This window comes from Salvelinus sp. IW2-2015, linkage group LG35 (genome assembly GCF_002910315.2).
Source record: "Salvelinus sp. IW2-2015 linkage group LG35, ASM291031v2, whole genome shotgun sequence".
NCBI lineage: Eukaryota > Metazoa > Chordata > Actinopteri > Salmoniformes > Salmonidae > Salvelinus > Salvelinus sp. IW2-2015.
Window position 1 is genome coordinate 14,551,794 of NC_036874.1, and position 111,456 is coordinate 14,663,249.

General features: G+C 42.8%; 3 protein-coding genes across 3 annotated transcripts; 1 reads left to right on the forward strand and 2 right to left on the reverse strand.

The window, feature by feature from the left end:
* Positions 1 to 5,260: 5,260 nt before the first annotated feature.
* Positions 5,261 to 7,250, reverse strand: LOC112067957 (probable U3 small nucleolar RNA-associated protein 11). The gene is made up of 6 exons (XM_070437415.1): positions 7,197 to 7,250; positions 6,790 to 6,884; positions 6,658 to 6,668; positions 6,131 to 6,261; positions 5,811 to 5,921; positions 5,261 to 5,425 (listed from the first exon to the last, which is right to left on the reverse strand). The coding sequence occupies exons 1-6, from the start codon at positions 7,248 to 7,250 to the stop codon at positions 5,348 to 5,350; spliced, it is 480 nt and encodes a 159-aa protein (XP_070293516.1). The 3' UTR covers positions 5,261 to 5,347.
* LOC139023723 (probable U3 small nucleolar RNA-associated protein 11) lies at positions 6,173 to 8,723 on the reverse strand. The gene is made up of 6 exons (XM_070437401.1): positions 8,580 to 8,723; positions 8,311 to 8,372; positions 7,720 to 7,788; positions 7,197 to 7,319; positions 6,790 to 6,884; positions 6,173 to 6,261 (listed from the first exon to the last, which is right to left on the reverse strand). Exons 1-4 carry the CDS (start codon positions 8,637 to 8,639, stop codon positions 7,250 to 7,252), a joined length of 261 nt encoding a protein of 86 aa, XP_070293502.1. The 5' UTR covers positions 8,640 to 8,723; the 3' UTR covers positions 6,173 to 6,261; positions 6,790 to 6,884; positions 7,197 to 7,249.
* A 9,104-nt stretch (positions 8,724 to 17,827) lies between these two features.
* Positions 17,828 to 64,135, forward strand: LOC111959028 (four and a half LIM domains protein 3). The gene is made up of 6 exons (XM_023980436.3): positions 17,828 to 18,132; positions 56,526 to 56,710; positions 57,875 to 58,049; positions 62,948 to 63,117; positions 63,353 to 63,539; positions 63,887 to 64,135. The coding sequence occupies exons 1-6, from the start codon at positions 18,054 to 18,056 to the stop codon at positions 64,042 to 64,044; spliced, it is 954 nt and encodes a 317-aa protein (XP_023836204.1). The 5' UTR covers positions 17,828 to 18,053; the 3' UTR covers positions 64,045 to 64,135.
* The last annotated feature ends 47,321 nt before the right edge of the window (positions 64,136 to 111,456 follow it).

The following is a 111,456-nucleotide window of genomic DNA, read 5'->3' on the forward strand; positions in this document are numbered from 1 at the left end:
AGCGTTGTGTATTCTATGTGTGTGTGTGTGAGTGTCAGTGTAGTATGTGTAAGTATGCATAGAGCCGGTACAAGAGAGTCAACACAAATAGTCCGGGCAGCCATTTGATTTACTGTTCAGCATGTTATGGCTTGGGGGTTGAAGCGGTTCGGGCCTTTTGGTCTCAACCAGTTATTGAGACTAAAGGCCCTGCTACACTATAGCCATCGGGTGTCTGGCGTTGTCACAGCTGTCAGACATTGAGGAAATGCTTCCATTGAAATCAAATGAAAGCTACTTCACTGCCCGTGTTGTGTTCGCGTTGTGTCACATCCAATGGCAGCGTCCAAGCTAAAGAATCGCTGGCCAGCGTCCAAGCTAAAGTCCACCATTGGCCACACTGTAAAATCCCTGAGCGGTTTTCTTCCTTCTCTAGCAACTGAGTTAGGAAGGACAACTGTAATTTTGTAGTGACTGGGTGTATTATACACCATCCAAAGTGGAATTAATAACTTCATGCCTCAAAGGGATAGGCAATGTGTCTGCTTTTTTTTTTTACCCATCTACCAATAGGTGCCCTTTTTAATGAGGCGTCGGAAAATCTTTGTGTTGAATCTGTGTTAGAAATTCTCTGCTCGAGTGAAGGACCTTACAGATGTGTGTGGGGGTACAGAGATCAGCGTAGAAATTCAAAATGATGTTAAACACCATGTGAGTCCATGAACTTATTATGTGACTTGTTATGCAAATGATTACTCCTATTTAGGGTTGCCATAACAAAGGGGTTGAATACTTATTGACTCAATTCATTTCCCCTTTACATTTTTTATTAATTTGTGAAATTTTTTATAAACATAACTCCAATTTGACATTATGGGGTTTATTGTGTGTAAGTCAGTGACGAAGGGTCTACATTCAATCATTTTAAATTCAGGCTGTAAAACAACAAAATGTGGAAAAAGTGTGTGAATACTTTCTGAAGGCACTGTAGCTAGCTACATTGACTAGCTAGGTTCACAATGTAAAAAGCAACTTGTGAAATTAGAGGATGATTTAGTACAACCACTAGCAACATTTGAATGAATATTTATGAAAAACTAACAAAGCTATTGTACTTACGCATAAATCGATGAATATGGTGCAGTAGAGTAAGGGAAAATAGAATAAAGAGGTTCTTCCCCTCTGCTCCTCTCTGCTTTCGAAACAACATGCTCTGTGTATCAGGTAGAACGTCACATTGACACCAAACTGATGGCAAAGCAACGCTTATAGTGGAGTTGAAGTGTAAAGGGGCAATTCATTTTTTGGGTGTTGCATAACTTTGTTAATTAAATAAAAAAACTAATTATTAACATTGTGTTATTTATTCACTCAGGTTCCCTTTCTCTAATATGAGGTTTTGGTTGAAGATCTGAACATTCAGTGTCCAAATTATGCAAAAAAAGTGAAAAGAGGAAAACTTTTCACAGGTATAATGGCAGCTATAAAAACTGGACCAGTCAAACGTTTGGACACACCTACAGTGCCTTGCAAAAGTATTCATCCCCCTTCGCGTTTTTCCTATTTTGTTGCATTACAACCTGTAATTTAAATGGATTTATATTTTGGATTTCATGTAATGGACATASACAAAATAGTCAAAATTGGTGAAGTGAAATTTAAAAAAAGAACTTGTTTAATTTTTTTTATTAAAAAACAGAAAAAAGTGATGCGTGCATATATATTCACCRCCTTTGCTATGAAGCCCCTAAATAAGATCTGGTGCAACTAATTACCTTCAGATGTCACATAATTAGTTAAATAAAGTCCACCTGTGTGCAATCTAAGTGTCACATGATCTCAGTATATACACACACCTGTTCTGAAAGGCCCAAGAGTATGCAACACCACCAAGCAAGCAGCACCATGAAGACCAAGGAGCTCTCCAAACAGGTCAGGGACAAAGTTGTGGAGAAGTACAGATCAGGGTTGGGTTATAAAAAAATATCKAAAACTTTGAACATCCCACAGAGCACCATTAAATCCATTATTAAAAAAATGGAAAGAATATGGCACCACAACAAACCTGCCAAGAGAGGGCCGCCCACCAAAACTCACAGACCAGGCAAGGAGGGCATTTAATGTTCAGAAAATAACAAAGAGGCCAAAGACAACCTGAGGAGCTGCAAAGCCTCCGCAGCGGAATTGGAGTATCTGTCCATAGGACCACTTTAGCTTACACTCCACAGAGCTGGGCTTTACGGGAAGAGTGGCCAGAAAAAAGCTATTGCTTAAAGAAAAAAATAAGCAAACACGTTTGGTGTTTGCCAAAAGCCATGTGGGAGGACTCCCCAAACATATGGAAGAAGGTACTGGTCGTGTCAGATGATGGCCAAAAGCTAAATATTAGTCTCAAGGAAAATGCTATGTCTGGCGCAAACCCCAACATCTCACATACACCCCCGAAACATCCATCCCCACAGTGGAAGCATTGGTGGTGAGAATCGTGCATGTGGGGATGTTGTTTCCCCATCGGCCAGGGACTGGGAACTAGGTCAGAATTGAAAGAATGATGGATGGCGCTAAATACAGGAAATTTTGAGAGGAAACCGGTTTCAGTTCTTCCAGAGATTTGAGACTGGGCACGGAGGTTCACCTTACCAGCAGGACAGATCGAACCCTAGTACGCGGGGCATGACTGCCTAAGAGCGAACCTCGATGTTGCGTTTAAAGGGGGAAACAATTTAAATGTCTTGGAATGGCCTAGTCAAAGCCCAAATAAAATTTATATTTTGAGATTCTCAAAAGTAGCCACCCTTTGCCTTGATGACAGCTTTGCACTCTGGCCATTCTCTCAACCAACTTCCCCCTGGGAATGCTTTTCCAACAGTCTTGAAGGAGATCCCACATATGCTGAGCACTTGTTGGCTGGCTTTTCCTTCACTCTGCGGTCCAACTTCTCCAAAACCATCTCAGTTGGGTTGAGGTCGGGTGATTGTGAGGCCAGGTCATCTAATGCAGTACCCACACTCTCCTTCTTGGTCAAATAGCCCTTACAACAGCCTGGAGGTATGTTGGCTCATTGTTCCTATTGAAAAAACAAATGATAGGTCCCACTAAGCTCAAAGGAGATGGGATGGCGTATCGCTGCAGAAGTGTGGTGGTAGCCATGCTGGTTAGAGTGTGCCTTGAATTCTAAAATAAATCATGACAGTGTCACAGCAAAGCACCTCCACACATGCGGAGACTCATCCTTTCACCTACTCTGCATTCTCACAAGAGAGGCGGCGGGGTTGGAACCAAAAAATCTCAAATTTGGTATTACACCGGTCTACATATCCATTGCTGTGTGTTTCGTTGGCCCAAGCAAGTTCTCTTCTTCTTATTGGTGTATCTGTAGTAGGGGTTTGCTTTGCATCAATTCAACCATGAAGGCACTGGTGCACGCCAGTCTCCTCTGAACAGTTGATGTTAGAGATTGTTCGTTGTTACTGTGAACTCTGTGAATCATTTATTTGGCTGGAATTTCTGAGGCTGGTAACTCAATGAACTTTTCCTTTGCAGCAGAGGTAACTCTGGGTTTTCCATTCCTGTGGCGGTCCTCATGAGAGCCAGTTTCATCATAGCGCTTGATGGTTTTATGACTGCACTTGAATAAACTTGACTGATCTTCATGTCTTAAAGTAATGATGGACTGTCATTTCTCTTTGCCTATTAGATATGTTCTTACACATAACATGGACTTGGTCTTTTTTCCAAATAGGGCTATCTTCTGTATACCAACCCTACCTTGTCACAACACAACTGATTGACTCAAACGCATTAAGGAAAGAAAGATTCCACAACTTAACAAGTGCAGCACATGTTTAAGTGTGAATGCATTCCAGGTGACTACCTCATGAAGCTGGTTGAGAGAATGTCAAGTGTGCAAAGCTGTCATCAAGGCAAAGGGTGGCTACTTTGAAGAACCTAAAATATATTTTGATTTGTTTAACACTTTTTTGGTTWCTACATGATTCCATGTGTTATTTTATAGTTATGTCTTCACTATTATTCTACAATGTAGTACATTTTAAAAAATAAAGAAAAACCCTGGAATGATTAAGTGCGTCCAAACTTTRGACTGGTACTGTATATCAATGWCAATTCTGATTAGTCTTATGTTATGTAGATCATAATTGGTCTTRAAACGARGCAAAGAAAATACTAACTACACTATAACGTTCTTGAATTGAGCAGTCCTGAGCGGCGAGAGCAAGTTAAGCACAACTGTACTTACTTCAAATCTTCCATCTAGACCCTCTGCCAAAATAAAGGAAACACCWAAATAAAGTGTCTTAATAGGGCGTTGGGATACCATGCTCCAGAACAGCTTCAGCACACCTCGTCATAGATTCTACAAGTGCCTGGAATTCTATTGGAGGGATGCGACACCATTCTTCAACAAGAATTTCTATAATTTTGTGTTTTGGTGATGTAGAGCACCGTCTCAGGCGCCGCTCCAGAATCTCCCATAAGTGTTCAARTGGGTTGAGAACGGGTGACAGACGGCCATGGCATATGGGTTACATAGTGTTCATGTTCTTCAAACCATTCAGTGACCACTTGTGCACGGGGGCATTGTCAGCCTATGGCGGCATAGCCATGGTAGCCAAAATAATGCCCAGAATAATGGCGTGCCGAGTATTTTTATACATGACCTTAAGAATGATGGGATGTTAATTGCTCAATAAAATCAGGAACCACACCTGTGTGAAAGCACCAGCTTTCCATATACTTCGTATCCTTTATATTTACTCAAGTGTTTCCATTATTTTGGCAGTTACCTGTACATTGATGAAGTACACTAGTGCCATCTACTGGTAGTATAACTGAACAGCATGAGATTGATAAATACTCATATGAACCTAAAAAAAAGACATTTGGCATAGACATATACAATATTGAGGCTTAGAAATTTGTCTCAAAACAATTTATTCATACAATAAAACTTATATCCTTTGATAAATATGTACAAAAACTKATTGCTGCAACCATAGAGATCAATCTATGTCTCCAACAACAATTGAGAGGTTATTCCCTGACCATTTCACTAGTCCATATCCACATGAATTGCAATAGGAAAACCAAAGTTCRCATTACATTTACATTTTTACATTTAAGTCATTTAGCAGACGCTCTTATCCAGAGCGACTTACAAATTGGAAAGTTCATACATATTCATCCTGGTCCCCCCGTGGGGAATGAACCCACAACCCTGGCGTTGCAAGCGCCATGCTCTACCAACTGAGCCACACGGGACCACTGTCCGATGGAGACCGAATGGTGATTGTATAACAGGCCACAGAAATGTCTGGTTGATGATGCGTTTCCTGTTCAAAGAGGTTTCTCATCGCTTCCTCTTAGCTTCAAACTTGTAGACGGCAGAGGCATTGACCGTCTCTTTGCTCACCTTCACGTTCTTATCCTGGACAGAGAGGAGACACCATAGAGATGGTAATACTGTTGAACATTCTATTGTTTAGTGTGTCACCGTATTCTGGGGGAGACACACAAGCACAACGAGGATCAAAGAAACCTCCTCTATAGTTAACAAGCAGGCTGTTCTTTCTAGAAGTAGATGCCCCCTTTGGGACAGTGGATAGAATTGGATGAATTAGAACAGAACCCAATTGAAAAGCCTAGAATTAAGCACAACTTGTCCACCAGAGGGYYGAAATGTACCTTTGGCTTTGCTAACATGTGACACGCRTAGAAATACCCCATCGATACAAAATCCATGTCTTCCCAACCACCGTCTTAAGCATTACGAATCATTAAGCTTCTACGGCTTGCAGTCATCCCCTACTCACGTGTAGGTCTTTGCGGGTCTGGATCTTCTGGCCAATGACAAACATCTTCTTCTCCCGGTCAATCCGCTGGGACAAGATCTTATACTGGTGCTTCCTCTGTCTGGCCAACTTCTGCAGAGAGGAAAACAAACAAAAACATCAATACATGTAACAGAGAAATACTCTGTAGGGAGTTGAATAACCACACCATCATCATTTATGCTAACAAAGGCCTTGAATGAAAGACTGGAATGGTCTAAAATGTGCAAACRCTACCCACCCCGGTGCCCTGGGTGAGCTAAAACGAATGTACCCATTGCTGAGGGACAGTCCTGACTGACCTTTATACTGAGAGGCTCCACGGCACCCTGGATGGTGTTGCTCTCCAGCGTATGGAGGGTGGGCCGGTTGTACACTCTGTCCACCAGCTCAGGAGCTGTATCCAGGTGGCTGGCCAAGTCAAAGTCTGCTACTGTGGTGGAACACAAAACCAGGAGAAATCAGGGCTCTGTCAGTTTCAGATGGTCGTTAAAAACAATCTTCAGTTAAAAGAAAGATTCACCCACTTTGAATGTTCTATCATATTTGTGCATCTCTGTGAGATGTTATATCGATTCCCAAGGTCATTTCATGTTTTCATGTGTATCTGAGCTATTTGCCATTCAAGCAGGCAGAGATACAGCCGCTGGATCAGACATTTTTCCTTTAACTATTCATAAAGCGTCTCAGATTGAGAGTGCTGATCTAGGATCAGTTTGGCTTTTTACATTGTAATGAATTACATTACAAGGACAGGGGGACCTGATCCTAGATCGGCTCTCCTATTCTTAGACGCTTTATGAATATGGGCCCTAATACCTTGGTGTACAAGAAGAATGTCTGTATGCATGACAAAAGTGYGAGTTAATGGCCTTCTGTATGACATATCCAATGCAATACTACAAAATAACACTGCGCAGTGTGCATATACTTTGGTGTTTGTATTAATGTATTCCTCTACCTTTTTTGCTTCGAGTCCACGTCGAAGGTGTGCCCGTTTTCCTGTTTGCCGTCAGCGTCCAGGAGATGGAGTTCCGATTTCAACCTCTCAATGTTCTGAAGGCAATTCAAAACACTTAAGCCGGCACTTTCACCACTGTATACCACCATTGACAACTTCAGTGACTGAACTGAGTGAGTACAAGAAAGCCACAGTCTGCATGTTGCACCCCACGGGATCAATTGTTGTTCAATTGCTTTTCATAGGCTCTTAAATGGTGCTGACTGGCATAGATTCCCTCACAATTTCACACTGTACATATTCACAGGCCATTAATTTATCTATTCATACAGCTAAAAGGAAATGAGGTCATTCAAGAACATAAGGAACCGTTTATTCCAGTTTACAAGGCACCAGTGAGCTCTTACCTTGCCCTCAGCCACTCTCTTCATCTCCACATATCTGATATCCTGCYTCCTCATCACCTTCCTCTGTTCCTCTGTATTCTCCTCTTCTGTTCCTTTAGCCTTATTCGACACATGCACTCCATCCTTTCAGAACACAAGYGGACCAGAGATGAGAGGGGATTTTATTATCAGACTGCAGAAATGGCACAACCATTAATAAATCATGTTTTGGATGGAAGCAAGGATGAAATATGGACATGGTAAAACAGTCAAACATGAAATGACCATATATAGGCTAGCTATTGTATTAGCCCGAGTGTCAGTCTGTTTGTGCCATCATGCCAACTGATTATCACGCTTGACAATAAGCAATAGAGTTGGCAAGTGCACAAAAYGATCTGGGACCTGGCTACTCTTGTATAACCTGGTCCCAGACCTGTGCGGTCTTACTCCATTGTGTTTGGCTTGACAATGACCAGAGGAGTTGACAAGACAGCACAGACCTGGGGCCAGGCTAAGTAACATCCCCTGAGTGATGACTTACTCATCAGGGTTCTTGTCCAAGGCTTTTTTACACAAAGCAGCAAGGGTGTTCTGTTTCTTGTGGTAGTCACTGAAAATATCCAAACAAAAGGGTATAAGATCAGCAACCAAATCACATCTGTACATGGACCACACATAGTTAGCTGTGTAGCACATGTGACAGTTCAGCAAAYGTGAATATGGGGTGGGTATAATTTGTGTAACTTTCCAACAGGACTCTGTTCCAAAAACTTTGTAAATAACAAAGTTGCCAACAAACAACACATATAAAGTTGTATAGCGGCCGAATAAGATACCGGGTAGGGAGCGGGCTATTTCATATTTTTTTCACTCACCACGTTTATTCCGAAAAATGTCTGTCCTCACTCTGGTAGCCTATGGACAAACATTAAGAATAAGCTACGTGGTGAGTTGATGCCTATTCGGCAGCTAGTTAGCTAGGTGAATTGATCGTGCTACTTTGTATGCGTTGTTTGTTAGCATCCTTGTACTTTACAAAGTTTTTGGAACAGATTCCTGTTGGAACGTTACACAAATTATACCCACCCGTGAATAAGTGTTAATAGAATATCCATGAATTAGATTGACTTACTCTGCACGAAGTTTGTAATCTTTCTTCTTTTCAAGATGTCCCAGATGTTTTCGAAAACCAGGCTGTGGCACAAAATGAAACAGATTATTAGTTAGTTAACGTTAGTTATTACAGTAGGCAACAGGAACCAAATGCACATTGTCGTTAGCAGCATAATGCTACATGTCAACAACCACCAATCACACCAGTCAATACTTTACACATTGGTAGCTAAACAAACAATAGCATTGCTTCATGGAAAGCTAACGTAACAACTATCTCATCCTTACCTGGGATCTTTCTTTGTGATTTTTTTGTTGGGACTTCAATGCCTTTCTAAACGATGACATATTGACAATTTTCAAAGTAAAAAATCAATCAACTGTCTGGCTACTACAAAGCCAAGATGCAAATGCCTCAAAATGCTTCCTTCATAAAACACGTGAGTATACAGGAAGCGCTACTTCACTTTTCAGTTAAGAAGATTCGCTATTTCTTCTCTCCGCCGGCTACCATATGTAGCACAAATCAACCCAATGATATCATGGTGAGCTCTCTTGATGTTATGGTGGGTGAAATTAGTGATGACGGAATATTAATATATGTTTAGAATTTCCGTTAGTGTCATTATTCATATCAACAAAATACACAACATCAAACTTTTGTTGACATTATCAGATGTGGTTGTTGCAATATTCGCAATTAAACAGCAGGTGACAATGTTGCACACATTTTGACAATTACCCAGGCACTCCTGCCCTGATGTTGAAGGTACTATGTGATAGGTATTTGGGTATGATGATGAGTCAGGCTCCTCCTGTACGTGTCATCTTTCTGATAATGAATGTCCTAATAAAGATGATATAACTAACCCCTTGGTCCTAAGGCCTACTTTCTAGTATTCAGCAGAATATGCACACTAAACTGAGGGGCTTAAAATATATATTATAATGCTATTATGCGTGTATATTGTTATTAATGTCATTTTTCCACGTGAATTTAAAAAGTAGCTTTAACTTCCGTTGATGTGAGGATAATCAAATAAAAATCAGGGATAAGACAACCAAATAAGCCATTCAGCCCAGTAAATCCTTAAAGTTTTATTGTGTTGAAAGTTTTACATCAAATGTTTGACTGTGGCTTTAAAATATAAACTTTGMCAATCTTTCTTCAAGCAGACCAAGGCAGATGCCAACATCCTGCTACAGAGACACTAAGCACACATCACCACATTAGCTTTATATGGACTTTTTAAGCATCCAACACTGGGATTGTCCTGTCTGGTCTGTTCTGTTTCATGCTGCACAATGCCAGGCTTGGAACAAGGAAGAGCTCCATAACAAACCCAGATCACTGCACTAGTCAGTTTATATGTCTTGGCCGCAGMTTTGATGCTCCAAATTACTTTGGTCACTGTAATGAAGGCCTGCCTTTGCCAAAGAAGTTGTTTAACACTAACATATAATATGTTTGTGTTTTTCCAACATGAGTTCTTTATGTTTCCTGCTGGGGTCCAGACCCACATTATGATTCATATCCAAATCAATGGTTTCAAATAACCTCAGTGARAAATGCCTTTGTTGATGGACACCTGAGTAGATCTGTCTCCTCCCATTTTTACTCTCACGTTCCCCTGGCCATGTTTCCGTTTATGATGTGGGAAACATGGGAAAATAGGTAATATACAGTATCAGTCAAAAGTTTGGCCACACCTACTCATTCAAGTGTTTTTTCTTTATTTGTACTATTTCCTACATTGTGGATTAATAGTACTGACATCTTTGCACACTCTTGGCATTCTCTCAACCAGCTTCATGAGGAATGCTTTTCCAACACTCTTGAAGGAGATCCCACATATGCTGAGCACTTGTTGGCTGCCTTTCCTTCACTCTGTGGTCCAACTCATCCCAAACAATCTCAATTGGGTTGAGGTTGGGTGATTGTGGAGGCCAGGTCATCTGATGCAGCACCATCATTCTCCTTCTTGGTCAAGTAGTCCTTACACATCCTGGAGGTGTGTTGGGTCATTGTCCTGTTGAAAAACAAATGATAGTCCCACTAAGCGCAAACAAGATGGGATGGCGTATCGCTGCAGAATGCTGTGGTAGCCATGCTGGTTAAGTATGCCTTGAATTCTAAATAAATCACTGACAGTGTCACCAGCAAAGCACCCCCACACCATTGCACCTCCTCCTCCATGCATCATGGTGGGAACCACACATGCAGAGATCATCAAATTTGGACTCATCAGACCAAAGGACAGATTTCCACTGGTTTAATGTCGATTGCTCGTGTCTCTTGGCCCAAACAAGTCTCTTCTTGATAGTTGTATTTTAGTAATGATTTCTTTGCAGAAATTCAACCARGAAGGCCTGATTTACGCAGTCTCCTCTGAACAGTTGATTTTGAGATGTGTCTGTTACTTGAACTCTGTGAAGCATTTATTTGGGCTGCAATCTGAGGTGCAGTTAACTCTAATGAACTTATCTTCTGCAGCAGAGGTAACTCTGGGTCTTCCTTTCCTGTGGTGGTCCTTTTCCGGATTGACTGACTTTCATGTCRTAAAGTAATGATGGACTGTCGTTTTTCTTTGCTTATTTGAGCTGTTCTTGCTGTAATATGGACTTGGTCTTTTACCAAATAGGGCTATCTTCTGTATAMTACCCCTACCTTGTCATAACACCAGTGATTGGCTCAAAAGAAATTRCYCAAATTAACGTTTAACAAGGCACACCTGTTAATTGAAATGCATTCCAGGTGACTACCTCATGAAGCCGGTTGAGAGAATGCCAAGAATGTGCAAAGCTGTCATTAAAGCAAAGGGTGGCTACTTTGAAGAATCTCAAATGTAAAATATATTTTGATTTGTTTAACACTTTTTTGGTTACTACATGATTCCATATGTGTTATTTGATAGTTTTGATGTCTTCACTATTATTCTTCCATGTAGAAAATAGTACAAATAAAGAAAAACCCTTGAATGAGTAGGTTTGTCCAAACTTTTGACTGGTACTTTATGTCAAAACATGTGGGGCCACAGTGCATGAACCAGAACCATGTCGGAAATTACACACTCCCCATCTCTCTAGCACAAAAATAGTTATTTTTCATACATTCCATATACTGTCACGTGCATCGAAAGCATMCTCTTCTCCTCAGTGACGTGGTTTCATGGCCACAGCATTCCATGGAGAGGATAAGGGGGTCACAACACCTCCTTGGGGAACACCGCTCTCTCTTGCTCCACTTCCTGATACAATAATCCAAGGAGAGACCAGGCAAAGCCACAGTGGCACCAGGTCCCTAATCCCTAATCTCACGTAAACTCTCGCTTTGGGAATGCTGTGGAAAAAGCTCAAGAAGGAAGAGGGATATTGCACTATTCCACAAACCATTTTTTTTTCTGGGTCGCACTCTCCGTGCTCTGTTCCCAATGACCACAAAAAATGTGTTTAATATGTGTAAGATTTGCCCAGCGAGCAGAATATTCTGCGGGTGATGAAGAAACCTCTGAATMGGTTCAGTGTTTCCACATTATGTCACCCACTTGTTTTTCATTTTCATCTCTAATGACCCTACTGTTAGGGGTCCGCCTCGGGGCCACTGTGATATACTAGCCCACTAACATGAGTCTAATTACCAAAACACAGACAGCACTTCAGGATTTACGGGTTAAATAATGTCTGTGTAGATTCTGACTAATCAGCACTTATTGTAAGAGCTAAATAGTAGAATGAAGATTGTGAGTCATAACAAGTCGATCCTYGAGTGGGAGGACAAGAGCATTCGCCAACGGTCAGGGATTTCGGAATACCCTTATGGTGGCAGATCTATGTCCTGTTTGATTTTTAATATGACCCTGTAAAAATAACAGCAGTGACATAAGCATGCTGGACAGTGGCTGAGTTCAGGACTCTGGTCCTGTCTCCGCTGGCCCTGACCATTGCAGGGCCTTTTTTTACAGCAGGCCGACCCCGTCAGAAAGGTCCTTGAAAGGAGTTCCTCAGTGTGGTCCCAGATCTGTTTGTGCTGTCTTGCGGGCTCCATTGTCACGCCAATGACCATAGAATTTGGCAAACAACCCAAACAGATCTGGGACCAGGTTAGGAGTTTAACATTTTAGTCCCCCAACCAAGACCACKYTATTTTCCCAGTGCAATTACATTAAGTTTCTATGAGGAGACCCAGCCTCTAAGACATATAGTGCGAGACGTAGCATTCTTCCTGTCTTTTCTCCCCGTCTCCCCCTCTGTTCCTCGAGAGCCAGCAACAGTGAGTGCACCCCTGAACGTGATTCCCACCCTCACTCTCCGACCGCAAAATTCCTATAACACGTAAATCGTCTACAATTAACTGTTAAGTCTGCTGCTTAATTTCTCTGCTTGAGGTTGTGGTCTATATTAGTGGATTACCTGTTTTATTATGGAGCCTCAGAGTGAGGTAGAGTGGGTGGTGGATGCTGTAAGTCTCCAAAATATGTCTGCAATCCTGAGGTTAAGACAGTTCATCTCAGGCTTCAGCTCAAGCAGCTGTGAGCTCTAGGCCTGGGGTTTTCTTATTGTCTTCTACTTATGCATAGCCCTACATTTAATTTTTGGACAAGCAACCAATTGGATATTGCGTTTGGACAAGCAACCACCACTTCTTTGACGTGGTCAAATATATGTGGTCTTAGATGTGGTGTATAGATAGCTACTCTAGCCTATGGTGACCCATTATGGCTAACTCTCTTGGCAGATGAGACAACACCCTTCAGAAATTAACACAAAATTTTTTGTGACGTTTTGTTTGGCACATTACATGACAGTCACCTGGCTGAACTCATAACAGGTCATACCAGGTCGGCATTTCGAACCGCATCTAAATCTGATTCTAAATTGAATCTAAAACTCTAACTCTACATCAAAGGTCAAAATGTGTCCTGACAGTACTGGAAAATTGGCACTCGTGTTATTTTTTCTGTGACGGTTCTCAACCCGACACCCCACACACACACAAACACGACAGGCTGGGTGCAGAACAGGGTCAGCCGCAAAGCAACACCCCTGGAGCAGTTTGGGGGATAATGCCTTGCTCAAGGGCACAATGGCTGTACAATTGGTGGTACCTGAGATAAATGCCAACCTCCGATTGCCAATTTACTCCATATTTTTCCCATCAGCACTGGTAACCCCCCCCCCCCATCAGGAAATTATATCTCTAGAGTCATAGGGCTTCAATTAACCTCTGTGCTTGTTTTCCAAAATTGAGACAGAGAGTTGTTCTGTGTTGGGGTATAATATGGATCTCAACATCTCTAGGAAGAAGATCACTTTTTCCCTGTGTGAATAGAGCGGCTTCTATTCTCTAATTTGTTGTGCAGGACTGACAAGCTTCCACTTCGGTGTGTAAAATAAGCATTTATAATTAGGGGAGTGAGGTGTTGAGAGGTCCTGACAGTATCAGAGACCACACTCTTCCAATTGTCTTGCCTTTGAACCGTGAAGACTGAGGAGTCTCACATGTCTTAGGAAACATGTGAAGAATCCTTGTTCGTCAACCCTCATCCTTATAAGAAATGAGGCACAATAGTTCTTTCCATAAGGTTTTGCAACCCATGATGCAGGTTGCAAAATATGAATAGGATTTCTAATATGGTGTACATCGCATACGTGTCTTCTTTACCACATTAAATACATTACACTGAATCTAACAGTAACATAATCCAAATCAAATCAAATTGTATTAGTTACATGCGCCGAATACAACAGGTATAGACTTTACAGTGAAATGCTTACAAGCCCCTAACCGACAGTGCAGTTCCAAAAAAATATGGATAAGAATAAGAGATAAAAGTAACAAGTAATTAAAGAGGAGCAGTAAAAAATAACAATATATACAGGGGGGTGCCAGTACAGAGTCAATGTGTGGGGGCACCGGTTAGTTGAGGTAGTATCTACATGTAGGTAGAGTTAATTAAAGTGACTATGCATAGATGACAACAGAGAGTGGCAGTGGTGTGGAGAGGGGAGGAAGGGGTGGCAATGTGAATAGTCTGGGTTGATATTTGACTAGATGTTCAGAAGTCTTATGGGTTGGGGGGTAGAAGCTGTTTAGAAGCCTCTTGGACCCAGACTTGGCGCTTGCCGTGTGGTAGCTGAGAGAACAGTCTATGACTAGGGTGGCTGGAGTCTTTGACAATTTTCAGGGCCTTCCTCTGACACCACCTGGTATAGAGGTCCTGGATAGCAGGAAGCTTGGCCCCAGTGATGTACTGGGCCGTTCACACTACCCTCTGTAGTGCCTTGCGGTCGGAGGCCGAGCAGTTGCCATACCAGGCAGTGATGCAACCAGTCAGGATGCTCTCGATGGTGCAGCTGTAGAACCTTTTGCGGATCTGAGGACCCATGCCAAATCTTTTCAGTCTCCTGAGCGGGAATAGGTTTTGTCGTTCCCACTTCACAACTGTCATGGTGTGCTTGGACCATGTTAGTTTGTTGGGGATGTGGACACCAAGGAACTTGAAGCTCTCAACCTGCTCCACTGCAGCCCCGTCGATGAGAATGGGGCATGCTCGGTCCTCTTTTTCCTGTAGTCCACAATCATACACACTCTTGCTTCAATGTCAAGACCATATCCACCCAGTTACTTTTCCCAACTACACAATCTTGTTTTCCATTTATGTACATTGATGATTTCGAGGCAGCACTCAAAACCCTTTCTTTTTAAAGTTGCTTTTAAGAATAATCAAAGCAGTGCTCAAAACTATTTCCTCATTCCTTTTTTTATTAATATTTGAAAACATTGATTTATTTTATCACATCCATCTTTTTCTTGACCAAGTCCTCAGTGAACTGGTACTGTTGGCACCCAGTTGGCACTCATGCCTAGTTATGTAAAGAGGGTTTGGGCTGAGTGCAGAAGCACATGAAATGGTGATCTGCTAGAGCTAGCCTAGGCACTTGTCTCCGTGTAGTCTAAATAAAATGTGACGATCAAAACACACCTGTTCAGACCAGAACAATACCATGGTGTTGGGTGATGCATGTGTCAACATCATGTTCTACAGGCTCAGCACAGCCTGCTGATGAAACACTTGGATTAACCTCTCCACTACTCCAGGGAGTGTATAAAAAAAGCTTATAGAAGTGCTGATCTAGGATCAGGTACCTTCATTTCCTTATAATCTTATTCATTATTATCTAAATGGCCAAACTGATCCTAGATCAGCACTTCTACTCAGAGACACGTTTTGCATACCGACCCAGATCTCAGGTGAGTATTTAATTGCTACTCCAAGGACATACAGCTGTTGACATTTATATTGAGAACGCTCCCTCTTGTTGACTCATATAGTCAAGATGAGACAAATGGAAAAAAGAGGAGAACAGAAGACGAAGCGAAACAGGAAGTGAGATAATTACCCATATTGGGGCAAAGTGCGCCGGATAGATCATGCCTGAGTTAAGAGAAAGAACAACTGTGCAGTTTTGGGAAAATAAGAGAAAGTACTGATACTGGTCACACAAATACATCCACACATATAGGTTTCAGTTTAACACGTGTAAAATCTATCAATAAACTTACAACAACAAAAAACGCAATGAAAGAATGACCAAAGGATATGAAAGCAATACCAATCCCGCAGGGCCTATTATGCACTTGTTGACAACATTGGATGAACTCTACGCTATGGCAATTCAAGTCCATAACACAACACTATACAGTAGTAGGCTTACTGTCCATATTGTTGTGCACGTTTGTATGTCAGTGTTGTGTTTAATAACCTAGTTCTACCTGTTGTCTGTTATCCCCACCTACCTGTCATGTGTGTCTAGCAAAATAATGATATCAGCTGTAGCCTTTATTTCCATTAAGTTATTTTTGTGAGAACTTGCATCTGTGTAAGGTGTGAATATACTTTGTTATCAGCAAAAACAACTTTATCACTGTCAATCAACTTCTTCACTCAATAGTTGCCTAAAATATATATGTATGCAAATATAGGCAAATCCATCAACACTACATGTCTATTCATGTAGTGTCAGGTGACATTGGAGCAAACAGTCTGGAGTTCAAATTTGATGTAAACTGGGGGAGTAGGCCCCACTGAGGAAGGGCTACTATAATATGGCCTACATAATGGTTGGGCAACCTTGATGCTCACTTGAGTGGGTTGAGTCACTGACGTGATCTTCCTGTCTGGGTTGGCGCCCCCCCCCCCCCCCCCCTTGGGTTGTGCCGTGGCGGAGATCTTTGTGGGCTATACTCGGCCTTGTCTCAGGATGGTAAGTTGGTGGTTGAAGCTATCCCTCTAGTGGTGTGGGGGCTGTGCTTTGGCAAAGTGGGTGGGGTTATGTCCTTCCTGTTTGGCCCTGTCCGGGGGTATCATCGGATGGGGCCACAGTGTCTCCTGACCCCTCCTGTCTCAGCCTCCAGTATTTATGCTGCAGTAGTTTATGTGTCGGGGGGCTAGGGTCAGTTTGTTATATCTGGTGTACTTCTCCTGTCTTATCCGGTGTCCTGTGTGAATTTAAGTATGGTCTCTCTAATTCTCTCTTTCTTTCTCTCTCTCGGAGGACCTGAGCCCTAGGACCATGCCTCAGGACTACCTGGCACGATGACTCCTTGCTGTCCCCAGTCCACCTGGCCGTGCTGCTGCTCCAGTTTCAACTGTTCTGCCTGCGGCTATGGAACCCTGACCTGTTCACCGGACGTGCTATCTGTCCCAGACCTGCTGTTTTCAACTCTCTAGAGACAGCAGGAGCGGTAGAGATACTCTTAATGATCGGCTATGAAAAGCCAACTGACATTTACAACTGAGGTGCTGACTTGCTGCACCCTCGACAACTACTGTGATTATTATTATTTGACCATGCTGGTCATTTATGAACATTTGAACATCTTGGCCATGTTCTGTTATAATCTCCACCCGGCACAGCCAGAAGAGGACTGGCCACCCCTCATAGCCTGGTTCCTCTCTAGGTTTCTTCCTAGGTTCTGGCCTTTCTAGGGAGTTTTTCCTAGCCACCGTGCTTCTACACCTGCATTGCCTGCTATTTGGGGTTTTAGGCTGGGTTTCTGTACAGCACTTTGAGATATCAGCTGATGTAAGAAGGGCTATATAAATACATTTGATTTGATTTGGGGGCCACAAAACATCTGAATTTATCAGGAGGGGCAGCAGTGGCTCTGTGTACTCACATTTAATATATCTGAGTGAGAGTGACTAAGCAGATCAATGGGGATTCTGGTCAGTAATTCAACCATTATTAATACAAGTTTGGATAGCTGTCTAGACTAACTACCAATCATAAAAAATGTTAGCTGACATGGGCTACTTGAGTGACTGTCAGTGACTGACATAACAATAGAAAAACTGCTGAGGCATAACCAAATTTAGGAATTGCACCTTGTGTATTCTACTATTCTTACTCTCAACAGTAAATTGAGACCCTGACTTTTTTTTGGGGGGGGGGGGGGGGGATTCATCGCGGGCCTACAAAAGGAGGGCCGCCAGTTTCCCATCCTTGGCCCACAGTACATGACCAAAGCGCAGCACAGTCCGAAGGAGGAGATTTTTCTCCAATATCAGGGCGGGGTCTTGTGACTCACCACTAACTTCCTCATAGACAGTAGAGCCGGTGAACTCTGTCACTCTTCAGCATTGTACAGTTAGAGGTCTGAGTAGGCTGCAGTGAAAAAGGAACGGGAAAAGTTGTACAGTATAATAATCTGCCACTGGAGTAGCGACCGGTAGACCGGCTGCAATTCTCATCATTTGAATGTCTGGTGACACAGCGCGAGAGGTGGGCTTCGATTGTCAAGTCGCAAAGGTGCATTCAACAGCAGATATAACGTCGGGTAAGCGCAATCACCCATTCTACCTTCAAGAATGAATTGCAAACTTTTCGCCATCGTATCGCCACTGTTCTTGGGTAGGCCTACGTAAAATCTAGAGTAGGCCTACACACACGTTTCTTCTTTGGTTTTCATCAATGCATCCATGTGCATTCTTTCTTTTTAATCATTCGTTTGTGCTCTTTTTGAATCCCATTCATTACGCATTTTAGCCTGACGTCAGTAATGTAGGCCTAATGTGCATTTATTGAAGTAAATACTTTTAACTTCTAATTCGAACTTTACAGTTTTGAACTATTCATTTGCAAGGTGTTGCTAATGAAAATAAGTTCAGCAGTGCTCCCGGATTCTGAATGAATGAATGAATGAATGAATGATAGATACAGTAATGCGTATAATCCATGTCAGGACAGGAAGAAAGGCTCATTAGACAATTTAGAAATAGCCTACTTTGTAGCAGTTTTGTCCATATTATACTAATGGCACTAAGTAACCTGAGAACACCTGGAAATTGAGACTAGACTATACTTAAATGTTAGCTTTCTGCTGGGCAATGCAACAAAGGGAGTTATTAAGTAATGCCATAACAGCATGTAAGCATTTGTTTTCACATGTCAAGCATAAGAGCCTTATAGAATGGGATCTTTTGACTAATGATATGTCAATGTCAATATGAAATTTCTACTTTTCACATTTCTAAAGCAACAACCGGTCAATAGCTCCCATCTAAACGACTCCAAGTATCTCCTTTATAAGTATAGTAGGAAAGGTGACCTAGTAGTCTATATCTCTTCATTTGTGGATTTCTCCAAGTTTCAGTTGGTTGGAGAGCTCTTAATGTCTATACATTATTATTATGTCTTACTCAGTATTTCACCATGTCTTCTATACAAGCGTATAGAAGTGCTGAGATAATTGGATGTTCTCTAGACTTTAGTGTCCCTGAACATGCTCCAGTTGCACTGAGGGAATATGAAAATTCTTGCCTTCAGTAATTACTCACCTTCAGTAATTACACACAGCAATAACTGGGACTGAAGACAGAGGGAGCCATGAGTGGAGAACAGAGGGAACGATTGCAGGGGAAAAGGACTATTCTTGTCACAGGGAGTGCTGGCCTGTCCAGTGCCCACAGATGGGTTGCATCCCAAATTGAACCATATTCCCTACAGTGGAGGGTGCTGAGGGGAGGACYGCTCATAGTAATGGCCGGAACGGCGCAAATGAAATGGCATCAAACGCCTGGAAACCATGTTTGATCCCATTCCACTGATTCCGCTCCAGCCATTAACACGAGCCTGTCCTCCCCAATTAACGTGACACCAACCTCCTCTGATTCCCTATAAAAATGCAACACTTAGGGCCCATATGACTCTGGTCAAATGTAGCGCACTATGTAGGGAATAGGGTGCCATTTGAGACAGAGCCATGGAATACTTATCACCACTATTCCCTCTGTTTTCCCTGGCTTTCGTGCTCCATGTCAAACCTTAAGGCTGTCATCAAGACTGGCAAGCCTGGGGCATCCTGGCACTGATGCAGGTAGGTAGCTGAGCAGTTCCCTCATTGACTCGGTGGTCAGTCCCCAAGGCTGAGCAGTTCCCTCCTCATTGACTCAGTGGTCAGTCCCCAAGGCTGAGCAGTTCCCTCCTCATTGACTCGGTGGTCAGTCCCCAAGGCTGAGCAGTTCTCAGTGGCAAGAGGGAATGGATGAGGCCATGTGTTTGGGATGGGTATGTCTGTTGCCGTTTCACACATGTTACATTGGGCGAGAAAGGGAAGATGTGGTCACTGGAAGATAAATCATACCCTTAAAATAGCTGTGTTACCAGGCTTACTGTGAGTTCCAGACCGACTAGGTAAGGCGCCTGCGCAGTTGGTTCTCCCTTGCATGCCTCCTGCCCCACCTGGGACATCTTTAGAGGTCCCTGTTTTTCTACACTCAAAAGACTACAATAGCCACAAGACTGTTGACAAACAAAGCAACCATTATTGCAGTTGTTTAGCAGTTAACCCACTTCCTGTAGTTTGTTTCAAGTAATAATTGTATTTTCAATTTCTACTTCAAGTGGAGCACACTTTGTTAATAACATATAAAACAATGMCATTCAAATAAGATGACTCACCAACATAAGTATACCTGGATGGCTAATGGCTAGGTTCCAAGATGGCGTAGCAGTCGGACGTCTGTTTTGTCTTGTCCCATGTATATATCGTTTTCTTCGTATATATTTCATATATTTTTATTCTCAATATCCATCTACGGACTGAACATACTCTTCTGCAACCCGCCTCACCCAACGTGGTACGGATCTGCTATTTTTTACACTTTAGAACCGGAACCCCCATCAGAAGCTAGCCAGSTTACAAGCTAGTAAATTAGCCACTGCTAGCTGTCATCACCATAAACTCGGACATCAGCCAGCCTCAGCCCGGTCAATTCCTGCCAGTCTGCTCAGCGCGATATCAACCCAGAGCATATTGGACTGCTTTTTCTCTACCACATCTCCGGATTCCTACCTCAAGCTCTGAACCTTTACACCGGATCATCGCAGCTAGCTAACTGCTGTCCGTGTGGCTACTCCTGGCTAACGTCTCTGTCCCGAAGCAAGCACCAGTTAGCCTGGAGCTAGCCTCGAGCTAGGCCCATCTCCYGGCTAGCCGAAGAGGTCCATCAGCCAATTCTTGGGCTATAATACCTATTTTTCAAATTGGCCTCGACCCTTTTACTGCCGACATGGAGCCCTGCCAATCCATCACGACTGGTCTGCCGACGTAACCGTCCGAGAGGGTTTCAACAGGCTCTTCCGTTGTGATGTACCCCTGAGGCCCATTTGCTAGCCCCGGCACGCTAGCTGTCGGAATCGCCCTGTCTCCAGCTCACCTAGCTACTCACTGGACCCTATGATCACTCGGCTACACATGCCTCTCCCTAATGTCAATATGCCTTGTCTATTGCTGTTTTGGTTAGAAATTATTGTCTTATTTCACTGTAGAGCCTCCAGCCCTGCTCAATATGCCTTAGCTAGCCCTTTTGTTTCACCCCCCACACATGCGGTGACCTCACCTGGCTTAAATGGTGCCTCTAGAGACAAAACCTCTCATCTCTCAATGCCTATGTTTACCTCCACTGTACTCACATCCTACCATACCCTTGTCTGTACATTATGCCTTGAATTTATTCTCCCGTGCTCAGAAATCTGCTCCTATTACTCTCTCTTCCGAACGCACTAGACAACCAGTTCTTATAGCCTTTAGCCGTGCCCTTATCCTACTCCTCCCCTGTTCCTCTGGTGATGTAGAGGTTAACCCAGGCCCTGCAGCCCACAGCACCACTCCCATTCCCCAGGTGCTCTCATTAGTTGACTTCTGTAACCGTAACATGCATGAAACCAAGGCTTTTAACATTAGAAGCCTCCTCCCTAAGTTTGTTTTATATTGGCCCGGGTATCCTGGAAGGATATTGACCTCATCCCTTCAGTAGAGGATGCCTGGTTGCTCTTTAAAAGTGCTTTCCTCGCCATCTTAAATAAGCATGCCCCATTCAAAAAATGCAGAACTAAGAACAGATATAGTCCAAAAAGTTTTGGGACGCTGTAAAGTCCATGGAGAATAAGAGCACCTCCTCCCAGCTGCCCACTGTACTGAGGCTAGGAAACACTGTCACCACCAATAAATCTACGATAATCGATCATTTCAAAAAGCATTTTTCTACGGCTGGCCASGCTTTCCACCTGGCTACCCCTACCCCGGCCAACATCTCAGCACCCCCTGCAGCAACTTGCCCAAGCCCCCCTCCGCCGCTTCTCCTTCACGCAAATCCAGACAGCTGATGTTCTGAAAGAACTGCAAAACCTGGATCCCTACAAATCAGCAGGGCTAGACAATCTAGACCCTCTCTTTCGAAAATGATCTGCCGAAATTGTTGCAACTCCTGTTACTAGCCTGTTCAACCTCTTTCGTATCGTCTGAGATCCCCAAAGATTGGAAAGCTGCCATGGTCATCCCCCTCTTCAAAGGGGGAGACACTCTAGACCCAAACTGTTATACACCTATATCCATCCTGCCCTGCCTTTCTAAAATCTTCGAAAGCCAAGTTAACAAACAGATCACCGACCATTTCAAATCCCACCGTACCTTCTCCACTATGCAATCTGGTTTCTGAGCTGGTCATGGGTGCACCTCAGCCACACTCAAGGTCCTAAACGATATCATAACCGCCATCGATAAAAGACAGTACTGTGCAACAGTCTTCATCGACCTGGCCAAGGATTTCAACTCTGTCATTCACCGCATTCTTATCGGCAGACTCAATAGCCTTAGCTTCTCAAATGACTGCCTCGCCTGGGTCACCAACTACTTCTCAGACAGAGTTCAGTGTGTCAAATCGGAGGGCCTGTTGTCCGGACCTCTGGCGGTCTCTATGGGGGTGCCACAAGGTTCAATTCTCGGGCCGACTCCTTTCTCTGTATATATCAATGATGTCGCTCTTGCTGCTGGTGATTCTCTGATCCACCTCTACACAGATGACACCATTCTGTATACATCTGGCCCTTCTTTGGACACTGTGCTAACAAACCTCCAAATGAGCCTTCAATGCCATACAACACTCCTTCCGTGGCCTCCAAGCTCTTGTAAATACTAGTAAAACTAAGTGCATGCTCTTCAACCGATTTCTACCCGCATCTCCCCCCAATTAGCATCACTACTCTGGACGGTTCTGAGTTAGAATATGTGGACAACTACAAATACCTAGGTGTCAGGTTAGATTGTAAACTCTTTCCAGACTCACATTAAGCATCTCCAATTCAAAATGAAATCTAGAATCTGCTTCCTATTTCGCAACAAAGCCTCTTTCACTCATGCTGCCAAACGTACCCTCGTTCCCCAGACCTGAATCCAATTGAGCACATCTGGGACATCATGTCTCGCTCCATCCACCAACGCCACGTTGCACCACAGACTGTCCAGGAGTTGGCGGATGCTTTAGTCCAGGTCTGGGAGGAGATCCCTCAGGAGACCAGGAGATCAGGAGCATGCCCAGGCGTTGTAGGGAGGTCATACAGGCACATGGAGGCCACATACACTACTGGCCTCATTTTGACTTGTTTTAAGGACATTACATCAAAGTTGGTTCAGCCTGTAGTGTGGTTTTCCACTTTAATTTTGAGTGTGACTCCAAATCCAGACCTCCATGGGTTGATACATTTGATTTCCATTGATAATTTTTGTGTGATTTTGTTGTCAGCACATTCAACTATGTAAAGAAAAAAGTATTAATAAGAATATTTCATTCATTCAGATCTAGGATGTGTTATTTTAGTGTTACCTTTATTTTTTTGAGCAGTGTATATACAAAAGTATGTGGACACCCCTTCAAATTAGTGGATTCGGCTATTTCAGCCACACCCATTGCTGACAGGTGTATAAAATCGAGCACACAGCCATGAAATATCCATAGACAAACATTGGCAGTAGAATGGCCTTACTGTAGAGCTCATTGACTTTCAACGTGGCGCTGTTGTTGAATGCCCCCTTTTCAAAAAAAAAAGAAAAAGGGGGCAGTTCGTCTAATTTCAGTTCGTCTAATTTCTGCCCTGCTAGAGCTGCCCCAGTCAACTAAGTGCTGTTATTGTGAAGTGGAAACGTCTAGGAGCAACAACGGCTCAGCCGCGAAGTGGTAGGCCATACAAGCTCACAGAACGCGACCACCGAGTGCTGAATCGCTTAATGCATAAGAATTCCCTGTCCTCAGTTGTAACACTCACTACAGAGTTCCACACTGCCTCTGGAAGCAACATCAGCACAATAACTGTTCGTCGGGAGCTTCGTGAAATGGGTTTCCATGGTCGAGCAGCCGCACACTAGCCTAAAATCACCATGCTCAATGCCAAGTGTCAGCTGGAGTGGTGTAAAGCTCGCCGCCATTGGACTCAGGAGCTGTGGAAACGCTTTCTCTGGAGTGATGAATCACGCATCACCATCTGCCAGAAGAACGCTACCTGCCCCAATGCATAGTGCCAACTGTAAAGTTAAGTGGGAGAGGAGTAATGGTCTGAGGCTGTTTTTCATGGTTCGGGCTTGGCCGCTTAGTTACAATAAAGYGAAATCTTAAGYCGACAGCATACAATGACATTCTAGATGATTCTGTGCTTCCAACTTTGTGGCAACAGTTTGGGGAAGGCCCTTTCCGGTTCCAGCATGACAATACAGAAATGGTTTGTCGAGATTGGTGTGGAAGAACTTGACTGGCCTGCACAGAGCCCTGACCTAAACTTTGGGATGAATTGGAATGCTGACTGCGAGCCAGGCCTAATCGCCCAACATCACTGCCCAACCTCACTAATGATCTTAAGGTTGAATGGAAGCACGTCCCCCCAGCAATGTTACAACATCTAGTGGAAAGCCTTCCCAGAAGAGTGGAGGCTGTGATAGCAGCAAAAGGGGGGCCAGCTCCATATTAATGCCCATGGTTTTGGAATGAGATGTTTGAAGAGCATGTGTCCACATACCTTTTGGTATTGTAGTGTATGTCTTCATAAAAGATCTCATAAATGATTTTAAATAAGAAAATAAGCTATTGATTCATAAACAAGGATGGAAGTAAGTGTCTTACCACTAAATCTTATGCAAAAACCTTAGATTTAATAGATCAAATACAAAGCTTGTTTCATAAACACGGATAGAAATAATAGTACTCGTTGATCTATATTAAATTACATTTGATTTATGAAATTAGATTGGATGGGAATTAGATTACTTTCGACATTGCTGCTCTTCGTTTTTCCGTAGCATCACATTGTCACTTATGAAAGACAGAGGGTCACAGATTATACCCCCAAGACATGCTTACCTCTCACCGTTACCAATAACGGGATATGATCTTTGACCCTCTCTAGGGCCTTATTAATTCAGTGCTGCGGAGAACGCGGACGGAATTACAGAATGCAATTCAACAATATTAAAACATTTATTGAACATAGGATATCAACTAAGTGTATTAAATGAACGTATTAGAAAATTCATTAATATGCCAAAGATTATCACAAGACATGAACAAAATGCATCAGTGATTCATATTTTCCCGTAAACTTTCTGAAGCAGCAACGGCACAGGAATCCCCCTGTCTGAATTTGCGCATTTGTCTACCACTTTGTGTAGCCATTAGCGATGATGCTAATGTAAGACAACCTCTTCTGGTAGATGGAAAGGTTCCCAAAAACCGTCTCAAATAAATGTTAACTACAAAGTCGCCTATGCTTACCTGGCAGAATGATATGATTGTTTTTATCAATCCAGTGGCCATTTTTTTTTTTTMTGCAAAATCTGCAATCGCATCATGAGCGTTACAGTAACATCACTAACCAAATGGTCTCGGGATGGTGCACAGTTAAATTAAAGGGTAACTACACCCACAAATGAAAGTGTCTTAGATTTTTCCAGACCTCAAAACTGGTCTCCTGATGTGGTTTAAGTATGGTTGTGGACTTAGAACATCCAAACCTGAAAAAGCAGGGGAAAACAGAAACCTGAGGGGGGAAAAACTAAGAATTTGTGTTGGAAAACTAACGGAATCAGGTATAAGATTTGAAACTCCAAAATAACACAATACATGATTTACCATTCATTTCTCTTGGGCCCGAAATCATTTGTAAAAGAACCAAGTTTGAAGTCACAAGCTTGATGTAATCATTGCATGCTAGGAAAATGGGACCAAATACAAAACTTTTGACTACTTTATTTATAAGAATCTTTAGTAGTGATTGGAAGTTTGTCTCTTTTAACTGACTCTGATCTTTTCGACTCCTTCAGGCAAAAGAACATATTTTGACTCATTTTGTTAATTTGAGTCAGTAATGCCCAGACATGTAGGACCCCCTACCGGTGAACGATGAACTGAAAACTCGAAAGAGTCATGATTCTGCAAGCCCCTCATTCACATGTCATTCATCATAAGGGGCATATTGGAGCTGTCATTTTTGACATTGTTTAAAGCGCACTTACATTTGTTGATTGCTAGCCATACAAATAAGATAATTTATTGATGCATTTGAACAACTCTTGGCAGAATGCATTGCTTGACTGCCGTCAGGGTGATTGGCACCATATCGTTCGTGAACTGCAGCACTCCAACGATTCGTTCTCGAGTTCGAATTTGTTGAGCAAAGGCTGTGTATGTTTTGGTTCTGCAAATCTGTGTCCATAACATTCAATAATAAATTAATTACATACATTTTTGAACCATGCGATCAATTATTAGTTCTATATATATATATATATATATATATATATATATATTCTTTTTGTTTATTTCATCCCTCTTTTCTCCCCTATTTCGTGATATCCTGTTGCGATCCAATTACGATCTTGTCTCCTCACTGCAGCTCCCCAACAGGCTCGGGAGAGGCAAAGGTCGAGTCATGCGTCCTCCGAAACATGACCTGCCAAACTGGGCTTCTTAACATGCGCCCGCTTAACCCGGAAGCCAGCTGCACCAATGTGTCGGAGGAAACACTGTTCAACTGATGACTGAAGTCAGCCTGCAGGTACCCGGCCCGCCACAAGGAGTTGCTAGAGCACGATGAGCCAAGTAAAGTCCCCCCTGGCCAAACCCTCCCCTAACCCAGACGACGCTAGGCCAATTGTGCGCCGCCCCATGGGACTCGGTCACGGCCGGTTGTGACACAGCCTGGGATCGAACCCGGGTCTGTCGCGACACTCGGAGGCCCATGTATTTTCTTCTTTATGCGATGATATTTTTGCCTCCGCACATGTATGACAGACAGCTGTTGGTCGGAGCACGGCCCCTGAGCCACTGAGCCGAAGGAATGCGTATTAAGTCATTCAAAAATAATGAATTGTTTGCGAACTGCACATCACTAATCAATGTCAGTGTCAATCATTTTGATTTAAAAAAAAGATTACTTGTTAAACAAAATCTCTTTCTCTGAGCTATTTTATTCATGTAAAATAAAATATCATTTGCATACAATATAGCTCATTATTTGAAATATTTATTTTAGAAATATATTGCTAATCTTTTATCAAGGGTGTCAATCATTTCTGACCCTATATGGACAGTGGTAGTTCAGCTCAAAGCCATGTACCGCCGTCAACTTTGAAATAAAACAGCTCTTCCTCTCACTTGTACACCACAACTGGGGTGCCAGGTAGCCTAGTGGTTAGTGTTGGGCCAGTAACCGAAAGGTTGCTGGATCGAATCCCCGAGCTGACGAGGTAAACATCTGTCGTTCTGCTCCATGAACAAGGCAGTTAATCCACTGTTCCTAGGCCGTGATTATAAATAAGAATTTGTTCTTGACTGACATGCCTAGTTAAATTAAGGTTGAATAAATAATCAACTCAACTTCCTCCTATGAAGAGCTGTGTGATCTGTAGTGTCCTGCTGTGCCAACAAGGCCAGTCTGTTGGTTTTACAGTGACTTTTTTTCAGAGGGCAATAAAAGCCAACATCCTTTATACAATATGTAGTGTCTGGCATTCCTGCCTTGACCCAGCTTATGGAGTATATAATGTGTTTTGCCTCTCTTCTTTTCTCTCTGGAATTTAAGTGACCGCGGTCACATTCTTTGGAGGTCTCTGTTTTGCTGAAGGTTAGTAGTGCTTTGTTTTGGAGTGGTGCCATGTTTAAACTTCAGGGGGACCATAATGACTTGTAATCAAATGTATTGGTCACATACACATTTTGCAGATGTTATTGCGGGTGTAGTGAATTGCTGGTGGGTGGGTTATGGGGGCTGACGGTTTCTAGCCCATAGTACAATGATGACGGACAATCCACAGTCAAGTGCTTGCAGGTTGCTAAAGACTGGAATGTTGAATTGTAGTGACAGGTTTGACACTGCACACCTTTCATTCCCTCTTTCTCCAACTCTGTTGAGGAAGGTTCCAGTAGCTGTTACTTTTTGCGGTCTGCTTGCTGTCTATTTGCTGACTCTCAAACACTCTAAGGGGAATTGTTATTGTGGTATGTGAAATATTGGTTAAGCTACCCAGGCAATATGAACACTAGTGTTACAGGAAAAAAAGAACATAATAAAGGTATTGAGCACACAAGTGGTCCTGAAATGGATCTCCAAAGCAGGCTTTTCTTTCTGTATTCTATATCCTCAACCCCCAATTACCCTCTTCCTCCTGCCTTCCTCTGGTAGCCAGACTAGCTACTAACCAGGCACCCTTCAATTGAGTGTGGGGCTGCGTGGCAGGCAGCTGGAGAGTGTGCTTTGGTTACTGTCGTGAATGGGGGGGGGGGGGGGGGGGGGGGGGGGGGGGGGGGGGGGGTGACCTCATGTTTCCTGTGGGGGTGGGTGTTCCAGGTTGCTGCAGTGTTATTGTGAGGGGCGACGGCTTCCTCCAGTGGCTGCTATGTTGGTAAAATGACTGAAATACGATCCTGAGAGTTTGACCCTCTGCGGGAGGCAGCGTAGGTGCTCCCTGTTCTGCTGTCGTCTCTCTCTCTCTGGTATAAAGGTTATTTATGCACATACTGTCGTTCTCTTCCATATGTGTGTTCACTTCTCACCTCTTTCTATCATAATGTTTATTTTGTCCCTCCTATGACATCACATAATCCTTCATCTCTACCCGATCTTGTCAATGCATGTCGAACTTCTCACGAGTCACAACCCTGATGCCGGAGACGCCCCCACCACCCCCACTGAGTAGCATAGCTAGCATAGGCGTACAAAGTAAACTTGTAGCATCTAAAATCATTAAATCACAAGTCCAGAACCAGATGAAAGTACAGGTTTGTGAATAAAGTCACCATTTGCAGATTCTTTAAAATGTTTCAGGGAAGAAACAATATGTAATCTATTAGCTAACCACGTTAGCAAATGGACGATTTACTACAGACAGTCTTTTGTCCTCGTCAGGAGCTTAACACAGTATATTCGAGGCAATATCTACTCAGAAATATACTATACGCCACTAAAAGCCAAGAGAACAACTTCGTAGAGATGTACAGTCTAAAATGAAAGTGTTAGTGGATAGCATAGTGTTTTTTTGTGAAAAATGTGCAATTTGTTCATGTATAAAGCACAGTTACTAGACTATTGGCCAAGCTTGTCAATCTGAAATAGTGGCTGAACCCGCAGCAAGAACAATTGACAGAGACAAACGTCACTTAACGAATTACTCCTCTTAAAACATTTCAGAAAAATATCAGCAGCCGTTACGAATATTGAATAGCCCGAACATCTGGTGATCCAAACAATCATTGTCCAGATTTATTAAATTGTTTTTATAACGAAAGCAAAAAATGTAGCAGCTAGAAATTAGCATAGCTATACTCAGCAGAGTTCGGCTAGGCGCTCCACGCCATGTTCACAGGCATCAACAGATACTGATATAGACCATCGTAATATTGTGGTCCTATATCTATGGCTGATCTTTTACCATCAGAATGTGCATCAAAGTGTCTTTGTCAAGTATGAGTCGTTGTTCGCAGTTGCAGAATGTTCCTTTCCCACCTCCATTTAGCACAGGTACTGGTCGGTTGGCTACGATTCTCTCAAAGGCGTAAATAAAATAGGACAGACTGGGAACACCACAAAACTCCCGAAATAATATGTAATATCAAATCGTGATTAAACTGATATTGAAAAAATCATAACCATATACCGATAATGATGCGTCACATGTGGGTCGAAACCAAATTCGACACGGAGATAGTTTTCATCCATAACGCCAGCAAAACAGTACACAAGTTCGCAGTCTCCATATCTCGTGCGAATCAGAAACCCGGAGATTGTCGGTCACGGCCAAAGAAATAGTCTTATTCTCACGGATCAAGTTACCAATAAACCAAGAATTTCTCGCTCTGACGTCCTCTTGATCACCGCAGAGGAAGGCGAAGAAGTGTGTTTCTAGCGTCATAGGGGTCCATGACCATATATAGGTCAGAGCGTTGGAAAGCGAGCAAGACGTCTTTGCATTCTACTTCCTGTGGCAGTGGGATAAGCTGCTGTTCAATGACTTGTGTTATCACTCAGAGACAAAATTAACGGTTTTAAGCAACTAGAGATTGTTTCTGTCCAATGGGTATTGATGTTATAGATAATATAAGAGCAAGTAATTGAATAAACGGCGTAGATTAATCGTAAGCAAATTATGCTAATGGGAAAATAGCACCCCCTGTACTTCTCCAAGAAGTGTAAAAGAGTTTATATTCCAATAACATTTTAGCTGAGAAAGCCTGTCCACTCCATAGCTGCGCGTTGGAACTGCATGACGTCAGCTACAGCCCCATATTCTCGTGACAGCAGACTGGGTTTAGGTACTCACTATCCTAATCGTGGTCAGTCACCCCCCCCCCCCCCCCCCCCCCCCCCCCCCCCCCTCGCTCCGCCAGTCAATGTATCCAGCTCTTGTGAGTCAGCCATGACTGGATCCCTGGCTGCCGCCAGCGCCAGTAGGAGATGTTGTGCTACTGCAAACTATGAGAGGTATAGCTTATTTGAGAAAATTGAAGCAAATGATAAGGACGAGATTAGTCCCCTCCTGCACAAAACAATCATGTGACATAGCAAGATTTTATCCTGTATTTTTAAGCCTGAGTCAAAAATAAGAATTCGACAAATGAAAGCAATTAGCTGAGGATGATGCTGGACCATCTGACATAAAGAGGACAGTTTGATGATAAAAATAAATAATACATCTGGCCATATCACATGACTGTGCAAAACACATGGCCCTAGTCATGACGTGAGATGGACTGTCTAGTTAGTATCAACACCCTCCCTCGTGATTTAATGTTATCCTGTTAGAAATGGTTCATCATTTTAATGGCACGTCTAGTGAGGTAACCTGCCATCTCAGTTGAACTGTTGTGAAACAAAGTGAGGACAGCGTTCAGTCTGGCTTAGGCAGTCTGATGGTTGATTTCATCGTTTGGCATGCATGACTATCCCCCTCGCCTAAACTTGCAACACTGTTAGATAATGCGCCCTAGAACACTGGCAGCCACACCACAGTGCCTAGTCAGTTATAAACATCACTCTTACTTCCCGTTTTTGAATAAATGGATGCCATAAATATATATATATTTTTTTTCTCCAGCAAACATGCCTCCAAAACCAACAAACAAGTCACATCAAGCCGTGTAAAAGTGCACAAGGCACACATTGCAAGTTTGAGGACAAATTGCAGCAGTTTTGAGACGAGTGATGTGTATTATGAATTTCATACATACAGTAATGGTTACATTGGGATGTGGCTAATCATTAAATCACAGGATGGGCCTATATGATTAACAGATGCACTTGGGGGGGGGGGTGTAATGTAGTCCAATAATAATTTATACAGCGTGGTAGGGTGAGTGATTTTGTCTTGCAACAAACCTGAGAAAGACACTGTGTGAAGAGGCCTCTTTGCTACTGTTCACTCAGCAGCCCTATGTCCTCCATTGAAGTGGGAGTGTATATGTTATACAGAAATATTCGCCATACAGTAACTTAAACAGCCCTTCCGTAGCTGTCCCCAGTTACTTTGGCAACTCCCAAAGCATTTATTTAGAGGACCGTGACCTACCAGAAACCTACTGTCTGATAACAATGAAATGAATAACGATGAGGAAGAAGGGTGAAGTTTTATCCAGAAATCCATTGATCGATCAAARGCATCAGCCCAAACCTTTTTCTGTTTGCCTTCTTCTAGTGGTAATAATACATGGGTTATGTACAGCGTCTTTCAAGACCAAGACGCTTCTGCTCTGTGAACTTGAAGGCGGCTGCCAAAAAACCACATCTGTGGGACAGACTGTCCTGAAGGATCACCCACCCGTGATAAGCATGTTGTATCTCTTGTCATCTTTCAGTAATCCTATTCTCGGCTAGATTTACACCTCCCATAATGTATGTGACAGAAGTCATTGTTCATCTGGAGTGTCATGGATTTTGTCGTCTCCTTTTTTGGGTTGCTCTCACTCACCAAGCATATGGCCTAATTGGCCATCACTTTGAGGCATTGTGGCTTGCTATGATCCCCACCACAGAGTGATTCTCAACAGCCCTGAACAAGGCCCAGCACTATTGCTAACGATACAACCAGAGAGCATTAGAGGGCCTGACATCTTTCCGCAACAGCATGCTCACAAGACTTTCTCTAACAGTGATGTCCTAGCGTAGCAATTTGCCTGCAATCCTTGTTTGTTCCAACATGCCATCAACACACACTGAGCTAAGTGCCAAGGCTGGTGTATTAGGCTTGATTGCTTCCCAACACTTAATAAGCCTAGCCTCCCACCACATCTGCGAGAAATGAAACCAAATGACTGTGACATCGTCACAATGTGGAATAATCGATGTGTGTGTGTGTGTGTGCGTGCGCATTTCCTTGAATTTGTGTGTGTGTTTGGATGTATGTGGACCCCTTTTGTTCAGATACTGAACCCTGTACCATAAGTTGTTACTCAGCACATCATGTTTTCTGAAGGGGCTGTGTGTATGTGCGTAAATTCCTCAACCCAAGTTATGGATTGGCTCACCCTAGCCGACTCTGGACCGACCTGTCTTGCATGAATGTTACTTGTACAGATTAGATATGCATTTTCTCCTCTGTTAAATTCATATGGCTATTTGTTTATTTGGAGCACAGCTGTGAGTGAGCATGTTCCCCTCTTTAAGTAAACACAGGCAAATCCCTGCTCCGCATGATGGAACTGGTGGACAATCAAGAATGTGACTCCTTATCCGGGTATCTTCAGTAGCCGCCTCTCTCCTTTTCTCCCGCGCTCCCTTTTTCTCTTCCCATCTCCGTGGTTGAAAAGACAGTCGAGTTCTCTCTTCAGAGGAGGCAGGCTTAGACAGGCCAGACCGACCTGCCACTTTCACACATTCCGCTAAAGGTGTGAGCGTATGTCACTCCGTGGACCTTAAATCGAAGTGTATATGACAAGTTGCCCAAGTCCAACATAAACATAGGGGAGTGTTTACTTGGCAGCAGCATGGGTACAGGTTGGCACTAATGTGCAAGAGTCAAAGGCAGAGTGGGAGGGGGGGGGGGGGGGGGGGTGGGCTGTTCCCATCACAAATGGCTTGCTACTTGCAGGAGCCATAAATGGGAGAAAGTGTCCTTGGCTTGGCTATAAAAGAACACCAGCTCCTGGTTGATGAGGAGAAGAAGACTGGGGTGATTTACGACAGGACGAGCAATGGCGAGCCACTGCCAGGGATCTTGAATGAAGGGCTGCAGASAGGAGATGGAGAGATGAGTGGCCCAAGAYGAACACTGTTAATGCTCGAAGGCACATCTGTCAGTGGCCTGTCACAGCATGGCTTAATCTGAGATTACTGGAAGTCCCTACTGTTTAGTTGGTGTTCAGTCCATACTAATGCTATTGARTCTCGCTTGTAATGGTTTGTGTTAGGCACTAGGCCGGAGAAATTCCACTCCCTTTTTTCTSCATGTTAAAGGTAGACTCAGTAATATGACGTAGYTGCAGAAAATAAACAGCGTAGTGGGTACATTTCTGCAAGTCTTGCATCTCTCTCATCTCTATCTGCAGTGCTGCACATGGCGACGTAATTTAGCGGCGTCCACCTTTTTAATTCAACAGAGCGGAAGAGAACTTTGTAATTTTATCAGACACACTTGATTAAACTGTTTACCTTTTACTTTTAAGGTCTTTTGTCAAACAGTCGGCTCTGAGATCATAGGACTAATGTACTCCAAAGAGCGTAATCTGTTTGTTTGATATGGCTCGCAGAACCAAAGGGTGGATTAAGCCCAGGATGTTTGTGGATAGTTGAATATACACTGTGTAAAAAAAAATCTAGTTTCAACTAATTATTATTAAGTAACAGCCTTTTTTACTTTTCTATTAGTGTTAGTTGAACTTAACCTTTTTAGTTGGCCCAAACTTGGCAACAATTTGAGAAGTAACCTAAAAATTCTGTCAACATTAAATGTGTTTGCTCAACTTGCCTCGTGTTCATTCACCTATTATTTGGGCTTCTTAACTAAAAAATAAATTTTAAAAAGTCTGTGGAACCAGTTACTTAATAATGATTATACTTAACAAAAATATAAACGCAACAATTTAAAACGATTTTCCTGTGTTTCAGCTCATATTAGGAAATCAATCAATTGAAATAAATTCATTAGGTCCTAATCTATGAATTTCACATGACTGGACAGGGATGCAACCATGGAAGCCAGGCAGACCCACTGGGGAGCAAGGCCCAGCCAATCAGAATTTGGGCTTTACTACAGACAAATATTTACCCCTCGCAGGTGGTCCTGGGCTGGCGTAGTTACACGTGTTCTGCGGTTGTGAAGCRGGTTGGACAGACTGCCAAATTCTCAAACAACGTTGGAGGTGGCTTATGGTAGAGAAATTAAATTCTCTGGATGACATTCCTGCAGTCGGCATGTCAATTGCACGCTCCCTCAACTTGAGACATCTGTGGCATGTTGTGACAAAACTAAACATTTTAGAGGGGCCTTTTATTGTCTCCAGCACTAGGTGCACCTGTGTAATGATCATGCTGTTTAATCAGCTTCTTGATATGCCACACCTCTCAGGTGGATGGATTATCTTGAAAAAAGATCAAATGCTCACTAACAGGGATGTAAACAAATTTTTGCACCAAAGTTGAGAAGGTTTTTGTGTGTCTGGAAAATTTGTGGGACATTATATTTTAACTCATAAAACATGGGACCAACACTTCACATGTTGTGTTTTTATATTTTTGTTCCGTGTAGTTGGAACAACTACAAATATATATATTTTTTCAGAGTAACTCATTCCAGAGCAGAGACCAGAACATCTAACACGTTTAGCAGCACAGATGGGACCCAGACCTGGGAGCCATGGAGGGTCTAATTGCCATGGAGGTTCTGTTGATGTTGTTGCGTCTGTTGTTGTGCACATTTTCTTTGAGGTTTCCAGGCCCGTTAGGTGCAGAGTAATGTCCAGACTTCCTGGTTCTCTGAGCAGGACTTTTCTAAGTGTCTTGCTCCCGTCGATCAAGACATCTTTTTGTGACTTCATTCGAGAGGGAACAGCGTTGGAGGGTATCTTTGGGGCGATGTCTTCATTTGAAGGGGAATGTGACATCCATCGAAACAGAATCTGTTGGAGTCTATGTTCATGATGACATCACTCCCATGCCCCTGACCATCAAACACCAAGCTGACCCTTACTGCAGATGGAACCCTATCCCTAAACATGACCACTGACTTTGACCGTGACCCTGAACGGAAAGGTTTAGAGGACCTCTGGTCAGAGTGAAATCTATAGTTTCCCAGCTGTATTCCTGTTTAGGATTATTACACCTATATAGGCAGTATTCTTGAATCAGTTTCAATACAATGCTTAGGATGTTAAAAATACTAATGTTGCTATAATGCTCCATTGGTGTGGGCTGGAATATAATCGCTGCTTTGCACTGTTCAGGTATCCTCAAAAGGTGTAGAGCCGGGGGCTAGGTAACCATCCATGCACGTTGCCATCTCCATTCAGACTAATTTAATGGGGGTTGCCAGATTGACTTCGTCTCAGTGGAGAGTAGAGAGGTAAAGCTGTACATTCTCAAAGCATTCACCCATTCCTCTCGAGCAAAGTCTGGCAAACATTATTAGTTGTTTGTTCTCTACTTTTTGACATGCGTTAGTCATTTTTGCACTTTAAGGGGAGTAGGAGACGTAGGCATCAAACAGAACCACATCCAAAGCAAGTGCAAAGGAAATTAAATCAATGAGTAGAACGGGAGAGCGCCAMACTGCTTGGAAAGCAGTACAGCATAGGGCCAATGACACCAACKCCATGACTAAACCCCGAAAAWWWTTRKAKCCCCCRRSGSRMSCCRRKTCCCCTCGCCTGCTTTCTTGAAGAAGCCGGTAGATGGAAACTGTATTAACATGTTGTGATTGTCGAAAACAGTGGCACCCCACTGGTCAGAACTGGTTGAATCAACGTTGTTTCCACATTTCAACCCCCAAAACATCAATGTGATTTCGTTGAATCAACATGGAAAAGTGATTGGATTTGAAAAAAGTCATCAACGTAAGGGCGTTTCATCTTCTTTCACCCATTAAATAAATCTAGATCCAATGACATGGTGACACTTTGTTGAATTCACAAAAGTTTACAACTCAACCAAATGTAAAATCAAAGCTAGACGTTGAACTGACTTCTGTGCCCAGTGGCACTATGACGTTAGAGGGCTTTCGGTCTTCTTAAGTCGGCATATAGATGATAAGGATCATAGGTCAGACCACGTCATACTTTTCTGTTGAACGCAGAGATAATTTGTGTATGCTGTATATGTGTGCTCCTACACATTCTTGTGTTTTGTGTGTGTGTGTACCAGCTTTTTAACCTTTACAGTTTAGCCAGATTGAATGGTGTTTACTGTCGAGTGCCGTGGGGTGCCCTTTTATGTCACCATCTGTGGTTGACTGTGATGCTGTGCAAGTTAGCAGCCCACTAATCAGGGCTGTGCAGGAGATCTCGTTAATTTACACCTTGTGTGACAAACATGTAATTTTAGTTGATCGATGGAGACGCCAGGTTTAGTCAGAAGTGACTAAACCTGGTGCCTTTGACTACACACTTTCAGTCTGTCTGCCAGGTTTCTGTCTTTTCACGTCTRACTGCTAAAGTCATTTTCCTGTTCCTACTAGTGTTGCACGGTATACCGAAACTTCGGTACTTTTTCGTACTAGAACATGAACAACGGTTCAGTACTAGAACTTGTTACTTTCAGTACTTCTGTGAAATCTCACGTCGTCTACTGATTGGGAGAGGATCAAGTCTGTCCTACAGCGCAGCCGATGTCCTTTTAAAGAGCGAGCGCACTGCTCCACTACTCAATGCTAGCTCTAGCCTGTCCTGAGGAACCACTGCACTTACTGGGAGTCTTGGCTACATCATGTTAGCTCCACACTTAGGCTGCCCAGAAATTAGCACACTTGAATAATGCAACACGGCATATAGAAATGTTGAAACTGTTAATTACTGTTCGCAAAAAAAGTTCATTACAGGCTAGAACACTTTAAAATGAAAGATATCGGTAGCTTCCAGCTTTGTAGGCTAACTTTCCTTGCTAGCTCACYGCTGACGCTAACATCAATACACTACCGTAGTACCTCAAAACATAACGAAATAATAAAAACATATTGTTGAAATCCAAAGCTGATAGTCACCAAAAACTTTATTAATTCCCTTCGTCTCCCCTGACTCACATCTCTCCCAGTCAAGATCATCTTTGCTAAATTCTTGAACTGACTGAGTGTGAATAAGCACTCACTTTTATAAAATAAGATACTGCTTCTTCTATGCAAATGTTGTTGATCCGTATAATAAACTATGTCCCAAATGGAAAGGAAACTGCTTTTCATCTGTAGCCCCATGAAATCAGTCAATACAAGCTCAATAACACAATGCATGCACACACTTCTATTGAATATGCATTCACCGGTATTGTGAATAGGCCTAGGTTACATCTTGATTTACCCTGTTTATCAGTAGATTTACCATACGAATAAATCAATACCGTAGTTGGATTGGTAAAAAGAAAGTCAAATTGATTGTATAATTGATTCATTAAAATGCATACATTCAAAATTCAAACATTTTCTTCAAATGTAATGACATTGAACTAAAAAGATCTGTCTGGATCAAGTGCAATTCTGTGACTTTAGGTAATACGTCTTGTTTTTTGCCGTTGTATCGTTTTTGGTATCAAATATTGTCATGTTATCGAGTATCGTGATACCAACCTGGTATTGGTATCGAAGTAAAAATTCTGGTCTCATGTCAACACTACTTCCTACTCTGTTCTTAAGTCCTAGTCTTGAGGTTTCGCTTATACTGTTTCCTATAGCCTACCGTCTCCTAAAGAAGAGACATGTATAGGGCCAGAGTAAAAGAGGGAGTTGAGAAAGAGCGGGGAGATTGTGGATGATAGATTGAGAGAGATAAGACGTGTCTGATTGGGACTCGACATAATTCAACTCCACTATCTGTGTTTACCGAAACACCTGTGCTTGCTTACGTTGTCTCTTTATTTAACCAAAGTGCTGGGTGGACTTTGCAGTTTATCACTTTGCAGTGAATTAGGCGGAGAAGACGAATAGTGTTTTGCATGGCTGCATGATAAAGAGGTCCCATGTGACACAGCGAGATAAGAGCGTGACGGATTGTGGCTCTCCTCTGGTAAAGTCGGAACCGGATTTCTTAGATTGCGCTCTCCTTCAAGCGCTATTGAACACTACAATAGTCAAGTCCAAGAAAAACTCCCTGTCCATTCGCCACCAAGGTATATCTGCTATTTTTGATAATGATGATTATGATYATTAAAATGTGTCTACTGAGCATCTACTTATAACAACCTGCCACTCCCCAAATATCTTATATGTCAAGGAAGCAATGACCTGCCCTTGACCTGGCTACTACTATTTTCCTCAGCAGTGGAGGCKGAAGAAGGGCGGGACCAGAGTGAATGAGCATGGAGAATGTGCCTTCATTGCAAAGTCCAGCAGATACAGATATTGCACCTTTTATAGACATAGAATAAGGAGTTTCATCTCTGGGCCCATGAGCTACCATCTTTCATGCACAACTATGAACGTGGTCCAGGTTCTCAGGTTGGAGAAGGGCAGAGAGATGGAGAGGTAAGGGGAAGGGTAGCAGAGGGGAACGGGGTGGAGTCCTTGGAATGGCAGATTGATTTATGGACACCTTTTGAAGTGTGCTCATTCCAGCCGGTGTGTGTGAGAGCCGGGGAATTATCCCCACGATACAGAGATGGGAAAAAATGACCRGCGGGTCGCTGACCCCCACTGGCTGCACCACTCACTGCACCACTCACACCACTTCCTGATTTTGTGGCAATTCATCAGCATGCATTTGACCTCTGACGCTAAAATGAGCAACGCAGTCTTCTACAACAGACACGTGACATTCTCTTCTCTCGGGTCCTATGTGAAGGTCAAAGAAAACGAGAGAAGAGGGGGAGAGGAGAAAGGAGGTGGTCCTTTTTTGATGGGTCTGCTGGGGATCGTAAAATTGCGTCAGGAGAGGCGTGTTTCGGCACAAGCCAGCAGTCTTTCCTCTTTCTTCCCTCATGCCGGACTCTGGAAGGATGTTTAGTAACTGTGGTTGTGTAKGTTTTGTGTCATTATTCCCTAGTGGCCTAATGCTGAATTATTATTTTTTTAATATATATATATATATTTTTTCATGGCCGGTGTGTATAAAAGTTGTCACTTTCCCCTGTTATGACAGCTTCAGTGAAATCAGTGTTTGAATGAGCACATCTTTCATTGGTCTCTTATACCAGTGAGGAGGGTAATTTGGCAGGATTATGCCTATTAAACCCGAGTGCCTCTTATCCCAGTCTGGTCCACTCTGTCTGGACTGGTTATCCASTCAGTGTGCTTTGATGACTGACCAGGATCTGCCCACTTTGTTTTTAGAYCTCATTTCCTAAATCAAGTTGTTTGATCTTATCGGGTTCATTTATGAGTGGAAGAGTTGGAATTGTGAATATGAGCAGTAATTACACTCAATGGGAAGTCCCAAAAAAAAGAGACTTTGTTTTCATCCCAGTTCCCTATATATAGTGCCCTACGTTTGACCAGAGCCGTATGTGCCCTTGTCAAAAATAGTGCACTATAGAGAATAGGTTGCCATTTGGGACTCAGTTTAAACAAACTGCTGGTGTGTGTATGCAGCTGCTCGCCGTGTCTGGTCTTCCTGCACAAGTCACCCATTGTCCCCCGATTTGTATTTTTGTCTTTGAGCCCTCTATCTTCCCATTTAGCTTTTCAGGGTAAAGAAATTGTGTGTGAACTTTTGCATGTGCTGTATATGTTTGTGTGGACAGTGGCCTGTGTGTGTTTCTTTGTCTAGTTGCTTGTCTCTGTGTCAGGCGTGTTTATACAGTACATGTCTGTTTTTCTTTGTGTCGGTGTGTTTGTGTGCACATATAGTATTCGTGTGTACTGTGTACTGGGATGGGATCTGTGAGATATCCCAGAGCGATCTCTGTTTGGGGGGACAGGAAGGAGCAACTGGCCCCCGCATTGTCGTTGACCCCATGCAAGTCATAGGGGTCGCTGTACAGCAGGAAAGGAACCCACTTCTGGCCTCTCCTACAAATACCAGAATGAAAGAAATGGTCATTACGTTTTTATGAGTGGAAAATGTAAATTTGAAAGGGGGGGAATGGGACTCTCGACATAGAAATGCCTGTCTGCCTGCCTGTCGCTCCACCACCATTATCACACCCAGTTATTAGGTCTATTATTCTATTTTTGTACAGTAGATCTTTASTACACTGCTTTTAATATGCTTCTGTTATACGGTCCCTTACTGTACAGACTTGGATTGACCTGATCCTCAGGTTCTGGAGGCTTTTGGCCAACTTTTCTAGCGTTGCATCAGTTTTGTATATTCATTTTATTTTGGGCACCTCAGATCCAGCTCCTCCGCCAAAGACATGTGTTTTTTTCGGGGCAAAAGTAATGAAGCCAGCCCACAAGTCATGAACAGTATCCCCTGAGAGTGAAATAGTTCATCTACGAGCATGTGCCTACTCATTCAGTGAAAAAATGTATCATGCACTACATTGAGTGAGAGAGTCAACATATTTCGCATCACCTTCAGAACGCTGGTTGCTGCCCTCAGTGAACTCCTGGAGGACAAGAAGCAAGGGAACACTTCACTGCCAAACGTTTTATAGTGCCAGGGAATGAGGGTACTGTTTACACATCTCCAAGGAGACCTTACTCTGTGAAGAAAAAAAGGACCTCTGCATATTACTGGAAATTACTTTTAACGGTGATTCATCCCAGTCGTTTCCCATTTGGCAGGTTCCCTCAGCATTTTCTGGACGRACATGATAGTTTTTTCCCCACAAATAAACCCATCTTTTCAAGGTTGTGGAGCGAGAGAGAGAAAGGGATGGTTTTTGATGACAGCAATTTACTCTTGTGAGTTGCAGAGAACATAGCTAGGGTAGATGGGGTCAACTTTGGTACTCAATACAAATATACTTACTAGGACCGATATGCAACACTTCTAATAGGACATGTCTCAGATGCCTATACCTGCAATCCACAGCCTCCAGATAGTCCCTATGTAGGTTTGAAATAGAGAGAGRGAGAAATAGGGAAAGAGACCATTGCCACATTGACCAAAAATCTGGCATCTTAACCCAAGGATCAGGTGCCACCATAGCAATCATGAGTGGCCATGTGTGTGAGAGGAATAATTGCTTGCAGTTGTGGCGAGCAGCAATTGCGCGTCGCCATCAAAGGGTGCTCAAATTGCTGACTGTGCGGGCCTTGAAACTCTACACCAGCTCCTTGATGCACTCGCTAACTGTGTTGAGTCGGCAGAATCAGGCGACCACCTGGGAATGGCCAGTTTACAGGAGCCATTTTGGCTCTGTGCCGCATGGTCTAGCCTTGGTTTTTGGTTCCTGTGGGTTGGAAATAGCCATGGACCTATAAAAGGAGGTAGGGGATGATGTCAAATCAACTTGCTGATGTATTCATGACCATTGTGCTTACTCTGTCATGCTAAATGGTCTGTGTAGCATTTGACTAGCCAATTTTGTGTCAAAGGTTAAGGGAACTACACAGATTACCATTTTGGTAAGCAAATACAGAATGTGAAGTGTCATTCAGGTCAGATCCCTAGAAACCAGGAAGGATGGAATTTGCATTGTCCGTTACAGACGAAAGGAAATCCACTGCTCTGGAAAGGAAGGATAAGAGGCATCATGGATCTTTCACCACTGTCTCTGCATGATGGACCGGGCTCTGAGAAATGCTTTTGTTCTGTATATCAAGTTCCCGGTGTCCTATCTCAGCCTCGAGACCAGTCCTACTACAGCAGGGGTCTCCAACATTTTCTAGCTACTTTTAAATTATGACGCATMTTGCAAGCAGCTCATTAATTATTTTCTAGCTTTCAAATAGGCAGTATTTTGTCATTTCACATTCTGTTTTTCTCCATTTAAATTTTTTCCTGGTTTGGAATTTTTCTCAGTTATTCACTCAATTATAAGTTTTCATAGAGAAAACAATGACATTGGATGTTCTATGTCCATGTCAATGCTTAAATTGCATTTTTTTTTAAAGTTTTTTTTTGTGTAAGACCCCTTTCAATTGTGCATTTTGTGAAAGAGGAATGTGCTGGTCTAGGGATGTTTTTACTGCTGCATATATCCAGTGGTGGGAAACGTACCCAATTTGTCATACTTGAAAAAAAGTAAAGATGCCTTAAATGACTCAAGTAAAAGTGAAAGTCACCCAGTAAAATACTACTTGAGTAGAAGTCTAAAAGTATTTGGTTTTCAATATACTTCAGTATCAAAACTATAAATAATTTCAAATACTTTATTTTAAGCAAACCAGACGTCACAATTGTCGGGTTGAATTTTTTTTAATTTTTTTACAGATAGCCAGGGGCACACTTCAATACTCAGACAATTTACAAACGAAGCATTTGGGTTCAGTGAGTCTGCCAGATCAAAGGCAGTTGAGATGACCAGGGATGTTCTCTTGATAAGTGTGTGAATTGGACCAGTTTCCTGTCCTMTTAAGCATTCAAAATGTAACAKGTACTTTTGCGTGTCAAGGAAAATGTATGGAATAAAAAGTACATTTTCTTTAGGCATGTAGTGAAGTAAAAGTAGGCAAATGTAAATGGTAAAGTGCAGTTACCCCAAAAATGAACTTAAGTAGTACTGTATTTTTACTTAAGTACTTTACACCACTGCATATATCATGACAGAGTTTTTAAATCAAAGTCCCACCCGATTTAATATAAATAATCATTATATTATTCTGCCAGGTAAGCCTACTTTGCAGTTAACATTTAATTGAGAAGGTTTTGGGGTAAGTATTTTTCTACCCAGAAGACAGTTCTCATTATCACAAACTGGTTACAGGAAGTGAATAAGAGACAAAACGTGCACAGCACAGACATACAGGGTCAATATTGATGGAACTTAATTTGCAGATATTGTGTTACGTTTGGCTTTTTAAGCCAATTCTGGCTAACTAGGAGTGGGATGATGTCAATGTGGATTTGATTGGTTAGAGCTTGAGGTGTCTGATACTTGTGAGATTTTGTTTAGGACAGTTTGCTCTGGAACACATGCACTTTCAGAATTGTTTGGCGAGCTAATGATAGGTGGGCTGCGAGCTACCAGCGTTTTACCTGTTGGAAGACGCCTGTACCACAGCAGAACATGTGTGACTGAATCCATTTCTATGACTGGATCACTCACCTCCAAAMTAGAAAARCACAATTTCCGTACCAATATCCAAGTGTTAATAAGGTGCCACAGTTCAAAAATATCTGACAGATTTTGTGTTTTGTTTCTGGCTCCAGACATAACAACCTTGTGACTGGGGAGGTTGTTGTGTCTGGCTGTAGGTACAAACGAGGGGAGCGGGGAGGGAGGTCGAGATGTAAAACACCGGCAGAGATGAAATTGTCACCACGCCAGTGAAGATATTGCATAGGAGGACTCCCTCCGTTTCCCCTTCTGAAGATATGTGCAAACACCATCCTCTCCAGAGACCAGCTAGGCTGACCTGCTGCTGAATCGCTCTATAAGGGAGCCAGAGTGTACTGACCTACTGTAACTAAATATTCTGGTCCTAATGCTCTAGTAGCGCAATTCTCCTTTAGGTGGGAGAAATACAATACTTTTTCAAGGATCAAGCTAGGGCGGTGTGTTTTTGTTCTGTTGCAAGCATTAATGAAATTTGCCACACACAAAAAATAACTACAGCCTTCGACAGATATTCAAACAATCGACTTCACATGGTATCTTCACGTCTGCATTTCCACCTTGCTCCAATGACGCCTCAGAGGATGATATTGAGCCAACCCCTCCCCTCACTCTGCCAGTGTCTGTATGGTTCTCCTTTCAAAGAGATGAGAGGTCCTGGCCTATCCCCTGGATTGGAGTGCAGATGATGACAGGCAGCCCAGCCAGGGGTAGGACAGGACACTGACGAGAATGATGGGATGGCCATGTTTGGTAATACATCTGCACGTTGCTGCTGGTCAGTCGGAAACGGGGGAGCAAGGACACTCCTGGGAATCAGGGCCATTTTTGTTTGTTTGTTCAAGGAGAAATAATATACTCCACCTTCTCATACAGTCATAAAGTGGCTTCTGAACAGTTTCACCCCACTCCATATAACACACTCCCTACCAATGTCCACTAGGGCCCTAACCGAGAACTACATGCTTGCTCCTTTTTTCCGACATTTCTCTCTCTATCGCCTTAGCGTTTAAGTCTTTTCTCTTGTTTATAACTTCATACGCTTTCTTTTATTAGCATGACTAGCTTTTTATCCTTTTGTTGAAAAGTATCTCTATATAGCCTTTTCTCTCAGCTCTTTAGTCTCTGCATTCTTTCACTTCCTGTATTCCCCTTGCAATGCTGACAGTCTTGTCATTATCTTTCCATCAACTCGTTTTTCCCACTCAGATCTAGGCCGATATATTTCCTCGCTTGCTACCTGTCTTTGTCACTTACTGTACCTCTCGCTCTCTCCGTCTTTTCCTCTGCCCTCTTAACATTTACCGGCAAATACCAGTGCTGCAGAGAAAGTAAAGAAAGACCTTCCTGCATTCTCCAGGCAGTGACTGTCCAAAACCTCCTTTGGCGTGCTGGAGTTGACTGCATACTTCCCTGAATCCAAACCAGATGTGAAATTGTAARGTATGGCAGCGTTTCTTTCTCTTCAAAGGAAGACAAATGTGGTCCAAAAATGTAGTCTTTTGACCATCCACACKGTGATATAAAAATACATCCAGATACATTTTCCAGAATCTAAAGCTGTCCTTCATGGTTGGTTGAAAAAGTACCGTAGGATTTAGAATAATTTTTATATTATTGTTTGGTGTTGGGGGAGCGTTATGGTAAGCTTGGATAGACAGTTCGCGGAGGGGGAGGGGGATATATGAAAGTTGCATTTCGGACTGCTTTACTTCTGAGAGTAGCTATTCATTCTTTCCTCACAATGAGCATGTCSTCTTTTGGCAAGTAAGAATGTGATAAAACCACAATGTACTTTTTGGCATTTACAGAAGTCAGTAATAGGCCTACAGCAATTACTGATGAGGGCTGCGTTACCTCCTTTCCTGTGGTTTACAGACATTCTCCATAAGATGCTTTAAATCACCATGAAACTCCAGTTCAATGTTATGCCCCATTTTTCCCTTCGTGGCCAGTAAGCATATATCCGTCTACTCACTGCGCAAAGTAAACCCTGCTAACGTTCTAGCGGAGGTTTGTGTCCCACATAGGCCTGTCTTTTCCTGGGTTTCCTCTGCCTCTCTTRAAATCTCTAAATCACATCTCTCCTCTCCACCTGCTCGCTCATTAAAAGCTAAGAGAAGAGACAAGTTACAAAGGCCCTGCCACAGGTACTCATTTGGCCTCCTTTATGTTTACGACACTCTCCCTCATTGGAGCCCTCGGTGTCCTCCCACCACCACACCAGGCTGTGTTTAAATGCTCAGGGACAATGACCGGTTAGGCCTCCTGTGTCTGGTCCTCTGCCCAGCCCTCTTTTGGTGAAGTCAAACCCTCCGCATAGGAACAGTGTACCCCTTTCTTGCTACTGAGCTAAGCTGAGCTGTACTGGGTCTGCCTGTTTACYCTTCCAGCGTAGTTGCTGAAACCATGTGGAAAGGATGATATGAGAAGAAGAAAATATCTGAGCCAGCACAGTATGGCTTGAGTCTGCTTGATAGTATGAAAAATAGTAAGTAGAGACAAAGCTTCTCGGTGGTGTTATTTTAGGGATCACAGAGAATAGCGATGGCCTCATAAAATGTGTGAGGAATAATGATGTTGGTGGGTGGGCCAGGTTGTTCTCGTCTGAAAGTYGGGGAGAAAAGATGTAGAAGAGTTGCTGGAGCCTCCGTTTGTTTACCAACGGCGTCCGATCTGTGGCTCCACTCTGAGGCTGAAAGCGTAAACAGAGGCGGCCACAGATTGCGCAATGGCTATGCAAGCATCCCGACCCGTGGAAYCTATGGAGTGCTGGGGCGGAGTTGGCCTGTTCCAAACACACTTAAGGAAACTTCTTTGGGATAGGGGGCAGTATTTTCACGTCCGGATGAAAAGCATGTCCAAAGTAAACTGCCTGCTACTCAGGCCCAGAAGCTAAGATATGCATATTATTGGATAGAAAACACTCTGAAGTTTCTCAAACTGTTTGAATCATGTCTGTGAGTATAACAGAACTTATTTGGCAGGCAAAACCCAGAGGACAAACCATTCAGATTTTTTTCTTTTGAYGTCACTCTCTTTTCAATGAGTTTTCATTGGGAATCCAGATTTCTAAGGGACCMTCTTGCAGTTCCTATCGCTTCCACTGGATGTCAACAGTCTTTAGAAATTGGTTGAGTTTTTCCTTTGAGAAATTAAGAAGTAGCACTGTTCAGAACGAGGGTAGAGGGAAGTGTACTCTTTATTAGAGGTGCGTGACCTGAAAAGCACGCTACACATTGTTTTCCTCCGGTATTGAACACAGTATATCCKGTCTTAAATTTAATCGATTATWTWCGTAAAAAAATAATTAAAGTTGTATTCGGAAAGTACTTTGAAATTTTTGGACAAAGCTTACAGGTAACTTTTATGAGAAATTTTGTAGTCATGTTGCGCGAGTTGGAACCGGTGTTTGTCTGGATCAAACTCGCCAAATAAATTGACATTMTGGATATATATCGATGGAATTAATRGAACAAAAGGACCATTTGTGATGTTTGAGACATATTGGAGTGCCAACAGAAGAAGRTCGTCAAAGGTAAGGCGTGAATTATATCTTTATTTCTGCGTTTTGTGTCGTGCCTGGAGGGTTGAAATATGATTGTGTTTGTTTGCTGGGGTGCTTCCCTCAGATAATAGCATTGTTTGCTTTCGCCGTAAAGCCTTTTTGAAATCTGACACGTTGGCTGGATTCATAACAAGTGTAGCTTTTAATTTGGTGTATTGCATGTGTGATTTATTTGAATAAATTATTTAGTAATTTATTTGAATTTGGCGCTCTGCATTTTCACTGGATTTRGGCCAGGTGGGACGCTAATGTCCCACCTATCCCAGAGAGGTTAAGGAAATGTTGGTTTGACGAAGGTTTGACCTACCGAAACGCATCAGTTTAAGATATTGTTCCATTGAACTTGCCACCTCAATAAAGGCATTGTAATCATGAAGAGTGACTTTGTCCTCCTTGTTTTTTGATGTTGGGTACTATTGGAAAGCARCTAGCTAGGTTCTGTGTCATCCCCACGTGGATCGTCATTCGTCAGTTAGAAGCAGAAAGCATCTTTGTGGTCTGTGTCTGTACATTGGGTTGTTATAGTGACTGTTTGTAAGCATGGTGTTATCTCGTTTTCATGAGCAATTTCCTCTGCTTCCTCGGACTTCATTGGCTCACCCCTTTCCTCATAGTTACTGTAGTGTCTTTATCTGATACAGCGAATGCCAGCGAGAGCAGTTCACAACTAAAAAGTACAAACAGATGTTGTACATGAAATGTATCCCATAGTTTGACTATGTTGCCTCATTGTGCCTCTAGTCTCTCTTGTCAACCGACTTGCATAGGCCGAGTTACAGTGGCTTCAGAAAGTATTCGCACTCCTTGACTTATTCCGCATTTTGTTGTTACAGCCTAAATTCAAAATTGATTAAATAGTATTTTTTTCTCTCACCAATTTACACACAATACACCATAATGACAAAGTGAAAACCTGTTTTAGATTTTTTTTTGCACATTTTTGGAAAAGGAAATACATAATCTAATTTGCGTAAGTATTCACACCGCTGAATCAAYACTTTTGTAGATGCACCTTTGGATAAGTCTCAAAGCTTTCACACCTGGATTGTGCAACATTTCCCCTTTTAATTTTTATTTAAAGTAAAAAATATCAATTCTTCAAGCTCTGTCAAATTGGTTGTTGATCATGGCTAYATAACCATTTTCAGGTCTTGCCATAGATTTTCAAGTAGATTTAAGTCAAAACTGTAACTCAGCCACTCAAGAACATTTACTGTCTTGGTAAGCAACGCCAGTGTAGATTTGGCCTTGTGTTTAAGTTCATTGTGAATTAATCTCCAAGGGGAATTCATATCCCAGTGTCTGGTGGAAAGCAGACGGAACCAGGTTTTCCTCTYGGATTTTGCCTGTGCTTAGCTCCATTCCGTTTATTCTGAAACTTKCCAGTCCTTAATGGTTACAAACATACCCATGACATGATGCAGCCACCACTATAGTAAAATGGGGAGAGTGGTACTCCCCTAATGTGTTGTATGTTTGGGGCAAATCCAATAACTTTTTGTCCTGAATACAAATGTTGATTGCTTTGGAATATATATATTTTTTTTTATGTACAGGCTTTCTTCTTTTCACTGTCAATTAGGTTAGGATTGTGGAGTAACTACAATGTTGTTGATCCATCCTCGTTTTTTTCCTACCACAGCCATTAATCTGTAACTGTTTTAAAGTCACCATTGGCCTCATAGTGAAATCCCTGAGCTGTTTCCTTCCTCTCCGAAAGCTGAGTTAGGAAAGTCACCTGTACCTTTGTTGTGATTGGGCGTATTGATACACCATCCAAAGTGTAATAACTTTACCATGCTCAAAGTGATATTCAATGTTKGCTTTTTTTTATTMTAACCATCTACCAATAGGTGMCRTTCTTTGCGAGGCATTGGAAAACCTCCCTGGTCTTTGTGGTTGAATGTGTGTTTTGAAATCCACTGCTCGACTGAGGGACCTTACAATTATKTGTATGTGTGGGATACAGAGATGAGGTAGCCATTCAAAATCTTGTTAAACACTGTTATTGCACACAGTGAGTCCATGCATCTTATTATCTGACTTGTTAAGCACATTTTTACTCCTGAACTTATTTAGCCTCGCCATAACGGGGGTTGAATACTTATTGACCCAAGACATGTCAGTTTTTTAATGAATCTTTAAATCAGACTGTAACACAACGTGGAAAAAGTAATGGGACGTGAATACTTTCTGAAGGCACGACTTACAGTAAGTAGCTAGATCATTCTGTTCCCAAAAGCCTAAAAAGGCAGTTGAACCTGACAGCCCGTTGATGTCCTGATGTTAACCGAAGTGGCTAGGCAAATGTCCAGTCATCTTGGCCTCATAGTTTTCTCTATGGAGAGTGTAGTCCTTGAGAATTATCAAGTGTTTAAATCCCAAAGGACTCTGACCTTGCCTTGCATTCCAGTTTATGAGTAAAGGGATAGTAATCCTAATGACAGTCTAGCACAAACAGGTTCTGGACCATTAGAATATTGTGTAATTCACGCCATTGACATTTAGCATTCGTCACCAAATGGAAAGTCTTATCTAGCTGACACGGCATGATGCATTGAGTAAATAAGACCGGGAGAGGTTCACCATTTTGGCAAAGTTCTGAAATGGCCATATTGCAATTGGGCTGTGACACAAATGAACTTTTCTCGATATGCTCAACCGGGCCTTAAATGATATAGTGAAGTGTCCAGCGCTGTATTTTCTACCCGTCTCAAAGCCAGCCAAGGAACTTTACTCTGTCTGGAAGACATCCAGACGGTAGAATTGAGGAACACAATGTGGTGGTATGTGTTTATCCAAACCCAACGTTTCACTTTTCCTCTGCTCTGATTTATGACGTTTCATAGGTTTCAGATCCCACGCCAAGATTGGATTTCCCTCTAAATGTCACCCACTTCTTTGCTCTTTCTATCTATTCCAATTGGTTTCTTCTTAATTTCTCCTCACTCTGTCTTTGCCTTTTGTCTCTGTCCCTCTCATATTCCCCGTTCTAGCCAGTTTAGCTAATGCAACAATTGTCATGTTTAATTTGAAAAATACTAAGCAGGTTAATATTAACTGATACACTACATGACCAAAATGATGCGGACACCCCTTCAAATGAGTGGATTTGATAAATTCAGCATGGCCGAGCAGCCGCACACAAGCCTAAGATCACCATGCGCAATGCCAAGTGTCGGCTGGAGTGGTGTAAAGCTTGCCTCCATTGTACTCTGGAGCAGTGGAAATGCGTTCTCTGGCAGTCCSCTTCATCATCTGGCAGTCCGTCGGACAAATCTTGGTTTGCTGGATACCAGGAGAACGCTGCCTGCCCGAATGCGTAGTGCCAACTAAAGTTTGGTGAAGGAGGAATAATTGTCTGAGGCTGTTTTTCATGGTTCGGGCTAGGCCCCTTAGTTCCAGTGAAGGGAAATCTTAACCCTACAGCATACAATGACATTCTAGACGATTCTGTGCTTCCAACTTTGTGGCAACAGTTTGGGGAAGAGTCCTGTTTCAGCATGACCCTGTGTAAAAAATGAGGTCCATACAGAAATGGTTTGTCGACATCGGTGTGGAAGAACTTGACTGGCCTGCACAGAGCCCTGACCTCAACCCCATCGAACACCTTTGGGATGAACTGGAACGCRGACTGCGAGCCAGGCCTTATTGCCCGACCTCTCTAATGCTCTTGTGGCTGAATTGAAGCAAGTCCCCGCAGCAATGTTTCACCAGCTAGTGGAAAGCCTTCCCAGAAGAGTGGCGGCTGTTATAACAGCAAAGGGGGACCAACTCCATATTTAATGCTCATGATTTTAGAATGAGATGTTTGAGGAGCAGGTGTCCACATACTTTTGGTAATGTAGTGTATATACATTGATGTTTTTATATACACCAATGGTTAGTTCAATGTGTAAACTATATTCCTTTGGGCTGCAATAGGAAGCCATCTTTGTTCACCCCTCTACTCCTCCATGTCTTTGAGATGTTGTGATGTAGGAGAATTATTGGATAGACTCAGACGAACTGAGGAGTGGCCATAGACTGTACGGAAGTAGTCCGTGCGCATCAGACTTGCCTGACCTACTGCAGAGCGCTGAGTGGTTAGAGAGGTAATATCCCTAAGGAGACCGTTGGTTAGCTCATGTCTAACGCGCAACCACTCCCCATGTTCTGGTAGTCTATCCTTTTCTTTTCTCACACTTTAAGATGTCCATTTAAGGCCATTCATGTCCTTCGTATATGTCCTTGAAAAGGAACAACAACAACCCGTCTCATTCCCAGTCAGTAAAATAGAAGAGTCATTTTGAAACCGGGAGCACACATTCTTGTCTAAGTTAAAACAGTTGTAGTAGGTAATAATAGCAAGGTTTTGTTGACCTTGTTTGAGTCTCCTTTCCACACTTTTGGAAAGGAGACTCAAAGATACAGCAGCATCGATTGTGGTTGACGTATGTGTGTGAGGACTGTCTCGTGGGTGTGTGCCTGTCCGTGTGTGTATATGTTTGTGCTTAATCATAGAGTACACACAGACAAGCAAGAGCTTGAACTCTACACAGACCACCTGTTGGGCAAAGTACACAGGGCGACGTCGCTGACTAGTACGTCAAGGGCTCTCCTTGCCATGTTTACACCGGCTCAGCTCCAGCAGCCCAACGCTTACTCACCGACACTCTGATCCCCTCCGACAGACTAATTCTCAACACATGATTATAGATGAAATGTCGAGAAATGGCACAAGTAGAGTAGATATATAGTCACATTTTTCAGCTCCTGAGACATAGATGTTTTCCCCATAAGATTCACACATGTTAGTGGTGTGCACTCCGGCTATACGTAGGCCTGTAATGCACTTGGTTTATTTGGTTGTCTCGTAAATATCACCCTTATATCCACACTTTGTAATCCTTTTAGAATAACTTTCTCTGCTCATGCTCCCCATAACATTTTCRTTCACAACAACTTGTCTCATCAATGGTATGCCAGTGTTTTTATAATTGTGAAACATTAGATGGTTATGTCATCATTTGCTTGTGTAGCATACTTTGTGGAACTCGCTACAGTCTCCTCGACAGCCGGGGACCGTCTCTCTCTCTCATCTGTTGATGTAGCACACTGTCTACTGCTTTGTCTGGCAACTCTGACCGTAGCCAAACAGACGTTTTACATGCGGATACTCTCATTGGGCGTTGGGACAGGGGAAGAGTGCTAGGGACTGTTCCCAGCGCGAAGTGCAACGGCCGGTTGGTTTTGGAGTGAACCGAAGCGCGAGCAAAGTTTGGGCAGGGGATTAGCGGGCTGTCAGTGAAACCGGACCGAGGACTTGGGTTGGTGTGAGGGAACCCTAACTAACCCATCTCTGGCGCACATCCTGAGTCCGAGCCTGAMCAAACGGCATATAGTGCTGACTGAGGTGGCAGCAATGAGTGAACAACTTGCATAGACCCATAGAGATAAAACAATAGAGGCAGATTGCTTTATCTCTATGCATAGAGAGAACCCTAGCAATGAAATGTGATTCTATCTCTACGCATTAACCTCTCTATGTTGGGTCTTCAATCAGCCCACCAATTCGTCTATCGGGGGGGTTGTGATGACTAGACTAGACCGACCTTGACGTTCTCTAGCTATCTCACCGGAGGTTCTGGCTGAGAATGAGAGACTTCAACTCCAAACAACGGCCTTGAAAGAGTTAAAGTCAGAGGAAAATGCAGTTGTGAGAAGCCACTCCATTTTACCTACAGTATATAGCATTTGCAGCATCTGGATGTGTTTCCATTGAGCTAAATGTCTTTCAGGCAGTTGCAAAAGGGATTGTATGTAATATACCAGAATGTATTACTAGTGGAGTATAAGTAACCTTACTGTAAGATATGATAGCATAAGCATAATTGTTGTCCTTGGTGGGGGACGTAGTGTTTTCCTAGAAGTCTCTGTCAGGGGACTCTGTCACTACTCTAGTGTTTGGGAATGTTATGAGCAGAAAGTGTTTTTTCTTAGTCACTGCGCCCCAAGCACAGAGAATATGGACTCCTTCCGGGAATCCGGGATACACTGTGAGAAATAGTCTAGATTGTAGTTCACTGAGTACCACTTCCACCCCCTACAACCTTCCACCCCCCTCCCCGTCTGCGTAAACAGCAGCCCCCTCACCATCTTTTTAGGGGGTGGTGGTGATTGAAAGGGGGGGGTTGTCTTGCTTTGGTTTCTGGATTCAATCACTTGTGGAGCCCCAGGGTCATACACTGACGTCATGCTCTCTCGCTGTGAGAGCCGGGTCCTGTGGCATCCGGAGTTCATTTACCCGTCAGGGCAGTCCGCTCGCCCCTCACGGATTGTTACTCTTGCGTTTCAATACTACAAGACGTAAAGTCAAAACAACCTGTTCTGTCCTAACATAATATGTATTTATGTATCGGGCTGTGGAATATCGACAAGTGTAAAGTTCCCATCCGTAGTTTGGAGCCACTGGCTGCTACCTAATCTTAACTGATTGCTGGCAGGCGGGTTATTGTAGCTCAAGCCCTCGTCTCCCCAGGGGCCATAAATAGACTTGTGGCTTGGATGTTGGGCCAAAGCTGCCTGGATGGGCCATGCAAGGGGGAAACAAGTGGGCTCCAGAATGCCCTGGATGATCCATTCCAGGTACCGAAAGCTTGTATCCTTGGTTGTTTAGACATCTCCGACGCAATATTGGTCCAGCCTTCACAGAACTAGTGCTTACATCAAACCTAAGTGCTTTCTGGCCATACTTTGAATGACTTGTTTGCAAGCTACTGATACAAATGAACAGGGAAAGGGCAATTAACAGATCCTCCATTTTATTTTAGATGAAGGAGGATGTCAGAATACAGGCTAACCTATACTTTCAGTACCGTATGAGTATGCAAATGCCTGGTCTCGTTCGCCTGTTTGGAAAGCAAGGCTAGCGCATACCTGGTGCGGCAGATTATGTTTTGGTTTGATGGTGCAGACGACATCTTAGACTTGTGTCATATGTATAGACAAGTCATTGGCATGAAGCTAGCTAACATTTTACTTTGGCACGCTGAAGAAAGTGTTGAACCGTGSGGTTGCAAGATCAAATTCCATCCAATCAACCGTGTTCGGGTTTATCCAAGGTGGTTGTCAMTGATGCGAGCCCCAAGTTTTTAATGACTATGAAGTGAATAATGGTTGAGTCTCTCAGGTCCTCGGGGGATAGGTATCAGTTGCCTCATTAGTTGTAGAGATGTGGTTGGCTTGTGATGTGAACCAGAGACAGCAGGACTCCCCAACAGTAACGCTCCCTAATTTATGGTTCTGTTTATTGAAGGGGGAGGAGAGGGGGTTGAAAGTGCCTCTCCAAAATGGGTAAAGGGGTGTCATTTCAGAGAGAACACATCAGTGGGTTATTTATGAACATTAGGAGCAGGTGAATACATTTTTGTCTCGACTCCATCACCCGACTCGTTTAACAGCCTTTGTCTCAGGGCAATTCCACATCAACAGACTGTTGGTTATTTTAAAATGTATGTCAATCAAAAACCAATGATTGCAAAGAACAACAAATCTTGCAACTCTATGCACAAGGACTACTTTTAACAATTTCCACAAACACATTTACTTGAACAGTGGAATTGCCCCTTACCGAGAGCTGAAACGGTTTAGGTCTGATGTTGTCTTTGATCCAGTATCATGTGTTATGGTGATTGCAGTGTGTGTGGACACAGGCAGCACTAGACCTCCTAAAGTCTTGATTCATTATTTTATCAGACATTATTATTATTTCTGGGCGGTTGTAAATGGATACCCGGCTGCTTGCTTTGCCAGAGTGCTGTATCACTTACCACAGGGTTTTCCTTCAGCGACGCTGTAGTGTTTTGGCAACCAGATACCATTGCCATAATGCGCAAACAATATTATTGTGCACTTTATTCTGTACTTCAGCTAAGATCTAGTATGCCATCAAACTGCTGTTCCTGTAAAAACTGAAAGTATAAATATAACATTACAGTATATGTTAGGGAATATACACTACATCACCAATAGTATGTGGATACCTGCTCGTCGAACATCTCATTCCAAAATTATGGGCATTAATATGGAGTTGTTCCCCATCGTTTGTTGCTATTAAGTTGGACGCACAGAATCGTCTAGGATGTCATTGTATGCTGTAGCATTAAGATGTCCCTTCACTGGAACTAAGGGGCCTAGCCCGAACCATGAAAAATAGCCACAGACCATTATTCCTCCTCCACCAACCTTTTACAGTTGGCACTATGCATGGAGTCGGTAGCGTTCTCCTGGCATCCGCCAAACCAGATTTGTTCGTCGGACTGACAGATGGTGAAGCATGATTCATCACTCCAGAGAACGCGTTTCCACTGCGCCAATGGCGGCGAGCTTTACACCACTCCAGCCGAACGCTTGGCATTGCGCATGGTGATTTTGGGCTTGTGTGCGGCTGCTCGGTCATGGAAACCCATTTCAAGCTCCCGACAAAAAGTTATTGTAAGGACGTTGCTTCCAGAGATAGTTTGTAAGTCGGGAGTGAGTGCAACCGAGTGAGGCTACGAGCTTCCGAAGTCAGCCCCGCCTGCCACAAGGAGTCGCTAGGGCGCGATGAGCCAAGTAAAGTCCCCCCGGCCAAACCCTCCCATAACCCGGACGACACTGGACCAATTGTGCGCCGCCCTATGGGACTCCCGGTCACGGATGGTTGTGACACAGCCTGGGATCGAACCCGGGTCTGTAGTGACTTTGACCGCTGCGCCACTCGGGAGGCCCAGTAAGGCCATTCCACTGCCAATGTTTGTCTATGGAGATTGCATGTCTGTATGCTCGATTGTATACACCTGTCAGCAACAGGTGTGGCTGAAATAGCTGTATCCACTCATTTGAAAGGGTGTCCACGTTTTGTGGGCAGGCAGGCCGGCCTATCCTGGATTTGTGTTTTCACAAGTGTCGACTGTGAGTTTGACATGAGGGTAGTCGGTCTTTACCGCTGTCTCGATTGGTGGTCCACACAGATCTCCATTTCTTCCCAACATAAATATATGCATCTACCGTTTCATTCCTTTAATCTCACAGACCGTAGATTCAGAGGGGTTGATAGTGTTACGGAGGAGTGCAAGCAAAGCCCAGAGTAATAACTCTGCAACTCCGTTGTCTGTCTCTGTGTGAGTGCATCTCGCTTTCATCACACAGCAAAAAAAAMTTAATAGCCATTTTGAACTACCTCATGAATGTTTCTCTCCCTGTCTCTCTCTGTCTCCTCTTTCTCTCTGTCTCTCTCTCTCCATTGAGTGTTAAAGTTTAGTTGAACTTCAGTTCGGTTAAAGGTGAACAGTAGAAAGTGAAATGAATGACAAACAGCCAGAAAAATGCTTGCAAATGACACCGTTAACATTAAGTTCACTGATGGGTACGGTCTCCCCTTTCTCCAACTCCCTCTCTCCACCCTGCATGTCCCTCTCTCCACCCTGCATGTCCCCCTCTCCCTGCCTCCTTGCCGCTCGCCTTCCCTAGCACTAAGGGTTCATTTAAAGGCTCATGTTCATGCCGACCCTGCTTTTCTGTTGCAGGGATGGAACAAGTCACAATGAGTGACCGGTTCGACTGCGACAACTGCAAGGAGTCCCTGTACGGACGCAAGTACATCCAGGCAGACGGGGGAGAGGGGGACAACCCCTACTGCATCCCCTGTTACGACAGCCTGTTCGCCAACACCTGCGACGAGTGCAAGGAGCTAATCGGCCATGACGCCCGGGTAAGACTTTCATTTTGGCTCCACTAGTGGGTCATGTTCATTAGGGCATGCAATTCTAGTTGAGTCATTTCAACACTGCAAACTGTTGTTACATGGTAATGAGTGGTAGTTAGGGGTCGTATCTCGATAATTATGCATTCTGGATGCTAAATGAGGCAGTTGTCTTTCATGGTCTGAATGTGGCAGGGCAAGGTTTAGGCAAATTTAACATGCCATTACAGATGGTTTCCAACCAAGCTCAACTAGCCAGCCATGCCGTGTCAGACCATGAAATGTTGTGTGAGGAAAATGTCTCCTTGTTCCCCACAATGAATGCAGTTTTAATATTTCCTTAATGGAAAACACAAACACGTGAAGTTGATAATTTGCTACAGTAAGAAGAGGGAGTGGATGCGGTGGGATAAGCAATGAGGTTGCGTGCTTGGCTAGCATACACACACACACACACAGGAGGCCAATGAGTTATCATCGACACCCTCAAAAGCAGCAAACGGATAGTAAAGCCTGTGTTTTGTCTTCGACCACACAAACTGTTGCTCTTCCCTGTCTGGAACTCTCTCTCTCTCACACACACATTCTCTCTCTCTCTCTCACACACACACATACACTCACACATTCTCTCTCTCTCACACACACACCCACACACTCACACATACACTCACACATTCTCTCTCTCGCCCCTCCATCACCTCTCCCCTATTCCCTCTGTTCATAACCAGAAACCCCAGTGTTGGCTTGAGTTCTCCAGGTACTTGCAGGGTCAGGATGACCTTTTCATTACAGATCTGGAAACACTTTAAATTAGATGTATAATGCACTCTTTTTCAGGTAATTTACAATACTTGATCATTGAGGTCACAGTAGTTCACTGGTCATTTGAAACAGGTCACCAACAGGGTCACCAATGCAATTGTATTCAATGTACATGTGTAGCCAATAACATCCATTACATTGTGTGGCCTACATTACTGTACACTCCTTTCCAGGAAGTCCTAGGAATTTGTGTCTATAAATTGTCTTGGATGGAAGAATAGAATAGTCCTTTATTGTCAATCTTGCGACGGTAACCAGTGCAGTTTAGGAGTTAGGTGGCTTGCTCAATGGCACAACGGTAGTGGAGGATAGCTTTGATTCTGATCTCGACTGTTGCCCTTGTATCTCCAGGAGCTGTTCTACGAGGACCGCCACTACCACGAGCACTGTTTCCGTTGCTTCCGCTGTGACCGCTCGCTGGCGGACGAGCCCTTCACCAGCCAGGAGGAGGCGCTGCTGTGCAACGACTGCTACTGCAACGAGTTCTCCTCCAAGTGTGTGGCCTGTGACAAGACTGTCATGCCAGGTACTGGGGGGAGGCATGGAAACACTATGCATGTAACACTGGAGGCTGGTGGAAGGAGAAATTTCTCATTGTGGGTGTAATGGAATGGAACTTTTCCATTCATTCCTTTCCAGGCATTACAATGAGCCCGTCCTCTGATTTTTAAAGTGACACCAGCCTCCAGTGACATGAACACACTCACTCCTATATTTAACATAGGCTACACTACGCGACACAAGACTAATCATGATCTCCCCCATATCCTTGGAAATGTTGTCCTTGCGTCACCCAGGCATTGTTCATCATTTCTGCAGCTGGGTGTTTAAGATGGTCTGAAGATATAGGCTACTGAACATGAAAAGCATAGAGACTTTGTCGTAAAGCTTGAGATCTAGAGAAAAATCTTTGACAACAAAACATTTGCACCTAGCCAGAGAAAGAAAGAGCAAATGTCAGAGAGACAAAGAAGAGAGCGAGAGAATAAAGAGTTAGCGAGTCAGCGCGGCCGGGGCAGAATGTGACGGAGTAATTGCCAGTTTTCCTTACTTGCTGTCTCTGAGCTAAATCCCCGTGCCTTGGAGAGCGGCCAAGTGTCTGACGATAACGAGATAAGCCCGTAAACTATTTCAGCACCGCTGTATCTATCAGCCAAAACYAAAAGTCGTAAAACAGCAAATGATTCCAGGAAGAGTGTGGTGGAGGTGGTCTTTTGTTGTTATTGTTGTGGTTACTTCTCTTTTAGTTTAGACAAAAATTCCAATTACTGTATTCAGTATGCATTGATGGTGTTGTATATCCGAGAACCCTCGTTCAGTAATGATGGCAAAGACAAAATCTATCACGTTTCCAGAGCCTGGAAAATAATGACATGTTTTAGTGCCAACCAGGTTGGGTATAGTATAATATTATTTGGTCCCACTTTATTTGGACGAATAATTTTTCTTTAATGAATCGGACGAGAGGGATTTACTCCAGACACCCGAACAGGCCCTCATCCCCGTCATTCGCAGGAGAAAGAGACGGAGGTTTCGCAGAAGGAGATAATCTGCCTTTGCCATCGGTACTATTGGCCAATGTACAATCGCTGGATAATAAAGTGGCTGAACTAAAAGCACGTACATCCTACCAACGGGACATTAACGACTGTAATATCTTATGTTTCARCGAGTCGTGGTTGAATGGCGACATGAATAACAAACAGCTGGCTGGGTTATACACTGTGTCGGCAGGGTCGACGGGGCGACAGTCTATGTATATTTGTAAAATTGTCAGAATCCAGCCACCCTAGTCATAGACTGTTCTCTCTGCTATCGCACGGCAAGCGGTACCGGAGCTCCAWGTCTAGGTCCAAGAGGCTTCTAATCAGCTTCTACAACCAAGCCATAAGACTCCTGAACAGCTAATCAAATGGCTACCCAGACTATTTGCATTGCCCCCCCCCTCCTTTACGCTGCTGCTACTCTGTTATTTATGCATAGTCACTTTAATAACTCTACCTACATGTACATACTGTTGAAGTTGGAAGTTTACATACACTTAGGTTGGAGTCATTAACTCATATTTCAACCATTCCACACATTTCTTGTTAACAAACTATAGTTTTGGCAAGTCYGTTAGACATCTACTTTGTGCATGACACAAGTAATTTTTCCAACAATTGTTTACAGGCAGATTATTTCATTTGTAATTCACTATCACAATTCCAGTGCGTCAGAAGTTTACATACACTAAGTTGACTGTGCCTTTAAACCACTTGGAAAATTTCAGAAAATCATGTCATGGTTTTGGAAGCTTTTGATAGGCTAATGGACATAATTTGAGTCAATTGGAGGTGTACCTGTGGATGTATTTCAAGGCCTACCTTCAAACTCAGTGCCTCTCTGCTTTACATCATGGGAAAATCAAAAGAAATCAGCTAAGACCTCAGAAAAAATATTGTAGACCTCCACAAATCTGGTTCATCCTTGGAAGACATTTATGAAGGTATGACGTTCATCTGTACAAACAATAGTACGCAAGTATAAACACCATGGGACCACGCAGCCATCATACCGCTCAGGAAGGAGACGCATTCTGTCTCCTAGAGATGAACGTACATTGGTGCGAAAAGTGCAAATCAATCCCTGAACAACAGCAAAGGACCTTGTGAAGATGCTGGAGGAAACGGGTACAAAAGTATCTCTATCCACAGTAAAACGAGTCCTATATCGACATAATCTGAAAGGCCGCTCAGCAAGGAAGAAGCCACTGCTCCAAAACCGGGTCTTCCAGATGGACAATGACCCCAAGCATACTACTAAAGTTGTGTCAAAATGGCTTAAGGACAACAAAGTAAAGGTATTGGAGTGGCCATCACAAAGCCCTGACATCAATCCCATAGAAAATGTGTGGGCAGAAATGAAGGTGTGTGCGTGCAAGGAGGCCTACAAACCTGATTCACTTAGACCAACTCTGTCAGGAGGAATGGGCCAAAATTCACCCATCTTATTGTGGGAAGCTTGTGGAAGGCTACCTGAAATGTTTGACCCAAGTTAAACATTTTTTAAAGCAATGCTACCAAATTTTTACGAGGATTACATTTCAGGAATTGTGAAAAACTGAGTTTAAATTATTTGGCTAAAGTGTATGTAAACTTCCAACTTCAACTGTATTACCTTGATTAACCGGTGCCCTCACACATTGACTCTGTATCGGTACCCCCTGTATATAGCCTCACTTTTGTTATTTTACTGCTGCTCTTTAATTATTTGTTACTTTTATTTCTTAGGTATTTTTCTTATCTGCATTGTTGGTTAAGGTCTTGTAAGTAAGCATTTCACAAGTACACCTGTTGTATTAGACACATGTGACATACAATTTGATTTGGATAGTCCAATACCAGTCAAAAGTACCAGTCAAAAGTTGGACACACCTACTCATTCAAGGGTTTTTCTTCATTTGTACTATTTTCTACATTGTAGAATAATATTGAAGACATCAAAACTGTGAAATAACACATGGAATCATGTAGTGACCAAAAAAGTGCTCAAATAAGCAAAGAGGAATGACAGTCCATCATTACATTAAGACATGAAGGTCAGTCAATCTGTAACATTTTAAGAACTTTCTTCAAATGCAGTTACAAAAACCATCAAGCGCTATGATGAAACTGGCTCTGAGGACCGCCACAGGAAATGAAGACCCAGAGTTACCTCTGCTGCAGAGGAAAGGTTCATCAGAGTTTCCAGCCTCAGAAATTGCAGCCCAAATAAATGCTTCAGAGTTCAAGTAACAGACACAACTCAACATCAACTGTTCAGAGGCCTGTGAATCAGGCCTTCATGGTCAAATTGCTGCAAAGAAGCCACTACACTACTAAAGGATACCAATAAGAAAAAGAGACCTGCTTGAGAAATGGACATTAGACTGGTGGAAATCTGTCCTTTGGTCTCATAAATCCGAATTTGAGATTTTTGGTTCCAACCGCCGTGTCTTTTGTGAGACGCAGAGTAGATGTACGGATGATCTCCAGATGTGTGGTTCCCACCATGGGGGAGGAGGTGTGATGGTGCTTTGCTGGTGACACTGTCAGTGATTTAATTAGAATTCAAGGCAAACTTAACCAGCATGACTACCACAGCATTCTGCAGTGATACGCCATCCCATCTGGTTTGCGCTTAGTGGGACTATCATTTGTTTTTCCACAGGACAATGACCCAACACACCTCCAGGCTGTGTAAGGGCTATTTGACCAAGATGGAGTGCTGCATCAGATGACCTGGCCTCCGACCTGGCCTCCACAATCACCCGACTTCAACCCAATTGAGATGGTTTGGGATCAGTTGGACCGCAAAGTGAAGGAAAAGCAGCCAACAAGTGCTCAGCATATGTGGGAACTCCTTCAAGACTGTTGGAAAAGTGTTCCATATATTTTGATTCGGTTAACACTTTTTTGGTTACTACATGYTTCCATATGTGTTATTTCATAGTTTTGATGTCTTCACTATTATTCTACAGTGTAGAAAATAGTCWAAATAAATAAAAACCCTTGAATGAGCAGGTGTGTCCAAACTTTTGACTGGTACTGTAGATCTACAGATGGTCATACTATCAACAAAGTATCTTTAGCATCTAGGGTTAGAATAATGGTTAGGCTAAAGGTTAGTGTTAGTGGATAGTTTGTTGAAATGTTGTTGACAGTTATTGAACATCTACTGAACATCTACAAACCATTTACTGTACTTGGGAGTTGGGAATATCCAAATAAAGTGTTACCTATTATTCTGATGTTGTGCGGTCACCAGTGGTTTCTTGTCTAGGGTGGAGTTTTGCCCTATTGGCTTCACTTGGTAAAGCTCAGGTGTCATTTTCCTTAGAACTCCAAACCAAACTTAAATCACCTCAAGAAAACCRCCTAAGCCATTTGAATGGAATCCTGGAATCCTCAGAAGCACTAGGTCACTTAGATGGATCTGATAGAACAAGACCTGGGTTCAAATACTATTTGAAATCTTTCAAATACTTTAAGCATTTGCTTTAGCCTGCCTGGAGTACCAGGTGGGCGGGGTTTGCAACAGGCAAATTCAATCAAGCACAGCTTTAAGTATTTGACATTGTTTCAAAAAGTATTTGAACCCAGGTCTGGATTAAGCTACAGTAATGTCGGTAGCCAGGGATATTCAGCCAGGCGGGGAAGTGTTGTGCACTCTTGACAGGGCTTTTTCTTTTTGTTCTCACTCAATTTTCCCTTCAACAGAATATTTCTTCAACAGTGGGACATTCTGTTGCTATTATCGCTGTCAACTGCCATGCATCTTCTGACTTGGACCTTCTCTTTGATTTTTTTTWATGCTTTTTACTTCAATATTGTCCTGTTGATAAATATCTCCTTCTTTCTCACTTCATTTTTCTCTCCTATCTCTCTATCTCTACACTCCCAGGCACGAGGAAGTTGGAGTATGGTGGCTCCACATGGCACGAGGGCTGTTTCATCTGCCACAGCTGTGAGCAGCCCATCGGCTCCAAGTCCTTCATCCCAGACAAGGATGAACACTACTGCGTGTCCTGCTATGAGGATAAGTTCGCCCCGCGCTGCACCCGCTGCAAAAAGGTCCGTGTGGAAATTTTCCCCAAATTCCCTTTTTTTTTTATTCTGCAGAATTATGTCCTTGCATATTCCTTATTTCCTGATTCTGGGAACCAAAGGGGTTAAGGAGTTGTGTGGAAAAAGCCTTAACAGAGGGTATCCATTCGGTATTTTTAACATTTGAGTGTATTCCATTCTATCATTTTGACTTGTGGTCTTTGACTAACTATGATGACCTTTGACCCTCTCTTCCCTCCAGGCCCTGGCTAAAGGGGGCGTGACGTATCGGGATGAGCCGTGGCACAAGGAGTGCTTTGTGTGTGCGGGCTGCAAGGTGCAGCTGGCAGGGCAGCACTTCACCTCGCGCGAAGACAACCCCTACTGCCTCAAGTGCTTCGGCAGCCTATACTCCAAGAAGTGTGAGGCCTGCAGCAAGCCTATCACAGGTAGGGTCAAAGGTCATAGACAGCTATTATGACCCAGGAGCAGGGGACAGTTGAGAAAGGCTGCTACAGACATGTATTTTTTTTCTGAGGATGCAGATTTACTGAGTAACTGTTGGCCATGTTCCAGGCTGCCTCTACATAGCAGTCACGCACCAAATCTCAAAAAGGATTGATGAAATGGCATTCAAACATTGGTTATTTTTACTCGTGGCTACTGCATTGCAGATCATCTGGAACGCGGCCATTAATTACACATGTTTATGTATGGGAGGAGACCTCAGTGGCTACTTGCTGTTTGTTAAATAACTATTTAAATGTTGAAAATAACACCTTCCTGTCTTGTCTAGGTTTTGGCGGAGGGAAGTACATCTCGTTTGAGGAGCGCCAGTGGCACCAGCCCTGCTTCACCTGCACAGAGTGCTCCGTCTCTCTGGTGGGGGCGGGCTTCTTCCCCAATGGAGACCAGATCCTGTGTCGCGACTGCAACACCAACAGCAATCTATAGACCACACACACACCGTATCGCCCCTCTCCTCACACATGCCCGCCCGCCTAGGTCAACCCCAGGGCCCCCCTTATCACTGCCAAGGTTGTTAACACAGACCCACAGACTGCCTCTCAGGTCATACACACACACACACACACACACACACACACACACACACACACACCTTGCTCACTAGACCACAGCTCAATCCCTCATCCTCCCCCAGTGCTTTCTGCCGCTTGCTGTCAAATACCAGAGCTAAGCATCAGGCTACTGAAGCACAGACGCAGACAAAAATCAGCCAGACTAAGGTTGATATAACTTGGCAGAGGCATGTTTTCATGACCAAATAGACCTACATTTCCTTCACCTGTATGTATGGGGTGACATTTAGGTCAGATTATGTTTGGTTTAACAGAGGGAAAAGTTTGGACAGAACTGAACCGTTCTGAACATTAGCTGGACAATTTAAAATGATTAGTGGTGTCATTTGATGGGTTGCCAATGGTCTACCAACCAAAAGAATGATGTACCAAAGCAATGTAATATCTGCCATCAAAGAATTAACTGGTATTGGGGGGGGGGGCATGGATCTGAATTCACTGAAGAATTGAATTCCACTATCGCTACTTCAATGTTCTGTATTAGAGGCTATAGCATTTTAATATGTGAGGATAACATTGACCAACATGCAAATTGTCCATCGAACATTGTTCGAAATCCTACTATTTTGATGTAGCTGCTATCTAGACTGGAGAGGGGGGATCCACTCCAAGGCTTTCCTTCTCCACAGTAAGTCGTGACTATGTGAAAAAAGGGTTATGTGCCTTTAAAAAAAAAAAATGCCTTACTTTATATAGTATGTATTATCAAACCAAAGAAAATGAAAAATGCTTCCAGCTATGCAAACTTGCTAGATTTTTGTATGAACGCATCACCGCTAATCTATGAAAGCGACACTTTGTAAAGCAGCTACAGAACACTGATATTTACGACATTGTAAATATGTTATGCGAGTAAAGTATGTTTGAGTGATTCAATGCTGATAATTGCAGTTTTGTGCACATGACTGTTCTCCTATGTCAATTAGGTTTCAAAGCAGTATTTGCTGTCTTGCTTTACTTGTTACTTACCCTCTAGCCATATCATGATTATTTGAAGAAAATAATATGTTGCAGTGGTTTGTTTATGCAGTTGTCAAACACTGCTCCAGAAAGTTAATGTATTTATAGTATACTAAAGAATAGGTCCAAGAGATGGGGGGAAAAAAGATAGATATTGAGAGAACGTGAAAAGAAAGATGTTAAGACATAAGCGAAATGCTGTCATGTATTTGCACTATGGCTAAAATATTCCCCTCGCTCCCATAATCTGTGAACATACAAACGCAACTCAAGCATTTATATATGGCGCAACACCTAAACCACTCGGCCTTTTTAACAACGATTGTTTACTTTTTTCCATGTTGACACTTATCTATGATATTGTTCATCAAGCATATTTCCTTTTTTCGCTTTTTGTATTTAATCTTTCTGTTACTATCGCTGTTGTTTGATAATGAATGGGCTAGTCCCAAAGAAGCTGAGCTGCATTTCATCAACTAAGTGGTATGCATGTCTTTGTCATTACCAGACATGGGTTCAAATACTATTTGAAATAATTTCAAATACTTTAGCCGTGCTTCATTGAGCTTGCCTGGCCCAATGGAACCAATAGAATAGTGGCAAAACTGCAAACCCCACCCATTTGCACTTCAGGCAGTCTAAGGCAAATGCTAAAAGTATTTGGGAGTTTTCAAATAGTATTTGAACCCAAATCTGGACATTACTTGTTTGCCTAAAAATGTATATTGATTGTTGCTGTTGATTGTTTTAATATTATTTAGATTGTCACTTATAGAAAAAAAAAAGATCTTTATTTCATTATTTTGAGCTTTGATGCTGGCAAGTCAGAGTTGGCAAATGTGCTTTTTATGATTCTAAAAAAGATGGAGAAACACACCATCTGTGTGATGGTAGAGTTGATTAAAATCAGTTAAATGTATACTGTTAATTTGTATGACCTGTTTATGAAATGTTATTAAAAGAATCTTAATTGAAACTTAGAGTATCCTTCATTAAAAACATGTTTAATCGAAAACCAGATGTTTAACACTTAGTTATAGTGAAACACCTTAATTCTGGTCTTAATTTTGACAGTTCGTTGCAAAAGTTATGTTCTGGTCTAGTAGTAAATCTAGCTCTTTTTGCTCTTAGCGGTTCAACTCTACCATAACAAGACAGGTATTCGGTATGAAATACACTCCCTTCTATATGAGCTGGTTGTACCACCACAAAGCTTAATATAAAAGCAGGTGACAGCAATGGTCTTGGTAAGTGGAGTGTGCCAAATATATTGCATGATGCCTCCCTGACTAGACTACTGACGTTACACAAAATTCAAAAGGATGTAAGACACATTTCCGCAAATGACCAAATTGAACGTTTTTGCTTACTGTTTCATACACGTATGTGCTTTTACCAATAAATAACAAAACATGTAGGCTAAGAGGATTGTTTATATTTGTAGCTACATCCATCATAAGAAATAGATGACAATGGTGGTCATGTCAACTAGTTATATTTTTCCCCAAACCGCTATAACTGATTGGCGGCGCAGTCCGAATTAACAGTTGGCTCATAGTTCAATGATTGTGAGTTCTAATTCCAGATGGGCCTGTATTTACAATATTCAACCCGTGCCAACACAATTCTAATTCTCAAAAGTGAAAGGATACCTGTGAGATGGGTAGTAGTTGTAGGTTTTTATAAAGTACCCAAGACCAATTTGTGAGTTAATTTGACAATTGGAAAAAGAGATACTGTGTAAATACTGCAATGCAGGTTGGATTGAATTGAGCCCATCTTCAAGGTGATGATTGCACTTTCTTTCCAGCACAATACTACAATAAATGTGAGTCCACATTTCAAAGATTTTTCTGTTTGCCCAATYGGGGATATGAACTTACTCTGCAAGTGGCAATAGATGTCAGGAACTCGGCACCTTAACATGTAAGCTAACTGTCCAAAGCCATATCTACTTCCGATACACATTGTTTTATTTATCAGAACGTGCCAGTGGACTTCTGGTAAGTATGCTTTAGCGAAAAAGTGTTGGAATTAGGTACAACTACATTTACCCACCTCCAAAAATGAATATTTATGTGCAATTCCCGCCACTCACAACTTCTCACCTGAATGTATTTTTTGTCTTTATTTGAAGGGGTTGGGCAAAGGCTGAAATTGGGATTGAGAGTTACCCTAATGTGTGGGTTGATGTTGTGCTAGTGATCTTATACTGTATACACTAAGTCATCCAGTTCGGCACTTGTTTGTGCAACTAGCTTTAGACAGTCAATGTATGTAATTCAAATTATATTTTGCTGGCAGTATAGTATATGTCCGGATTCCTACTTCTTTGTTGGCTGAGGTTCAGTGTAACCCAACCACTGGAAGCCTCTAAGCCTGATTCAGTGTATAACACAAGGGTGTAGGAACTACACATCTTTGCTATGACAGTGTGTGTGTATCTATGTGTGTTTATGCTGAGTAGGCCATTTCATCGCCTTGATAAAGCACACAGGCCAATAACAAACAGACCGCCAGATACTCTCTCCTGTGGGCATTGGTTCAATGTCTTTCTCCCTCCTCCCGCCTTTCAGATTTTTTCACCAAAAAAGGAAATGGAAAACTTTGCTCATGGGAGGAGAGGAGGACTGGAGGGAGCGAGAGAAAGAGGGAGGACGAGCACATCTGGAGCTGCTCCATGGTAACTTTCACTCGGGGCCAGTTGCACACACATGGCCCCTCAGATTTATGGGAAGATGACTCGGGTAGTGAGGTGAGGGCTGATCAGAGGGGTCAGAGCAAGCCCATATGACTGAGCCATCTCACAAACAGACATGAGATGAAGTTGTTTATATAGAAGCTGACCTTAAACATGGTATAGGCTACACAAGACTCTGGGGCTCTAAGAAGTTAGACTATATTTGTATTGACTGAAAGTGGTTGGGATGGAATTTAAAAAATACACAATCTAGCAGGGAATAAAGAAAGATTCAGAGTAGTGTGGTATTTGTATATTGTATACCTTGTTCTATAGTGATTGGTCAGCCAACAGCAGTGACTGAAAAGTGGTCCTCAACTAGACAAATAGCGCTGAGAGGGAGGTCTTATACACTAGACCCACTTCAATTTGCACACCGCCACAATAAATCCACAGACAATGCAATTGCACTGCACACTGCCCTATCCTATCTGCACAAGAGGAATACCTATGTAAAAACGCTGTTCATTGACTATAGCTCAGCCTTCAACACCATAGAACCCTCCAAGTTCATTATTAAGCTCGAGACCCTGGGTCTGAACCCCGACCTGTGCAACTGGGTCCTGGACTTCCTGACCTGCCCACCACCTGCCCCCAGGTGGTGAAGGTAGGAAACAACACTTCCACTACGCTGATCCTCAACACATGGGCCCCACAAGGATGCGTGCTCAGCCCCCTCCTGTACTATCTGTTCACCCATGACTGCATGGCCATGCATGCCTCCAACTCAATCATCAAGTTTGCAGATGACACAACAGTAGTAGGCTTGATTACCAACAATGACGAGACAGCCTACAAGGAGGAGGTGAGGGCCCTGGCGGAGTGGTGTCAGGAAAATAACGTCAACAAAATGAAGGAGCTGATAGTGGACTTCAGGAGACAGCAGAGGGAGCACGCCCTTATCCACATCGACGGGACCACAGTGGAGAAGTTCCTCGGCGTACACATCACTGACAATCTGAAATGGTCCACCCACACAGACAGTGTTGTGAAGAAGGCGCAACAGCGCCTCTTCAACCTCAGGAGGCTGAAGAAATTCAGCTTGTCCCCTTAGACCACAGGTGTCAAACTCATTCCACGGGGGGCCGAGTGTCTGCGGGTTTTCGCTCCTCCCTTGTACTTGATTGATGAATTAACATCACTAATTAGTTAGGAACTCCCCACACCTGGTTGTCTAGGGCTTTATTGAAAGGAAAAACCAAAAACCTGCAGACACTAGGCCCTCCGTGGAATGAGTTTGACACCCCTGCCTTAGACCCTCACAAACGTTTACAGATGCAGAGCATCCTGTCATCAAGGACAGCAATCACCCGAGCCACTGCCTGTTCACCCCGCTATCATCCAGAAGGCGAGGTCAGTACAGGTGCATCAAAGCTGGGCCCGAGAGACTTATAAACAGCTTCCGTCTTAAGACTGTTAAACAGCCATCACTAGCTGGCTACCACCCGGTTACCCAACCCTGCACCTTAGAGGCTGCTGCCCTATGTACATAGACATGGAATCACTGGTCACTTTAATAATGGAACACTAGTTTAACACTAATAATGTTTACATACTGTTTTATTCATTTCATATGTATATACTGTATTCTACTGTATTTTAGTCAATGCCCCTCCGATATTGCTTGTCCTAATATTTATATATTTCTTAATTCCATTCTTTTACTTTAGATTTGTGTGTGTTGTTGTGAATTGTTAGACACTACTGCACTGTTGGAGCTAGAATAACATCTGCTAAATATGTGTATGTGACCAATACACTTTGATTTGATATGTCGGCTCATTTGGAAATTCCCTTCACATTTCTATCGCGATATCTGTAATGCTTCAGCGGAACAGATTGAATAGAGCCCTTAGTGGCCCAAGACTACACACTGTCTGTTGAGTCTCACGCAGTGTCTCTCAAGCTAAAATATACCATCTCCAAAGTCCATGTCACAGGTGCTATAAGAGAAACCATCAAATGTATCCCACACTGGGCCTCAAGTTGAAGTAGGGCTGAAAAACTGTAAAAGTGTCCGGATCCTAACTTGAGATAGTTGTGGACAATTTAAATTTCCGGGCAAATAAAATCCAAATAAATCCAAAACAGACAGTAAAATAGACTATTGCCATTTAGCAACCACCCAGACGCTTACAAACAACCTTGGCCTTCCTAATATTGTCTACAGATGTTTTTAGATGGTTCACAGTAGGACACAATGAAACAATTCAGGTTTAGCATCTGTATACTGTAAAGGCTAAGCTTCCCACCTGCGACTTGAAAATGCAATCCTCTGGCAAACAATCGCCATCTTTCTTTACCGCACCTATTACCAACATTAGATTATGTTCAATTAGGAAGGTTTTCTTGGAAATAGAATTGTGGAATTGAATCACAATGAATGTCTGGTATCTAGCCACAACTGGCAAATGAGAGAACATCACAGACTCTCTCAAGGTTTCTACCACAAACAGGAATTGGGAAGAGCACAAAAATGCATAATCTCCCGCTCTCTCTCTCTCTCCCTTCCATTGAATTTGTTTGCCATCCCTTTCTCAGTTCCAAGCCGAATCATCCTTGCCCAGCAAAAATGCCTGGGAAACAACTCAGGACAGAAAGCTGGACAAACATCTAATAATGCAGTGAGTTGATGAGTTCATGTTGCATAGGCATGATGAACTACAGTATGGGCTTTCACTTGGCTCCATCGGACACCTTTGGTTTAGTTTCTTAATAATGTCCATTAGAAAATGGCTTCACAAGTCAGTTCTCACACGCATCCACGCTACTCAGAAGTCCTTAGTTTCTGACAAAAGACGTTAGCTACAGTATCTGACTTAACATACACAGGTTGATTTCCACTGATGTGGGGAAAGGAATGACAGTTAAGAAAATAATATGATGCCTCTGACTCAATGTCCAGAATATTTCCCCCAAAATATTTTATTTTAACAAACTAGAGTTTTTTCTTCTTAAAACTCTAAGCTTTGGTGGGGGAACTAAGCTAACATATGGAATGTATTTAATATGGTCATACCATTAATCATTTAGCTATGAGTGTCAAGCGGAGCGGAACAGGTGAACCCAAGAGCAGACTCAGATGGGGAGACTGGGATGAGGTAACCAAGGTATTTATTGAAACACCTGGGGGGGGGGTTTGAGTGCAGGCCAGGGGAAGCTCAGGCGGGTTGCCGGAAACCAGCTGCGGAAGCTGAGGCTGGAGCAAGAGGTGTTGGGACAGGGTAAGCAGGTCCAGAGGGGAATCCAAGGGAACGTAGAGTGGGGAATCCAGGACAGAGTAGAAGGACTGTCAAGAAGTCGGACTGGAGACAGGGACCAGAGTCAGAGCGGGCAGAACTGTAGTGGAGAGGAAAACAGTGTCAGGCAAGGGAAAACAGGCACAACAGGAACAAATGGCTAGAAACATGGACTGACTGGACAGAGATTACGATCTGGCAGTGTGGAAGTGGTAGGACTGAGTATTTGTAGAGGTGTAGATTATGGAACAGGTTGCAGCTGGTGGGGATCTGCTCTGTCTCCGCCCACACAAACACAGAGGGAGAGGGAGAGAGCACTGGGGGAGTGGCGGCAGGTCAAGGAGACACCAGATGACCACTAGAGGGTGTGGCAGGAGCAGATGTGACAATGAGTTTTTATTTTAGGGCCCCTTTAGGTGTCCATTTTTTTTWAAATGTATTTGATAAATATTGAATTAGGCCTTTACTAATATAGCCCAGAGAAACGCATTGAATAACATATTCATAAATGGCAAAAAAGACAGTCAAAAAATAAATCTTAACATACAAGGTTTTGAAGTGCTTGTCCTACTGTATATCTAGGAGATATAGTAAAGCTCAGGAAAAGTTTCTTTATTTATTTGGTTTTTACACATTAACCCCTTTTTTGGGTAGACACAAAATACCTTCATTGAAGGATTGAGACACATACAATGCAAAAACATACAATGCACCGGTGCGTCAATCGACTTTAGGGGGTTTACACAAAGGCAGTCTATTGCTCCACATCTCCAGCTAAGGCACCTCTGGTGCACATATGAGTTTCATCCCACTAATAATTATGCTCATCGCACTTCCAGCACGTGGCACAAAATCCTTTCCCGACAATAAAGGGCACAACAGGTTATTATAAAGTCCATAAAAGTAGGAGGGAGGCCTGATTTTACACTAGTTCCAGTGATCCTCAGGCCTTACAGGAAGTGGGGTCCATAAAGCCAGCTGTATAGGGTGATAACAGGCTCCATGTTGTTCCCACATGGCCGTTCCCATTCTCATTATCCTAGACCTACAGGATCAAGACTGCCGGTTACTAGACCAGTTAACAGAGGCAGAAAAACCAAATGACTGGTTGAATAGTGTAATAATCATTGTTTATTAATAGTTTATAAATATGCATATGTAAATACAAATACATAGTGAAACTTCATAGTATACTTGTAGTGTTTCAACCACTGAAATTGAATGAGTATTTGAGGAGATCCCCTCCCCCCCCCTCAATTTGGATTTGTTGTAAGTTTAACACTTGGGTAACACAATTGTCGTTATTCAGTTAGGTTGATTTGATAAGCCGAAAACATTACCCTACTAAGAAACCTGTCGAAGAACAATAGTTCTGACTCTTAGACACGTTATCTCACTCTCATGATGAATCATCCATTGGACACATTTGAGATTGTGAGAGCAGTTTTCCAACAGCAAATTGAATGAAACAGCTTTTTCTTTTAAAGCTGCTGCATTGTTGAAACAGGTGGTTTCATGGAAGACTGATAAAAAATAGAAAGTAGGAACCAAAGCGTGTTATACTCAAGAGGAGGGAGGGGACATAATTAAAGTCACACAGGAATTACATTACACACAGATCACCATCTACACAGCAGCCAATCTTTGCATATGATTTTGGCTCATTTGAAGGGGGACATTTTCAGAGATGAAAATCACACCATTCGCACATAACACTGGAATTGGAGAATTAGTCTACTGGTAGACAGTCGCAAGTCAGACATGATCAAGGACGGATAAACCAGTCTTGTCGAGACATTTTCTTTATTTTGTCTGTTCCGAGAATTCACACATACAGACAGTAATTTCTTTTTTAGCTCTTAAAGATAACTTCCACCAATATTTCTTTCCCCAAGCAGACAGAAGCCTGATTGCTGTAATGCCATTAGCCTGTAGCCATTAGTCTTGTTAGCTACAAAACTGCTAAGCCAAAAACGTTGCTTATTTAACAGACAGAAGACTGTGAGGTCATTGGCTGTTTGAGGCAGTACTAATGATCAAAGCACAGTGGATAAGTGTTTGGCTTGTGCTGCCACTGTATTATTAGCTGTGACAACAAATGAACCTTTAAGGCCTACACATTGACACTGTGAACAAGACGCCATGTGGGGGAAGGAATGGGATCATGGCCATTAAAAAGTACAGCCAACTTAAGTTCATTGAACAAGTTGCTAAAATCCAAAATGGAGGACAATCATAAACTACTGTCTTCTCATTGCTCATGGACCAGTTGGTCAATAGTGAAGTCTGTTGATGCCCACAGTATCCATGTGGTTGTCCTAATATGGACACCGTACCAGTGTCAATTTCTCCTGTGATACTCGATGACTGACGATGATGTAATCTGAAAACCTCAATCTGTCCAGCCACTCAAACAGCTGCCTTTTTCTCAGTAGTAACTCCTCACTTTGCCCTGTGTGAAGTCTGTGCAATGTCTAGACAAGCACACCTAAAGATTAGTAACTGAGATGGTGTTACTAAATGTGTCTGTAATGTGCCCTGAAACAAACCATAAAAATGGAGGCCATAAATTATGCCATGGCTGCTCCTGATGCTGGGCCTAGGGGAAGGGCCATGGAATGTGATGAGATGACCCCATCACCATCTGATCTGACACACTTGTGTCCCCCGGCAGCACTGAGGCCACCTGCCATTCCTGACCCAGAAACAGACAGAGCTATGAGAACAAATGGGATGGGCCATTTCACCCAAGCATTTGAGTCAGCAAATGCTCACACAAGTTTGTAGTAAATGTCTATAGACATTGCAATGCCATGATGTCATCAACTACTTGTTTAGATACCAGTAAACAAGATAACATCAGTGTTATCAACTTTTGATTATGTTTTAATGTTTTTATTTAACTAGGCAAGCCAGTTAAGAACAAATTCTTATTTACAATGACAACCTACCAGGGAACAGTGGGTTAACTGCCTTGTTCAGGGGCAGAACAAGATATTTTTATCTTTTCAGCTCAGGGATTCAATCCAGCAACCTTTCGGGTTACTGGCCCAATGCTCTAACCACTAGGCTACTAGTGTTAATACCAATAAAATAATAACTTTGCAATTATAGCATTATAACCTGTATTGGTTCAACTGAGATGAGGAATATTAAAGAGAAAAGCTGAGCACACATGAGAGAAACTTTGTTTGATCGCAAAAAGATGACTTGAAGAAACCTCAAAGCTGTCTTCTTACTACCTCTTCCAAAAACAAATGATAAATCAGGGTTTGTTAGTGATCATTTTTGATTCCATCTGAAGTCTCCTAGAGATGAACGTACTTTGGTGCGAAAAGTGCAAATCAATCCCAGAACAACAGCAAAGGACCTTGTGAAGATGCTGGAGAAAACAGGTACAAAAGTATCTATATCCACAGTAAAACGAGTCCTATATCGACGTAACTTGAAAGGCCGCTCAGCAAGGAAGAAGCCACTGCTCCAAAACTTCCATAAAAAAGCCAGGCTACGGTTTGCAACTGCACAATGGGGACAAAGATCATACTTTTTGGAGAAATGTCCTCTGGTCTGATGAAACAAAAATAGAACTGTTTGGCCATAATGACCATCGTTATGTTTGGAGGATAAAGGGGGAGGCTTACAAGCCGAAGAACACCATCCCAACCGTGAACACAAATGTGACACAAAAAAAAAAACAAACAACACACAGACAGACACGGCGCGCGAAGAAAAACCGACCGGAGAACGAAAACAGGCCCGAAGAGAAAGCAGCAAAAAGGCAAGGAATCACCCACACAAAGCACGGCAAAAGCAGCAGAAGAACAACGCAAACCCGTGGGTCAGAACGCAGAACTTCAACGAACTGTAAATCATTGTTGACTAAACTGCAACAGGCAATTAGACGGGTTTCGATAAACCAAACCCAATTATCACAAGGATGATCTGAATAGATTTAACAACAGCAGAGTCAACATAACGTCGCAAGTGCCACGGCGAGCGGACGCCCGCAAGAGCCGAAGAAGAGACAACAGCGCAAAACAGTGCAAACGATGCGCGCACCGACCAAGAGAGAGACGACGACAAAGCAAAGCGACGGAGCGCAAACACGGAAAGAAAGAAAACAAGGAACGAAAACACACAACAGCGAAAGAAAACAGGGAAAGAACAAAGCAAGCACAACGAGAGAAGAGACAGGTACGGAACCACGAAAAACACACCAACGACAACGCACAGTGGCCAGCATCATGTTGTGGGGGTGATTTGCTGGCAGAGGGACTGGTGCACTTCACAAAATAGATGAGATACATGAGGCTGGAAAATGATGTGGAATATTGAAGCAAACATCTCAAGACATTAGTCAGGAAGTAAAGCTTGGTTGCAAATGAGTCTTCCAAATGAGAAATGCACCCAAGCAACTCATCCAAGTTGTGGCAAAATGGCTTAAGGAACAACATCAAGGTATTGGAGTGGCCATCACAAAGCCCTGACCTCAAACCTAAGAAAATTGTGGGCAGAACTGAAAAAGCGTGTGCGAGCAAAGAGGCTACAAACCTGACTCAGTACACCAGCTCTGTCAGGAAGGAATGGGCCAAAATTCACCCAACTTATTGTGGGAAGCTTGTGGAAGGCTACCCGAAACATTTGACCCAAGTTAAACAATTTAAAGGCAATGCTACCAAATACTAATTGAGTATATGTAAACTTCTGACCCACTGGGAATGTGATGAAAGAAATTAAAGCTGAAATAAATAATTCTCTCTACCATTATTCTGATATATCACATTCTTCAAATAAAGTGGTGATCCTAACTGACCTAAAGAAGGGATTAACTAGGATTAAATAGTCAGGAATTGAAAACTGAGTTTAAATGTATTTTGCTAAGGTGTATGTAAACTTCCGACTTCAACTGTAGATCTTCTGCACAGATTCTGTCAGACCTGGGCTCTGACAGTAAATCTCCAAATAAGGTCCAGTTGCCAGAGACCATAAATACAAATTTCATCTAGCCACCTTTGCCCTAGAGCACACACAAAACTATACATACCTCGGCCTAAACATCAGCGCCACAAGGTAAACTGTACACAAGCTGCTGAACAGACAGAAGAGACACAAGAAGAGACCACAAGCATTGATTCTCAAAAGAAGACGTAAACATTCAGAACCTACCCAATATGGATATAGCTAAAAATATACTTGAATCATGTAAAGATGCCAATTGCAAAACCATCTGATCACGTACAAATACTGAACCACAATAATTCACAATAAAAGTTAATGATATAACAAATATCTCTGAACTATACAATCCTCTGTTAAATAAACAAAATAAGCATGCAGAGCAGAATTAGGCCGATATCCGCTAATGATCAAAATCCAGAAAAGAGCCATTCAAATCAAATCAAATCAAGTTTATTTTATATAGCCCTTCGTACATCAGCTAATATCTCGAAGTGCTGTACAAAACCCAGCCTAAAACCCCAAACAGCAAGCAATGCAGGTGTAGAAGCACGGTGGCTAGCAAAAACTCCCTAGAAAGGCCAAAACCTAGGAAGAAACCTAAAGAGGAACCAGGCTATGAGGGTGGCCAGTCCTCTTCTGGCTGTGCCGGGTGGAGATTATAACAGAACATGGCAAGATGTTCAAAATGTTCATAAGTGACAAGCATGGTCAAATAATAATCAGGAATAAATGTCAGTTGGCTTTTCATAGCCGATCATTAAGAGTTGAAAACAGCAGGTCTGGGACAGGAGGGGTTTCATAACCGCAGGCAGAACAGTTGAAACTGGAATAGCAGCAAGGCCAGGTGGACTGGGGACAGCAAGGAGTCATCATGCCCGGTAGTCCTGACGTATGGTCCTAGGGCTCAGGTCCTCCGAGAGAGAGAAAGAAAGAGAGAAGGAGAGAATTAGAGAGAGCCAAGATTTTCAAAATGTTCATAAATGACAAGCATGGTCAAATAATAATCAGGAATAAATGTCAGTTGGCTTTTCATAGCCGATCATTAAGAGTTGAAAGCAGCAGGTCTGGGACAGGTAGGGGTTCCATAACCGCAGGCAGAACAGTTGAAACTGGAACAGCAGCAAGGCCAGGTGGACTGGGGACAGCAAGGAGTCATCATGCGGTAGTCCTGACGTATGGTCCTAGGGCTCAGGTTCTCCGAGAGAGAGAAGAAAAGAAAGAAGGAGAGAATTAGAGAGAGCATACTTAAATTCACACAGGACACTGGATAAGACAGGAGAAGTACTCCAGATATACCAACTGAGCCTAGCCCCCCGACACATAAACTACTGCAGCATAAATACTGGAGGCTGAGACAGGAGGAGTCAGGAGACACTGGGCCCCATCCGATGATACCCCCGGACAGGACCAAACAGGAAGGATATACCCCACCCACTTTGCCAAAGCACACCCCCGCACCACTAGAGGGATATCTTCAACCACCAACTTACAATCCTGAGACAAGGCGAGTATAGCCCACAAAGATCTCCACCACAGCACAAACCAAGGGGGGGCGCCAACCCAGACAGGAAGATCACTTTAGTAACTCAACCCACTCAAGTGACGCACCCCTCCTAGGGACGGCATGAAAGAGCACCAGTAAGCCAGTGACTCAGCCCCTGTAATAGGGTTAGAGGCAGAGAATCCCAGTGGAGAGAGGGGAACCGGCAAGGCAGAGACAGCAAGGGTGGTTCGTTGCTCCAGAGCCTTTCCGTTCACCTTCACACTCCTGGGCCAGACTACACTCAATCATATGACCTACTGAAGAGATAAGCTTCAGTAAAGACTTAAAGGTTGAGACCGAGTCTGTGTCTCTCACATGGTAGGCAGACCGTTCCATAAAAATGGAGATCTATAGGAGAAAGCCCTGCTCCAGCTGTTTGCTTAGAAATTCTAGGGACAATTAGGAGGCCTGCGTCTTGTGACCGTAGCGTACGTGTAGGTATGTACGGCAGGACCAACTCGGAAAAGATAGGTAGGAGCAAGCCCATGTAACGCTTTATAGGTTAACAGTAAAACCTTGAAATCAGCCCTTGCCTTAACAGGAAGCCAGTGTAGGGAAGCTAGCACTGGAGTAATATGATCAAATTTCTTGGTTCTAGTCAGGATTCTAGCAGCCGTATTTAGCACTAACTGAAGTTTATTTAGTGCTTTATCCGGGTAGCCGGAAAGTAGAGCATTGCAGTAGTCTAACCTAGAAGTTAGACTACCATTCAATTCTACAACCCTCTAAAGGAAGCGATTCCCAAACCTTCCATAACAAAGCCATCACCTACAGAGAGATGAACCTAGAGAAGAGTCCCCTAAGCAAGCTGGTACTGGGACTATGTTCACAAACACAGACAGACCCCACAGAGCCCCAGGACAGCAACACAATTAGACCCAACCAAATCATGAGAAAACAAAAAGAGAATTACTTGACACTTTGGAAAGAATTAACAAAAACCTGAGCAAACTAGAATGCTATTTGGCCCTAAACAGAGAGTACACAGTGGCATAATACCTGACCACTGTGAGTGACACAAATTTAAGGAAAGCTTTGACTATGTACAAACTCAGCGAGCATAGCCTTGCTATTGAGAAAGGCCACCGTAGGCAGACCTGGCTCTCAAGAGAAGACAGGCTATGTGCACACTGCCCACAAAATGAGGTGGAAACTGCACTTCCTAACCTCCTGCCAAATGTATGACCATATTAGAGACACATATTTTCCTCAGATTACACAGATACACAGAGAATTTGAAAACAAACCCAATTTTGGTAAACTCCCATATCTATTGGGTGAAATACCACAGTGTGCCATCACAGCAGCAAGATTTGTGAACTGTTGCCACAAGAAAAGGGCAACCCATATTTATGTTTATTTATTTTCCCTTTTGTACTATTTGCACATATTATGACATTTGTAATGTCTTGATTCTTTTTGAACTTTTGTGAGTGTAATGTTTACTGTTCATTTCTATTGTTTATTTAACTTTTGTTTATTATCTATTTCACTTGCTTTGGCAATGTTAACATATGTTTCCCATGCCAATAAAGCCCTTAAATTGAATTGAGAGAGAGAGGAGAGAGAGAGGGATATTTGGGTTAAGGTAGGGCGGGGGCTTGATTTTAAGAATCTGTGTTAGAACAACATTACTACTGTACTACATCACGGTTGCAAGGTTGAAAGGTCTGAAAAAACGGCAACAAAAAACATTAAACGCAAGGTTGAGTGACAGTGACAAAGCAACGATCTGTGCAAAACAGAGGAACTGGAACTGGTGTTGTCCTCAATGAGTGAATGTCAGACAATAACAAGCCATTTAGAAATTGGCTAGTACAATCTGGCGGAAGGGCAAGATTATATAGTTGTCGCCCTCTACACAATGGTGACTTAATTGTACTGTATGCTTACTGGGAGACAAAAGGAGACTGGGAGACACAGTGGGGTGTTGTCACCAGAGTTTAGATGAAAAAAAGTCAAAACAGCATAAAAAGATGACCTTTGAGGAGCCTGATCCTAGATCTGTTTATGCTGTCTTGCCCACTSCTATGGTCAATGTCATGCCAATGACCATAGAAGTTGGCAAGGCAGCACAAACAGATCTAGGATCATGCTAACTTAGGAGTGTTGCCTCAGTGAAACGTGGCACCAGACGTGCTCTGTACGGGAGTGGGACGGTTACGGGTGTAAAAACAGGGAACGCATTCCGAGGGTTTACTCATCATTCCAAAGAGGCTCTCCCCTGGCCTGTCTCAAGGTTTTGGGTTAGCCTGGGTGTCTTTAGCAGACGTGACTCGACCCCAACTTGTCAGACGATAGGTCTTTCTTCCCAGTAACTGTATAGCCATGCCTCACCGACCACTGACCAGTAACAGCATGTTTGTTACCAAAGAAATTGTGTTTGTTACCAAAGATATGAGGACAAGTTTTATAGTGAGTCAGTAACTACACCAAACATGTCTATGTATTGCCAGACTATGTACCGTCTATGAAATCATAATTGTTACCACAGCAATAGGAGGACAAGTCATAAGGTGAATGCACCAATTTGTAAGTCGCTCTGGATAAGAGCGTCTGCTAAATGACTTAAATGTAAAGGTAAGTCAAAGCTACTGTACACTGGAACAAGAGGCTTAGTTGCACAGTGTAGAGTCTGTAACTACACCAAACATGTCTGTGTACTGTACCAGCATTGATACATGGATGGAGCGGCAAATGAAGCAACATCCTTAACTATCTGCTTTGTAACATGGTGGTACCTGTACTAATATAGGAGTTCCATGGTTCATTAAACCTCTACATGCAGTCCTGATTTGATATACTGTACAAGTAGTAGTACTGCAGCACCAAATACATTAAATTGGAGCTACCAGAAACATAAAAATGGAGCTACAAGATACATTTAAATAGAGCTACCAGAAACATTCAAATAGTGCTACCAGAAACATTAAAAGGGAGCTACAGTAAGTCAATGTATAATTGTATGGAGAAAAACACAATCTTCCCTAGCCTCAAACTGACACTCCCGGCCGTGCCTGATGTTGCTAGCTCCCGTCTTCTCCATTCACTCCCGTCTGAGGTCAAGGAGTTGGGCTTCCTTGCAGATCCTCGGCTGTGGTGTGGGAAGCTTCCGTACTGTCCCATAATGAGTTCTCTCTGTGGGGAAGACTAGGCATTATTTTCCCAGAGGCAGGGATGGATGGATGCAGCCTTGGGTCCAGACAGCCAAACCTCCAGACAGAGGCACTTTGTTGTGTCAGTAAATGGCTACATTCCGAGTGGTAGCATTGCCCTCAAAACAACACGGTCATATTAACAAACAGACAGACAGACAGACAGACAGACAGACAGACAGACAGACAGACAGTACAGACTGACTGAGGCGACACTTTGTTGTGTCAGTAAATGGCTACATTCCGAGTGGTAGCATTGCCCTCAAAACAACACGGTCATATTAACAAAGACAGACAGACAGCAGACAGACAGACAGACAGACAGACAGACAGACAGACAGACAGACAGCAGCAGACCAGACAGACAGACAGACAGACAGACAGACAGACAGACAGACGAGCGAGATGACTGACTGACTGACTGACTGACTGACTGACTGACTGACTGACTGACTGACTGACCTGACTGACTGACTGACTGACTGACTGAACTGACTGACTGACTGACTGACCTGACTGACTGCTGACTGACTGAACTCTGACTGACTGACTGACTGACTGAACTGACTGACTGACTGACTGACTGACTGACTGACTGACTACTGACTGACTGACTGACTGACTGACTGACTGACTGACTGACTGACTGACTGACTGACTGACTGGACTGACTGACTGACTGACTGACTGACTGACTGACTGACTGACTGACTGACTGACTGACTGACTGACTGACTGACTGACTGACTGACTGACTGACGACTGACTGGACTGACTGAACTGACTGACTGACTTGACTGACTGACTGACTGAACTGACTGACTGACTGACTGACTGACTGACTGGACTGACTGAACTGACTGACTGACTGACTGACTGACTGACTGACTGACTGACTGACTGACTGACTGACTGACTGACTGACTGACTGACTGACTGACTGACTGACTGACTGCTGAACTGACTGACTGACTGACTGACTGACTGACTGACTGACTGACTGACTGACTGACTGACTGACTGACTGACTGACTGACTGACAACTGACTGACTGACTGAACTGACTGACTGACTGACTGACTGACTGACTGACTGAACCTGACCTGACTGACTGACTGACTGACCTGACTGACTGACTGACTGACTGACTGACTGACTGACTGACTGACTGACTGACTGACTGACTGACTGACTGACTGACTGAACTGACTGACTGACTGACTGACTGACTGACTGAACTGACTGACTGACTGACTGACTGACTTACTGACTGACCTGACTGGACTGACTGACTGACTGACCTGACTGAAACTGACTGACTGACTGGACTGACTGAACTGACTGACTGACTGATGACTGACTGCTGACTGACTGACTGACATCTGGAAAAAACTGACCTGACTGACTGACACTATGACTGACTGAGGCTGACTGAACTGACTGACTGACTGACTGACTGACTGAACTGACTGACTGACTGATGACTGACTGACTGACTTGACTGACTGACTGACTGACTGACTGACTGACTGAACTGACTGCTGACTGACTGACTGACTTGACTGACTGACTGACTGACTCGACCTGACTGACTGACTGACTGACTGACTGACTGACTGACTGACTGACTGACTACCTGACTGACTGACTGACTGACTGACTGAACTGACTGACTGACTGACTGACTGACTGACCTGACTGACTGACTGACTGACTGGACTGACTGATCTGACCTGACTGACTGAGCTGACTGACTGACTGACTGACTGACTGACCTGACTGACTGACTGACTGACTGACTGGACTGACTGACTGACTGACTGACTGACTGACTGACTGACTGACTGACCTGACTGACTGACTGACTGACGACTGACTGACTGACTGACTGAACTGACTGACTCGACTGATGACTGACTGACGACTGACTGCTGATGACTGACTGACCTGACTGACTGACTGACTGACTGACTGACTGACCTGACCTGACTGACTGACTGATGACTGACTGACTGACTGACTGACGCTGACTGAGGATGCTGCTGACTGACTGACTGCACTGACTGACTGACTGATGACTGACTGACTGACTGACTGACTGACTGCTGACTGACTGACTGACTGACTGACTACTGACTGACGTGACTGACTGAACTGACTGACTGGACTTGACTGACTGACTGACTGACTGACTGACTGACTGACTGACTGATGACTGACTGACTGACTGACTGACTGACTGACTTACTGACTGACTGACTGACTGACTGACTGACTGACTGATGACTGACTGACTGATACTGACTGACTGACTGACTTGACTGACGACTGACTGACTGACTGAGACTGACTGACTGGACTGACTGAACTGACTGACTGACTGAACTGACTGACTGATTGACTGGACTGACTCTGACTGACTGACTGACTGACTGACTGACTGACTGACTGACTGACTGAAACTGACTGATGACTGACTGACTGACTGACTGACTGACTGACTGACTGACTGACTGACTGACTGAACTGACTGACTGACTGACTGACTGAACTGACTGACTGAACTGACTGACTGACTGACTGACTGACTGACTGACTGCTGACTGACTGACTGACTGACTGAGCTGACTGACGACTGACTGACTGACTGACTGACTGACTGACTGTGACTGACCTGACTGACTGGACTGACTGACTGACTGACTGACTGACCTGACTGACTGACTGACTGACTGACTGACTGACTGACTGACTGACTGACTGACTGACTGACTGACTGACTGGACTGACTGACTGACTGACTGACTGACTGTGACTGACTGACTGACTGACTGACTGACTGACTGAACTGACTGACTGACTGACTGACTGACTGACTGACTGACCTGACTGAACTGACTGACTGACTGACTGTACTGACTGACTGACTGACTGACTGACTGACTGACTGACTGACTGACTGACTGACTGACTGACTGACTGACTGACTTGACTGACTGACTGACTGACTGACTGACTGACTGACTGACTGACTGACTGACTGACTGACTTGACTGACTGACTGACTGACTGACTGACTGACTGACTGACTGACTGACTGACTGACTGACTGACTGACTGACTGACTGACTGACTGACTGACTGACTGCACTGACTGACTGACTGACTGACTGACTGATCTGATGCTGTACTGACTGACTGACTGACTGACTGACTGACTGACTGACTGACTGACTGACTGACTGCTGACTGACTGACTGACTGACTGACTGACTGACTGACTTGACTGACTTGACTGACTTGACTGACTGACTGACTGACTTGACTGACTGACTGACTGACTGACTGACTGACTGACTGACGGGACTGACTGACTGATGACTGACTGACTGACGACTGACTGACTGACTGACTGACTGACCTGACTGACTGACTGACTGAACTGACTGACTGACTGACTGACTGACTGACTGACTGACTGACTGAACTGACTGACTGACTGACTGACTGACTGACTGACTGACTGACTGACTGACTGACCTCTGACTGACCTGACTGACTGACTGGACTGACTGACTGACTGACGACTGACTGACTGACTGACTGACTGACTTGCTGACTGACTGAACTGACTGACTGAACTGACTGACTGACTGACTGACTGACTGACTGAACTGACTGACTGACTGACTGCTGCTGACTGACTACCTGACTGACGACTGATTTGACTGACTGACTGACTGACTGACTGACTGACTGACTGACTGACTGACTGACTGACTGACTGACTGACTGACTGACTGACTGACTGACTGACTATCCCATAATGAGTTCTCTCTGTGGGGAAGACTAGGCCTTGTTTTTCCAGAGGCAGGGATGGATGGATGCAGCCTTGGGTCCAGACAGCCAAAACCCCAGATAGAGGCATCTATTCACCCTGATCCTATCATCCTAATCATCCACTGTATGTTTATGGGAGTGAGTCACTGCAAAAGGTCCAGTAAACCTCACATGATCTGAAAGCATATGGGAACTACAGATTCGAAGGAAAAAGCACAACGTAAAATAAATAATTAAGTAAAATCATCCTTGAAGAATGCAAATGTTTAACATATGAGAAGAAGGCGGAACAATTACAAATACTCAGATTCCATAATCAATGTGTTTAAATTACTCACAGACCAAGTATAGGAGCTTTTAGATAATGGCATCAGAACGTTTGAATACTGTTTGAGTAACTGTTCACACGTGTTGCTTTGTTACCGTCCCATCCCACTGCATTTCATACATTATGCAGACTTCTAAGTATGCAATAGCCTGGTCTCCGAGCTGTTTATATTGTCTTGGCAACGTCTATGGTGATTGTCACGCAAGTTGACAACACCGCACAAACAGATCTGGGACTAAGCTATGTATGCAGGATTTTCCAAGAAAATGCTCTACACAATAAAAACAAATGTGTCTAATTAGTACCAGATAGGGGTTCTTTGGCTTGTAACCATAGCGGAACCCTTTTTGGTGCTATATAGAACCCTTTTTTGAAGGTTCAATAAAGAACCATGCTCATAAGGTTCTGAATGGAACCTGTATGGTCCTATAAAGACCCCTTTCCTAAGGTTCTGTAAAGAACCATTTAAAAAAAGGTTCTATATAGCATGAAAAAATGGTTCCGCTAAGGTTATAACCCCTTTTGTATGGTTCTTAATAGAACCTTTATGGAGAATGGTTCTATAAGGAACCTTTCTCAATCTGAAAAGTTATTTGTAGATAATTTTGAAGAACAGTACAGGGTTTCTTATTCTGGTCAGCTATATAATATTGTTAAAATTCCATAGGAGTGTTAATATTGTGTTAATTGACAAGTTGAGTCAAGTGAACTACCTCTGGACAGCTGGGGGTCTCTGACGAGAGAATTGAGAACCACTGACTGATTTAGTCAACTGTTCATACGCAAGACACCATCACTGTTTGGCCATAGTCATATATCATTTTAATGGCATAACACAACACATTTGATCAACTGGAATGACACTCTCACTCACGATTGCACAAAAAMACCTATGAGCCAACCATGCCCCCAAATATTCAAATGAGCCACCTCCCCTACATTTCAATTATCACCAAAAGAGCAAAGAACCCTTTTGTGAACTCAAAAAGTGAACGACTCAAAGGGTTCTTTGTGTCATTATGGCTCCACATAGAAACATCACCCTTTCCAATGAACTCTTGAGGAACCCTTATTTTCTTGTGTATTAGCGTTTTTAGCCACATACAAAGCTAACTTTGCTCCTTGTCTTGTTTTACTACCAAATCCCTTTTTTTCAACGACCCAAGTTTACCCATAATGTCTTTGATCTCTCCAGTATTGAGTTTCCTCAACAAAAAAATGTGTACATCAAATTAAGGCCAGCGAGACTTTGAACATGAAACATTATCAACCTGAAACAATTTTGGGGAGGGTGTTTGATTGATCTGTGGTCTTCACACCCTTTGACGTTTTRCATATTTTGTTGTGCTACAGCCTGAATTGAAAAAGGCTTAAATTGAGATTCTGTGTCACTGGCCTACACACACATTACCCCATAATGTCAAAGTGCAGTTATGTTTTCAGAAATGCTTACAAATTAWTTCAAAATGAAAAGCTGAAATGTCTCGAGTCAATAAGTATTCAACCCCTTTGTTATGGCGAGCCTAAATATGTTCAGTAGTAAAAATGTGCTTAACAAGTCACATAATAAGTTGCATGGACTCACTCTGTGTGCAATAATAGTGTTTAAAAATGCTTTATGACTACCTCATCACTGTACCCCACAGTCGAGGTTCCTCAGTCGTGCAGTGAATTTCAAACACAGATTCAACCACAAAGACCAGGGATGATCTTCAATGTCTCGCAAAGGGCACCTATTGGTAGATGGGTAAAAAAGATAAAAGCAGACATTGAATATCCCTTTGAACATGGTGAAGTTATTAATTACACTTTGGATGGTGTATCAATACACACAGTCACTACAAAGATACAGGCGTCCTTCCTAACTCAGTTGCCAGAGAGGAAGGAAACCGCTCAGGGATTTCACTGTGTGGCCAATAGTGACTTTAAAACAGTTACAGATTAATGGCTGTGATAGGAGAAAACTGAGGATAGATCAACAACATTGTGTTTACTCCACCATACTAACCTAAATGGCAAAGTGAAAAGAATGAAGCATGTACAGAACAAAAAATATTTTTAAACATGCATCCTGTTTGCAATAAGACACTAAAGTAAAATTGCCAAAAATGTGGCAAAGAAATTAACTTCATGTCATGAATACAAAGTGTTATGTTTGGGGAAAATTTAACACATCACTGAGTACCACTCTTCATATTTTCAACCATGGTGGTGGCTGCATCATGTTATGGGTATGTTTGTCATTGGCAAGGACTAGGGAGTTTTTTAGGATATAAAGAAAAGCAAAAAGCTAAGCACAGGCACAATCATAGAGGAAAACCTGGTTCAGTCTGCTTTCCACCAGACACTGGGAGATGAATTCAGCTTTCAGCAGTACAATAACCTAAACACAACACCAAATGTACACTGGAGTTGCTTACCAAGACAACATTGAATGTTCCTGAGGGAAGATTGTTGTCTGGCAATAATCAACAACCAATTTGACAGAGCTTGAAGATTTTTGAAAAGAATAATGGGCAAATGTTGCACATTCCAGGTGTGCTAAGCTCTTAGAGACGTGCCCAGAAAGACTCACTGCCGTAATCACTGCCAAAGGTGATTCTAACATGTATTGACTCAGGGGTGTGAATACTTATTTAAATGAGATATGTCTGTGTTTCATTTTCAATGCATTTGCTAAAATTTCWAAAAACATGTTTTCACTTATGTGGTATTGTGTGCAGATGTGTGTCCAATCCATGTTGAATTCAGGCTGTAACACAACAACATGTGGAAGAAGGCAAGGGGTATGAATACACTCTGAAGGCACTATAAACCTATATCTCATTTTCGAGGCATGAAAGAACATTAGGTCCAAGAGTAACAGTGTTTCTTCGAGTGCCTGTGACACAAATTAAGACATGTTTAATAACCTTTATTTAACCAGGGGAACCCATTGAGACCAGGGTGTCATTTCCAATGGTGCCCTGAGAAGAACAGTWCAAGCAATYTAAGCAACAATTRAAGCATGATCATTACAAAATTWCAYTTACAACATATTAAATAAACCACGTTACATTCAAAAGGGTATTAGAAACAAATATATACAATCAATGAAAACACTTTTTTTTTTTATCAGATCCCTAAATTCACCTTTTGTGACCACAGAATCAAGTTTAAGAGTGACCTGTAGGAGTCTGAGGAGCATAGTAACTGAAAGCAGATTTCCCTAAATCAGAGGAGACCTGCAGACCCTCTAGAACTAACCAGTCTTGAGAGCGAGTCTTATAGTTGCTAGATTTTCAATTTAAAAGTGAGGTGAGGTAGTATGGGAGTTTCTGGTGCTTTACTGTACATACAAATAATAGCCAATGTTGAGTAGTCAAAGACTACCATATAGCCAACAGAACTACATGAAATAATGATGCATATAGAAATTATCACCAGTGATAAAGCGCAAAYCTGAGTAGCAGACTGAATCTATAGGTTTTAACACAGAGGCTGTCGCGTGCATGTAGATTGAGTCGCAATAGTCTTTTACTGGGAGGAGTGTTGCTTGAACAGTCTTCCTCCTATTTTCAAAAGTGAGACAGGATGTYTTTCTATACTGCAAACCAATCTTTWSTCGTAACTTTTTAGTCAGCTTATTAATGTGTGTTTTCAAGTACAGCTTATTGTCAACCCAAATACCTAGATACTTTTAATGGGGGACTAGCTCAATTTAGGTTCCTCTCAAGGCACAGATATYCACGCAGGTCTTTAGGATCAATTTTACGAGAAATCTAGAGGTTTTCAGGGAAACCAACATTATTCATGTAAAAAGTGAACAGTAAATGGCCTAGTATTGAGCCTTGTGGCACTCCTTTGGTTAWGTTAAGAAAATTAGAKTGAGCTCCATCAGCAGATATACATTGAGTTCTGTCATATAGGTCATTGTTTAATTAACCAGACGCAGGCTGCTTGGTCTAGACCTACGTAGCAAGAGTGTACGATCAACCGTATCAAATACCTTCTACAGATCAATATAAAAGGGCAGCGCAATGCTGGTGTTTTTAACTACTTTATGTCATGTATGACMAGAGAAGCAGCTGAGATGGTGCTGTGTCCTGGCCTAAAGGCCTGACTGGTGAGAGTTCAGAATWWAWAAAAAAATATTCTAAAAAYGYCCGCAGCTGAAAATTTACCAAGAGTTCTAATATTTTCACTTGACCTGAAAGTTTTGAAATTGGGCGATAATTATTAAGWTCACAGGGATCACCACCTTTATGGATCAAAACAAGGGCCGACTTCCACACCTTAGGAACAATACCCAATAGAATGGACAGATGAAAAAAAAGTTGRGTCAAGGGCTCCACAATCAGAGGTGCAGTAAGCCGTAGAAGACACAGGTCAAGCAAGTCTGCCCCATTGGGCTTTTTAACATCAATGACAAAGAGAGTGTCCAGAARMTCCCTAGTCGTGACTTGCTGAAGAGAGAACAGCGGGTCACCATTTACAGTAGCAAGCAAGTCTGTGATTGAACAGGGGTGCATAAGAGARGTGTTTCTGTCATGAAGRCTTTTCAGAGTTGTCCTTATTGCTGCTATTTCCCCTTTCAAATAAATGGCCTGCTGCAATGTAATGTTGGTTGAATGAGTCAGTTATTTCAGTTTAGCCTTTTATAGTACTGGAGTTAAATAGAACCTCATTGGGCAGAGAGGTGTGGCTGCTTCTTTTTAGTGAATTAAAGTCCTACCAAAACTTAGCGGATCACCACAAGGGTCAGAAATGGGATTAATGAAAGAGTTTGACTTGGCCCTTTTTATCGAAGCAGTACATTTGTTTCTAGGACATACCGTATAAGGAGATAAAAAATGTAGGTACATTTGACCGCTAACCAGGTGACACATCGTGGTCACACACGGAGGATTAAATTAAATGTTACTCAGTCCGTTGACTCTGTGAAATCCCCTTGTTAGCAGGATCTAATGTATGTAAATGAGAGCTAGACAAGCACTGCATCTGTGTAATGCCGAGGAACTTAAAACTGCTGACTCTCTCTACTGCGGTCCAGTTGATGTGGATTGGGCTGTGTTCCCTCCTCTGCTTCCTGAAGTCAAAAATCAACTCCTTTGTTTTGCTGATGTTGAGGGAGAGGTTGTCATCCTGGCACCACAATGCCAGTTCACTTACCTTCTCCCTATAGGCTGGCTCATCGTTGTTGATTATCAGCCTACAGCTGTGGTGTCGTCAGCAAACTTGATGATGGAGTTGGTGTCGTGCAAAACTAAGCTGTCGTAGGTGAACAGGGAGTACAGCAGAGGGCTTAGGACTCACCCCTGGGGGGCCACTGTGTTAAGAGTCAGTGTGGAGGTGTGTTGCCAATCCTCACAGCCTGTGGGTCTGCCCATCTGGAAGTCCAGGATCCAGTTGCTCTGATCTTGGTGTTGAGCTTGGAGGGAACAATAGTGTTGAATGCTGAACTGTAGTCAATGAACAGCATTCTCACATAGGTCTTCCTCTTGTCCAGATGTGTTAGGGCCGTGTGAAAAGCAATGGAAATGGAATCTTCCGTGGATCTGTTGGAGTGGTAGGCAAATTGGATTTGGTCCAGTGTGCTGGCTTTGATGTGGGCCATGACCAGCCTCTCAAAGTACTTCATGATGACAGGGGTGAGTGTGGCGGGGCGATGGTGTCGTCACACACAGAGAATAATCCATCACATTGTGACCTGGAGAGAGGTCACCCTGACGTATGATCAAGTCTCAGTGTTGTCATGTTGCTAAACAGGGGGCCAACACCAGATCTTCCACAGATGGAAAGAATAAGATCTATCCTACTGATACTTCATCTTCCTAATCACTTATACTAGTCTTGATATGTATTGTGGATAGTTTTAATGATCTAAGGAAAATAGTTGTATTGAATATCAGATCTGCCGTTCTGTTTACCTTCTTGTATGAGGGGTAGAAATGGTGAAGGAAACAGACTACCAAAAAGCACAGCAGCTGGTGATATGGACATGAAAAAAGCTCATTAGTTAATGAAAATCAGGTYGTCAATACAGTTGCATGATCATCAATACGAATCTCAGAACAACAAAAAGGTTCACAAAAATGTTTATTATATTCTGCCTACCCAGAGTGATTTCTGCATTACTGACCATGTAATCTGTTTGTAGAAATAATATACTGAACAATGTATGTCATATATATTCTGCACAAATATGTCTTTATACTGTGTAATTCAAGTCTACCAGCATTTATCGTAGCAACCATTGAGTAACAATTCGTAGTGACTGTAATGATTCCATGTGGTGTGGGACACTCTAGTGGTTAACTGTAACTTTACACTCATGACAGTAGGACTTTCCTGACAGCCATACAGTAATATCACAGACAGAACAATGAGACAGATATTTCACCGGATGTGAAGCATCCGCTTGGCGTTTCCACTCACAGTTTTCTATTGATAGGTCTTTGTATATATCCATAAAAATTATGCTGATTTATGATTTCGACTTGGCTGAGAAATGCTGCCAGCCTGTCTGTCTCATCCCGACTCCTGACACGTTCATTACTATGGAACACCTGGAGATCGAATTTAAATATTGAAACAATGTTGCAAATGTCGGAGAGCCACAGATGGCACAGATAACACCAGTACCCYCGCGCACCTGAAAAACAGAGCAATGAGCGCTCTAAACAGCTGACTGACAACAGAAAACAATGCTAAATCAACGGATAAATCTTATGCGTTGGAATAAAGGCAATTTTTTTATTACCAAGCGCGCACGGCAAACAAACAGTGAAAATGAGGAAGTACAAAGGAAATCTATACGTTAAGGAGCTCGACTGAGACCAAAATTCGATGTTTCGTTTCCAAGTGCTACTGACTTAGCTCAACTGAAATGCACCGATTGCGCATGATACACATCATTACTATACTCTAGTTTATCAATCCATTCCAAATCTTTATATACTGAACAAAAATATAAACGCAACATGTAAAGTGTTGATCCCATGTTTCAAAAGCTTATTTTTCTAAAATCTTGTGGACAAATTTGTTTATATCCCCGTTTGTGAGCATTTCTCATTTGCCAAGATAATCCATCCACCTGACAGGTGTGGCATCTCAAGCAGCTGATTAAACAACAAGTGCACCTTGTGCTGGGGACAATAAAAGGACACTCTAAAATGTGCGGTTTTGTCACACAACACAATGCTACAGATGTCTCAAGTTGAGGGAGCATGCAATTGGCATGCTGACTGCAGGAATGTCCACCAGATCTGTTGCCACGCAAGCCCAGGACCTCCACATCAGGTTTCTTCACCTGTGGGATCGTCTGAGACCAGCCACCCGGACAGCTGATGAAACTGGGTTTGGACAGCTGAAGAATTTCAGCACAAACTGTCAGAAACCGTTTCAGGGAAGCTCATCTGCATGCTCGTCTACCTTACCAGGGTCTTGACCTGACTGCAGTTTGCAGTTCGGCGTCGTAACCAACATCAGTGGGCAAATGCTCACCTCCGATGGCCACTGGCATGCTGGAGAAGTGTGCTCTTCACGGATGAATGGCGTATGGCGTCTTGCGGGCGAGTGGTTTGCTGCTGCCAACGTTGTGAACAGAGTGCCCCATGGTGGCAGTGGGGTTATGGTATGGGCAGACATAAGCTACGGACAACGAACACAGTTGCATTTTATTGATGGCAAATTGAATGCACAGAGATACCATAATGACATCCTAAGGCCCATTGTCGTGCCATTCATTCACCGCCATCTCATGTTTCAGCATGATAATGCAGGCCCCATGTCGCAAGAATCTGTACACAATTTCTGGAAGCTGAAAATGTCTCAGTTCTTCCATGGCCTCCATACTCACCAGACATGTCACCCATTGAGCATCTTTTGGATGCTCTGGATCGACGTGTACGACAGTATGTTCCAGTTCCCGCTAATATCCAGCAACTTGAATAGGAGTGGGACAACATTCCACAGGCCACAATCAACAGTCTGTTGAACTCTATGCGAAGGAGATGTGTCGCACTGAATGAGGCAAATAGTGATCACACCAGATACTCTGGTTTTCTGATCCCCGCCCCTACCTTTCTTTTAAGGTATCTGTGACCAACAGATATGTTGCATTTATATTTTGTTCAGTGTACTATACATGACAAAATATGTTCATCTTGTCTAGGGTGGCAGCAGAATTGATAGGACCAGACCTGACCAACACAATAATTTGGCTCTAATTTACTTGGCCTGCTCAAAGTGAGCCACTGCTGTTGGGAAGTCAAAACTGTCCAACTCCTTAGAGCAGCTTGCGATGTGCATCGACCTCATTACTTTGTCCTCAAGAAGGAGCGATCTTGTGGCCATCTTTACTCTGTTTTGGAGAAAGAATCCCTTCTTGATGGGCACACTGTATATGGGGATAACCAAAACAATCTTTGCCAATTTTGCCCAGTCGGGGTACACTTAGCTGAAGTCCCTTACGAGGACCTCAAGTCTTTTACATAAGTAAAAATAGAAACACGACGACACTAATTTCCAAGCACTTCAAGGATTTATTAGCCTATGAAGAATATTTTCCTCTGAAGTTTAAGCCCATCGACTGGTATATCCATCAGTGAATAAAATGCCATTTTGAAATAGATTTTCTTTTCTCTCTGACAATTTGGTCAGCAACTATTGTATTTAGCGGTTTTTCCTATTTTGTTGTGGGGTTTGGATCTACTGAGCTAACATATGGAATTGTTTTAAGATGGTCATACTAAGGATCATTTAGCTATTTGATTTGGAGTTTTAGGACCCCTTAAGCTATCCTCCAAAATATCAAACAATTATTTGATGAAACATTGAATTTGACCTTACTGCTATTAACCCATAGAAAAACATTGAATAACAGCTTCGTACATGGATAAACAGATAGTAAAAGTGTGTGTGCGTGCTAGACAGATCGGATGTGCCAGCTTGTGGAGTACACCATCGTGAACACCATCTGGAGTACACCATCGTGAACACCATCGTGTTCATGTAGAGTCTCATCGTTCCATAGATGGGCAGTGGTGGAAAAAGTAGTCAATTGCCATGTGTATAAGTAAAGATACCTTAATAGAAAATGACTCAAGTAAAAGAAGTCACCCAGAGAAATACTACTTGAGTAAAAGTATCTGGTTTTAAATGCACTTAAGTACAGGGGTGGGAAAAGTACTCAATTGTCATACTTGAGTAAAAGTTGGAAATAAAAAGTAAATGCTATACATCAAATTCCTTATAATAAGCAAACCAGACAGCACAATGTTATTATTTAATTTTATTTATGGACAGACAAGGGCACACTCCAACACTAAGACATAATTTACAAACTTATTATTTGTGTTTAGTGATCAGAGGTAGTAGGGATGACATGTTATATTGATAGGTGTGTGATTTGGACCATAATTCTGTCCTGCCTGAGCATTCGAAATGTAACGAGTGCTTTTTGGTATCAGGGAAAATGTATGGGAGTAAAAAGTACATATTCTTTACGAATGTYGTGGAATTGTAGTGGTCTGGGTGTAGCTGGTGCAGAGGAGTCAGGCYCAGGACAGCAGAGATGAGTAACACAAGTAACTTTACTCAAATACTACAATAACATGTTGTAATACCGAGCCCACAATAACGGACCGAACATACATCAAACAATGATGCACAAAAACCATGGGGAAAACAGAGGGTTAAATAATGAACATGTCATTGTGGAATTGAAACCAGGTGTGTAAAACAAAGACAAAACAAATGGAAAATGAAAAGTGGATCGGCGATGGCTAGAAGGCCGGTGACGTCGACCACCGAACGCCGCCCGAACAAGGAGAGGGACCGACTTCGGCGGAAGTCGTGACAGGAATAAAAGTTAAAATTGTCAAAAATATTAATATTAATATACAGATACTTCAAAAAACGACTTAAGTACATAAATGTATTTTTACGTAAGTACTTTACACCACTGTAGATGGGTCAAAACAGTTTTGTAGGACAAACCGTTCGGCGTTACAGACATCTTTGTGAGAAGACCAATTTTCGGGATGTCTCATGATCTGACAAACACCTCTRTAGCTCTGCCATCTTTCACTGCAGATGCGGAAGGGCGACATCAGCAGATGCAGTGGATTAAGACGCAGCCCATGCAAAAAACAGATATCTCTAGCTTTAACCRTCCTGCTGTGTTCTGGTCGAATTGGACCGATTTACAAGTTTTCTCTCTGAAAATGTCCTTTATTTAATCTGATTGTCATAAGGTTCCATGACTTTGTCCACACAGGGCATCTGAACACACAAAATACATTTTGATAATTTACATTACATTTTGGGCGTTTTATTTAACTTTTGTACACCTGTGGTGTTCCCGGTCATCAAAAATGACCGGTCATTAGAAAGGAATGGTTGAGACTACAATTAGTGTATAACATTTTGTTCAGGCACATGCCCATTCATCAGATGGACACCCTTCTTCTCCCAGACTCCCACATGCATGTGTGTTGAGCCCCCCAAAAAACACACACACACACACACACACACACACACACACACACACACACACACACACACACACACACACACACACACACACACACACACACACACACACACACACACACACACACACACACACACACACACACACACACACACACACACACACACCTCACTCCCCTTCTTGGCTTCCATGGCAACCCCCAGGGAATCTTTCCCCAATATAATCTTTCCCCCACAGGAACCACACCTGTTGGCTGTTGGCATTCTCACAAACAATCGCAACATTGTTTCAATAATATATAGAACTTTTCTTGCAGCTCTGGTACAAGCTTTTTTGAGGCCTTGCTCACAATTCATTCTGTGGCAGCACAATGACCAAGCAAAATACTGTATGTGAGGCTCMTGATCATATCTTTGAGGAGGAGAGAGTCCTTGTTAAACTTTGACACAAAGTAGTCTGTGATAAATAGCACAATATGTTTCATCTGAGTATTTTATAATAAAAATAATCCATACATTGTTTTTTTAACTGAAAAACGAGTTGTATGAGCTCAGGTAAATGAGGCCTACAGGCCATAAATAGCAAATAGAAATTCAAAACTTGTAATGTTCACAAGAACTTAATTTGATAAAAAGATCTAACYCAACATTAGGTGATAATATATGTATTATTATGGAATTATAATCAGCTATAATGGGGTGGTCATTTTGGACTGGGCACACAGAATTAATTAACATGAAARGAACACAACAGGAGGGTTAACTGATGTTTTTTTATGCAGATTGTTTTCTAATGCCAATTCGATTTCTGCAGGGCCACGGACATCTACTCTTATGAAACACTAGGGGGATTTTAAAGTCAATCCTATAGTTGACATGTAGCCAGTGGAGTTCAGCAAGGATGTTAGGTGTTGTCACGCATGCGGCACTTTGGGGTGGACACACTTGTCTCAATCAATGAGAGATTTAAATAGACAAGATTGCGGCATACACATTGTTGGATTACATCATGGATTTATTTATTTATTAATAATGGAGCTTTTTGCTAAATTCAGACTCACCACCTGCAACTGGACAACGACATTTTCGAGAACGAAGATAGTATCGCCAAAACCAGGTCAATTGAAAAATCTCTGCCGATATTTTGCATAGGCAAACCAGTAATAGATACCAAAAATCTAACTAAATCACATATTTTGTAACAATCTGTAGCTATGTCACGTTTCTGACCTTATTTTCCTTTGTTTAGTCTTTATTTAGTTGGTCAGTACGTGAGTTGGGTGGGTATAGTCTATGTTTTCTGTTTCTATGTGGGGTTTCTTGTTTGGCCTGATATGGTTCTCAATCAGAGGCAGGTGTTAGTCATTGTCTCTGATTGGGAACCATATTTAGGTAGCCTGTTTTGTAGTGTGTTTTGTGGGTGATTGTTCCTGTTCGTGTGTTCATATGTTCTGTGTTCACTAGTTCGGGACTGTAGCGTCTTTGGTTATTTCTGTCAGTTTGTTGTTCTTGTTCGTTGTTTAATAAGTAGCCTATTAAAATATGGATTATCATCACGCTGCATTTTGGTCCTCCTCTCTTTCACCCGAAGACAGCCGTGACAAGCTAGTAATAAATACCCTTGGGGTACGGATACCTTGAGAACAAAGTTCAATCGCTCATGTCTAGATTTTGCACTGACCTTCTTCTCTACCCCGTGATGTCAGTGTCAACACGTGGGCACGTTCAAGGTCGTCGTTATTTCAAGCGTGTTGCGCAGATTCTTCTTCGATGAGGTTTAATGGCGGTTGGCATCCAACATATGTTGCATTACCGCCACCAACTAGACTGGAGTATAAATCCATTATGTTTTGTAACCCTACACTCATTAAAAACCCACCACCCTATTACAATTTTTAAACCTATCTGGTCCTACTCCAGGCCAACGGCCTGGGAGGATGGAACACCACCTCTCAACACTCCCTGTAACTCTTCTGCAGTAACATTTCGTAAACCCAAGTACCATAACAGCTATTTTCTGTGACTTACGTTCCATACCTGCAGTACGGTTGATAACCGTTTTTCTCAGCCATTGTAGCCAGCCGGCCTTAAACCTCGAGCATATCGTCTGAGCCTACCAACTTATTTTTCTTCTTTCGCCCCATCTTTCAGATAGTATTTGCAAAGCTAACATATAATAGCAAACACTACATTTTGTTCTTATTATCTGATAAACATCAGCAACCCTCCTTAAGCTGGCTTGTTTCTCCTGCTTCCCCTTGAAATCCCAACCCCCTTGACCAAGACATTTTGCTCAGATGGGCAGGGGCTCATTTATAAACCATGTGCGCATGTACATAATATCCTCCACAATATGTGAGCTCTAGTTTTGAACAAGAGCTGCTGCTCACTGATTTGATAGCGCAAACGTAGACACCCCCAACACATCAGCTAGGCTGATGCCAGTTAACACTTGATCTGCTTGAATCTAGGCAATAATTAATGCACGCAAATTACAAATGCAATTTTTCATAGATTTTTTTTATCTCAATTCTTTATTTTATTCTTCACGATTGACTGATCCCTCTTGACAACCCCGACATGACTCCAAGGGCCCTCAATTGCAATGCCCTTGTGAATATGGCCTTTTGGCCACTAGAGGCCTCTGTCGTTTTCTTCCCCATATTGCAGAGTGTTGACGCAAAGTCACATGGAGCACAACAGTATGGATCCTCAAAGCCACAGTGATGTAGTCTTCTGTGTGCAATTAGTTGATTATTCAGTTGACAACCAACAGGGGGTGCTATAGGCCTGTGTAATTTCAATAATTTATGCCAGGTCATCAAAGTGATACAATTGGGGGTGTTTTCTAGTCAGTTTTTCTGAATATAACTTGCTTGCCTATAATTAACTTGGAGACAGATTATTTATCTATCATATTGTTACTATAATAGGGTTTCCTATGGCTAATTCAGAGGCAAACATTACTTCTTCAATATACAGGTAACTGCCAAAATAAAGAAAACGAGTAAACGAGGGATACGAAGTATATTGAAAGCTGGTGCTTCCACACAGGTGTGGTTCCTGAGTTAATTAAGCAATTAACATTCCATCATGCTTGGTAGCTGCTTTATTTTTATTTATTTTTTTATAATCGATCTCTGTAGCGGGAGCAGCTGGTTTTTACATCTTGTGTATATTTATTCTGAACACATTTCAGTTTGTTGGCAATGTCAATAGCAAGGCTTAGATAACCATGTTATTCTCTCTCGGACAATGTGAGTTTTAATCAATATATTTCCKTTGATAACGTAACATATACAACCTCTGCCTCAATGTGATCAAGACAAAMGAGATGATTGTGGACTACAGGAAAAGGAGGACCGAGCACACCCTCATMCTCATCAACGGGGCTGTAGTGGAGCAGGTTGAGAGCTTCAAGTTCCTTGGTGTCCACATCACCAACAAACTATCATGGTCCAAACACACCATCACAGTCGTGAAGAGAGCGTGACAAAGCCTATTCCCCCACAGGAGATTGAAAAGATTTATCATGGGTCCTCAAATCCTCAAAAAGTTCTACAGCTGCACCATCGAGAGCATCCTGACTGGTTGCATCACTGCCTGGTATGGCAACTGCTCTGCATCGGACCTCAAGGCACTACAGAGGGTAGAGCGTACGGCCCAGTACATCACTGGGGCCAAGCTTCCTGCCATCCAGGACCTCTATACCAGGCAGTGTCAGAGGAAGGCCTTACAAATTGTACAAGACTCCAGCCACCCTAGTCATAGACTGTTCTCTCAGCTACCGCACGGCAAGCGGTACCGGAGTGCCAAGTCTAGGTCCAAAAGGCTTCTTAACAGCTTCTACCCTCAACTCAAGGGTAGAAGCTCAAGACTCAAGACTCCTGAACAGCTAATCAAATGGCTATCCAGACTACTTGCATCCCTCCAACCCCTCTTTTACACTGCTGCTACTCTCTGGTTATCTATGCATAGTCACTTTAACTCTATCTATGTACAAATTACCTCAATTACCTCAACCCACCTGTGCCCCCAAACAATGACTCTGTACCGGTAACCCCTGTTTATAGCCTAGCTACTGTTATTTTTTACTGCTGCTCTTTAATTATTTGTTATTTAAATTTTTACTTATCTATTTTTCTACWTACTTTTTTTTCTTAACTGCATTGTTGGTTAAGGGCTTGTAAGTAAGCATGTCACTGTATTCGGCGCATGTGACAAATAACATTTGATTTCAACAATGTKCTCAATATAATTCTAAATGCTAATTAGCAACAGAGAAGACCTCAGCAAGACTACAAATTCATGCAGGAAGCTCACCTCTAGCCGACACTGTCAGCTACCGTTCACCAGCGCGATCAGAGACCTGTGTCCAATCCATGATGAATCSATGTGCTGTATTGAAATGAACTGAATAAACTTATTTCGTCCCCTTTCCCAGTCTTAGCTACCCACTGACTCCACTTTAGCTAGCTACTTTGCAGAGCAGTAGATCCCCCCCCCCCAAAAAAAAGAAGGTTATTACTTAGCCTAGATAATTGTATGTCGACGTTGGTGCCTATTTCAGACCTAATGGCATTTTTCAAGGATGAGCATAAGAGCATTGAAAGGGGAGACCACTATAAGTCTGTTCATGCAGCTATAGTGAGGGGCAATTTACTGGGTTGGTCAGGGCCAGCATGAGGGATAGTTTATCCCGTGTCAGTAATTGTAGCTACTAAGTTAAGTTTGAGCATCTCAGCAATAAAATGTGTTCTACACCGCTGTCAACATTCTACAAGGAAAGAGACACTGAATGAATTACATAATCATTAAGCACATTACCCCAGACACCAGACTTAGATGAGCAGTGGCGGCTCGTCATTCAGGGCAGGCCCTTTTTTGCATATTATTTTGACATTAATGCGTGTCACATATCAGTTTGCAAACTGTGTAAAAAATAAATAATAATTGAGTTAATAAAGCCGCATACAAACTTGGTCTCTTATTTGCTTTCTTAAGGCAGCTCCAAAATGCAGGTGTTTCAGCCTAGCTTAGTGCTTTCTGTGGTGGTGGGGCAGCCAGCGGAAAATAAGGAGCGTAGAGTTTGGTAATGTTTTCTAGTTGCGCCGTGATTGGGTAATGTTCTCTAGTTGCGCCCTGATTGGTTCAGTGTTCTATCACTCATGGGGGCACTACGCCACTGCCAAATCTAAGGGTAGAGCTCGAAAATTCATGGTTCTTGGGTGCTGACAGAGAGTTACATTAGAAGTGCCCATCCAAGAAGGCTCAAGGTCATTGGCCACAGATAAAATGACGTCAAATCACGTTATATCTACAGTAGCTTTGATTYGACTGATCTTATCCAGCAAGCTAGCAGTCATCCTCATGAATCAAGTCGACAATCTACTGGCAAATGCTTCTTGATCCTTGTCATATGATGAGAAATAATGAAGATAAATTATAGATACAACTTATCGGTGCTCATTGGACAAAACATTACACAAGTTGGAAATCGCAAATTCAACAATGAGTGGTTTGGAAGGAATCTGTGGMTTTTTTTGTTTGCCGAACCAAGATTTACATCCTAAAATTGCCACTGGATGAGCGATAACTCAGTTCTAGAATGTTGTCAATGATGACAATGAATCTAAAAATCAATTGACTTTGTTTAGACATCCTGTATGGTAGTTACATGACCAGAAACACGTCTTCAAAGGCACAGTATTCATTTATTCGGAGTGGTACATGCATTCACACAGTCTTAATTTATAGGATCCTTCCCACTATATGATTAATATGTCAAGTCAAGTGATAAAATCCCAAATTATCAATAAAACGTTTATGGAAACACCGCACTTTGTCCTCGGGTGAAAATTACAGTTTATTAAATYTCATACAGCTGAAATTTCAGCAATCAAATCAAACATGATTTCTAAAGCACATTTCTTACAACAAATACATTTCAAGGTGTTCAAAYTTTCATGCATTGAAAGGCATGTGTCACTTAACATCCTTCCTCTTGAGACAAGCAGGTGAGACAAGCACAGTGTGATGGTGAAACAGATCAGGGTGTGACATGTGCAGGAGTCAGAGCTTTGAGTCACAGAGTCTGGGTTCCTGGGTGGTCTGGTGACACCATAGCAGCAGTGGAGGTCAAGTGTCCCTATGGTGCAAGGGACCTTACCACTGAAGAGGCAGTGAAATCAAAGGATTTCTATATCAAGGAGGGAGGGTCTTACCGCCTCCATGAAGACCATCCTTACTGGCATCAGGTCCAAGATCAGCTCCACATCACTGGGAGGGACACCTGCTTCTTCATTGTGTGGACCACCAAAGCTTCCATCACCATCCCAATCCAGTGTGATGACCTCCGACAGACTCCTACTGTTTTCAGTGGGTGTTTTCAGTGAAGCCAATGGGCCAAAAATATTCCACATAGTTCATACACACACACACTAGGCTCCCAGAATAGGTTATATTACATACAGGTTTTGCTCAAAGCAGCCAACTAAATAATGTAGTTAACTTTATCATGTGTACAGTGGGAAGGTATATCTGTGATGATCAAATTATTTATTACATCCTATGTCTTACTTGCTGAAGGCCCCAGTCATCCCTTCCTGTACCTGACAATGTTGAAAAACAAGTGAACAATGAATAATGATCATAGACCCCAACCCCGGCCAACAGCTCCGCACCTCCCGCAGCTACTTGCCCAAGCCTCCCGAGCTTCTCCTTCACCCAAATCCAGATAGCTGATGTTCTGAAAGAGCTGCAGCAAAACCAGGACCCGTACAAATCAGCTGGGCTAGACTATCTGGACCCTCACCTTCTAAAATTATCCGCCACCATTGTTGCAACCCCTATTAGCAGCCTGTTCAACCTCTCTTTCGTTTCGTCCAAGATCCCTAAAGATTGGAAAGCTGCCGCGGTCATCCCCCTCTTCAAAGGGGGTGACACTCTAGACCCAAACTGTTATAGACCTATATCCATCCTGCCATGCCTTTCTAAAGTCTTCAAAAGCCAAGTTAATAAACAGATCACTGACCATTTTGAATCCCACCGTACCTTCTCCGCTGTGCAATCCGTTTTCCGAGCTGGTCACTGGTGCACCTCAGCCACGCTCAAAGGGTAATAAACGATATCTATAACCGCCATCGATTAAAAGACAGTACTGTGCAGCCGTCTTCATCGACCTGGCCAAGGCTTCCGACTCTGTCAATCACCGTATTCTTTTCGGCAGACTCAACAGCCTTGGATTCTCAAATTACTGCCTCGCCTGGTTCACCAACTATTTCTCAGACAGAGTTCAGTGTGTCAAATCGAGGGCCTGTTGTCCGGACCTCTGGCAGTCTCTATGGGTATCCACAGGGGTTCAATTCTCGGGCCGACTCTTTTCTCTGTATATATCAACGATGTCGCTCTTGCTCCAGGTGACTCCCTGATCCACCTCTACGTAGACGACACCATTCTGTATACATCTGGCCCTTCTTTGGACACTGTGTTAACTAACCTCCAAACGAGCTTCAATGCCATACAACACTCCATCTGTGGTCTGCAACTGCTCTTAAATGCTAGTAAAACCAAATGCATGCTTTTCAACCGTTCGCCGACCGCACCGCCCGCCCGACCAGCATCACTACTCTGGACAGATCTGACTTTAGAATATGTGGACAACTAGGAGGTCATTTTGCAGGGCTCTGCAGTGCACCTCCTTGCACAAAGGCGGAGGTAGCGGTCCTGCTGCTGGGTTGTTGCCCTCCTACGGCCTCCTCCACGTCTCCTGATGTACTGGCCTGTCTCCTGGTAGCGCCTCCATGCTCTGGACACTACGCTGACAGACACAGCAAACCTTTTTGCCACAGCTCGCATTGATGTGCCATCCTGGATGAACTGCACTACCTGAGCCACTTGTGTGGGTTGTAGACTCCGTCTCATGCTACCACTAGAGTGAAAGCACCGCCAGCAATTCAAAAGTGACCAAAACATCAGCCAGGAAGCATAGGAACTGAGAAGTGTCTGTGGTCACCACTGCAGAATCACCCTTTTTGGGGGTGTCTTTTGCTAATGCCTATAATTTCCACTTTTGTCTATTCCATTTGCACAACAGCATGTGAAATGTATTGTCAATCAGTGTTGCTTCCTAAGTGGACAGTTTGATTTCACAGAAGATGTGATTGACTTGGAGTTACATTGTGTTGTTTAAGTGTTCCCTTTATTTTTTGAGCAGTGTATATATACACACAATACCAGTCAAAAGTTTGGACACACCTACTCATTCCAGGGTTATTATTTATATTTAAAATGTTCTACATTGTAGAAGAAAAGTGAAATCAACAAAACTATGAAATAACACATGGAATCATGTAGTAACCACAAAAGTTTTAAACAAATCAAAATATATTAGATATTTGAGATACTTCAAAGTAGCCACCCTTTGCCTTGATGACAGCTTTGCACACTCTTGGCATTCTCTCAACTAGCTTCATGAGGTAGTCACCTGAAATGCATGTCAATTAACAAGTGTGCCTTGTTAAAAGTTAATTTGTGGAATTACTTTCCTTCTTAATGTGTTTTAGTTGTGTTGTGACAAGGTAGGAGTGGTATACAGAAGATAGCCCTATTTGGTAAAAGACCAGGTCCATATTATGGCAAGAACAGCTTAAATAAGCAAAGAGAAATGACAGTCCATCATTACTTTAAGACATGAAGGTCATTCAATACAGAACATTTCAAGAACTTTGAAAGTTTCTTCACGTGTAGTCGCAAAAACCATCAAGCGCTATGATGAGGACCGCCACAGGAAAGGAAGACCCAGAGTTACCTCTGCTGCAGACGATAAGTTCATTAGAGTTACCAGCCTCAGAAATTGCAGCCCAAATAAAGGCTTTACAGAGTTCAAGTAACAGACACATCTCAACATCATCTGTTCAGAGGAGACTGTGTGAATCAGGCCTTCATGGTCGAATTGCTGCAAAGAAACCTCTACTAAAGGATACCAATGAGAAGAAGAGACTTGTTTGGGCCAAGAAACACGAGAAATGGACATTAGAACGGTGGAAATCTGTCCTTTGGTCTGATGAGTCCAAATGTGAGATTTTTGGTTACAACCGCCMWGTCTTTGTGAGACGCAGAGTAGGTGAACGGATGATCTCCGCATGTGTGGTTACCACCATGAAGCATGGTGGAGGAGGTGTGATGGTATGTTGTACTTTTCTGGTGACACTGTCTGTGATTTATTTAGAATTCCAAGGCACAGCTTAACCTAGCATGGCTACCACAGCATTCTGTAGTAATACACCATCCATCTGGTTTGCGCTTAGTGGGACTATCATTTGGTTTTTCAACAGGAAAAATGACCCAACAACACCTCCAGGCTGTGTAAGGGCTATTTGACCAAGAAGGGAGATAATGGAGGCTGCAGTCAGATGCCTGACTTCCACAATCACCCGACCTAACCCAATTGAGATGGTTTGGGATGAGTTGGACGCGAGAGTGAAGGAAAAGCTTCAACAAGTGCTCAACATATGTGGGGAAGTCCTTCAAGAGCTGGTTGGAAAGCCATTCCAGGTGAAGCCTGTTGGAGAATCGCCAAGAGTGTGCAAAAGCTGTCATCAAGACAAAGGGTGGCTACTTGAATAATCTAAAATAGAACATGTATTTTGATTTGTTTAACACTTTTTTGCTTACTAAAATTATTCCATATGTGCTATTTCATAGTTTGAGAAAAAAAATTGAGAGAATGTCCCCATGTATTCTAGAAACAATGTGCAATAATACAAATAAAGAAAAACCCTTGAATCAGTAGGTCTGTCCAAACTTTTAACTGGTACTATATATATATATATACAGTATATATATATATATATATAGTTTTTCTTTATTTTCCCTTAACCCTACCATCCCTCCCATGATTGGAGTAAACTAATGGACTTTTAGGCTTCTACTTCCAGCTTAAACATACCATATAGATTTTACGGACACAATATATTTTTTGTTTGTTTTTAGTCCCATCATTCAGCTCCCTTCAACCCCTCCCATCTATCTCTGAACACCATCCAGTTCTGATTTCTTTTTGACATATATATTTTCAACTGTGCTGTGATGTTTCACAAAAGTTCTGAACCTTTAATTTCTCATAGATTTTACATATTTTAAATTAAAAATAAGAGTATTATTAAGTCACCCAGCAGTGCTATTTGCAGAGTAGGCTCCAGGTAAATGTTGCAATTCTTCAGCCATTCCTGAACCTGCGACCAGTTACATATATAGACTGTACCAAAACAAATGATCTAATGATTGTCTCTTTGCAGCAAAATCTGTAGCGCTGGGATGGTTGTATCCCACATATAGTGTTATATTGGTTGCAAGAATTTTGTATAATAATTTAATTTGAAAAACTCTGTTTTGAATCCGGCTTTGTTTTCTGTATCAGTTCATAAACCACGTGCCATGGAATCGGTACATTGAAAATCTCTTCCCTCTCAACTATTTTGCAATCTATATGACACAAGTGTCCATTTTTTGGTCCTTCAATGAAACTGTTATACTTTTTTATCATAATTTTCTTTAGCCAATGTTGGTCTTTAACGCAGGGCCGACAGACAAGTTCCTTACTTTCTCCCCCTTTCACATTCCTTTTCCATTTGTGAGGTAATGCTGCAATTAGTTGGTTGTAATTTTGAGTAGAGCAGACATTTCCATATATTTTTGTTAGTTACATGTGTGACAACTCCACCAGTCCTATTTATGATATCATGACCACCTCAAGCTCTAAACCCTCAGCGGTAGTAATCACACCAGTGGGGAGAGGGGCGTTCTTCTTACCAAACCACATGACCTTTGCTTTGGAGGTGTTCAGAACAAGGTTAATGGCAGAGAAAGCTTGTTGGACACGAAGAAAGCTTTGTTGCAGAGCATTTAACACAAAATCCGGGAGGGGCCAGCTGAGTATAACTTTATCATCTGCATATAAATTGATGAGAGAGCTTCCTACTGCCTGAGCTATGTTGTTGATGTAAATTGAGAAAAGCGTGGAACCTAGGATCGAGCCTTGGGGTACTCCCTTGGTGACAGGCAGCGGCTGAGACGGCAGATGTTCTCACGTTATACACTGCAGTCTTTGAGAGAGGTAGTTAGCAAACCAGGCCAAAGGTCCCTCAGAGACACCAATACTCCTTAGCAGGGCCACAAGAATGAAATGGTCTACCGTATCAAAAGCTTTGGCCAAGTCAATAAAAAGAGCAGCACAACATTGCTTAGAATCAAGGGCAATGGTGGCATTATTTAGGACCTTTAAGGTTGCAGTGACATCCATAACCTGAGGGTAAACCAGATTGCATACCATTGAATACTATAGACACCAAGAAAGCCAGTCAGTTGATTATTGCCAAGTTTTTCCAACACTTTTGATGAACAGGGCAAAACAGTCCATCCCTGGCGTTCGGCGTCGTCGGCCTTCTATGTAGCTGCTGCCAAACCTGATACTGGCAAACACCCTTCCCTCATTAACCCCGGACTACCTCGTCATCATTACACACACCTGGTTCCAATCCCCACTCTATCACTGTATATATACTCCCTCTGTCATCTGGATTTGTCGGTTATTTATTGTACTCTAGGTGCTGTGTACGTGGTCGGAGTAATCGAGGCCTCCCTTTGAATGTTCCCACTGGCCCCTACTGGTCTACCTCCCAGATCTGTAGCCATGAGAGAGAATCTCCTACTATTTCCTGAGTTCTTTATTATTTTGCACTTTGGGCTTCGTCCCGCCTTTATATATATAGTGCTTTAATAAACTCAGTAGTTCTAAACCTGCAACTGCCTACTCCTCTCTACACGTGCCAGCTAGGTTACRTTCTACTTGTCGAGAGTTTGCATGGAGAAATGTGTTTTTTCCCACCCTGCGCTTTGAGTGACGACGTCAAAGCTTGTGACAGGATGTGTAGTTCTGTATTATAGCCACATTGGAGGCGAATTAGCATTTCATTTTTAGGGGATAATTACAGGCAAATATTGATGAAAGTTACCTTGTCCGAGAGAGATTCGTGCAATTATCAAAATGTCACGCCAGGGTAAGCCTACACAAAACACAGACCTTATATGAAGTAGTTCTAAAATCCCCTACGGAAAAATGAATGGTGGAAAACGATTGGAACAATTTCCAGATTTTACCACTAGGTTTCATGAGTATTATGACTCATACTGTGATACTCAATTCACCAAGCATGGACTGATTCACTCACCTGTGAGGAGAACCTTCCTACTGCAGTTTGAATTGGCCCTGCCATCATAATTTAGACATTGGGACCGCATATTGTACGCATTTGCCTGTTGTCTTTTCTGGATTTTGTCTTACAGTCTAGTGCATTTTATAGTTGAAGAACACCCACTACAGATACATGTGCTTGTTTGAGCATTGTCTCCCATGATCTATTCACCAAGTCCTGCAGTTTGAACTAGCCCTGCCGTTCTATTTGGACATTGAGACCACAAATGCATTTATCTGTTGTCTTTATCTTTTTTTGAAGAGCTTTGGGCCAGTAACTTAAAGTTTGCTTGTTTGAATCCCGAGCCGACTAGTTAAAAAAAACCTGTTGACGTGTCCTTGAGCAAMGCACTTAACGCTAGTTCTTCAWCCCTAGTTTCTTCTGTAAGTCGCTCTGGATAAGAGCGTCTGCTAAATGACAAATGTAATGTACTGTAGATACTCCAAATATTGCCTGAAACACCTTTGCTATTTGTCTCTGTACTCAATAAATGGTGAAACTATTTGTGATGGTGTTTTTTATTCGTATGTACAGTACATGCATTAAACGTACATTCTGGACAAAAATGTCTCACACTGTCATAGTTTGTAGAATAATGAATGCATTGGCGAGATTTTGGCACCTAACTTTTAGAAGGTTTGTAGGAAGGTGAATCATTTAAACCACCTAAATATACTCACACRCACTGAACATTTAGTATTTGAAGCTCAAACATTTATTTCCCAACTGCTGTTTATATAATCCTACAGGCTCTATCATTCTCCATACCTTATTTTCCAATGCATCCAACATTATGCATGTCCACCATGGTATTGGGCAGCTGTTATTTGATAACCAGAGTTTGATTTCTAAACCAGATTAGTTATCTTATTGCAGAGCACATTATACAACTGTTTTTAGAAAAATATTGTATTATGTTTTATGTGTGGGCTATGTATTGGCTAATAGGCATTTGCAGCTGTTGTTTTTAAACCTTCATTCTTGCACACATGACACACACACATCCTTCTATCTGCATGCCTTTATTGGGTTTCCATGTAAAGTATATGATTGAATGTTTCTTTAAGCCTGCAGCTAGTTACTTTAAATGAGACATATAATCATGCCAAAACATGATTCAACAATTGAATTAACTGACAGAGGTAGCTAACGAAACACAAACTGATATTTACAGTAGCTGGCTAGGCTAGTCTGTGACATTGGCTAGCTTTCAATAAATTGGGTAAATGGCCAATGGAGTTACCTCTTCATGTGATCAAGACAATTCGTATTGCATGATGCACATTTATAGTGGACTCGAAAACAGATATTTATCTAATTTCAGGCTGGGATCTAGCCAGCTGTATCTGTTCCTCTTCATCAGACTGCAGCTGGGTGTTTTCATGAGGCTGTGTTTACATCGCACATAGAAGCAGGCCATAGGCTGCCTTCATCATACCCACGAGGGGTATGTACGGGAGTTTGATTGGTTTGAAGTTTAGTAGTTCGGCAAATTTGCCTGAACAGCCGTGTGTTGAAATGCACTTTTTATTTAAATGTGCAAGAATTGATGGTGCCAACACATTTTATAGTAAGAATGTTTTACTGTCATATACAAAAAAATCAGCTACTCCCTCGATGGGGAACGATCAACTTCACGTTTTAAGGCTTTGGCCCACCATCTATAGTTTAATGTATAAAAATGCGGAGTTGGCCATTATTTTTGGCTACCATGGGTAGAAGAAGAGATCTCAATTACTTTGAAAGGGGGCTCTCAAAGGGGCATAGAGGGTTTAAAGTGTGTGTGTGTGTCTCAGTTGTCAGATCTCAAGCAAATTGAACATTTATGGGAGATTCTGAAGCAGCGTTTTCCACCACCATCACCAAAACATCAAATTATGGAATTTCATATGGAAGAATGGTGTCGCATCCCTCCAATATAGTTCCAGACACTTGTAGAACCTATGCCAAGGTGCACTGAAGCTGTTCTGGCCCATGATGGCTCAAGGCCCTATTAAGACACTTTATGTTGGTGTTTCCTTTATTTTAGCAGTTACCTGTAGTTACTGTAGTTACTGTATCAATATTGATGCAATATTGGTTTACCCCAAAGGGGGGCAGTATAGTACATAAAGCAACGAGGATGTATTCAAGACTTTGGGGTTTTCAGTCTTCAACCCTTAGCATAAGTGACTCATCAACAATACAGGCCAACTGGCCTTACAGTCTCAATTGTAATTGTCGTCAGATACATATGTGTACTATGTAATGTTGTCAGTCAGTTTCTTCAATCAATGAGAGTACGCGCTGTGAGTAGGGCTAAGGCATTGGCATTGATGGCCTTTAATGATCACAGACATTATGCTCTCTCTGTGATACTGTCTCTCAGCTCCAATAGCGTGGATTCCCTATCAATGGATGGCCATCTCAAGATCAAAAGTGTGGCCTGTCAGTCACTTTCTGGCTTGACACATTTCCCACACATTTCCCACATTTCCCACACACTAGTAATCGAGGCCTCCCTTTGAATGTTCCCACTGGCCCCTACTGGTCTACCTCTCAGATCTGTAGCCATGAGAGAGAGAGACTGCTGTGCTCCAGAGATGGAAACCATGGATCAGTGTAGTCTCTGGGGGGAAGTCTCAGTGGGTTCATCTTAGGAGAGCTGGATGGAAGCCGCGAGCTCCACTGGATTTMGGGAGAGGCTTRGAATGGAGGACAMCAATGGGTAATTSGTAAWAACAGTGTAAACCCTAATGTAGTGCACCGCTGTTGGAGTTMCTGCTGTGACTGAGCCTGTGACTCTAGCAGTGCAGTGGCCTCATGTGGCCCCAACCCCCCAATCACCCCCACTGACAGGGGGATGGGGGCGGCAGTGGCTCAGAAAAGCCCCCYGTCTCTTGCTTCAGTCTATGGGAACTAACCATGGCTCCGGGGCCTATTTTTTCAGTGAATGATGAAAATGACAACAGGAAGGATTCCCATCTCTATTATTTGCAGGGGATTGGTTTGGCAAGCAGGGCCTAATAGGGGTGACAGGTACAGTACAAACAAGGGAAAGTGAGCAAGCACAGACGTGGCGATGAGGTTTCACACACATAGAGACTGTGTCATAAAAGCTAAGCAAAAGTAATGAGATCAAGTGTTTATGATCCTGGAAAAGCGAGGGCACCTATATGCTCTTGAGACTTACCATCAATTTCTCTCCCTGGAAAGGACGGAGGGAGGGAGAAGGAAAAAAGAGAGTTGGAGCTTGAATGTGATAGAGAGCTCAGTCCCATGGAGCCGGAGTTGAGAATTTATGGTCAGGAAGAGGGATGAAAGTGTAATTTACAGTCTAAACTCTACCGTTCCCCTGCCCTCCCCTCTTGTAATGAGAAACGGCTGTTTTTGTTGCACAGGGCGAAGTCCTGGTAGATTAGACCAGAGTAGACCCATCCCCCTGGCTATGACACATCATTAGTTTTTATTTCTGTCCCTGCTTTTACAGCCCCTGCCCAGGCGCCAGCATTTGGCCCAGCGCTCGGAGACTGCCGCCCCACTTTCGCCAGCTGGGCCATTCCCGTTCCACCTCCCAAGATGGCCTCCCGTCGCTCCCAGCGGCATGCAGCGCGGAAGCTGACTTCCCATACTGTTGCTCCAAACCGCCATCACCTGGATTAACCGAAATTCCCCAACCTGCCCCACATTTCAAGCAGTTTTCCCATGCTTCAATGGAAGAAATACAGTATTGTATCCATTTGGCCATTCACAGCCATTTTATACAGCCCATGTTAACGGCCCAGCACTGAAT

Bases quoted from the DNA above. Each gene is read 5' to 3' on its own strand.
- LOC139023723 (XM_070437401.1), bottom strand. From the start codon at position 8,639: ATGTCATCGTTTAGAAAGGCATTGAAGTCCCAACAAAAAAATCACAAA. The intron at 8,373-8,579 runs GTAAGGATGAGA...TTTGTGCCACAG, and splicing joins ATCACAAAGAAAGATCCCAG to CCTGGTTTTCGAAAACATCT. The intron at 7,320-7,719 runs GTAAGTCATCAC...GTGTTCTGAAAG, and splicing joins TTGGACAAGAACCCTGATGA to GATGGAGTGCATGTGTCGAA.
- LOC111959028 (XM_023980436.3), top strand. From the start codon at position 18,054: ATGTCTGGTGACACAGCGCGAGAGGTGGGCTTCGATTGTCAAGTCGCA. The intron at 18,133-56,525 runs GTAAGCGCAATC...TTTCTGTTGCAG, and splicing joins AACAGCAGATATAACGTCGG to GGATGGAACAAGTCACAATG. The intron at 63,540-63,886 runs GTAGGGTCAAAG...TGTCTTGTCTAG, and splicing joins CTGCAGCAAGCCTATCACAG to GTTTTGGCGGAGGGAAGTAC.